The sequence below is a fragment of the Onychomys torridus genome, chromosome 7, assembly GCF_903995425.1.
Source record: "Onychomys torridus chromosome 7, mOncTor1.1, whole genome shotgun sequence".
In the NCBI taxonomy this organism is placed as follows: Eukaryota; Metazoa; Chordata; class Mammalia; order Rodentia; family Cricetidae; genus Onychomys; species Onychomys torridus.
In genome coordinates, this window is record NC_050449.1 from 21,349,268 (window position 1) to 21,464,894 (window position 115,627).

General features: G+C 46.2%; 2 protein-coding genes across 5 annotated transcripts; one reads left to right on the forward strand and one right to left on the reverse strand.

Annotated features, from left to right (window-relative positions):
- Positions 1-49,985: 49,985 nt before the first annotated feature.
- Positions 49,986-86,271, reverse strand: LOC118586852 (atherin-like). Its single transcript, XM_036192225.1, has 2 exons — positions 85,624-86,271; positions 49,986-50,249 (listed from the first exon to the last, which is right to left on the reverse strand). Exons 1-2 carry the CDS (start codon positions 86,179-86,181, stop codon positions 50,184-50,186), a joined length of 624 nt encoding a protein of 207 aa, XP_036048118.1. The 5' UTR covers positions 86,182-86,271; the 3' UTR covers positions 49,986-50,183.
- Positions 85,775-114,364, forward strand: B3gat1 (beta-1,3-glucuronyltransferase 1). 4 transcript variants are annotated; one of them, XM_036192222.1, is made up of 8 exons: positions 85,775-86,274; positions 104,819-104,929; positions 105,058-105,204; positions 105,668-105,737; positions 109,174-109,682; positions 110,293-110,589; positions 111,081-111,181; positions 112,184-114,364. In XM_036192222.1, the coding sequence occupies exons 3-7, from the start codon at positions 105,061-105,063 to the stop codon at positions 111,165-111,167; spliced, it is 1,107 nt and encodes a 368-aa protein (XP_036048115.1). In that variant the 5' UTR covers positions 85,775-86,274; positions 104,819-104,929; positions 105,058-105,060; the 3' UTR covers positions 111,168-111,181; positions 112,184-114,364. The 4 variants fall into 4 exon arrangements, with proteins under 4 accessions (XP_036048115.1, XP_036048114.1, XP_036048117.1 ...); XM_036192221.1 differs by having other exon boundaries at positions 85,777-86,274; positions 104,819-104,913; XM_036192224.1 differs by lacking the exon at positions 105,668-105,737 and having other exon boundaries at positions 85,794-86,274.
- Positions 114,365-115,627: the final 1,263 nt, after the last annotated feature.

Genomic DNA, 115,627 nt, shown 5'->3' on the forward strand with positions numbered 1-115,627 from the left:
GAACTGCACACTTACTCATCCTTCCTTCTGAGGCCGGGGACTCAAAATGGTGTCTATCATTTCATTCAAGGGCACCTTCACTTGTGGAGTTCCTGTTGGAAGATGACATGTTCTTGGCAACACCTCTCACTGATCTTCTTCTTCTATTTCTTTCTAATTCTTCCCTCCTTCTCATCCATGGGTCGAAGGCTCTCCCCATCCTAACCTGACTGTTTTCATTGTATTGACCTTGTTGCCCAGGGCAAAGCCCAAGGAGTCCTGCATCCTGCACACCTGTTCTAGTGCTGGGAAACATCCTCAGCCATGACCCAAGCATTTATAATTGGTTGATGAGCCTGCTGTAATACTATCATCACTCCCATCCCTGATACCGCCCAATGACTTTCCCTGTGTCTATTGTGAACTGCTATGGTCTATTCTCTCCATAGCTCATGTTTCACATTCTTCATGGCCCACATCACCAGGAACTCTACACCATCTGCGTCAAGTCCCAGATCTCATGAGAGGCTTACCGTCTGTACCCAATGCCCCACATCTAGCCCCTATGGCTACAGATCTCAAGCTTCTATGCCTTTCTTGGCATTCCTAATTCTATCTATCCTTAATCCCTGCACATTAATGTGACTGTGTGTTCCTGGTTTTTAGTCCTCAACACAGTTGTCATTGTCATCTCAACAAGGCCAAGACATCTCAGCAGCTACCCTTTATTTGGACGTTTGGCTGAATCCATCACTTGCCAATATATATTTCTTTCCACTCATCATTGTCTCCCTTCACTGTCATTGGCAAGTTCATCTATGCCTAGCATCACTGAATATATGAATGATGGTCTGGCCTTAAAGACATCATAGCTTCTCCCAAGTCTAAAATACTAGGCTTTTGGGTTGACACTCCACAAGCTTTCTTATTTCCCCTTCCCTAGGAAAACATCCACAATAGGCCCCCATGTCCCTCACCCATGTCCTCCTCCTTTTGAGTTACTAATGATCACTGAATGAGATGGCCCTGGCTCCTTCCCCACTCCCAGCCCATATCCTAAGCCCCCTCAGCTCATAGCTGACCTCTAGATACTTGGTTCCTCTGTGGCCTGCACCTCTATACACTCATTCCATGCTCCTCCAACCTTACCTACCAGTCTTCACATCTGCTTTTAATTATCAAAGGTATCTAGAGGGAAAGGGTACAATCTAAAAAGAAATTTCCTGTACGGAGAACCCAGAGCTTAGCTTGCAGCTCCAGCACCAGGGACATGCTCCCAGCACTGCCTTAGAGTGGTTTCCATCAAAGCAGCTTCAGTTAACAGGTAGTAGAGTCCACTGCATGGCTCTCAAGGACCAAGTCTTTAGACTCACCTGGGCTTCCTGGTCCTCTAAGGGGTTGAGAACTGAAACATAACTACTCAGTTTTTTGGGATGGTGTCCCAAAAATCGAAGCATCACACCCCAATTCGTTGCAACAAAATAGGCTGAGGCTTGTATGAGTGCTTGAGTTTCCACCCTACTTCAATTGCTCATTGACTTATCCCCTTATTAATTTACATAACAAATATTGATACACTATCTGTGATGACCAGTTTCATGCATGGCAGTGGGAAGAGAGTGCTAAGCATCAAGCATCAAAAATAAAGCTACCCAGTGCAGCCTCCACAGTTCCACCAAGAAGCACTGGGTACTCATGACTCCACCTTCCTTGTCTCCATCTGCAGAAACGATGCCTCCTGTTAGGCTGGCCCATTTTGCTCTGACTTCCAGACTGGTCAAAAGCAGCTGGCCACATCCCCCTCTCTTTCTGCTATTCCAGTCTGGATATGGAAACTTCTCAGCTCCCTATTACATCAATGAGATGACTAGACACAGAAGTGGGAAGATAGGCGACACTGGAGAAGAAGCTAAGACCACTGAGGACACCAACCAGAAGTACTACACCCTCTCTACTCTTGCAGCAGGCTTCCCTGACATCATGCTGCTGCCTCCTCCTGAGCATCTCCTGCACTCCCCCTCATTTGCCACTGGATGGTATAAATAAGGTAGAGGACTCCTGGTTTGGCCCTCTTCTGTCCCATGGTCTGTGCTTCCCCATCTCTCTCCATCCCCGTGCCTGTGGTACCCTGGAGAGATGGATCAGCAGGTGTCCAACCTCAGTGTTCATTTAATGCACTGAATAAAACATTACTCACAGATTAACGGAGCCGTTTTAAGTGAACAACCATTTTCATCTGTTTTAAATTTTCATGGGTACTTTCCAAAGAACAAGTACATTGTTAATAATTGAGGGGAAAAAAGGCCTTGTTAATCTCTCTGGATTTTAATAAGGTCCTACTGGGCCCCCGCCATCTTATTAAAACAGCTTCACTTTCCCCTAAGGTGGTTTCCTTTAGGGAGCATGAGTGGGGCAGGCGGATGGGGTTGTTGGAGGTTGGGGAGCATTTTGAGTTTCTGTTATGCAGAGGTCAAGTCCTACAACCAAGCTTCACCACACCCAGCACTTCTGGATCCAGGGGTGGGGACCATGGAGACGTCAGGAGATGATGCCACTGGAAGACACGGGGCTAAAAAGGATGAAACATGAGCCATGGCGAAGAGGCAAAGAAGGACAGAGAGGTGAGAGGGTCTGCAGAAGCAGAGGCTGAGTCTTCACCCTCCTCCTCGGGGTCTGGAGCGAGCTCATGTATACTTTGAGGGTTGAGCACCTGCCTAAGCCACACTCTCAAAGGAATGCAGCCAAAGCAGGAGCCATCATTGACACTGGGCCCTGTACAATCATCATGCCACAGCCTTCCTCCGACAACATTTTAGGACTAAGGTCAGCCCTTTACAGCAAGAAAAAAAAGAAACATGAGCAGTGTTGCCACAACTGGACTATGGCTTGTTTAGCTCATCATCACCCAAAGTTGGGAGCAGTGACTGCCCTAACCCATGCTGTCTCCTCCTGTTTTGTGGTTCCACCCCTCAGTCTGTAATCTGAGCCCATCATAGGGTCTGAAGAAGACACAGCCACTCCTCCTGTCATCCATCCATCATACACAGAACAGTCTCTTTCCTACAATAGCTTAAGCCTTATTTCTTTGTCATTGGACAACCACTACCCCAGAGCCACACACTTCCTGAATGCTTACATCACTTAGCCAAACAGCCTTCAACTCAGCTGAACAATAAGGCTCTGAGTACCTTGCAAGACTGACAGGTACATGGCACTGCTGGGCTTGGTGGTAGGAGACACATGTGAAGAGGAAGCAGGGTTGGTTCAGAAGGCACAGTGTCAGCTTGCAGGGGAAGCCGCTCTACTGAGCAATTTCATGCTATGAGCTGTTAAAGCATGCTGTGAGAGAAGCTTAAAACAGCTCAGCGGTAAAGCCTTGCTCTCCCTGTTTATAAGCAGAAAGGCAGCTGCCCTGTTTGCTGGAAGGGTTAGATGGAAGCTTCTTAGGCTGAAGAAGAGCAAGAGACAAAAAAAAAAAGCAGGGTTTCTCAGTTCATAAAAAAACGTCTCTAGGCTCACATGAAATATGAGTGGCAGGTCACTTCTGGAAAGGTGGACCCTCAAATAAGAGATTTCCAGGATGCCAAGAAACTCCCCTCACAATATGTCCCAAATTTCTCCCCTTAAAGTCCAGTATTTCATCATTATGGGTTTATTATGAACTTGTGCCAAAGGAAATCATCATGGCTGTATTTCTATCCCAACAGCTGCACAGGCCTCTCTGTACTTTCTGTATCCACTTCCATCTGCCCATTCCATCTAACAACTAGAAAATAAGTGAATCTTCTAAGAACCCCTAAATTAAATGCCAGGTGGAGCCCACATGAAATGCAGACAAATGTACAAGCCTGTGATGCTGAGAGACTAGCTGGGGTAAGTACCTCAGCCTTCTGTAGGTCATCCATAGTGTCCTATTAAAAGAGTGCTGGTCAGGCCGAGCATGATATCTGAATGAAAAATAAAAAAGAAATAAAAAGAAAAGGAAAGGACATAACTGCTCCTAGGTACGATGGAGGGGAGGGTTTACTGTAGATAAAAGGGAGAGTGTAGGTAGGGGCAGGGGCATCTGGGAGAGTCCAGAGGGGTCATGATTCTGAGCCATGAGGTAAGAGGGGCAGGAATGGGAAGAGAGAAGAGAGAGAGGGAACCAAGTGGTACAGCCAGGAAGCCAAAAGTACAAAAGGGTAAAGTAACCAAAATGTCTGGATTATACAGGAAAAGGGATCTGGGGAAGGGCAGCCTGGCCCCTAGGCTGGAAAGTTCAGGGTAGAGGGCGGGGTATGCCAGCCATCCCCTCTAACAACAAATAGGGACTGAGGGGTTCTGGGAGAATCTGGAGGCCAGGTCCACGTTGATGTGTTAAATAGGCACCTCAGCCTTGTGTCCCTGTTGGAAACATCATCTACAGTAGAGCAACAGTGGTATTTTGTTTGGGGAGTAACCAACAACTGTCTAATTGGATTTAAGGCCTGCTCAATAAAAGAGAATCCATGCCTAGTACTGTAAACCTAGCTAACTACTCATGCCTGGTTGGCTGACATTTTCCTTAACCAATATAACGTCCAACTGTATCCTACATACTTATTCTCATACCCAAAGATAAGTGCTGCTCTCACCTCTCATTGGTTAAAACGCAGCCAAGAGACCATAAGGTTCCCACCCTAACTGACACATCTACAGTGCAGTACCTACTACAGAAGACATGGGGGGAAATCACAGCAGTGAGGGCAGAAAGGTTATGAGAGCCAGAGGAGCAGGACATCTGCTGCAAGGCAGTGTCTTCTAGACAGGACAGCAAAGTTACCCAGGAAACCTCAACACGACCCACATAATGAGAACACCAGCTGATGAGCTGACATGGATGGGCAGAACCTCACAAGGTCGCAGCCCTAAACAAAGAGCTGCGAGCAAGCAACAGCTACTAAGGGGAAGAATCTATTTTCTCTGAAGATGATCTCCCTGAGAGGTTATCCAGTCCCAAGGGGTCAGTCCTAAACAAGTGTACATGCAACCAATGTGAAATGGATTGGTTGGTTTTCTATGTAACAATAACAACTGAAGGAAAGGAGATAATGAATTTGAGAGGGGGATGGGATGAGTTGGAGGAGGAAGAAGGGATGGTATAAATGATATAAATATAGTGCTTGTGTATGAAATTCTCAAAAATTCAAATTAAAAAATAGGGAGTTATAGGAGAGGAAGTATGGATGGATTTGATCAGAACTTATCCTACACATGTATTAAATTCTCAAATAATAATAAAAATATGTTTTTAAAAATGTAAGTGTGTTGATCTTCATCTTAGCCTGAAGCTTGTTCCTTCTTACATTCAAGCCTTGGTTGCAAAAAGAGGAATCCCAAAGCCACCTGGTGAAATCGACACAGCTCTCAACACATGGTTGGCACTCAGTCAGTTACCTGTATGTCTTATCACTGTCATCCTCTCAACTTTCTCTGTCCCTTGTACCACTCCTCTCCAGAGCAGTGTGCACAGCCTCACTCACATAGACTCAGAGACGTAGTGACTGGTCCTTGATCAAAGACTTCCACATGGACTCTGCAAAACTGGATCACATATGCCTCCCATGTTAGGACCTGCATGGCCAAGCATCTTTGTTTCCAGTGACTGGTATCCTCGCTGTATCTAATCTCAGCTCAAGAAACTTCCACATCCTCTTATTATGAAGCAAATTGTGTCTCTTGAAGTTTATATATGAAAATCTTGACACTGAGTGTTTCCAAATGTGTCTGTATTTAAAGACAGGAGGCAATTAAGGTAAACAGAAGTCACTGGAACACATCTGCCCTTATTCAACATAACTGACATCCTTAGACAAGAGGTCACTCACAGAGACCTTGTGAAGACTGAGAGAAGATGCAGTGTGCAAGCCATGGAGGGAAGAGTCAGGGGAATCAACTCTACCAGGCTCTTAGACTTCTAGCTCCAAGAAGAATGAAGAATGCATTTGTTAGAGAAGATGCCCATTTTGTTATGACCAAGTCACATGCTCCAGATGCCACTTGTCTGTTCAAGAAGTAGGCGCTGGGCTCCCACTGACCCTACAGGTGCAATGCCTAGTGTTCAGGTCCCCAGCATGCCACCTGCTGGTTCCTCGGCCTCGCCTTTCCATGGCTCCATTTTCCTGACCATGATTATTCATTCTAGTTTTTGTTTGGTGCCCTCACAAGGCCTCCTCTGATGAGTAATGTATTTCTACTTACCTGACCCAGCCTTATATTAGCATGTTGTATACATGTGCACTAGTGTGTGGTTATATGTACACTACATCTTTTATTCTCAGCTATTTGATCTACTCCATAAAGCCAGAGCTCAAGTGGAGACACATAAAATAGCAAGACTTAATGGAACTTTAAAGTTGATTATCCTGGGATATTGATTATATAAACAAAACAAAAGCCAGAGGTCATACCACTGGTCAGAGACACAGTGAGGATGACTAGCCATCTTTGAGTCACCTTGCTAGGCCACTTTGCTGGCCCTCTTACAGCCCTCCATCTCCTTATACCTCATATCCAGTCATGTTTCATGCACAGCTTTATTCTCTCACCTTCTTTATTTACAAGACATACTCAAGTACACATAACAACACAGACATAGGAGCAAGCCCCTCGATGTACAAATGCTACTTTAAGTACACATCCACAGATACACAAAAGTACACAGTGGAAAAATCTTAGCACCACCACTTTGCACACAGTCTGCAGTTACTCATTGTCATCTTCCTCCATAGACTGAAAAGAAGTAAGACCAGAAAAGCGCATTGGTTTTCCCCAACTACTTTGCTGGGTCTTACAAATAAGAGCCTATTCCAAATGTATGGGTTGGGAAACTACGCTGTACATGCACTGCTGAGTTCAGAAAGCAGGTCTTCTGTAGATGTGGCTGCAGTGGAGAGATGCATGGCATACACACTGTGCACTGAGACAAGAACCTAGGAGTGCACACAGCACACACACTGTTCAGGGCATGCAGATGCATGTATGCACAGTATAGAGAGGCACGTTGAGACAGATATAGGCCTTCACCACAGGTGAATTGTTCTCTTCTTCATTAGAAAATGAAATTGAAGCTCTTGTGGAGTCTCTTCAGACTGAATTGTGCTTCTCAAAAAGCATTTCCCTACAGGACCTGCTAATTTTCTCATCCAGAGTACTAGTCAGCTACAGATCCCATCTGCCCTGGGAGTGGACTGCTGTGGATGATTGATTGATAAATAAAACACTGATTGGCCATAGCCAGGCAGGAAGTATAGGCGGGACTACCAGAGAGGAGAATTGAGAGAGCAGGAAGGCAGAGAGAAGGAAACACCAGCCTGCTGTCCAGAGAGCATCATGTAAAGGCAGCAGGTAAAGTCATGGAACACGTGGTGACATATAGATTAACAAAAATTGGCTGAGTATAAGAGTAAGAGCTAGACAATGGTAGGCCTGAGCTAATGGCCGAGCAGTTTAAATAATATAAGCATCTGTATGTTTATTTTATAGGTGGGCTACGGGACTACTGGGGCTTGGAGGGACCTGGAGAGAAAAACTCGAACTATAGCAGACCTAGAGAACCAATTTACCTAGGGCTGGGACCCATCTCCCAGATAACTGAGTTCTCTCCTAGTCAAATGCAGAGGATAAAATGAATTCACCATCTGTGTAGCCCCCAAAAAATGAGGTGAAGAATTACAACAGCTTCAAGAGTAAACTCTCTGCCCCAAAAAGCCCATCTTGTACTCTCACGCATGTGCCTGCGCTCATACATATACACACATACACACAGGCCCCTCAAAGAGACCAGTGTGGCAAGAGAAGATATGTAGGGTTAATATTGTCAAAATGCATTATGTACACAGAAAATGTCAAATTAAACCTGTTGGTTTTTAATAAATAGCATGTGCTGATGACAACGGGAGAAATCAGGGCTGGAGAAATGGCTCAGTGGTTAAGAGCACTGGCTGCTCTTACAGAGGACCTGAGTTCAGTTCCCAGCACACACACTGGGATGCAGCTCAGAACTGTCTGTAAGGCTAGTTCCAGGAAATCTGATGCCCTCTTCTTGCCTCGTGGTTACCAGCACACATGTGGTGCACATACATACATGCAGGTATAAGCACATGCATAAAATGAAAATAAACGAATCTCTTTTGAAGGAGAAGAAATCTTGACATAGAAACCTTGGTGACATGAGGAAGACAATAGATGAAAGTTCCCCACTCTCCTAGGCAGCTTTGAGTGTGGGGATCTGAAATAAGGACTTGGAAGTTTTTCTGAGTTAGAGTATAGAGCCCATAGGACGCAAGAAGGGGACAAAGTGTTCCTCCTAGGAATGGAGGGCAAGAGTTGTCTGCAAAGCAGAAAGTGGCTCTTACCAGACACCAAGTCTGCCAGCACCTGACCTTGGCCTTCCAATCTCCAGAACAAGAGAGATTGAGGTTTGTTATTCCAGACATCCAGTCGATTGCCTGTTGCCCCAGCAGCCCAAGCTGAGGAGGATAATGAATGAGCCAATGTAATGTGTTTCAGAGAGTTGTGAGTCAGCTGGAGAACAGCTCAAGAGGAAAGTGGGGAAGGAAGGAGCCAGAATTAGGGGAGGGGTGTCTCCATGCCATAGGCTTGCTATATGATCTGCAGTTGTCAGAATAGGTGATATTAGGAAGAAGGTCTTTGGAGGACGTGTTATTAAACTTGGCCTTTGGAGGACATGTTGCTACAGATATCTATGATTTTATCAGAAGGAACTGCTTTGCCCTGTGAAATTATCCTGAATGCGGTTGAAGGATTGTGAAAACAGAGCTTGTCTATCACATAAGGAAGGGTTCCTGAACAATCAGGTGTCGGGAGGTTGCTTCGCTTTGAAGGGTTGTCAGAGAGGAGGTTGTTGTGCTCCCAGGACTATCACACAGTGTCAAGGGGAGGGAAAATCCAGCAAGGACTTAAGGGATTCCCAGGTCAGGCTCTTTCTTGGCTAGTGATAGTAAGTAGGCTCTTGTACCCAGATGAGGTCAGAGGTAGAAAGGGATGACAACATTGGTCAGTGAAGTGTGAATAGAATGTACGCCCTCACTCATAGACAGCCTTTAGTGCAAATGGTGTCCCCTCTAGGCTGGCTGCAGAATGTGGGTTTCCTTGAGCACGTAGCCTCGTTGGCCTAAGAATGTCACATCCTGTGCAGGGGGTGTGCTGTCTCAGCCTGTCCTGACTGCTACAGAGCTAAGGGAGGCGAGGCATCAACCACGCAGACAGAGGAAGTGGGCTCCAGCCAGGAACAGCAGCAAGCACAGAGGCCCTGGGGCAGGGGCATGGCAAGCAGGCTGAAGAAGAGTGAAGCCAGGTGGTAGACGAGAGCAGGGAAGTAGCAGAGGCCAAGAGACCTGAGGCTGTCAAGGTCACCATTTGATTTTAGCTCAAAGAGAGTTATGAACACAGAAAGCTTATCTGAAGTAGTTTCAAAAGTATTATTCATGGATATTAGTTATACACAATGATGAGTTCTACAATATATTTTCATACATGCAAACATTTTAATCATGTCCACACACCTTCATTACCTTCCTTTACCCTTCTCTCCACCCATATTTCTCTTCTTTAAGAGTTCCTCTTTTCCCAGATTTTACATATAAAGGAGACATTTGATATTTGTCTGAATAGACCCTATTTCATTTAACATGATGGTTTGACTTCCATCCATTTCTTTTCAAATGTACAGGGATTTTTTTTTTGTTCTTCTTTACACCTGAATAATACTCCAATGTCGTATATACCATGCTTTCTTTGTCCATCCATCCTTTGATGGGCATCTAGGCTGTTTCCATATTTTAACTGCTGTGGCTGTACCACGCCAACTCCTGTTCCCATAGCTGTATATTTAGAAGAACTATAACTGAACAGGGATCATATAGTAGTTCTGATTTTAGGTTTGGAGAAGCCTCCACACCCATTTCCCTGGTGGCTGAACCAGTTTATATTCCCATAGGCAGTATCTAAGTGTTCTTTCTCCACATATTTGCCAGCAATTGGTCATTTGGTTTTGTACTAACGGCCCTTTGTATCCTGTAATGTTTTCAGATGGTTCTCTGGCTATGGAAAACATGGTGGGGGACTTACGTGGGAGGGAGAACCCAGTTGGGAAGCACGTGGGTGAGAGGTTGAGTTAAATAAAGATCAGGTGGGGGGGGGGGACGTTGACTCAAGGAGCATGTTGAAAATGATGGGGAAGGGAGAACAAGAGTCTGGGGTGGGCAGGAGCAGCAGCTCCTGTGTATGTGGCCAAGCAGCTGGACAGAATTGCATTTCCTGTGTAAGGAGCTGAGAGAATGAATGGCCTGTGAAGAACCACAAGTTGAGTTAGAGGAGAAGAGAGCTCCCAGACTCTCTGCACAGGCAGTCAAGCCCAGCCCCAGATCAAGCATGGAGAGAGAGGACCAAACCAAAGTGGCTTGTGATCTGTGGGTCTCAGCTGACACAACGCTGTCTGGAGCAGATGCAGCAGGGATAGCCAGAAAGCTAGCCATATGGAAGAAGGAAGGTCATTCCAGAACGTACTGGTCCCCTGTGCCACCCTGCTATAAGGAAAGGAAAATAGAGTTCTGGCAATCCCATTAGCTGCCAGGCAGACAGGGAAAACAGGGAAGGGCCCACTCACAGCCAGCTTTGCTGTAGAGGGAGGGGAGCCTTGGTAGATCTTTATCATCAGCATTATTCCAGAACAGAAAGCCCTGCTATAGAGTCTTTCTGGAGAGGACCTTGGGAGAAACTCCAGACAGCAAGCCCCAGCTAGAAATTTGTTTTCATCCTAGCTCACTGCTACCATTCAGTGAATGTTAAGGGGTGGACAGGAATAATTTCAGAGCAAAGAAAATAAGTAAAATTCATCAGGTGATGTGATTTCTATGCCTACCTAGACAAATTTCTTCTCAGTTTAGACTGAACTCAGATGTCCCTCCTTCCATGCCCTGGCCTGGTTCCTGCTGCCTCTCAGAGTCAGTCCTGAGGAGTGTATTGACTTCTCTTAGCATATCACATCTGCTCAGAAGCTAAAAGTTTGGGATAAGTTAGAGCTCAGGCCAGAAAAGAAGATATCGTGAAGGAAGCAGGGCCCCTGGGATTACTTCATGCGTTGATGCCTACATCCCTCAGATTAACCTGGGGAAGGGCTGGCCTCTCTGGTACATACATGTGTTATCCAGAAGGAAATAGCCTTCACATTAGCACACAGAGATAATTTTCAAGCTGGACCACCCCAAAAAGCTCCACAGCAAAGCATCAGCATGTTTCCTATTGGTCCTAGGATGGAACCCTTCAGAATACTTCATTTCTCCATATTTATTTCCAGGCCCTTGGCCCATTGACTGCAGCCTTAAGCGTAGAAGCCCTGCTGCTTCAGAATCACCTGGTCATTGCCCTGAGAATGTAGGCCCATCAGGACCTACTCATCTGCTTTGGAAAAAGCAAGGAGAAACACAGGTCTTGGGCTTTGGCTGATTCACATATTCACTGAGTGCCTTGAGCCAATATGTGTCACCTCAGCAGCAGAGCTCCTGATGCTCTCCACTGCAGTGTATGATAAATTTAGTGTTTGCTTCCCCGGGGTTTGTTACTCCATCTGGCCATTTCTAGATAGTCTTGGTTGTTTTTTTTTCTCATATAGTATCAATGCAATATGCTCCCAATACACATTCATCAATAATCAACATTTTGTACAAATAGTAACATAAAACAGTAGTCCTATTTGAGAAAGAGGCGTGGGGGAAGAGCATGCCCTGTGTTAAAAATCCTTGCTCCACATACAGGCTCACCCAGGCAGAAATGCTGTTCAGACATTTCAGCCACACTAGCTCTTCACAGCCAGTCATTTCTAGAATACAGAGGAGAAGCCCATAGTCTGTGGATTTCTCTAACATGACTGGCCCCTGAAGCATGTTCTATCACACATTATGTAAAATGAGCCTCATTCTCTTAATTTCAATGATGAGAAAATGGAGGCTTCACTCAGCTCATTAGCCTGCCCAAGGTCCCACAGCAAGTACCTCTCAGAGACTGGAACCAGCTCTGAGCCATGAAACCCACCCCTGTTGTCCCTTGGCACTTCCCTGGAGATTCATACTCCTCTTCCTCAGTCCACTCCTTCAGATGGTCCTTTTAGAGACTCTCCCTCTGCTCCTTTCTCTGATGTCCCTCTTCTTCCCTGACCTGCCTACCCACATGTTCACCATCCTGCCAGGCGGAGCTGATGTTTCGTCCTGACCTCACAGAGTACTTCTGCCTGTGTGAGGATCAGCTGTTCGTGGGAGGAATCAGAGACTGCAAAAGGACAGAGCACACTGCGTCCCACAGCTCCATTAGAAACCAGGGTCATCAGGGTCACTCTTGGCTCTTGCTTCTTTCAGCTTCTCTACTAGTTGGCATTAAACTGCGCCTAGAGAAGGCAGATGCCCACGTCTCTAAGCGCCACCTCTGCTCAAAGCCTGCACCATGAAAGCTGACACGGAAGGCTGTGTGAGGGGACGTGAGTGTTCCTTCCCATCACTCTTCTTAAAAACATCAATAAATAGCGTGTGACGACTTTAATGGAGATTAAATGTCTAGAATCGAGTTATCCCTCATTATAGAGTCCAGCTATTCTCAACAGCTATTGTACAAAGTAACACCATTAGCGCATAGTGTTAGAGGTCCCGCAATTGAATCCAAAGTTGTTTCTGAATAGCCTGCAGAACCCTGAGCATGGGAGGAGAAGGGGCAGCATCATGTGACTGCAATTTCTCCTCTAGTGACTAGCGTTGGCACACAAAGGAAGAGTGACAAGCTCACAAGGTCTTCTAGATGGCACCTGACATTTCCTGGAGCCGTCAAGATCAGGGGAGTGCACAGGCTTCATTAGTCCTCGCAAAGGGCAGCTGAAATAGCTGCAGCCTCTGCTCCGTTCTCCACTTGCCCCATGTCTCTTGACACCCGCTGGAACTTCATTGCCATTAACAGCTCTGCAAATTGCGCCTTCAGCAAATTGCCCACTAGGTAATAAACAGCTCCACGAGCGAATCCCAGAAGGAGCCTCTTCGCTCTGGCTGCTGGTGAGAGGTGGAACCCCATCCCCACAGCCCCCAGTTATGTGTAGGCAAGCTATCCCAATACCCAGATAAGGGCTTGGCTATGAGACTAGCTCTCTAGCCCAGCCGGGAGCCTATTGCTTAGAAACAGAAGACCTGAGTTCTTGCCTGGGATCTAAGTAGATGACCTTGCAAAACTCACTTAACCCCTCTTAATCTGTTTCCACACTAGAAAAAAAAAAAAAAAAAAAAAAAAAAAAAAAAAAAAAAAACAGTATCTCTGTCACAGTCTGTCCTGAGGAGTATAAGGTCATCTACATGAAATAGTTAAGTGTCGTCACTGAACAAGGACTCAAAAGCAATCTGTCACCATTGTTCTCTGCCACAGGTTCATGGTTACACTGACTAAGCCCATGTCTTTGGAGTATTGGGAGGTTTTGGCTCTCTGAAAACACATATGTAACACACTGCCCTAGTTATTCTTAAGCCAGAATTTCAGGATCCTTCCTTGTTCAACACCCTCATCATTCTGAATTCTGTCCATGTTCCCAGTTTTGCTAGAATCCTTCCCTCCTTGGTTATATTCCTGGTTCCAGAAGTTACCAAAACTCTCTGGACACCCCAGCACTATCTGCATCATGGTCTTCCTGACTGCAGGATGGACACACCAGTGGATAGAATATTTTTAACAAAAAGGCCTATAAGCCATCTGTGTCCTGATTACTGGTCTTATGACCAGTGACCACTGTGACCATGTGATGCATTCAAGAGGAGCCCATTCCTCCCCTACACTAAAGCCAGGAGAGCATAATACCCCTCAGGGAATTTGTGGTCCTCATCTAGGATGCAGCCAGGACATGCTTCCTGGTATCAGAAGCATCTCTGCTGGGGATTGAGTCACTATGGATTTGATTTGTAGAGCTGCCTAGCTGCTGATAGGTAGCCTGATGAAATGAGAGATATCAATTGTCACCCTTTGCAATAAAAGATGCTGTCACTGCAGCATTACTCTGACTAGAAGGAGCAGCAAAGGAGGACAGAACCTGGCTGCTGCTGTAATAAGAACCAAACATTGTCAGGCTAGCCTGGCAGAGCATACTTCTTCCTGGCTCACCTCCAGGTTTGTGACCCCTGACAGCTTTACTGGATGGTGTAATGGACAGATGTGGTGGCTTCAGTGATCTTAGTCCACCTCTGGAACCTTCTAGCTCTTTGATAAGACATGAGATTGACTAGGAGGATCCTACTACACAGTGTCACTGACATAGAGAATCAATACGTGGATCTGTACAACTATAAAATATTCCAAGTAACAACAGTTTCAGTGAGGCAAGATTATCCAGAAAACAAACTGTTTCAGGGAAGGGATTCAAGGTTTCATGACTGAATGACCAACAGTGTCAGGAAGAGACTGGGTATCTATCTTTCCAGTTGTTGACCCGTCCTGAAACCCAGCTCTCTATGGTCACAATGGGCCTTGCACTGCTCTGCACTCACACCTACCTATGCCACATTCAGAAAAATATCTTTCTTCTGCCCCTTTTAAAGAAAAACTCTCAGAGCTCTCTCTCTTCATTTCTATCATCCCATTGTCCAAGATTGTGTCCCAGGCTGTTGCTTGCCTTATATAGCATAGCCAATAATTGACAAGGTAAGTATGAGCATGACTGATGAGGCTGGCTTCCTTTGAAGCACATGATTGCACAGAGGACAGCCTACTCCTGACGAAAGCAGGAATGAGGTACAGACTGCTCGGTGAACAACAGTCTACAGCAGGGCTTCTCACTTCCTAGCGATGTGGCCCTTTCATACAGTTCCTCATGTTGTGGTGACCCCAGCCATACATTTATTTTTGTTGCTACTTCAGAACTGCAATTTTTCTACTGTTATGAATTGTAATGTAAATATCTGTGTTTTCAGATGATCTTGGGCAACCCCCGTGAGAGGGTCAGTGACATGTTGAGAATCACTCGTCTACAGGATGTCTAGACTGTAGGTGACCACATATTGGGTCTTCTATGTCTTCACTGTAACCTTCCACTGTGAAGTACTAGTTTTCCAGTAAATATGACAATAGGATCCAAGCATCCCAGTATGCTTTTCTGTTTGAATATGGTTAGAACTAAGCAAATTATTTAAAAATAATTTGGAAAGGGCACAGATACATCCGCAGGAAAAAAAAAAAAAATGAGGAGCAGAGACTATCACTAGGAGTTATTTCTCTCCTGAGCCAAATCAAAGCAATTAACTAATAAAAATAAGGAATCACCATGAATATAAGACACACCATTTAGAGATGTATTTGGAAGAATCAAGCACATAAGTACTTTTAGATGTGACTCTGGATACAAATCATCAAATTTCAACCTCTGCCCTTTGCCGTAAATTAGCTGAGTGTCTATTTACAGGCCCACAACAGGGTCCCTCCTCTGAACCCCCTTGACTGTTTACTGGCTCACATCTCTGGCTTGTCTTCCTGCAAAGCCATCTCCTTACTCAGCCAGATTTTAAGCAACTTCCACAGGCTGATTTTCATTTGTCTTAATTAAAGAGACTTACCGTATTGCCTGCCTCCTGTATTTCCCCCCACACTTTGGAGTACCCTGGCCATACCCAGGCATGGGACAATGTCCCTCAAAGGTGAGTTTTTTTCCTTAGGCTTCATTCTCTCAAGCTCCTCAATGTTTTTTAGGAATAGGGTAAGAGTACATATCCATGGGTTCTCTATCTGTGGATCCAGAGAATTTTAAATACACTGAAAAAAAATTTGTACTTGTACTTAACATATACAGCCATTTCTCCTTATTATTATTCCCTGAGCAATAGAGTCTAACAACTATTTGCATAACATTCACATTGTACGAGGACTTATGAGTAAGCTAAAGATAATTTAAAGTTTCAGGGAGGATGTGCACAAGTTATACTCAATAGTGTAGTTTTACATAAAGCACTTGGACATGCACAGCTGATGATAGCTGGGGTGGGATGAGACTAGACTCAGTTGCACTCAGATACACATGGATAACAACTCCTGCTACTTAACCCTAGGTTGAGAAGTCAACCTGGATTTTGCTGTTAAACTTCTTCTGGATACCTTGAGAGAAGAAAGAAGTACAGTATCTATCATGATGTGTGTGCCAGCATGCTCCTAAATGCAACATGTAGAATTAAGACCCAGCTACTGAGGTAGACAGGGACCTACTGGAGATATGGCCCAGCCCTTTCCCAACCACCAGCACATATCTCAGAAACTGCATCATTGTAAGAGTCTGTAGCCCTATGGCCAGAGATTCCCTTAGCGGCACAGAATCTATTCCTACTGATCTTGCTGGGGAGAACGTTGATGGATGGAGGTGATGAGGATTACAGAGCTTCCTCTCTGCACCTTCCCTCACTCTCCCTAAATCTCCCTAGAGACCTCAGCTGGTATCTGAGCAACTACTTCTACAGGCAGGCTTGTTAAACTGGGAGGTTTCCTGGACCTGCTTAATTTGGCTTTTCATTGCATGAAGAGTCAAATTAAATCAATTGTTTCTCATAATGAATGCATCCATTCTCTTTCATGAAAGAGAAAATGGCCATGCGACCCCTGAACAGTGTAGAAGGAGATGGCATACCTGGCACTCAAACAGAGATTAAGAATTTCATATATCAGTGTTTCAAGGGTAAGTCAGGCCAGGCCACCATACCTTCAATCTGATCTCCATTGGAGCTATTTAGAACCACTTTTCCCAATTAAAAAACAAAAACAAAAACAAAAAGCAAAAAACACCCATGGCCAGCAATTCATGGAGGTTGGAGTTTTCTTATGGGATATAAACTGAATATCTTACCATAGAAGATAAGTATTTTTTAATGTCAGCAGGAGGAAGGTGGCTTCAACTGTTATATGAGACAACAATATGAAAGCAAGCATTAACTGAGCAATAAAAAGGTAACCAATCCAGCAGCTATCATTGCTGGAAGAGCCCTTTGTCTTAGCTAGAGAATATTCTTCCCAAAGTCCTTTCTCCCACCCAACTATCCTCATCCATTTCTAAATGGGAAGAGAATCATGTGATAGTGTGGAAAGGATAATATCAGCACAGAAATAGTGTATCTTGCTGGTGAGAGTATTAGCAAGGATCTCACTGCAGAATAAGTTTAGGTAGGACATTCTAAAGAGAGAGAAAGGAAGAAGACAGAGCAGGGGAGACTCTGCTAGCTGCCGCCAGAAGAAGCAAGATGTAAAGGTACCAGTAAGCCATGAGCCACTGCAAAGTATAGATTTATAGAAATGGGTTAATTTAAGATATAAGAACTAGATAACAAAAAGGCTGCCATGGCCATAGTTTAAAACTAATATTAGCCTGTGTATGTTTATTTGGGTCTGAGCAGCTGTGGGACTGGCAAGACACAGGAAAACTTTCAGCTACAAAAATCCTCCTGGACAACTTTGGTCTTTGCCTCTGAACCATGAAGAAAGAAATGATGGCAGGAGGTGGCAGGGAAAGCTGAGCACAGTCTGGATGACTCGGGATGATTCCATCTCTGAATTCTGGACCCAACTATGGCAGAAGTCAGAGTCCTAAAGGATGTGTTTCTCCCCCTCACTCAGATCCTCTTTCTGTCCTTATATTGAGTTCTATTGCTCTAGACTGAACTCCCAGCACACAGCTGGAAGCAGCACCAGAGAGGCCCGTGGCCTCCCATTGGCTGGCCTTCAACGCCTCTTTCCCAGTCCCTTCTCCTCCCTTCTCTCCTCCCCCTTCCATTTTTGACCTTCTCCCAGATTCCTTCCCCTTATCTTTGCAAAGACTAGAAGCCTCTTTCACCCATGCTATTCCTTCTGCTGGAAACACTGCCATGAAATTGTACTGTCACACTTAAAACAACCCTCAATGCCCAGCTTCTCTCAAATCTTCCAATGGCAACTGAAACCTAAAGGCCCGTTGGTACCTAGGTTCAAATCCCAGTTCGCCCACTCACTAACTCTGTGATTTAGGACAAGCCCATAACCTCTCTGAGCCTAAGGTACGCATCTTTAAAATAGGAGCTACTCACAAAATTTGTTACAAGGATCAGGATGAAGTGGCTGCTTTCAGACTCTTTGCTCTGGCTCCAAGAAGGCACTTGATAAACATTCATCCTCCTGCCTTTCAGCTGAACTGCTTCTGGACTGTGGTTATTTCCTAGCTGGCTCCAGAATCCTGCAGATCCCTGCAAACTGGCCCCTAAGGAGTACTCTCCAGGCCAGTTTGCCTGACCCAAGCCAATGGAACAAACTGAGGGCAAGTTGTTGGCACTCCAGTACATTCTTGTGCCAGCTGCCCTTACCCAGAGATGCCTCTCTGTCTGAAGCTGAGAAAGGGGCACCCAGTCACATCTTACACATGGGTTCTTGGAGATTTGCTGTTTTGTGTGGGCAGGCAAAGAAAAAACTCAAACACCAAACAACGGGGCCTGGACAGTCTGTCCTCTCCTCTGATCCCTTTTCCCCTCCTCAGCATCATACCAGAGCAAGAGCTGAGAGCTGAAGGAATCTCTATAGCAATTCCATGTCCCAATAAAGGGATGGAACAGTCTTGGATAGCAATCAGGGCCCTGAAGGTGGCTAGTCTCAGACTACTTCATTTCCAACTTCTGCCCACAGAACCCCTCTATATTCTTTAGACTTGTTTTAGGCCTGGACTTCTGTGTCTCAGCCAGGCTACACCCTTGGCCTGGATATCAGCCCTGATGTCTCTGTTCACTAAGATTGATTCTCATGCTTCTGACTTGTTCTCTCAATGAGCAGTGCTAACTCCCAGAACACCAACATCAATGTCTACACTGCATATAGAACATGCATTGTCTTTACTTCTTTATACAGCCCAAAGCTTTTCTGACACTTTGCTTAATGCCGAACACAATGTCTGCTGTGCACAGCCTCCGTGTCTCTACCTTCACGAATCTCTACATATGCCCAGCACAGAAGGTGTGTCTGGCAAATGGACAGTACATGGCTGGGCTCCAGGTGGACCCTCATGCCACTCTAGATCACTCTTCTGCTTGGTAAATATTTCTTCTTATTTTTAGAGGACTTAGAACCACCACCTTGCTGTCATACCCACTTTAAATCCATACTTTAGTGATCTTGGGGACGCAATAGATAGGAAGACCCTAATATGCAGTGTGTTTTCCAGAGCAGTCATTTCAGAAGGCTTTAGGGCACATCCACCCGCTCTCAGCTCTCAAAGAGACCAGAAATTCCTTGGCATAACCACTTCATACTGCCCAAGAGTCAGGCCCAATAGACACTGAACTGCTTAGTTTAAGAGTCTTTGCCCCTAAGATAACAAAAAACAATAAAAAATGTCCCTTCACAGCCAGTGACATTAAGCTAGAAGTCAGAGAGCTGAGTTGTGCCTGTCCTGTTTGGAGTGAACCAGTTCATCTGTCTGTCTGTTTCTGGTGCTTTTACAAAATATCTGAGTATGAACAACTGATAAGGAAAACACAGTTGTTTAGCATCTGGTCTAGAGTCTGGGAAAACCAAGAACATGGCCCTGCTATATTCTCAGTGTCTGGCAGGGCCTTGTGCTGCTCCATAGCATGGTAAAGGGTAAGTACATTAATCTGGATCTTACCAAGCCACTAATACTTAATAATGGAACCCCATTCTTACCAACTCCCCTATTCTCAATTACTTCCCCAAAACTCCACCAATGTCTGCCAATATAAATGTCATTAACCTACAACTTTCAGGATTAAGTTTCCAATAGGTGAACTCCAGGTGACCCACTTAAACCACAGTGCCCTTTCTCCCTGGTCCAGGTCTTTGCTTATCAAATGAAGAGCTACTTGCTGCTTCTAGATCCTTCTCCTAAGGCCCTCTTTTATTATTTGTACCTTATAGTGAAAAGAATTATTTACAGGGCATTATGTACTCCTTCATCTCCTATTTTTAAAACAAGTCAAAGGATGTAGGTCACCATTCAGAGTTGCTGATTAGGTGTGAGATACCTCTGCCCAGGCCATAATTCAAACCTAGATGGAAGCTGGCATTTTAGCCATCCCCTGCAGCCTTAAAAGTGGGAGCAACATGCTTTTCTCTGAAACGTCAGCAGGGGATTCTGGAACTCCAACTGGAGTAAAAAATCTCAAGAGACCCAAACCTCTGACTGAAGAGCTTCCTGGGAGGTTTTACCTCTTGATTTGAGACATGATCATCTGGGGCATGGGATGCTGGTGGCATAGGGAAGAAAAAGGTAGCATGTGACTCTGAAGTGCTGAACCTGACTTTCCAGGCATAATCTCCTGAGGATGGGGACAGGAAGAGGCCAAGGCTCATTTACAGGAACAGGGAAGGGTTTTTGCTTTACTTTATGAAACTGTCATTATCTGTGGCTCTTCTTAGAAATCTAAAGGGATGTCCACATTTATGATCACTTCCCCAGGATGAATGAAGGGGACAAGTCCAACACTCTGTTTCCTTCCATTCTCTTCTCCTCAAGCTTCTACTTTTCATGCAATTCTCAGAGCAGAATGAGTTCACAGCCTGGCACGGCAGGACTGGAAAATGGGAAAGGAACATAAGGGCCTCCATGCTCATTTTATAAGTGAGGAGCCCAAGGCCAAGAAAGATGCAATGATGTGTCCATTGTCACATGCATTTGCTGCAAGTCAAAGCTAGACTCGTGTCTGAACCCTGGAGGAGGCCTCGGAGCAGTGAACTCACCCTGCCTGGAGCCCAGCTGAGCTCCAAGGCCACTGAACTGGTACAAGATACCAGATAACTAGTGACAAAGAAAAAGTATATCTAGGCCCTAAGTCCCCTGTGTGGCGACAATCATCTGCACTCCTTAGGATCTCTTCCATGAACACATGACACAACCTTTTAAGGTAAAAGTTAGTGAAATAAGGCCTCTCTCTCTCTCACTCATTCTCAGTAGACAGACTGGTTCCAGGTCTATAAGCTGCACACTGTAGGCCCATAGACAGGGTGACGACACTTGTGTCTAGAGAATGGCACAGACCCATGGCCTGCAGTGTGCGGTTTCATGGGGTAGCTGCAGGCAGGCAGCAGAGGTGAATAAAGTGCTTGTTTCCTAGGATGGGAAGTCTGGGTGTTGATGAGGAGAGGAATGAGAGAGGAAAGAAGGTATATTGGCAAGAGGTAGTCTGGCTTCTGGAGGTCACAAGCAGCCACAATGACCTTGCAAGGGTTTCTTGTTTTGTTTTCAGAAAAAGAAATTCATAGACAATAAGGAGCTACCAGAGCATGTAAGTAGGGATGTGACAACGCCAAGTCTGAGTCCTAGCTAAGTCGTGTTTGACAATAGAAGGGAGGTGCATTGTTGATTGACTATGCAAGCTAAGCTGAACAGCAAGATGCACAGAGGCAGCAAATGTCAGAGGAGAAAAAAATTCCAAAGCTCATTAGCCAGCCCAAGGCTTTGGCCCCTTGACATGTGGGCAGTATGCTAGATAATAGGAAAACAAGTCCCTCATGCCCGCTAAGTGGTACAGACTGAGCCCTGCAGAGCTCATCTCGAGGTGGGCTTAACTCCAGTAGTCTATTTTATAAGCAGTTCCTCCATGAACAGTTATGAGCTTGGACAGGTAACTGCATGTAGCTAGCTCTGCTCCTCCCTCTCCTGGGTGGAGCTAAACCTGGGCTCTCTCCCAAAAAACATGCCAGCCAGGATCATAGATGAGACTAGTGCTGGGCCGCCTCAAATCTATAGCCCTCATGGTGCCTTGTAGGAGTTGGCTCATGTAGGCAAAGCCCAGGCTTCCCACAATGGTCTAGCACAGTGCTTCTCAACCTTCCTAATGCTGCAACCCTTTAGTATAGTTCCCCACGTTGTGGTGACTCCCAAGCATAAAATTATTTGGTTGCTACTCATAACTGTAATTTTTGCTGCTGTTATGAATTGTAATGTAAACATTTGATGTGCAAGATATCTGATATGAGACTTCCCCCTAAGGGTCTCTACCCCCAGGTTGAGAACCACAGGCCTAGCATCTCTATGGAACTAAATCAGAGAAAGGTCCCTAAAATGCTGAGACAGAAGGAATCAGTATGAAACAGGAACCACACTCCTGCACCCTGTAAGATTATACCCCAGTGTCTGCATGCACAGAGGGCAGTCAGAAGGTAACGGAGCATATGAATAGCAAGGGTCAACTCTCAGTGATGGTTTTCACTTCCTGTTTGTAGTTTGGGCACTTTATTTTATAATAATTTGGAAAAATAAAAAAATTGTAGAAAATAGTACTATGAAAGAGGGGAAGATATTAAATAGGGCTTGTGACTTATCTTGGTTTGTCTGTACTTGAGAAATATTTTCTAAGCATGGCTTGGGCCTTCCTATCACTACAGCCCCATCTCCCTCCCTCATGAAAACAACACCACTACATAGGACAGGTCAGAGTCTTCCTCCGCCTCCTAGCTAGCTCTGTGGCTCTACTCCCAATCCACAGGACTTCCAGCTTCCTTCTCTTTTAACTATCCAAATGATGGCATTCAAAGCCTGCTAATGACTTCCACAAAATGTCCTCCCATATGGCATGTCTGGGCTCTTTTCTGCAACATGCCAAGCTATCCAGAGTTCTGCCAGAGAGGATGCCTTTCCCTCCCACTCCTGCCACCAGCACCCTGTATAGCATATTCTGTCCACTCAAAGAGGAGATCTGCGAGGTGTACAGGGATGTACACTATGCCTCAAGGATGTGCCATTTCTGTTTCGGCCACACAGTGTACCCATCTTCTATGTGACAACTCCTATGAGGAAAGGTTCCTACTCCTTTGGAACATAGGAACTTTAGACTCTCTTCCAACCTTCTGGCTCCATATGAGATGTCCCAGCAGTACCAGGTTGGCTCTCTGCTTGCTGAGTTTCAAGAGGGTAGAAGAAGCATAGGAAGAAGGAATTCATAAAGCAAGGTTGAGAAATGATTTAAACTTGTTGCCTGTGTTGTATTTTACTTACTGTTTCTGTGGGGTGCCTGAGATACCTAACCCACATTGTTAGTCCTTTGGGTCTAGACACAGAAAGTTCTGCTTAAAATGCAAATAGGTTTCTCAGATGGACAAACGCATTCATAATAACATCAAACATTCACATAGCATTTTATACTTCATCTTAAAGCAGCTCCAAGTGGCAAGAGAAGAACTCTGCCTCTCTCCAGACGGCGACACTGAATGGCAGTGAGGGGCAGTTTGCGGTGTAGGACCTGCATGCTCAAACTCAGAGGTGTGCAACCCAGTCCTCATGAAGGTATTTGGTGACAGGTAAGCACTGGCTATCAGCCGGGCCTTTAGTTGTCTCAGGCAACTAATGTAGGATCTCTGTTAACATAAAGGCAAACTTTCTAACTGACAGTATTTCCTGTTAGGCATGGCAGCTGCATGGCCAGGTTAGATGCGTGAGGTATCAGGCAACACTGAGAGTGGACCCTTCCTGCTGGAACATCCACAGTCCTTAAGGGTGTTAGCAAAGTGGTCCAATCCCATGCCTCTGGGCGTCGTACCATTCTCGGTGGTATAAACAAATAGAAGGATGCTGATGTGGTTCAAATTATTCTGCCACTCTCCATAAATTTTATAGAAGAGAGATGGGCTTCGACTTGAACTTGGGGGCATGCAAGCAGACAAAAAAGGAAATGAACATTTTCTAGCCTTCATTTTGTATGAGTTGAAACTTTTTCAGAAATCTAAAACATACCCCACTCTAGCTCTGTCCTAACTGAAGCAGTTATAAATGGTGGCAGCAGGGTGGGAACTCCAGCAAAGCAGAGGTGAAGCCACCAGGTTTTATCAGGCACCTCATATTAGGAGTTCTCTAGAGACAAGGAGAGTCCACATGCCAGCAAAGATCAGGTTAACTAGCTACCCTCGTTACTATTGCTTTAAGAGCTAAGAAGCCAGGGAGGGAAAGGACAGATATTAAAGCTTGGACCTACATCTATCTGGACACAAAGAAGTATGAATATTTTCAAATTAAATTATTTTCATATTAAGTTACCATTAAAAAAAAATAAACTAGAAGCCAATCTGCGTGGTGAAAGAACTGTAATTCTAAGGAAACCTTAACCCCAGTTGCAATGAATCAAAACTACAAACATCCGAACAAGCTCTCTGTTGTGTCCTGTGGCCACATCCTGGATGGGCATACCAAGCACTCTCCAGGACAGACCTATTTTTCTCTCTCCACAACAGAAAGGGAACAGAGGGTGATTGACAGGAAGGACATTTCCAGAGACCAAGTCAAAGCCATTGAGAACAGTGTCCAAGGAGCTGAACCCTAAGAGGAGCATCCACATGGGTCAGCCATGGAGCCCAGTCTGCTGTTGCAGCAGCAAGCCTACCCTTCCTGAGAAATGAAGTCTAACCATTGTTATAGGCTGGTGACATAGGCTGCACCTTTCTCTCATCCTTTCCTGAAAGAATGATTGATTTTTTAAAATTGTGGTTATTTTCTCTTTCCTTCACAATGATAAATTTGGCAGGCTGGGAGCAAAATACAGGCCTGTCCTTTAATTCATAAGTCACTGGGCTATAAGAAACCCTATCTGAGATCAGGAAAGACCTGATCCTAGATTATAGGATCCAGTAACTGGTTAGGATGGTATGGAGCAGGAATGTCCTTGCCTCAGAAATCCAAAATAGGGGTCAGCATGCCAGATACACAGACCTTAGCAGTGACCATTCCATTGTTCTTTCTAGTTAGAAGTGTGTCTTTCTCTTATTCAAGGTACCAATATGCACTGCCACAAACCATTTTCCAGCCTCCCTTGCAAGAAATTATGGCCACATGACTAAATTCTTGCAAATAAGATATGTGAGCAAGAGGTTTTAGGTAACCTTTGTAAAAAAATTTTTTAAAAATAATAAAAAAAACCCATGTTTTTGCCTTTTGTTATTTCCCACATCTCTCCTGTCAATAACATAAATATGATGGGGAGAACTCAAGCCACTCTTGTGTACATGGAGACCTGAAAACAGGAAAATAATGTGCTAAGAATACAGTTCCTAAGTATGTGTGAATCTGCCATATCACCCATCGGGTCTGCTTGTTCTGTTATGAGGAGACAGAAAGACTTTATTTCATTTGAGATATTGATTTTACATATCCTTCTCTTCTGCCAGAAGCAGAGTATACTTCTTAACTGGCACAAGTTCACCACTCATTCTGAGTCTTCATGTCAGTGTCTGCAAAATTAGTTTTCAAAGCACCTACATCCAAACCTGCATTGGGAGACTCTAACTGAACGAGTGTGATTAAAAAGCCCCGCAAAATCTGTCATCCAGTCCTTTCTACGCAAATAAAATTGTTTCTCCACTTACTGCAGTTACCACTACCATCATTATTACATAGTCTATGATGAGTTCAAGCCAAGATGCAAACCAGGCCCCTGGACAGCGGTGCCTACTCTGAAGTCCTTTACCTTACAATCTCAACTCCTTGCTGCTACTGTAGACTCAACCCATCAGAGCAGACAGCAGGAATATTCGAGGCCATGCATGAGGAATGTTCCCTGCAAGCAGCAGAAAAGAGCCAAGAGCAGGGTCCTCTGACTTGTGATATAAAAGCCATCTAGTAAATGTATTGGCTTTGCAGGTCAGAGCATTTCTGTCAGTTACCACATTGTCCTTTTAGTGCAAAAGCAGCCATAGGCCCTGTACAGAGGAATGAGAAGAGCTATGTGCCTGTGAATCTTGATTTAGAGAAACAATCAATAGGCTGGCTTTGGCCAGGGGCTCTGGGTCACTGACTCCTGGCCTAGAAGTACAAGTCTAGAGGGTGCCAAGTTCTATAGCAGTTTGTTCCCAGGCCTCAGGCAAGCATGAAGAAACCTTTGCTCAGCTTTCACTTGCCCCTCAGTGCCTTTCTACTGTGTGGTGAAATATAGTATACCCTAATAAAGTTTACCTGAAGATCAGAGAACAGAACAAGCCACTAGGTTAAAAATAGATGCTAGGCAGTGACACCTTTAATCCTAGCACTCGGGAGGCAGAGAACTGTGAGTTCAAAGCCACCCTGGACTACATGAGATTGACTCAGTCTGGGAGAGAAACAAAGCCAGGCAGTGGTGGCACACACCTTTAATCTCAGTACTTGGGAATCACATACCTTTAATCCCAGCAGTAAGAGGGAGGTGATATGGTGAGCATAAAAAGGTTTATACAGCTTGAGGAGATAGGAATTAAAGCTTTTTTTGTTAAGGAACCCCTTTCTGCTGGAGGCCCATTGGCTGAGGCTTTCCAGGCTGAGAAGTCCTAGAGGTGAGACACGACTGTGGCTTCTTCCTTTGTCTCTGATTTCAGGCAAATTTATTAAGGTACACAATATATCACCACACTACTGTGTTCCTTCTGGGGCTCTTAGAGCAAGCTGTGCTCATCCTGTGCATAACCAATGTGGAGCACATCCTCCCCCATCCTCACACAACTCAGCACTCACTCCTATTCAGCTGCAGCCCCAGCCTATGCACCAAATACCACACCTTTCAGCAAACTCCCAGTGCCCCTAAACTGGAAGAGGATCCAGCAGGTGCCAGGGTCAATCAAAGTCAGCTCTAGGAGAATTAAATTTTAAGCCAGAAGTGCTAGCAATGTGAAGCAAGCTTGAATGGAGGGATGTGTCCAATCCAGCCATGAATTCCTCCCCTTTCCTTCTCCCAACCCAATCCCAGTTCCCTGTGGGCACTCTGCCAGGAGACCACATCACCAGCAGGCTGTTAACCTTGGCAATGAAAAGCACAGCTTTATGAGCACAAGAAATTGGCTAAAGTCATTAATTTTGCTCATAATAGAAAATTAATTCTTGGAATGAGGTAGCCAGCAGCAGCATAGACTGCTGGTTTTAAACATGAGGGGGAAGCTCGGTGACCTCATGATGCTGAGGGATGTCCCTTCTGTTCCATTGCATCAGGGTCATTTTTTTAAAATGTGGCTTTATCTTGAGGGAATGAGGATGCATTGTCTTCTTCCAGGGTTTCTCCTAATAAGAAAAAGACAGGATCAACACAGCCCATAGTATGTACCCACACACTCTCTACCCTCTATAGCATTAGACAAGAAGAAATAGGGGTGCCATGGCTCTCTCTGGGTGACCAGAAGGCTTCTATCCAACTTTCCAAGGCACTTTCCACAGTCCAAGGGGTGGTGTCCTTTTCTCATGCTGTGCTAGCCCAGAAGGCAGCATGTGGTTCATGGGAAGTAGGATGGAGAAAATAGGAATAGAGAATACAAGAACAGAGAGGAGAGTGGGCAGAAATAAAGAATAAGTAGCAGCATTGAGAACAGGCATAGTTCAGAGAGTGGAGGGTTTCCACACTCAGTACTCAGTCTCTTCATATGTGCGATAATTATTTAAAGATGGGATGGTTCCTCTCTAGTGATTGAGGACACTGAGCCTCAGGGAGAGAAGTAAAGTCTCAAGATGCATTGTCAGACCAAAGCTCATGTTGTTTCAAATGCCAAGGTGCCCCCTCCCTCCTTCTCTCACAGCCCTCATTCTATAATGCAAGAAGTCCGTGGAGTCTATTTAATGAGCAAAGGAATTTATTTGGGGGTTAACTCACTACCACGGGAGATATATTGTAGGGTCTGGGAAAGCTGAGCTATATCCCATGCTGATTTGCCTGGTCCAAGATCTCAGCATCTAACCACACGGAAGCAAAGAAAGAGCTGCATACCTGCATCCCAGGTCTTAAGGGTCATGATCAGCCATGCCCCAGGAGCATGTACTTCAAGGTCATACGTAGGTGTAATAGTTACCTGCTATCTCACTAGGGGTGGTGCTTCAAGATCAAAGCTAGAACAGCTACCCACTACATCACCCCCTTTTGTCTAAATAAGAAAGTTCTAACCTAACACAAAACCATATATAACAGGAATGATTACTAAGTATTGTCCAGGAGAAATAAAGGGTAATGACCTAAACAAAATGGAACTACAATCAACAAAAACATCAATCAAGAGACACATACTAAAATTCAGAGATGTCCAGAGCATAGGTAAATGGCATATTACGAAGATCATTCCAAATGCTGTCCTATCCTGAAGAACCTGAATCTAGTACTTAATATGTTCTAGCTAAGATATGAGAAGATTGTAACTATAACTATTAGTCTTCAACCCCATTAAAGACCTGGGAAGGAATATAATAATACCTGAGAAATGGGAAATGTACACAAATAATTTTCAAAAATCTTTTGAGACTAGACAGAGAGAGCTAGCCATCAGGACAGTCACCAAAATTTCTCAGCATTGTTGGGGCATCCAATTTGGCTACAGGTCTAGAATATCTGACAGACCATTTTCAGAAGCAAGAATTTTGAAAGACCATCTTCCCTGTCTTGGCAGAGTTCAGTAGTTGCTTTTCCTTGTGTCCAGTTCATCCAGAAAGGACAGCATTCATACTGTCAGCAGTCGAGACAAGGGCAGTTCTTGGCCCAGCAGGCCATTATGTGTCAGGAAGAAGACAAACTTCCAAACAGAAATGTCTCAGAAACCTAACATTCTCTTGGGATCGGATCAGTGTTGCCAGGAGAAATCATGTTTCATGTCAACAGAATTCTAAGTTATCAAAACATTTAAATGCCATATTTTCTAGGTCTATGAAGTGTTTGAAGATTACCTATTCACCTGACCTATGTATCTGTAAATCTGGATAATCTAACATAACTATAGAGATGACAAGCATGGGTGACTATAAATCTTTAAGTCTTCTCTACCTAAATAACCTAAAGACTAAGGCTTCATAAAAACAAGGTAAATAGTCTGTAAACAAATTTACCATAAAACAATAATAACCTCAAAATTGTGACAATACACAAAATGTCTTAAACAGAGGTAGAAATGCATAGTGCAATAAGCAATATGACAACAATCTAAATATGTATCAAAATACAAAATATCATAAACAGAGGTGGAATGTAAATACAGTATGACAAATATAATTTTACATTTGTGTCAATATACAAGATATTTCAAATAGGAGTGGAAATATATGTATAATACAACAAATAAAGTTTTGTATTTGTATCAATATACAAATTATATTAAATAGGAATATAAAATAGTTTACATTTGTATCAATATACAAGAATCCATAACTGTGTAAATTATCTAAAGCTGATATTTTACTAAATTAGTTTACTAGTATATACAATAATCTACCTTAATATCCTATACCTATCCATTTCCCTTTTTCTTTTCTTAAGAAGACTATTGAGTCTAATTTTTATTGTTCTGTCTCCAACCTTATAACCATTATCCATAACCTGGAGAAAATGAAACCTTTGGGAGAAGGACGTCCTTTTGTTTTTTGTTTTTTGGGTTTTTTTTTAGAACTGCTTCCTGCTGTTTAGGGGGTGATGGTATCTCTGTGGGGTCCTGTAAGAAAGCTCAGATAGTTAGGTCTCAATAGGACTAGCTGTAGAGTCTGCAGCCAGTCTCAGAATAAGGGATAAGGTTGTCTGAGATTCTGGCTAGAAGTACAGTATAATGGACCATCTCATCTTGGGACTGTCCTGGAGAGTTTTTAGTCCAAAGTTAATCATTGAGTAATGTTCATGGGTACCATGGCATCATTCTGGATTGGGTAGAGTCACTGTTGTGGGTCCCCATCTTCCTTCTGGAGACTTCAGAGATTGCCATTGGAAAGGCTTATTTTTTATTGTGGAAAAGACTTGAACATTGTTAATATTAAAATGGAAAGTTTGAATTTATTCTCAATAGAGAAAGGATCCTCCAAAATTGAGGACAAGCATGGAAAGAAATAGAATCTTGATGACAATGGTCCCTTTTTTATTGGTTTTCTTCTGTCCCATACCAGGTGGGTGTTCTGATATGAGACAGAATCTCTTAAATTTTTTTAGTAACATGCTTGAGTTTAGAGAAGGAGAGAGCCACATTCCAACTCCAAAGCCAGCTATAATTGAATCAGGACCGTAACTTTTCTAGAGTTAAAGAGATATTGATGTTAGACAGTGAGATATTATCCTATAGTGTATATTGGTACCAATAGATTCTTTCCTTTTGTTGTAGATATCTCAGTATCCAAGGCCTTATGATTTCTGGAAGATGGGTATTTCTATTATCCTGTAAAGACAAAAACAGAACCCTGCCCCGACCCTTATTTGTTGAGTTTTTCTTCTGCTTGATTCTGACATTCAGGCTGAGATAATTACACAGCCAAGAGAGCACCTGACTTCCTGGTTAGGGATAAAGGAACAAACTAGTACAGCTATTATGGAAATCAGTATGGAGGGTTTCCAGGAAAATTAAAAACAGAACCACCATAGGACTCAGCAATACCATTCCTGGACAAATACCCGAAAACTCATCCATATTTACTGCTACACTAGTTACAACAGCAAGGAAATGGACCCAGCCTAGACTATCTAGTCTGCCCATCAACAGACAAATGGGTATTAGAAGCATATATGAATTTTATTCAATTGTAAAGAAAAAACTGCAGAAGTTGATGGGTCTAAAAACTATTATATTGCCCAAGGTAACCTGGACTCAGACAGACAACCACTGCATGGCTGGGAAGATGGGCTACGAGGGTGAAATGCTTGCCCTGTCAGTGTGAAGGCTGAGCTCAGAGTCCTAGAAACCACATGAAAGCCAGGCGGGCATGGCAGCCACTTGTAATCCCAGAACTCAGGAGGCAGAGACGGGGACCCTGAGGGGAGCTGCTGGCTAGACTGGCCAGACTTGGAAAACTGTGGGTTCAGCAGACTCTACCGCATGAAATGAAGTGGGGAATGATGAAGAAAACTGAGGTCAATCAACTTTGAACCTCCACAGATATAATCAGACATAGATGGGCATACGCACCTGTACACACACACCCATGCATAAACACACACATACATGCACACAGACAGGGACAGGGACATGGATGCACACACACACACACAGAGACCTGGACATACATACATGCACACATACATACACACGCAAAAACACAAATGTTGACTATTTTGTCTCATATATTGATCTTAGTTTTTAATGTTTTTACATATGTATGAATATAGGTATAGGCTATTGAACTAAACAAAAAGGGACCACTCAAGGAAAAAAGAGGTGTTAGTGAAGTTGGGGACAACAGCACACACATGACATGAAAGGAGCCTACTAGGTGTGGAAGGATACAAACCAGGGCAGAGGGGCAGGGAATAGGTGGCAATATTCAGGCTACAAAGAGGCTGGTGGTGAGCTATAAAGGCACTTTGAGCCTTCCCACACACACCTGCTGGGTCTTCCCTAAAGGATCAGACATCACAGGACCTCCTGTGACAATGCATTACCCCATCTTCAGTTAAAATGAAGTATCTTGGTTCACAAACAGTGTTTTAGACTCTTCCTACAGATTTACTGGGCTCAGAGGTCAATAGTTGCTTGATTTTCCTGAAAGCAGCTGAAGTTGGTAATTCCAAGACCACATGAGCCTCCTGCAGGAGGGCATACAGATGTAGTGCCCCAGGGGAAAGGTAAATATATTTTCAACAGAATTGCTTCCAGAAGGGTTGACCTCCTGTTTACCTCTGGAAAGAAGTATATGGAGAATCTGGTCAGATAAAGGGCATAACTGTGGCCATGGTGTGTGAACTAATCATATGGGCTCAAATTCTGGAATGACCAGGTTCCAGTCACACTCTGCCCCTCTTCCTGCTCGAGACAGTCTTCAAACCTCTACACCACATCTGTGAGACGAAGTAGTAATCCAATCCCTGGGAAGACCAAAGAAGGAAGGCGTGGGTGGAAGGAGCTCAGCTCTTAGTCCACCCACACAAGCAAGTGTTACAGAATCCAACTTTCGGGGACCCCAGGGGTGCTGGTGTACTAGGGCCTTCACAATTCGTTCTTTACCTACAACTATCCTACTTCAACTTCCTCAGGACATCACTGAAATACAGCTCTGTATCTCCAAATCCAGAACATCTGGATCCCTAGAGAGTGTATGGCCACACACAGGCATATACAGTGCCTTAGCCTGCAGCTTCTCTCCAACTCCACCCTCCATGCCCCCAGCAGGGCCAGCAGGTCATGACTGACGGCAGCATTTGAAAGCAGAAGCACTCAGAGATACCAACAGTCTTCACCAAATTCTCCTACCAAGGGTCAGTTGTTCAGGGATATTCAATCACACTATGAACCTCGAGTTTGCATTTGCATTAATCAAATAAAATGAACCTTGGGTCAGGAGGATGCACTAGCAACTGGTTGACAGAAGTAATCATAGAGTCTCAGAGGACATCTGGGAGAGATAGAGAGAGACATCAGAAGTAGTAGGGTGGGGTTTGGAGTGGTACAGCTTTTTGTATTTGGTGAAACAGATGCACAGGTCGTCTGTGGACTCCAGCAAGGAGAGAGGGTTAGCTAGTTGCTACTCATCTCGCAGGTTTTCACCCCAGCCTTGTAAATCTCAAGTCTTGTTCATAATTAGAACTATAAAGATTAGCTCAAGCTGCCTTTAGCAGCAGCAACAGGGCAGGTGCCTGTGGGAGCAGAATTCCTGTCAGGCTATGGCCTGAGTGGCCAGGCCACTGCTAGAGAAGCAGGCAGGTAACTGCGGAGTTGCAATTGCTGGCTGAGATAGCAGTAGATTAAGGCACAGCCACTGTGCCGAAGTTAAAACAACAATCAATAGGATCCCATTCCAGATACAGGGGTGTTTTCAAACTGCTCACTTGACAGGAGGTTCAAGTGTCTGGCTCTCGTTCACATATAACATTTCCCTTTTGCACGTGAACTTGGTATCTTGAATGAAAAGAGATGGGTTCTGGACACCCCGTTGGAAATTCCTTGGAGCCTGAGATCAGCTGACAATTTCCTGTTGTCAAGTAATTCTAGCAGCATGGATGTAAGAGCTGAGACTCCCTGGTGCAAACCGGCTAGAAGTTTCTGAAAGGAAACTGACAAACGCCTCTGTGAAAGCCAGGGAGTGACCACTCATTCACAACACAGCACAGATGTGTGCTCACTAGGCTGGCCCATGAATGGATTCTGCAAAGCATTGCTTCCAATTGCCCCCACACAACAGAAGTGGTTTCCATGAGTGTTCCTCCAAAGCCTCTCCATGTAGATCTTTTCAGTTAATTCGCATGGCAGTCTTTAGGTCAGCCAGAACCATTCCCTGCACTTCCTTCTAATAATTTTTAAATGCTATTCACTCTTCCAGGAGGCTCCTCTGCTCATAGAAAAAGTTGTGTGTGCCTTAAATAACAAAGTGAGCATATAAATACATGATAATTTGAACCTATTAATATTTCTAACCAACCTAGGAAGCCTTGTTTGTTTTTGTTGTTGGCTTTGGTTTTTTGAGTCCTAGGGGTGGGAGTCGTGGCCTCCAACCTGCTAGGCAAGTGCTGTGCCACTGAGCTGAATCCATTCTGAGAACCTTGAGGACCTGCATTGATTAGAGTTGATTGACTGCTAAAATGTACCAAGGGTTTGTTTTAGTTGGTATGGTTGGGCCAAAACTCAGAAGACAATTGCTATTTAAAAGTAGTTTGTTATTCCCAGGTCCCTGTGAGGAGGGGCACAACCCATTACACTACTCAGGGCCACAGAAAAAAGCACTAGGTTGGTCAGGACTGAGAAGAAACATGGATAAGTCCACAGCCTTCACTGTAGTTGTCCTGGAAGTGGTGGGCCAGGCAGGATGCAGCTAAACAATCTTAGGATTCCACAGTTTAAATCACTTCAACAGATTCATGCATGTTTCTCCTCCAACGCCTAGTTGGTGGCTGGCACAGGCATGGTGATACCACAGAAGCCTGACTATAGGAGGCTATGCATGTGTGGACTCAGGGCCAGTTGATCTGAATACCAAAGATCCATTAACAGGCAAGTTGTTTGATTTCTCCAAGAATTAGCTGATCCTGAGGCTGGAGAGATGGCTCAGCAGTTATGAGCATTTGCTACTCTTCCAAAGGACTCAAGTTTGATTTATAACACTCATATGGCAGCTCATAAGCACCTTTAAATTCCAGGTCCAGGGCATTAGATGTACTCTTCTGACCTCTGTGGGCAATAGGTAGCAGACATACATGCAGGCAAAATACTCATTTAAAGAAATTAATAAAACAAATAGAATTGGCTAATTCCAAGAGGGCAATTTCTCCATTTCCACAGGCTCCAAAGTACCAAAGCACCATAAAATATAGAAAATTAAAAAAAAAAAAAAAAGGATGAATGTAACTCTTTGCCGTGGCTATTTTGCATTTGAGTGATAAAATATTTTATGAGTCTTATTATTGCTCTTTTGTCTACAGCCTTCTTGTGAGTCATTATGAAGATAATGTTTGATTCACTCAAGAGGAAGCATTAACTTGTTCTCCATGTTAACTTCGTCAGGCAGCCTTTCAGCCTCTCCTTCAGGCATGTTCAGTGCGAAGCTCTGCTGGGCAGCCAGCCTGGCCCTCTGTCTGGGCTCTCTGTCTTCACTGGACTGCTGAGAACATTGAGAGCACTGGGTGAAAGGAAGGAGAACTAGAAAGCAGAGACATGAGTATGAGTGCTATTGCACAGCTTTCGACCTCACCGAGCATGAAGAGCCAGTTTGCTTCTCTGTGGGACCTTCACTTTCTTAGCTGCTGCATGTGTATGGGCCGATAGTCAATATGTAAGGCCCTGGAAACTGACTGCCCAAGACCACATCTTTTTAAAAACATTATTATTATTATTATTATTATTATTATTATTATTATTATTATTAATTGTATGTGGGTATTGGTGTGTGTGTGTGCAAGGGTATGTGCAACCAGGGGTGGGGTACGGGTTACCCACAGAGGCCAGAGGCATCAGATCCCCCTGGAGCTAGAGTTACAGACAGTTGTGAGCAGCTTGACATGGGTGCTGGGAACTGAACTCAAGTCTGTGCAAGAGTAGCACATGCTCTTAACCACTGAACCATCTCCCCACCACCCAAGACCATGTCTTTAGCACGCTCAAATGCAACTCTGTTGGACTTTAAAATAAACATTTTATTCATGAGCTAGAAGTTGCATCCAGTTCTCTATACCCATAGCTTCTGCATCCACTGAATCAGCCAGTGATGAGTTAAATCTGTTATTAAAAACTACATCTGTCTGGAACTTGTACAAACTTCACTTGCCATTCTTCCCAAATCACGCAATATAAAAACATATCGTGCCGGACGGTGGTGGCATGCGCCTGTAATCCCGCACTCAGGAGGCAGAGGCAGGCGGATCTCTGTGAGTTTGAGGCCAGTCTGGTCTACAGAGCTAGTCCAGGACAGACTCCAAAGCTACAGAGAAACCCTGTCTCAAAAAACCAAAAAATAAAAAATAAAAAAAAAGAAAGAAAGAAAGAAACACACCGCATTTACATTGTATGGGTGCTACAATGTTGTAGGATAACTCCTTCAGAGAACACATGGGCTCTTCTTTTTTTTATTAAATTTTTTCATTTATCTTACATACCAACAACAGTTTCCCTACCTCCTCTCTTCCCATCCCCCATCTCCCTTCTACCCCTGCCCAATCCACTTCTCCTCCATTCAGAAAGGTGCAGGCCTCCCAGGGGAGTTAGCAAAGCATGGCATATCAAGTTGAGGCAGGACCAAGCTCCTCTCCTGCATTAAGGTTGGGCAAGGCATCCCATCATGGGGAATGATTCCAAAAAGCCAGTTCATGCGCCAGAAGTCCAGTTGCAGAGAGGGAGGAAGAATTGTACCAGCAAGAGGGGGGTCAAGATCATGACAGGGGAACCCACAGAGACAGCTGACCTGAGCTAGTGGGAGTTCACGGACTGTGGACCAACAGCTAAGGAGCCTGCATGGAACCAACTTAGGCCCTCTGCTTGTGGGTGACAGTTGTATAGCTTGGTCTGTTTGTGGGGCCCCTAGCAATGGGATCACATGGACTCTTAAAACCAAATAGTCTTTATAGCTGGCTGGCAACTGCACAGGAAACTCCCCTAAATCATGCAGCACTGAGCCTTACTGTTCTTGGCTTTTTAAGCACAAAAAACACATCCTGAGTTGACACACTTCAGTTAACAGGAACAGTTAACAAGAAGCAGAACTTCAGAAGCCAGAAAGCAGAGTTAGTACATTTAGAGGCTTCCCCAGATGCATCCTGGGGCTGTCAACTTAGCCTTGATCCTGTTTTGGCAAGAGTTGCTGCCTATGTGCTGGGTTCCAAGGCCTGAACTGGATTCTACCATGGTATCAGTTGTGCTAAGGTCTGGGGGTCTACTGATGTCTGGGGGCCTGTTACAATAATATACAAATAAACTATACAGGAGAATGAGTGTAGGTTTTACCAAACTGATTTCATAACTAGTAGCAGATACTAACCTGTAGTTTTCAGACTCCTATTCTGACACCATCTGCAAGACTCAAAGGGAAGCCGCACCCAAAATCTTATTGTCTAATTTTAGACAAAATATCGTTACTCATTTTATGAAAATCACACTTTTCACTGTCACGATTCAAACCATATGGCTTTCTACACAAAAAAGTGATAGAATCCCCTACACACCAGAATATCCACCACTTGCTTTCTGATTTTCCCCTCTCTGAATGCCCTACGTATATACACATCCATATGTATCTGTTGTAGTTAGGGTTACTATTGCTGTGACGAAATACCTCAAGCAACTTGAAGAGGAAACATTTATTTCACTCACACTTCCGTACCACGATCCATTACTGAAGGAAGTCAAGGCAGGAACTCAGATGGGGCAGGAACTTGGAAGCAGGAGCTGGTACAGAAGTCCTGGAGGGGTGCTGCTTACTGGCTTGCTTTTCCTGGGCTGCTTGTTGTTTTTACCTGGCCAGGGGTGGCACCACCCACAATGCACTGGGCCCTCCCATATAATCAATTAAGAAAATGCCCTACTGATTTACCCACCAGCCAATCCTTTGGAGGATTAAGAGTCCTACTTCCCCATGACCCTACCTGACATCAAGCTGACATAAAAACACAGTATCTCTCCCTCGGACAGATGTATAGTCTAGAACACAATACCAACCGTTTTATGACCTTGTCCTACAGCAAGTGTAATTCAAGTCTATGCTCTTTAAGTGCCTTTTTGAAAGGTTTACGATGTTTTGTTTTAAGGTTCCACCGTATGTTGTGTACTAGTTTGCTACTGATAAGCAGCCTGGTCATTCACATTGTTTTGTGATTGTAAATCACTACTTATGGGCATCATTGAGTGCATACTCTTTCTCTACCAAGCAGAAATCTGCTACTCACAGTAAACCTGCAAGCGGACTATCTGAGTCAAGGGATAAACATATTTATAGTTAGAGTTTGGTCTGCTTTTCAAATATTGCACATATGCACTCATGCTCTCCTATGGAAGCAAACTACTTGTGCCAACTCCACAGCCCTTTTTGTGTCGGACTCTTCTCGGCCTCCTCTTGTTGATTCACAGGGCACACTGATGGTCATTGCTGAGTTCCTGCTCAAGCTGCCAAGGTTCAGCCTTGTTCCACTCTCTGCTCATGATAGTGCTTGGCATATAGAAAAATTCAGAAAAATACTTGTTAAAGATGAAGTTAAATACAAACTTTTTGGCAGTAGTTTGACAGAGTCCTCAGCCAACTGAGATGAAAATTGGCTGTACCATTGGAACAGTTTTTTAAGGCAATACTCTAACCAATCTGAAAATCCCTGTAGTGAGGTGGGCAGGGATAGAGGAGTCCATTTCTGCAGTGAGGTGGGTGGTCCAGAGGACTCCATTCCTGCATTGTGGTGGGGTAGTCTAGAGGAGTCCATTCTTGTAGTGAGGTGGGTGGGGCTAGAGGAGGCCAGAGGTGGGCTAGTCTAGAGGAGTCCATTTCTGCAATGAGGTAGGCCGGTCCAGAGTACTCCATTCCTGCATCGTGATGGGGTAGTCTAGAGGACTCTATTCCTGCAGTGTGGTGGGGTAGTCTAGAGGAGTCCATTCCTGCAGTGTGGTGGGCTAGTCTAGAGGAGTCCATTCCTGCAGTGTGGTAGGGTAGTCTAGAGGAGTCCATTCCTGCAGTGTGGTGGGCTAATCTAGAGGAGTCCATTTCTACAGTGTGGTGGGCTAGTCTAGAGGAGTACATTCTTGCAATATGGTGGGGTAGTCTAGAGGAGTCCATTCTTGCAGTATGGTGGGGTAGTCTAGAGAAGTCTATTCCTGCAGTATGGTGGGCTAATGTAGAGGAGTCCATTCCTGCAGTGTGGTGGGGTAGTCTAGAGAAGTCTATTCCTGCAGTATGGTAGACTAGTCTAGAGGAGTCTATTCCTGCAGTGTGGTGAAGTAGTCTAGAGGAGTCCATTCCTGCAGTGTGGTGGGGTAGTCTAGAGGAGTCCATTCCTGCAGTATGGTGGGCTAGTATAGAGGAGTCCATTCCTGCAGTGTGGTGGGCTAGTCTAGAGGAGTCCATTCCTGCAGTATGGTGGGCTAGTATAGAGGAGTCCATTTCTACAGTATGGTGGGGTAGTCTAGAGAAGTCCATTCCTGCAGTGAGGTGAGGTAGTCTAGAGGAGTCCATTCCTGCAGTGAGGTGGGCTTGTCGAAAGCATTGGGAGAGCAGAGGCTGGAAAGAAGCTAGGAGAAGCTGCCCTTTACTAGCCAATCAGTGTTCAGTACACTGGAACAGCACTGGCTTGTAGGCTGGCTAGATTAACAGTAAACAGTGTGTAAGGCCAAGGCCTTCCAGGTTCTGAGGTCTTTCCACTTCATTTACCATTTTCCAAAACATTGAAATTCTATATCATTACCTTTTCCTTCATCTGTTTAAAAGGTATGTCCAGTCAAAGATTGTACAAATATCCACCCACGTCTCCTGGACCCATTTAGGGTATTATCTTTAAAAGCATGTTTACACTTTTTTCTGTTGATATTCCACTTTTTAAAACAAATCCATTTTCTTTGTCAGAAGTTCATCCTATTAGCTATAATACTCTCTCTCTCTCTCTCTCTCTCTCTCTCTCTCTCTCTCTCTCTCTCTGTGTGTGTGTGTGTGTGTGTGTGTGTGTGTGTGTGTGTGTGTCACAACGATTTAAAAAATAGGCTATAAATTTGAAAGAGAGCAAGGAGGCACACAGGAGGGTTTGGGGGGAGGAAAAGGAAGGGAGAAATGGTGTAATTATAATCTCAAAAAAAACAGAAAATAAGAAAGAAAAGCAACAGAGAAAGGGATGGAAAGACAGCGGAGGGAGGGAAGAGGGCAAAGGAGAGAGGGGGAGAGGGCAAGGGAGAAGGAAGGAGAGACAGCAGAAGTAAGGGAGGGGAGCAGGAGGGAGGAAAGAGAATGGAAAGGCAGCCTGAGTTAGTCTTTGCAGGTTTTACGACTTTGCACCCAGCCCCCATCTCTCCACAGTGCTTTCTCAGCACAGATGGTGGAATTGAATTGAAGACAGCTGAGTGGAAGGTGTTGTGTGCCTCCTGTCTCAGAGCACAGAGCACTCTGTGACTAACCTACACTGTTTGGGGATCAAATCACTTGTGCAGAAGTCTCTTTTTATTTGTAGACTAGAAATTCCTCAAAACAAAGACCATCCTACCACCCTGCCTACCAAGTTCCTTTTGCTGAGTTTGAGAGGAGAGTGTTTGGGGATAAGGACATCTCTGGAGTGGGAAGCTATGCCTAACACAGCAAATTACAATAAACATCAGTATCCAGGGCTTCTGGCTCTTTCGATAGGTAGATACCCACAATTTCAAGGTACCTGTGCCTACATGCCACACTAGCTGTAATTATTTGATGTATAAATTACCATCAACAAAATGACAATGACTCAATCAGAAAAGAAAACTTAAGTCAAAGCTGTTGCCACAGAGAAATTAGACATGACAGAGACATCCTTTCATGGCAAGCACTCCAGAGCTAAGCAGGTGGGATCCTTGCCTCAGCCCCAGACTCTCATTTGGGCCTGGCTAATCACCAGGATGGCAGCAACTAGAGCATGCAGAGGTCCTATCTGGCTTTGTGGGGAGGGGGCTAAAAGGAAGTAACCCTTTGTTTCATCTACCTCTCTGAGTCCTCTGGGAGCCCAGAGGACAGGCTAGTTGTGGAGCATATCTCAGAGGCCAGTGCCCAGGTGAGAGTAGGCTTGGCACCCCAGAACTTCTCTAGGACAATGGACAGAACACTGAGCAAAATGGATACTTGCAGCTGGATGACCGTATCTCCTAAATGCTGACTCGGTTTCTGCATACTTCCAGTCCCCTTACAAAATGGAGCATTTCTTGAGAACAGGGCTACTGTGTCTGTGGTAAGCACTGAAGCCCTGCCTTCAATGCTGACTCACCACAGGCTGACCGGACCTCAGACAAGGCTCTCTTCTCACCCAGCCTCAATCCTGTCTTGTTGCTCTCACTCTGCTGTGGAGAGCAGGATCCTCGCTGCCCCTCAGATGTCTTCTGGGCCACCTCCTACTATCAAACCAGCACAGCGTGTCAAGCCTAGAACCCAAGCCCTTCACCTCCACAGCTCCCAAAAGGCTTTTTACCCTCACCACCCCTCATTCAGGGCCCCTGGGTGCCACACACAGTAGGTCATTCCTGCTCTCCACATAACTCTGATGAGTCCTAGAATTTAACTGTGTTTTTTGTGTGTGGTCTCATAGGGCATTTTACCTAACAGTTCTCATGCTACCTCCCATAGGCTGTATTTTTATATTGTTGTATTTAATATCTGGTTTTCATGTTCCTCTAAAGCATTTCACATTTAACTTCGTTCATGACATGTACATACTATGTACTCAGTGAGAGTTTTGAAATGGATGACTGAATACACACATTAAAAACAAAAAAAAAAACTTACCCATGTCTGTAAAAAGGGAATTATAGGAGCTGTTTCTGAGGATTGATGTCAATATGTTTTTATAAAAGAACTATCAAGTTTGTTAATCATTATTCAAATATGGGTGAATACTGAAGTTATGATATAGGTTCTCACATGAGCTCAGACACAGAGAACCTCAGTGAAGATGATTTGAGACCTAAGGTATGGAGACCTCAGGGAAGGGTATTGGAAGAACATGGCTCTGAAAGACCTTGGGGAGATGGTAGCCATCCATGTGTTTTGTCAACTTGACACAATCTAAAGTCACTTGGGAAGGAAGACTCAATAAAGGGCTATCTATATTAGGCTGCTCTATGGGGGGTTATCTTGATTACATTAATTTTAAGTGAGAAGCCCCATCTACTATGCTTGAAGCCACCTAGGCAGGGGATTCTGGGGTATTTAAAAGTGGAGAAGGTGAGTTAAGCAGCAGCATGCATACATTAATTCATTGCTCTCTGCTGTTGATTGTGGGTATGATGTAACCAATTGATTGAAGTTCCTGTCCCCTTGGCTTCCCTGCAATGACGGGCTACAACCTAGAATTGTTAGCCAAAGAAGCCCTTTCTCTTTGAAGTTGCTCTAGTCAGTGTGGTTTGTCATTGCAGCAGCAGAAGAAAACTAAGGCTCCATCTGAAGTTCAAGTGAGTTCCTCTGAAGTGGTGTTGGGTTTGGGGGATTTTGTTTTGTTTTGTTCTTTTCCATTTTTACCCAGAAGATTTTTCAATGTTTTTCCTTTCCCTGAAGTCAGAGATACTGTGGACTTCTTAGTTCTTCTCATGTCCAGGGAGGCCTGGAAAGTAGGTCAACTAGAAACCTGCAGATGAGTAACGGGATGATGAATTAACAGATCAATGCCCAGGCTGCAGCTATACTCTTGGCTCTCCTCCAGGGAAGTGGCTTGTGGTAGATGATTGTAGGAAACTCACCCATCGTAAGGAAGGCTGGCCCTCTGCAAGCACTAACTTAAGGCTCTGAATGTCCTTGCCATTGATGATGCCCTCTTGGATATACAAATAAATGGAGGAATGTGTGAATAAATGGAGAAAAGTGACCATACATGGTGCTATAGTTTGGATCTTAAAATGTTCCCTACAAGATGCCCCAGTTGTTAAGTATTTTGTCTCCAAATTGATGTGATGGGGAAGTAGTAGAGGCTTCACAAGGTAGAGGCCAATAAGAGTTCTTCTAGTCATTAGGAGTATGCCTTTTAAGAAGACCCTGAGACTCTAGACTCTTCCACTCCCATTTTCTCTTGTTTTTCAGCCATGAAGGAAGAAATTTTATCATGCTACCCACCACGATTCTCTGCCTTGCCTCAGTCCCCAAAACAATAAGCCAACTGACCCTGGACCTGGACAGAAACCTCCACTGCTCTGAGCCAAGACACACCTTTTCTCCTTATAAGTTTATTGTATCAGGACTATAGTTTGAACCCTAAAAATACGCAAGATTCCTGATCAGAGGTGAAGAAAATTAGGAAGATGAGACCATTCATTCAGCCTTGGTTGCATTAGCTTTGAAATGAAAATTCAAAATATCTACCTTCAGGACTATCCATTCAGGAATCCATTCCTGAACCTGGGATGGAACATCTGTTCTTCCCGAACACCCCAAGTACAGCAGGACAGGGGCTACAATGTAGAAGGAATGATTCCCACTCTGGGGAGATGTTTATTCTCATGAGAACACGGGAAACTGGGACTATCAAAACTGGAAGGACAAACTGAGAGATATAACTGTAGGACCATTCCTATATCTAATAGACACCTCTAAATACATTAAAGGAGTCTTGACACTTATTTACCCATGTTCCTCCTCTCTGCAGTTATACAAGATTGAATTTCATGAGGAATGTTCATAAAAACAAATAGAGACCCAAAGGAACTTGCCAGAAGGCAGGCACAGAACAATGCCTAGACAAGTTTGTCTTTGCCTGAATTCATACCAAGGGAATGTGCTTCCACTGGGGCTTTTATAACATCACATAAGTGGAGTTTTACTTTCATTTGAATCCAGACATTTCCACAATTTTCTTTAAAAAGAAAATCAACTGTTCCCTATGACAGACCCTTTGCTATAAAAGCAACCTTGCAACATAAAGGTAACCGTTGAACAGCTACCCAATGACAGGACTGGGATGAGCCCCTAGCATAGGCTACAACATCTTCAGTTGGAAAGAGAGGTCAGTGTAGCAATCTGGAGGGACTGTCACTCAGGAGCAGAGCAGCCTCTGAAAACATGTCACACTGATTCTGAAGACAGGTTGTTTGCTCCCAACAATGTATGTCAATATGGAAAAGAGAATTGAGTTTAATTACATGGCAAAAGCAGAAGATGCCATGGCATCTTCCAATATTTTTTTAAATAGACAATGTGTAAGTGCTCCAGAGGTCCACAGAAAGCACATGTTGAAGGATGGAGTGACCATCTTGAGTCTACAGAACTACTCTGCAATGCACTGGTGGAGAAAGGTCTTTGTTCCTAATGTAGACAAGGCAGAGCCATGCATTAATCTTGATTTACTGAAAAGGAACTGTGATGTCTTGGATAAATTCATAGTATCTTACAAATAAAAAAAATTAGTGTGCATTTAATGTGCCATGTTATTTCCCCCTGAAATGAAAGTAAGTAGCTAGTGTAGCTCACATTATGGAATTTCCTTGGAAGCAAGAAAATGCAGTGAAGCTCTACTGTGGGTGGGTCCTGTATGAGCCACAGTTCTTGGCCTTGAAGCCTCACAACCCATTTATGCGTGGGTTGTTGATGAGTAGTTTGCCCAAGGATTAGTAACACTACTGTCCTCAGCAGCAGGTGGGGGGTGTAGTCAACAGGGAAAGCTAGTTCCCAAAAGAACCCTAAACACTGAGGTGAAGGGCTTGGAGATTTGCCAGCTGACAGATAATGATGCAACTGTGCAACACCAAAAAAAGAGTGTGGTACTCTGCAGGAGCTGCATGGAGCTCAGGGTTTCTGGAAACATGGGAAATGGGAGAGAGGAAGATGGTGTTGGAGTTTCAAGTTGCAACCATGCAGAGCCCAGGAATTTGCCTTGGACTTCATCTTGCAGGCAACAGGAGGTTGAGAAGGATGATAGGAGCTGATGCACAGGGTCTTTAAAATATATATTTAAGATATATAGCTATATCATATCAATTCTATTACTTATATAAAATCTATTTAATAATTATATATTTATCTATAAATAACTAAACTTATAAGTATGAACTCTAAAAATCATAAGTACTTATAAATAATTATATATCATATATACATATATTCTGTTCTATCATTTACTTCTCTGTGTGTATATCTATGCAGACCAGAAGAGCACTGGATACCCTGGAGCTACTAGTTACAGGTAGTTGTGGGCCATGGAACACAGATGCTGGGAACCAAACAGCAAACATTGACAAGAGTAATAAGCACTACAAACCACTAAGCCATGTCTCCAGCCCCATGTTGTACAGTTTAAAGGAACCACAACTCAGTACAGAGAAGGGACAGCAATAACCATGAGGTGAGTTAGGAACCTGCTTCAGTCATCAGGAAAAGAATAAAGGTGACCCAAACCACAGTGGTGATGTAAGGTGGGAAAAGTTAATGGATTGTAGCGCATTCGGGATGTGAAAAAAATGGGTTAGAGGGAGAATGGCCAAACTGTGCCAGTAATAAGCATAAAAACAACGGGGGAAAGTGGAAAATCCACTTGGTTTCCTGCTCCCTCTTAGAACCTCCAAAGTCCATGCCTCAAACATCAGGAACCAAGAGTTTAGAATGATGCTTTCTAACCTAAGCAGCCTTTCCTCCCTGCTGAGTGGGCATGCAGATGCTCAAGGAGACCCTCCCAGCTAGTATGCTCTCCCACCCTAGAGACCATATTCACATTTGGGTCTTATTCTGATCCCAACGAAGTGAAAAGATGTTTCTGGGAGCATTCTGCTAATAATGTTGAGTCACTAGGTCCCTCCTCACTCCTGGCCAGCCCAGAGCTGGCCAGAGAATGCCCATGCAGATGGGTCTCAAGTCCTCAAATGAATTGCTGCAGGGAAATCAGATTAATCATGCTGCTTGGCTGCCGGCTACTACAGCAGAGCCCACAGGAGCCAGCTGGCCAATTTGGCTGGACTAGATCACTGGTTGTCCCTCAGCTATTTGTGCCCTCACCCCATGCCTTCCTTTCTGCATCTTGCTCCACTCAAGCCTAAAATCTCTGCTGAGAAGAGACCCTGTGCCCTGCGACTTCAGGCATAGGTGACATTCATGAACCTGCAGCACAAACTTCTGCAATGTCTAATATCCCCAGAGAAAGCCATCTTTATATGACCACCCCGCTGGGGCACAGCCCAGAAACCATCCTGAAAGGAATTCACTACTGGGCTTGACTAAGTAGACCCAGGAGGGGACCTGCTTCTCTGAAATGCACTGTGAGTTTCTTTTCCAATAGATAGGAGAGTGGAGAAGGTTTCTACAAAGCAGAGCAAAAACAGTCTCTGTAGAGAGAAGGGAGATTGTTCATGTTCACATACAACAACACAGGCAAATCCGAGCTCTTCCTCAGCAGATGCTGCAACTTTCAACAGACTCTCCACACTAAAGCTCAAGCTACACAGAGTATTTCTGCATCATGCTGTTTCTACACAACACAATTTGGAAATGGTCTGAAATGAGACTAAATGGTAGTTTGGTTACACTTTAATCACCGCAGGCAGATCAAGATGCCACCCTGATTATGACAAAGGAATCTATATTTATTTCCTGTGGGAATTTGCATCAGAGATGTAGTGATCTTTCCACAGTCACCCAATGTATTCATAAAGATGTAACAAGGCGTTGCAACTGTTGGTGAGTCATTTAGTGTGACTTTTTCCAGTCTGGCAGAGCCAGGGAACAAGCTTGCCCACTCAGAAGGCACTTGGACATCCAACTGTAGACTGTAGAACCAAGAAGTTATAGTTCAGTAGAGAGAGGGTGGGGCAACCAGAGACATTTCAGACCTCATTCCCTGCAAGCACCAGGCTGCCTCTCATGTGGACTTAGAACCCACGCACAGTGGGGAAGAAAAGTCTGTGCCGACCATCCAAGACTCAGGCAAAGGGAGCCTTCAAAGGGTCTTGGACTGTCCAAGCCAGTGCCCACATGGGACTTGTGCTTGAAAACCTCCACACTGAACAGGCATGCACAAAACACCTATACCATGCCAGGCTGTGGATGAGGAAAGGGTGGGAGGAGAGAGGATGCTGTTGCAAAGGTGGCTAAAACACTGTAACAACCAGGAGTACAGGACTGCTGCATCGTGAGCCAGCAGGGCAGCCAGGGCCAGTGCTGATTCCAGATCTGGTACAGCTATGGTAAACAACTGAGAAAAAGGACATGCTAGCTCCACCGTGCTTTAACAAATGTGAGTGGAGTGAGTCGTAGATATGTGGAGACATTCAGCCCGCCAGGAACCTAAAACTCCCTTGTGCCTCTGTCCTTCCTGAGCTACACAGCAGACTCAAGCCTGCACTGGAGAGCTTACCACACACAGTCTGCCAAATTCCTGATGTAAGAATCAGCCACGCAGAGAATATTTATGTCACCCAAACATTACTGCTGTCCTTTAAAAAAGGTCCTTTCCAAAGCCTGTGTAGAGATTTAATTGCTACTGTTAAGGTAACGGGAAATAAGAGAAGGGTGACTAGATATTAAAATCTACCTCCACCAAGGGACAGGTGCCCTTGACTTGAGCGGAAGGTGCTCTCTCTGTGCTTCCCACATGCTCGCTTGCCCTCCTGATATACTGTAGTACAACACAAAGGCCCTCCCTCACCATACGAAGCCCCTTGGTCTCACACTTGGCTCTTACTCGGTTCTTTGAGCCCTATTCCCCTCTATTGTTAAATAAGCAAGCCTGTGCTACTCTGCAAGAGCAGCAGAAAACAGGTACAGGAACCGCAACCAAGGCCTTTGGTCCCGTCATCTGATAAGCATTTACCAGCACAACACAACCCCCAAATCTGAATGGTTACAATAAGTTGAATTTGAGTGTCCTTCTCTTGTGCTTTACCCCACTCTAGTGCACCCTGTCTTCAAAGAATCAAAGAGTTTGGTTAAATAAAAGGAGGTTTAGATCTGTATCCTACCTATCTTCCAAGAATGGCCACTAACCTCTGCTGGGGAACTGAGATTAGCAAATGCTAATGATCACATAAGGCAAGTTTGGCTCTCTGATCACACACACACACACACACACACACACACACACACACACACATACTCACACACATACATACATATACACATACATACACATAGTACACTCATGCACATACACACACATGCATGCACACACATACACGCACATTCACACATATACACATCTATACACACACATACACTCATACTCATACATACAAATATGCACACACAGATACACACACACATACATACACACACACGCACATACACATCCATACATACACACACATACATATATACACATACAGACACATACACACACACACACACACACACACACACAAAGAAAAAAGGTGAGAGATCACTTTCTCTGTGTAGAACTTGGGGGATCTTTCTTTTGTGACTGATGTAGAACTTTCACAATTGTACTATTTATTCTATCAATGCGAGGAACACATGACTACTCATCCCATTTCTTAGATGAGGAGACTGAGACTAAGCCTGCTGGCTTGTTCCCGTGTCTGGTGACACCTGGGACCAGCCAGTGCTATGGAGCTGGGCTTTTGTCTCAGGGATTCCATGGGAATTGTCTGGTGGGAAGCCAGAGGGAAAACCAAGAGCACAGAAGCATGTGTGTGCACACAGGAGCCCTTGCAGGGCCAACTACCAACAGAAACATGACGGTGACTCTGTCCATTTGTGTTGATAGAAAGAACGCGCACTGGATAACTTATGCTAAACAGATAAAGTTATTTGGCTCCTGGTTTCTGAAACTGGGCCACCCACAACTGCGGCTGGGGAGAGGCTGCATCACAGTTTGGACATGGGTAACATGGCCAGAGAGTGATAGTGGAACAGACACACTTCTTTAGCCTATTCCCATTAGAGTGCCAGCTAGGAAGAGCCCATGACCTGAGGTAAACCTCCCAGTCCTGCTACATTGGAGATTAAGTTTCCACATTTGGGGAATACATTCAGACAATGCAGCATGAGTCTTCTTTTTGGAGACATGGATACCAGGTGGCTGGGCAACCTTGATTCTCTCAGAGGCAGAGTCTCAGAAACTTCTCCCCCACAGACATGGTCCCCTTAGTCCCTGAAGGGGGCAAAACCCACTCATATAATGACACCAGAAAAATGGAAATGAAGTTCCTTGCTATCAAAACCAAGGACACTTGTCATAGGTGGGTGCTTCCTTCCACAGCTGAGCCACAGGGCTAGAGACCAACTTTAGGGGCAACCAGACTGAGACATTTTGAATTTGCCAATCATCTACTGTCTGGAGGTGCCAAGGACACTAGAGATCTCTCTGAAGCCAGCAAAGGGATCTGTGAGAGCCATTGATCCCCTGAGAGAGTTGCCTGGGCCTGACTGAAGCCACGCCCTAAGCAAAAGAAATCACAGCAGGCTGGGAGGTAGGAGGGAGGGCGTGCCACTATCTCCATGGAGACTCTGACTGGGGAAGAGGTGAGGCCTACGTCTCCGAGGCCCCTGTTAACTCCAACTCTGTGAGTCTTCCTCCTTCTGAGACACCCACAGAAGAGCCTAGAGGCTCATCCCAAGGCAGAGATCTCCTCTTCTTGCTTTGGGAAGTAGAGGCTTCTTCCCTTCTCTGAAAGCCAAGTTCTGCTCCCTCCTCTTTTAAAGATGTACTTTAATATGTACTTTTGAGTACATGTGTGTGAATGTGTGTCTCAGCAGGTACATGTGCACAGGCACACAGAGCCCAGAACAGAGTATGAGCCCCGTAACTCAGGTGCTGTTATCTGCAAAGCCATCTCTCCCGCTCCAACTCTCTCCTCTTTTATCTCTCACCCATGGGCACATAGAGAGATTCCACCACACAGATGTGATTAAGCCATCTGCAACCATTCGGCAGAATTTCTGGCTAAAGAGTACTAAATGGGATTCAGAAGCCAAACACTTAGGACATCCAGGGTGATGGGGGAGAATGAGCTGTCTGGTCTGTTGTTTAGCAATAGATTGTAATTCTAAACACGATGTTCGTTATTCCACTGTGTGGATTCTAATTAACTGCCAGAAATGCATTGTTGAGGGGATGATGGATTATGCTAGGGAAACCATTAATACAATTCACTCACTTCTGCCCACGTGCAGCTCAAGCCCACAGCAATTGAATCTTGAGAGGCTGAGCTGTGAAGAGAGAATTGGAGACAACTGCTTGGTGCCTACAATGAGGACATAATCGGTGCCACCATACTGGCACCTGCAAGGGCAGCGCCTCCATCCACCCAGCTTCCATAATTGCAGCTGGCAGGTCCCTCTCTGATGGTGGGGCCCCAAAAGACACCCCACTGAGTGCCAAATAACATACCAAAAAAATGGGCCAAATTTAGTGAAGTGGTAATTGCTTAAGACAGATATAAATGCCTGTATGAGTCAGCCAAAATTAGTCACATGAGTCTACAGAAAATGTGAGGATCACAGATAGGCGTAAGTGTCTGTCATCCTTGGGAGTTCCCCTCCTCCCCTCTGGTGACCTGCTAGCTACCTAACATGTGTGGTTATCCAAATTGAAGCACACAACTCAAAGGTTTAAAAGCTAACCTACACATAAAGAGAAAACATGCAATATTTGTCTTTTGGGTTTGAGTTACGTCACTCAGGATGATTGTTTCTAGCTCCATCCATAGTAAATTTCATTTTTTCTTAACAGCAGAATAATATTCCACTGTTCCACTGTGTAATTATACCACATTTCTATTATCCATTCATCAGTTGATGGACATCTAAACTGTTTCCAATTTCTGACTATTATGAATAGAGCAGCTGTGAACATGGATAAGCAAGAGAGAGAAAGAATCTAAGTATGGTAGGTAGGGAGACAGAGAAGATCTGGGATAAGCTGGGGACGGTGGGAAAAAATATAATAAAAATATATTGTATGAAACATTTTAATAGAAGTTTATTTTTTTAAGGAGTTCACCAGCCTCACACAAAGCCAGGGTAGACATCGTGTACCCTGTTACATCGTGTACATGTTACAAAGCATGTTCTCTCATCGTGTGACTCTGCAAGGCTACTCTCTGCCTTTGCTTTTCGGCTCTCTTTCTGTGCAATAATCATTTAGCAAATTTAAAACACTTGCATTAGGGTCTTCCAGAGAGGCAGATTGTGTGCAGAATTGACTCAAGTGAGCATGGAAGCTGGGAAGGCCAGAGGCAGGTCATTCAGGTAAAGTTCGGTTCCTCCCTCTTCGAGAAACTTCGGCTTTTGAGGTCGAGGCCCTCACCTAGTTGGAAGGATTCACAGTATGAAAGATAATCTCTTCTACTGTTTGTAGTCACTCACTTGCCAATATTAATCACATCTAGACTGGTGTTTACCAAACGGCCGCTCCACACTTCACCACATTAACACACACAAAACAACACACACACACACACACACACACACACACACACACACAAACACAGAAGAAAAAAAGGAAAATCAACCATCACAAAGAAAACCTGATACACCACCTGAGGTCATCCAGAGGGGAGAAAACACAGCCAGATGGCTATGTCACATGAGGAGCATTGTCTTACCTACTGTGCCTTACATGCTGCGTCTCACTAAATCTAAGACACTTATGAAACTATCATATTTATTATTATGCATACTATGTGTTAAGAAAAAAGACTGCCAATTAAACTGAAGTGTGGTGCATTCTTATGACATGGTTTTTATTTGATATTTATTCAACGAGGCTGTTGAGAATTATTTTTGGCAGTGCTTTTTATTACAGATTATGCTTTTACATATGTAAAAAGGGAAAAATCAGTGAAGGAAATTAAGATATTCTTAAAACCTCTTCACATTCAAATCCAACTCCTCTGTATCACTTCTTCATTCGCAGCTTGTGTTGCTCAGTTTTTTCCCACATAATATTGCCTCTATATATCACAAGGGGGCTGATGCAACACTTTCATAGGGAAGTATATAATATCAGAAAGCCTGTGGGAGCCCTTAAGTGAGCTTTGCAGTTATGTACAGTGAGCCTACTTTTGTCTCCTGCTCCAAGAATGTTACTAAGTGTGCCCAACTCACGGATTGGGCAGTCTTATTTCTACAGGCCTAGAAAACCCATATGTGGTGTCCCTGGGTGTGTTTCTAGGCCACAAACTCCCAGGCTGCAGTTCTGAAGCTGGAGTTTGGGATGTCTCTATATCCATTGGCCATGAGCACCATGTGGCAGCCAACACTCCATTGAAGCCCTTGCCTGAAATCTAGGCGCATTCTAATTTCTGTTTCTGTTGCAAACACAGTGAGATGCAAGAGAGAAGTGTACATTTCAAGTCCACAAAATATATTCATATTAAGAAATCACCAGGCCCTGGCAATGTGGTGGTGTCTAGCTTCAGAGTCTCACACACTTTACTTTACTTAATGGCATATCAGTTGTACTGAGGGACACTGTCATGTTCCCTGTCCCACAGAGAAGTAAGTGTCACTGGACTTTAACAACTGGCCCTGCTTTACAGTGAGTCCAAGAACAAAGCAGGTGTGTGGAAGCCAAGTCTAACCAACCAAAGATGTACATGCTCACTCATGACAAGTTCCGGCACTTCTCAGAGGTGGCCATGGAGACTAGCAAATGTTTCAGTGCGCCCTCCCCCGCCCCGCCCCAGGTAGAGTTCTGAAAGTCCTGCAAAATTTTGATGGGAAAACTGTAGGTTCTTAAGAATAAAGGGCTTTTCTGGGTGGTGGTAACGCAGAGCTAGATGGATCTCTAAGAGTTCGAGACCAGCCTGGACTACACAGCAAGATCCAGGACAGGCTCCAAAGCTACACAGAGAAACCCTGTCTCAAAAACAAAGAAAGAAAAAATTTAATAATAAGGGGCTTTTTAGAAAGACCTGTCTGAGGACCGAGAGCCACCATTCCAACACTGGCATTTCAACTCATGCCAAGACCGGGCCAGGTTTCCAAAGTTACTGCCCAGTGGCAGCTGTCAGTGGGTGAATCAATGGGCATGTGTGGATGAGCATCATTGACACAGCTCTGACACAGGCCACCCTGAAGTCACAAGCAGAGAAGTCTGGAACAGCCACTGACACTCCCACTCCAGGCAGAGGAATCCTTTGATAAGGAAACTGGTACATGTGTGTACACACACATCTCAAACCTAATAAGGCAGTGCACCATGTCAATAGTAGAAAAAGAAAGTCAAAGTCTCAACTCACAAAAAGATTATTAACATTTTATTCTTTTGGATAAACACTATGAAACCCTTCCTGATCTCAAACATATTGTTGGACAAATATTGCATCTTTCAATGGGCTTTGGGTCGCCTTTTAAAATGTTGCCAACTGCACAGACTTTACCGCCCTGTTACCCACTGAGTAGCCATAGGCCTCCTCTCTCCAGCCTGGAGATGGCAAGGCCCTCTCTTCCCAGTTGACCACTAAGGAGTACTCCGAAGGCTCTGAGGATGGATTCTTCAGGAGTCAGAAGCCTGTGGTGTTCCCCTGTGCAGAAGCAGGATCTCAGGGTCCAGGACTCAGACTGGTAAGGATGTTCTTTCTTCTTTCTTCAAGCACAGTCCTCAAAAATGACCAGGGGTGGCTTTGCAATTCTGGGTATTGGGCTGAGGATGTCGCTCAGTGGTAGAGTACTTGTAGACCATGTGAGAAGCCCTGGATTCAATCTCCAGTACAACAACAAAACTGTACTTTTTCCTTTGCCTGTTGATTGATGGCTATGGAGCATCAAGCCCAGGTATCTGTCTACACAGTACAATAACTAGAGAGATCGTTTATCTCAGGGAGCCCAGGAGAGAGCTCAAGAATCTACTGAGAATGCTCAAGCTCTTATTGAATAGGCATGGTTTGTCACACGTCTGCATATTGCAGCAATGAAGACGTGTGGTGGGCCTTGATGCCAGCTACAGTTCTTCATAACTAAGAAGAGAAGGTAGAAGGTCTCATTGAAAGCTCTCCTGAGACCCTGTGCATATAAAGGAGAGCCTGAACCCTTCTGAAGTCCCAGGCTATCTGCACTGTGCACATGACTTCTCCTTCCTGTCTTCTCCACATGCAGACTCACAGTGCAGCTGGCAAGCACCACCACAGCCTTGGTGACCGACCCCATGGCTGCCCAAGGCCAGACTCTGCCCCCATTGTCTTCAATTCTGCAGTTTTGTGTATCTGGACTAAGACACTCACTGAGAGTGGTCTTGTGGAGGTCTGATGACCTTAGTAAGTGCCACCCCTACTGGCACCCGCACCATCTACTGTACCTCGAGCTGAGCGAGGGAGTTCCAGAGTCAACGATGGGAGTCCTGCTTTGACTTTGGCAGTGGGACCTTGGACGTGCCACTTTTCATAAAGAAAAAAATCGTATTTTCTTCTCTCTGCTCTCACACTTATGTGACCTGGTGTGAAAACACACACACACACACACACACACACACACACACACCAAGCTGTGTTATATTTGATGCTGCTATGGTGTCTAATAATTCATTTCTGACATTGTCTCCCTAGACTTGGTGTCCCATCACATACATGAGGGTCCAGTTCCTAAGATTGCCTCCACGAGAGCACATGCCTGTGACAAACTTCACATTGCCACTTGCATTTCTGGTCACTGTGATGAAAGTGTCCACACCCTTGGGGGTGCTACTGTGCTAGATTTGTTTCTGGGACCCATAACACTTTCCTTGTGTTTACCACTTTGTTCTATAGACCACAGATGAGCAGTCAAATGAAGGGCTACTTAGGGTATGACATTGGGAGAAGGGGGTACCACTTCTCTGCTCCCCTTCTGCTCAACTACAGGGTACTCTTCAAATCTTACTGTTGAAGAGGTTTTCTGGCATTAATGCTTAGATTTCTGCTCTTCCCAGAGGTCAGGGAGTGGATCACATTAATGTTCCAGGGACCATTCTCCACTTTGCTGGCTCCTCTTTCAGGGAACTCTTGGAGACATCTACCAGAGTTTCCCAGAACCCCAGGAGCTGGCTTGGTCATGCACCTTGGAGAAGCAGCATTTTCCTACTAATACCGTCTCAGTTACTCTGCATTATTGTCCACTAAACAGATGGTACCCAGGCCCTGCTCTGGAGCAAGCTTAAGACAAGAACTAGTCTGATCTAACTTTTGGATTCCGTGTGCTAAGTAGTGAAGACACTAACCACTGCTGAGAGAGCAGGAAGCAGAAAACAGTTTGTCACCTATTCAGCTAGCTGCAGAGAAAGAGGATGCCAGCACATACACCTTCCAGAGAGAACCTCATTGGCCTGGGCACCAGACAGATTAGTTCAGCTTCTCTGCTTGGAAGGCTGATGGGCAGCAGGGCTGTGAGCTGTTTCTGGAGATTTGCATTTGATCTAAGTTACTGATCCAGAAAAAAACAGGCTCTGGTCACTAATCTGTTCTCTGCTGATCCTTAAACAGACACAGGGTATATTTCTGCCAGCTGTGGAGGCTCACTACCCTGAAATGGCAAGGAATAAAATCTGAACAGGAACTCAAAGCAGTAAGGATAACTCCATTGATGTCCCCATGTCCAGGAGTAGGAAAGAATAGGTCCTGTGCCTCTCCTGCTGGGCCCTACCTTCTCTCCTGCTGCAAAGGTCTTTATTTTCAATGCCTATCCTCCCAGCAGAGGTAAAAGGAGCTCTTGTGACTAAGGAAGGAGCCAAGGGAAGCATGCTGCTGAGACAGGAAAGAACTAAGACATGAAAGGCAACCATCAACGTCTGATCACGCAGAGAGGCGGGAAGAGAAGACCAAGGAAATGCCATCAGGCTGGTGCTTCTGTCTCCAGTGACCTTTGAGAAAGCAGTTTCTGCTGTGTGTTGCTGCAGGATCCAGATGGCATGAAGCTGAAGGCTGAGTGAGCAGAGAGGAACAGGAGAATCCCAGCAAACCATGTTCAGATATGCCAGACAGTGAAGAAAGCATCAAGAACAGGGTAGGAAAAGAGGGTATCAGCAGTCTCCCAGAGGAGAGCATCTTGGGCAATGGAGAGGATAGAAGTGTGGGAGATGCTAGAGAGAACCTACTCATGGAGAGTCAGATGAGACATCAAGCCTCCTCTTCATCCATGCCACCCACACCATGGAGAGTGTACACACTCGCAAATAAAAATATAAGAAAGAGGGTGGATGGACCCAAGGCAAAGTGGGAACACCAGGGCAGAAAGCTTCAAGCATGAACAGGGAGTAAGAAGAAAGGGAAATAAGGAAACAGAGAGGGGCATAACAAAAATGAAGGGTGTGTGGAAAAGGTATCTTGCAACTCAAGAAAGAAATTTTATTATAGGGGAATAACAGAACACATACAAAGTGGAGGACTGGGAGTGAAAGGTATAAGCAGGAATGGAGCTAGAGGATGGGAGATGGAGGGGAAAATGGAGCTGACCCAAACTAAGGAGGTATGAAGAAGCCTTATGGAAACCCACCAATCTGAAAGCTAATTTTAAAACATAATTCAAAAAGGGAGTCTGAACTGAGGTACTTTGTACTGAGGGGCCAATGCTGCTCCCAGAAGATGTGGACTGTCAGATGATAATCTTAGTGCTGGGCTTGGGATACTTCCCCATGAGTTATTGGGCAGGGGGACCCTATAAGCACCCAAAGCAATATAGGCTATTGGCACTGTTCTTGGTTGGCCACCATAACTAGATGGCAAGACCTTATTGCTGAAGACATGACACATTTTTGGCAGAACACAGAGAAATTAATCTTGAACTGACCAGGAAACTCTCTACCTGATGGCTAGCTTTCATAGTATCAGAAGGTGTTATACAGGCTGCTAAAGGAAGGGCAGGGAGCAGGAGGATGACTTCAATGGTCTCAGTGCTGGCCTCTGCATGCTACAATACCAATCTGCCAAGTAAGATGTGCCCACTGGTGTAGTCAGGGCACACCAGTTATAGGGATAACCAGCTGCATTCTGATTGGATTTGAGGCCTGTTTAACAGGAGGGATTTCATGCCTGGTACTATAAGCCTATTCAAAAGCCCACGTTTGTGGAGTTCATAGGCCTAGGGAAGAATACTAGTGTTGCCTTGCTAAACGGTCATGTCGTCAAACTGCTTTCTAGATATTATTTTTATGCCCATGGATATAAACCTCAACCTCGGTCATCAAAGCTTCTTTTGGCAGTTGGTGATGGGATAACATAGAGATCTGTAACTTTCAAAGTGCAGAGAAAAAGTGACTCTGGGTGCACAGCCACAGATAAGCCATGTCTATCAATCTCCCGACACCAAAGGCAGAAGGAACGTTGCAGAAGGGGAGGCTGATAATGTATAAGAGCAGGACAATGGTGAAGAGATCTCTAAGGTGCTATCTTCTAGACAAGACAAGATCATCGCACACATGAACTCAGCAGCTGTAATCACCTGCCCAAGACCTACACAAGATCAACCAGCAGGGATGGAGAGGGGTGCTCCCAAGTCTCCATGCTTACGTTAGGGGCTATTCTCAGTTGATGGCTGGCTGCTGAGGGAAAGAGAATTGCTGTGGAGGCAAAGAGATGATGCAGCCACAGGTAAGCTGCCCATGCCCCAGTGGTCAGTCACACACCCATGTGCATATGAGCATCACTAATTGAATTCGGCAGGTTATTAATTATTTAAAGAGGAAAAAAGCATAAAGTTGGGAGGGAGATGTGTTTGGGGGGGTTGCATAGGGAGCTGATGGGAGGTAGTGGGGATGGATATAATCCCAAAACATTATATACATACACGAAGATTTCGAAAAATAAATTTTTAAATATTAGTTACTAAAAAGTAGGAGAAAGAACAAAGTTAAGGGACAAAACACTCAAAATACAAAAGAAAAGAAATGGGAGATCTGCTGAAGAATCCCTGCTTCTTCAGTCAAGGAGGAGCAGAAGTGGAATCTGCTCAGTATGCAGCAGATGGAGGAAGAGCTGGAGGGTAAGTGGCACCGTGGGGGTCTTGAACTGTCACCACACACAATATGCTAAACAGCTTCTCACAGGGCAGTGAGACAGGTCAGTGGGCCAGGACAGCGAGCAGTGAGTCCTGAGGATAGAACACCAGGTTAGCCCAGCAGGTCTGAGCTTCCGCCTGTGGCTTCTCAGGGTAGCTCAAACCCAGCAGGGTGCTACTGGGACTATGGCCAAGGAGGGCCTCTACCAACTGTACTATGCTCCAGCAGCCTCTCCTCCTGACCAGCAGTGGGGGGGGGGGGGATCTGTCCCCTCCCCTGAGGGAGCCCAAAGCCTTCCTTGGGGCTGGGCCAGGACTTGCTGCAGGTGTCTGTAGGTTGAGAGCAGGAATCTGTATGATGCATCTGGGACTGGCTGTCCATTTGTGTCCAGGGGTCATGTCATTTATCATGCAAGCTAGCCACTCTCTCTAGCAGAGCACACAGCCTCTGTTTTTCCAAATGCCTGCTTTGAAAAAAGTATAGTAAGAACTCCATTGATATTATTACAAGGCATCCCAACATTACTTTTATCGGTGGAAGAAAAGGAAGAACTATTCAAGGCTTTAAATATAATTTCAACTGTTGTAAAATTCTGAATGGCTGTAAAAATGGTTTTAAAACTTTTAACACCTACTCGTGTGAACAAGTTCCTTGTCACGGATATCTAGCTGGAATCTGAACAAATGATCTCAGTGTCTGAGGTGTGAATTACAGTGTTGCGCCTTTGAACATGGACACCGACATATTAAAAGGACTGTGCTGAGGAAAGAAAGCCAGTTCAGCTTTCTCACTTAAAAGGGCTTACAGATTTCTATAAGTTTTATACAAATATATTGTGTGCTATCCATTATTATTCATCTAATATTATTTCATCTTTCTTAAAACTGTGTATCTTGTAATTTCTCATACACATTAGGTGACATAAAAGATGCTATCAACTTTTTTGTCAAGTCCCATATAGATGCCCAAGCCCACTCCTATGAATCACTGAAACATGTTCGTCATGACATGAAAAACTCACGTGAACAAGAAGCACTGGAGAAAGATGTCAGGAAAGAGTGGAAGGTGCTGCAGACTTCAGAGTACACTTTAGCAATCCTCCCCATAAAACACTGTGAATTAGGAACAGTCCTGCAGCTGAAGAAAGCACCCTGTACCCCAAAGGAGGATTGCCAGGCCCAGACCCAAAGTGTAGATACAGGCAGATGCAGCCCAGCTGTGCCAGTCTGGAATTGGCATCCCCTGCCTGGGCCTGGTTGAAGTTCAGTTCCAATCCACTGAACATTTGTGTGGCTGATTGCATTTACCTGTCTCTCTTGCCCTATGGATATCCCTCCCAGACTTCTTCAAACACACACACACACACACACACACACACACACACACACACACACACACACACAGCCATTGCTGTGCTTCACAGCTGTGACAGTTTCTTGAAGAAATGTTCCCTTTCATTCCACCAGCAGTATTACTGGGCCTCTTTTCCAAGAATAACCACATATGGATCTTTGAATCATCTACTCTCAGACATTGAGCCTAAACCTAAGAGCCACAGGGTAGCACCCCCACAAGTGGGAAGCACTCCAGACAGAAAGCCCTTCTTGGTGGAGGAGGTCTATGCTGATAAGGATAGTAACACCCAGAATGCCAGAGTCCCCAACTCAGCTCAGGATAGAACTGAAATGTACTAATGCCCTGTTGGAGTTCCACCTCCTGCAGCTAGCCTCCAGCTGTTAAAACCATCTCTGTCCCCCTGGCCAACTTCTCCATTGTCAGTTTCCACTCGAAACAAACTCTTATGTGTCTACTATCAAGGTTCCTCACTGCACAACTCCAGAAGACTCCATCTACATAGTGGCAAATGTGCCAGGCCATCTGGTGGCAAAGTCCATGGATACTGTATTCAGGGCAGGAAGCCTGGAGAGGAAGGACAGCCTCTATCTTTAAAGACAGGACATGGCGGGGGGGGGATGCAGCAAATGATAGCTGTGAAGCAAGTGCTGACCCTGTGCCTCCCCACTCCCCCCTCATTACCTCGTGTATGTATCAACATCACAGGCAACTGTGAATGTCCATGGCCTGGACATGCCCTTGCTTTAAACACCCGGCATCTTCTGCAAGGCCCAGAAAGCAGGTGTGTAATGACTCAGAGCTTTTCCAACCACAGCATCAGGAAAAAAAAGCAGCCCGATGGTGTCTCTTCTGTTGCAGAAGTAGGTCAGCCCATCAGAGGCAGCCAGTCACATGCCACCCATCAGCAAAAATCTGGATCGCCATGTCCATCACCCAGGCTCATACAGAGCCTATGGAAGGTGACCAGAGCCCAGGATAGGTAACCCTGCTATCCTACCGACTTCAGTGTCTACTTAAACAGACCCAACTCCCTGAGAAGAGGGGCATCTGTCATCTTTTGAGAAACGGCCTCTCAGCTTGCCTTCAAACCCACATTCTCTCCCTTCTTATTGCCCTCCTGGAAACACAATACACAGCTTAAGTGAAAGCAATTAATCTAGCCTTTTACCCAGACCAACGCGTGTTTTACTCTACGAAGTACCAGTTAATTATTTAATGGCATAGCAGTGCCAGCTCCCTGCACAGGCTCAGGCTAAGGCTGCAGTGCATAACAGAGCTGTCCTCTTCTCAACTATTCCTCAAAGGCAAGAAGGCTCCAGCCTGCCCTGCCCTCGCCTTGGGTGCTCCAGGACTAAGAGCACACTTGGAGAGGCCTGCACTTCCTGAAGTAGGCATCTTGTCCTGGGATGGCTGAAAAGGACTACCATCTCTGCCGAAATTAATAGCTAGATTTCCTTCTCCCTTAACATGGAGAAGGGAGGGGGCCTTCTTCCTCTGAATTCTGAAGGTGAGAGGCAGGAGATTCATTCCATTCACATCCTGCAGCACATGGAATGCTTCCGTCAGAGAAAGAACAAAGACAGCACACTGTCAAGTTGGTGGTCAGTGACCCTGTGAATCAACATCAACTCAGTCTCCACCAGGCAGCATACATAGGCCAGGGGAGCAAATATCCACTAATTAGACAGAACTCCCCGATAATTGACAATCACCATGCCACTTTAGGGGCATTGTATTGAATCTGCATATTCAAAAGCTTGCAGACAAGTCAACAAAGCACATCTTCTACACATGAGTAGACACATACCATGATGTGACTACTCACTTATCAACAAGGAGTCACATATAAAGTATTGAACATGTTAAAACAACAACTCCTGGTGGACCTAAGGACAATGAGGCCATGATATGATTTGCAAGGCACACTTGTAGGTCCAAGGAGAGTCATGCTACATAACCAGACCAAGCATGGATGTGATATGTCAAGTGGGCAATACCCGGCACCACCACCTCCTGCCTAGAAGTGACTTCATGGGCACCGTAAATGTGGACCTTCAGGGCTAGTGACAATCTTGATGGGCCGCACTAAAAATTCTGTAAAGATGGTTAAGATTTAGCATGACTGGCTGCCTAAATGCTTCTTTTTATGTGTCTATAAAAGGGATATCATCAAAGCAGAGCCTTGGGATGATTAATCTGGCTGCAGCCTTCAAGGAATATAGGCAGGGCTTATTGCTAAGGCTGGATGGTGCAGCCTGGGTCACAGGCAGGGAGCCAGAAAGGAGATGAGAATGAGGCCCCTGTCACACATTGTCACCAAAAAGACCTGGGGTAAGAGAGAAGGACAGAGGAGCTAGAAGGAGATGACTTCCTTTGAACATTGTCACTAGAGGCAGAGGTCACGCTGGTTCTCAGGACAGAAGTGGCTTTTCCAGAATCAGTCTCTTAGTTTGAAAACAAGAGTCATACTGTCCCTTAGTGTGAAACATCCTGACATTTTATGGAGGGGATGAGCTCTGTGGAGACATGGATGAGAAGATCACTTTAGCGCCACTGCCTCTAAAAGCTAAGGAGGAAAAGAGGGCAAAGGGGACCTCACCAATGAATGAACCAAACAGATAAGTGCTGCATCTGCCACAGGATGCACCTCATGAGTGTCCGGAGGGACAGGGAAGTCAGGTGTGTCACCTGCGTGGCAGAACAACTCTTCTTCTGTCATCAGATGGAAGCAAATGAGTGCGGTTGTCTTCTCTGACCTTCTGTACCCTGCCCACATGGGGTAGGAGCTAGAGTCCATGTGCAGTGTGTATCCACCTTTGGACCCAGCACACAAGACATTTAAAGGATATGGTTGGCCTGTGAAGTTTATTGCATGTGTTTCTTTTCCATCCCTCCCTTATGCTCCTTTTCAAACCACCAGAATCCACTGCATCCCCTCCATACTTGGACAAGAAACTCATCATTGGTCCAAGAAAGGAAGCCAGCCTTGGTCCTGAGAGAATCTGATGCTACAATAATGTAAAAGACACAGCAAACACCCTGCCCTTCCCAAACCCAGTTGGAGGAGTAGCCCATAGACAGTCACTGAAGATGGAAGGTTTCTTCACTATGTCCACCAATTCAGTCCACAAGGTTCATCCAACTTTGGCAGAACTCAAAGGAAAGAAAAGCCATTACCGCAGTGATCCATCCAGAAAGCAGCAGCCCTCTGCTAGCTCTTGGCCCTGATGCTGAGCCATATAATAGTTTGGTTGGACTTTAAGATAGAGCAGATATGCAATTTCCTCTCTCCCCCATTTGAGGTTTTGAGGTATCCTCTCTACTTTACACCCCAATAGATGGCCCCATCAATGAGCAGGCTTCTTTTTGTTGTTTATTTTTGATATTGGAATTTAATTTCCCCTCCACTGCCCCACCCTTCAAACCCTCCCATATACCCCCATCTACTCTCAAGCCAACTTCTAAAGTTACAGCCCAGTGGATCTCACTGATGTGATTTTAGGTCCAGAGTGAAGGGTAGCAAAGCCTTGGAGAAAAGCAAAGGAAGTCAGATCTAGGTGAGGCAGACCTTCTTATCTTGGCTTGATCACTTATGAGGAGAACTGTAAACCAAAATTAACCACACAGCCCAAGGTGTCAGAATGAGTGTGATGCATTTGCTCATTCTAGAGCCTTGATACCCGACCATCCTTACAACCTAGAACCCACCCAACCACCACAACAGGATTTAGATTTTTCCTTTCACAATCACAGGTTTTACAGAAAGTGTAGGATAGACATATCACTCAGATGTCCCTGGCTTCCCTGGAATCAGGCTTTGTCTTGCCCACTATGGAGACTGCAGTGTTCAGGGACATCTCAAACCAAACATCATGCACTCATAAGCAGGGCAACCAATCACAGGAAAGACACTGGAAGAGGCTGAAGCCACCAACACATCTTATTTCACTGGTGAGCCAACAGATTCTCTAAGAGACTAGAAGAGCTCCCAGAATGTAAAAGTTAAGTCCTGTTCTGTTGCAGGCAAGTATGACATAGAGCTCTACATAGGAAGAACACAGCTCAGGCACACTGTAGAGAATGTCCCAGGGAAAGGTCCTTAAAAAATTTACCACTGCCTCAGAGGATGATAGGGGCTGTAGAATTTTGTACACTTTCAGATGGTTCCTGGTAGGTCAAGGAAGGTGAGCCTCCCTCACCATAAGCCTGTCTCTGGAATCAGCCTGGCCCATCTGAGAAGGATGAGGATCCCTTCTCTATTTTTTGAAAGTCTCGGAATCTTCTCTGGCCCCAAATAGTCTTTGACATTGATTTTACTATCCAGGATGTATTTTAAATTCAAGAAAGAGAGGTATGGTCACCTTCTCTGTCCCCTCCTCCCTAGACCCTCAGCCAATCCCATTCTCTGAGTTGCCCTGGATTTATACTGAAATACTTTACCAGAAGAACTTTCTGACTCAAATCCATCATGTGATACCTGCCTGTTTCTAGAGCTGAAACAGGCAATGGACCAGTGCCACTCTGGGCAGTGACTACCTCACCTCTGTCTTGTGACCAAGTAAGGACTTCCTGTGGAAGACTGGAAGCAAAAGCCTCAAAGATTTCCTCTCAGCAGAAGCTATTCTCCCAGAGAGGTGGGTATGCTTCATAGTCATGATGCCTCAGCAACCTCAAAAAAATAATCATTTCTGTGCCATGCTCTCCTACAGTTGTTGGAATCAAACAGCTTTACTCTGGGAGAAAAGAACAAGGGATAAAAATTATCCAGGTGAAAGCAGCCAACAGAACCATGAGGCTCCACTGAGCTGGTTTGGCGCAGTTGTTTGTTTTGTCCTTTTGATCTTTCCTAAGACACAGTAGACTTGCTATAAGGCGTGACTGTGAGACATGGGCATCTCTGCACAAAGGGAAGGTGAAGCCACCCAATTCTGGCTGGACTGTCTGTGTAAACTGCTGATGCTGGAACTGGGCGCAAGAGCTCCGAACTCTGCCTCCATAGTGAGTCACAGAAGCAAAGACATTCACACATGGTAGTGGATCCTAGCTCCCTGAGAACTAATGGAGTATTTTGATCACTGTCCCATTCATGCACCAGATGGGAGTGACAAACAGGTAGCCAGTCTTTAATAACAGAAGATATGGACATCTGTTCTTACCACCTATGTCTTCACATGACACAAGGGCCTACATAGGCATTTTACTCCTGTCATAATTAGGGTTTCCATTGCTGTGAAAAGACACCATGACCACAGCAATTCTTATAAAGAAAAACATTTAATGGGGTGGCTTACAGTTTCAGAGGTTTAGAATTATCATGGTGGGACAGGGCATCATGCAGGCAGACCTGGTGCTGGAGAAGGAGCTGAGAATTCTATAACTGACACACTGAGCATGGCTTGAGCATATATGAGCCCTCAAAGCCCACCCCCACAGTGACACATTTCCTCCAACAAGGCTACATCTACCCCAAGAAAGCCACACCTCCTAATACTACCACTCCCTATGAACTCATGGGGGCCAACTACATTCACACTACCACAACTCCTATGTATAAAACCCAGTCCTGGGAAATAGCTAGAAATAGTCAAGGAACCCATTCCCAAAGGTGGGAAAGGCCAGCATTTAACCTAGTTGTTACAGGAATCCTGAAAAGCTCAGAATGCTCCAGAAGGAAGTTTTCTTACCCAAACATGACAAGCCAATGGATCAAACACCTACCTGTCAATGTGTGACAGATATTTGGCTGGAGATGCCAGTATTGAATGATAACATTAATAATAAATTTAACAATAAGTATGCTACAGTTCATATTTGTTAATAACTTTCTATGTGCATAGCACTCTAAGCAGTATGGGGGGGAGCATAACACTGCTAACCTATAATCTATAACACATCCAAATAGACCTCCAAAACCCCTATCCAGTCTCCTGTTTTCATTGGCTCCTCACTGAATTATATCATCCTTCAGGCCTCTGCCACTGAACTAGACACTGCAAGAGAAGCTAAGAGAAACCAGATATAGTTTCTCTCTTTTAGGGAACATCATCTGGGTATAAAAAGAGTGAGTATCCAGAGCAGATTTGAGCTGGGCCTCCTGGAAGTGGAAAGAGAATAGAGAACTTTCTCAGTGAAGAGAACAGTGTTATAATCACACAACAGGAGAGTTTATAAACACCATGACAAACAGCTGACAATAAAGGGTAAAATGATAATTGCTAACTGAGCATTTCTGACAGCAAAAGGCAGATAAGTGAGAAGAGGTGCCTGTTTGAATTGGGGTGATTGGGAAAGATGCACAGAGAGAGAACTGTTGTTTTATCAGGTTCTCAGAAACTGGGTAGGCTTCACCTGAGCATCAATAGAAAGAGGGCTTATCACCAAGAGCATCCTTCATCCCTGGCAGTGGGCAGCTTTGAGATGGTTGGTCCATAGAAGAGCAAGAACCAGAAGATGGAGGTTGACCACACCTCAGGGAACGTAGGCTGGGCCTCAGACTTAGAGGACATGCCTCTTGCTTCAACTGCTCAGAAAGCCGCCCTCACTCCATACCTCCAACATCACACCATGTGGGGACACTTTTGATTCAGAGTGCTTTTTCTATCAAAAAACAAAACAGAAACCTCCAGGTTTCCTGAAAACAGCTTATCTTAAAATCGCCATTTTCCACTTACTCTCTGTGGGTGGCAAGGGCTCCTTTTCTATCCCTCATTGCTCCGGGCAATTTGCTAACGTAGTACGTGGAACCCAGATGAGCAGGCTGTGTTCTCTGAGTTTCCACACAGCACCGACAGACTCACAGACAGAGCTAGGGACTCATCCATGGTAATGTACAAGAAGGAGAAGAGAGCCCACCAAAGCCCAGTCCTGACCTCACAGGAGGGGTAAAGTAGGAAGTGAACTCTACCAACTGTTCTTAATGCCATCATGCATTTCTGCATGCACTGTTTTTGCTTTTACATTTTCTGTGCCACCGACGCCCCAACAGGGTGTGAGCAGGGTGCTTCCTGCCCTTTGTGTACACTGCCCAGTATCTGATCTGAACAGCAGTGTTCTCTCTCTCTCTCTCTCCCACTCCTTTCTCCTCTTCCTCTTTCTTTCCTTCCCTCTCTTCTTCATTTAGTTTTTGTTTCTGTTGTTACTGGCTCTACCCCTGAATGACACATCATCTCTCCTCCTTTCTCTTTTTATCTAGCTCATTCCTACTTGTTCTTGGGTACCAGCTTGGATAGTGCTAGGCTTGGCTGTGTAAGTTTTTCTCCCTCCAAAGTTTCACCTGTTAGAAGTGTGGTCTAGACAAGCCATGTTGGGAGGTAGTAGAGAAATTTGAAGAGTTCAACATAGTGGAAGGTGATTAGATTATTGAGGACACCTTCTCTTCCGCTTCCTCTCCCTCCTCCCCTCCCTTCTTCTGTTCACTTTTTTATTTTGTTGTTGTTGACTTGGGTTTTGGGTTATTTTTTCTGATGCTAAGAATCTAGCCCTGGGCCCTGTGGGCATCAGCCACTGAGGTCCATTACATGCCGCACTAAAGGAATGAATGCCAATCTCTTAAAGGAAGTTCTTGTGAGAGTGTTGTTAAGAAAGTACAACCCTGTCTCCCTTTTCTCCCTCTGGCTTCCTGGCTCTATAGGATCTCTCCTTTTCAAAGATGCTTTCACCATGATGTCACACAGAAATAACCCCTCACTAAAGGCCAAACCAAAGCATTTGCTCTCTCTTGGATGTCCTGTCTCCATATGTGCGAAACAATTAACTCAGATTCAGTTGTAGTGTGGTTGTAACAGGAAACAGCCTCACAGGTAAGACTCCTTCCAGGAAGTCATCATTGAACACTCACCAACCATGCCTTTCCTATAGATTGCCTTGGTCTTGTATTTCTCTTACAGTCTCAATCAATAGTGTCATGGTTTCCAGTTATGGGAGACCTGTGAGTGTAAGAACTACACTTGGCTTGATGGCTGTTTTCCCTATGCTGGCCATGCTCCTTGTACCCACTAAACATTCAGTAGAATTTTGTTGGAAGTGTAGATATCATTTTTATTTCTTAAATATTACTTTTCAAGGTTATATAGTACCTTATTTTAAGCATATACCATAACTTAGTATGTTCAAAAATTCCAGTGTCCAAGAATAACTTTTGAACAATCATTCATTGTCTAATTCATTTATTGTTTGTCTTTTCCCATTAAATTGGGAAATGCAAACTGGTTTCTTACAATACATAAAGAACAAAGACCATTGTGATTTCCACTCACCAATGTGTCCTCAACAATTAGTACAGTATTTATAATGAACAATATTAACAGACCTTAATAGCTATTAAACTTGAAAAATAAAAGAATTAATGGCCTTGGGAATTATTTCTAATGTATTGTCATTATCAATAAACCATAAGGGGCTGGAGAAATAGCTCAGTTATTGAGTATTTATCAATATAAGTCCAGTTCTCAGCACCCACATCAGGTAGTTCACAATCACCTTTAACTCAGTTCTAAGAAATCTTATGCTCTCTGGCCTCTATAGACATCTAAACATATGTGCACAAAAAATAAGGCACACAGACATGCACCTAAGTAAACAGTAAGTCTTTCAAGTTTTCCAAGTCACACAAGAAGTAATCTCAAACCCAGATTACTTACCTTGTACATATAGAGTGGTTTCTGTTGCACATGTATACAGTAACAATTTATCCTCTGACCATCGCTCATCATCTGAGAAGGCTATTTCTCATGTCCTCTACACACTGAAGCACATTTAAAATGTACCTTCTAAGTATTTGTCAATAAGGCAGATGAAAATGGAATTTTTGTTTTTGCTAGTTTGCATATGTTTTATACTATGGAAGGATTAACGATTGTAATTGATTTGTCATTGATCCAGTTGTCTATTTGTGGTCTTTGTCCATTTTCCTACTAGAGTCTTGGTGGTTTTTGTTTCAGTACAGGTGAGTTATCCAGAACATTCATGCTTTGTCTTTTCATTACAGACTCCTTTTGATGGAAGATTTTTTAAAATAGTGAAATCTGTTGTTGTTCATTCCAGTATTTCTGCCTGGAATTTTCTTTTCATTTAGAGGTAAGCACAAGCTTAAATTTGCTTCTAATCTTAAAATGGCTTTATTTTCTCTCATTGACATTTCATTGATATCCCTCTTGTTAAGAGTGAGGTTTGAAAATTTACATTTTCCCAATCCTGATGGTATCTACATAGATATCTACATAGATATCATCAGAGTGTCTACATCAGACTATCTTTCTCAGGGCTACTCCATACAACAGGTTCCATTGTTTTTCCATCTTGCACAACACTGACTGGTGATGCATCCTGATGCATGAGCCTTCCTGTATTCAAAGTCTTTGTCATAACTTGAGGCTATTTTCAACTATTTGATTTTCAGATAAACTTTGAAATTATTTCCAAGTCTTCCTCTCACCCTGAAAGAAGTCAGACTTTGAGGAAAGCAAATGTATATGTGAGTATAAGGAGAATCAATTTAAATGTATATGTGAGTATAAGGAGAATCAATTTAAATGTATATGTGAGTATAAGGAGAATCAATTTAAATGTATATGTTAATATGCGGAAAATCAATGTCTTCATCAACTCAGTTTTCCTACTGGCCTTCCCTTCAACCCTTCCTGAGGCTCCTGGGTGTCATAGGGTGGACACAGTGGAAACCAGAAGTACTCTGCCCCCATGCAGACATCTTCCACTACAGGCTGAGTAATATAGGCTCACAAGCTGTGGCATCTCTGAAGGAGGTGCTCCTGTGAGATTCATACAGCAATTATTCAGCTAATTTGCAGCCCAAATGAACATTTTGATCTGAAATCATTTAGTAAATTAAGCCAAAATTAAGATGAGATATAGGATTTAGGAAATAGCAGGACACAGTTACAGATGAAGGGAGAGAAGGAAGGAGGGAGGGAGGGGAAGAAGAGGGGAGAGAAGGAGAAAGATGAGAAAGGGGAGGAGGAGGGGGAGGAGGAGGAAGAGGAGAAGGGGAGGAGAAGGTGGAAGCAGAGAAAGGGGAGAAGGAGGAAGAAGAGAAAAGGGAAGAGGAGGAATTATGAAACAGTCTTCTCAGCTGCCTGCCAGGCAGAGCTGTCTCTCCCCATCACAGGGCTTCAGTTTCTGCATCTGAGGGTTAAGTAGGGTGGACCAGACCACTCTGATAGTCCTTTCCTCACTGAGTTCTACCAGCCATTCACACATTGCCCATGTCAGTCTTCTCACTGAGTAGCAAATTCTGGGAGCTCTCCTTTACTGGCCCTGCTTCAATAACACAAAATGCAATTTTACTTTACACACCACGACTGTTACTTCAAGGACAAGCCAGTGTCCCAGATGACTAAAGAAGGACATAGGGACAGGTGACACTGTGGACCCTCCCACTAGCTACTGGACTTTGAAATTAAGATGAGGTATTAGTGGCCCTGGCCTAGACTCTGTAGAGAGTGTTGCTGTCTCTGAGGACATTCCTCTTACTCTGAAGGAAGCTGAAGGAAGTCTACAATCATATCTGCAGTAATTGCAGGGCAAAGCATTCCCCAATGCCTCACCACCAGAGAGATGAGTTCTGATTCAGAGACAGCCTCCAACCCCAGAGGACAAGGCTTTGCAGAGGACCCACCACATGTAATGTTGGCTAATAAAGGCACCAACTCCCTCCACAAGACTCAACCGTACATATCCGGATCCAGCATTATAGACTGAATCAACCCCACCAGGAATGGTGTAGAAGAAAAGCTCAAGTGCCTGGGGAAATCCTGGGAAAGGAAAGACATTGTGAGGCGGCTCTGGGACCAATTCTCAGCACTCCGCTAGGAGCGGCAACGCTGAACTAAGTGTTTAGCATCTCTAAGCTGCAGTTGCTACACCTACAAGCGGGCATGCTAGCTTGATGGGTTAATACATGGAATGTGCCGACACATGGAAGTGATGATGTGCCTTTCTTTTCTTTTCCCACCCCAGAAGGAGAGATGACCCAGAAATTCAAAAAACAAGAAATCTCTGATCTGCGCCTGAGGCTAATTAGACCCTCCCGACCCTTTCTCTTCATACCAGTCAAAGAACAATGAGAACTCGAACAACAAATAAGCCAATGGGTGTGAGCATCCTTCATCAGGCAAAACACGTCCTAAGGTAAGATGTCAAATTTTACAGACTAGAGGAGAAAGAGCCTGCCTGGCATGCCTACAGAGCCTGCTGTTGCTGGGTGTTGGTGCTGAGGGCAGGTCGGAGGTAATTAGCCCCTGATTCCCATCATTACAGCAGCTCCTGGAGGCTGCCTGGGCCCTGAAAAGGGCCTTCTGTCGGCTGATGCTAATGATGATGTTCCTGTGTTAACCTTCCCCTGGGGTGTTCTCCATCACTGGGCAGCCAGAAGATGAGTGATTTCCTGGCTTGGCTTTGCCTCGCACAGCTGGGCAGCTGCCTGTGGGCTGGAACCAGGGGACTCTTCCTGGGTGATTTTCTTTCACTGTAATGGTATTTTCGGGGAAAATAGGATCAGAGCCTTCGGATACACTTCCTGACTTTCTAGAAAAGATCCAGTGTAGGCAGCGTACCGTGGGGGGTTTTCAATCAGTCCAGCATCTGCCATTCCCTGCATGCAGGATGTTTTCCCAGGCTCTTTCATGTGGCTCCTTATCCCCCTGTCACCCCAGCACCAGGTCATATGGATTCTGATTACTTTTGTTCCCCCCCAATTCCTGCAAGTTCCTGAGGAGGGCCCATATTCTGCTTATGCCTCCAGCATGCCCACGGATCCATACAGACTTACTGAGAGCCAGACTGCAGAGTAAGGAAGGCACTGGAAGACAAGGGAGTTTGGGGGCTCCCTAGATCACTCTGTCATATGGGACCACCAGCCTCCCCAGAGTCAAGGCAGTCAGAGTTTTGATTTCTTCTAACTTCAGTGACTTTTTCGTTGTTGTAAATCCCTAATTGGAAAATGATATTCCACTAAAAGAATCCATTCTGTCAGAATAAACACAAATGTAAGAACTCAACAGTATGTTTTAAAGTCCAGAAGCTCCTAGGACTACACCACTTGGAAAAGGCTTCTAGGGAGTTGTGGGAATAGTTACTTAACTTCAGGGAGCTTTGGAGGAGTAAGGTGTACAGTGCTGATCTCACACAAAGCTGATAAATAATTTGCAAATTAATGTAATGAATGGTGAGCCAACACAGTTGGGTGGGTCCCTGAGCAGCCCTGCAACCTCACACCCAATAGCGAGAGTCACAGAGTGCTACAGAGGTGTGCCGAGGGGACAACGCCCTTGTTGTCCCTCAGGTTCCACCTTGATTGTTACACCTAGTGTGACCTACTCAAGGACCTCCTTCAGTGACGTCATGGAGCATGTGAGCGCTACACAGACCAGAAGCACATAGGCGGGTGCACTCAAGACTTCCTTCCTCCCCCCCAGAAGGAGGAAACACAAACTTACAGCCTTACGAGATAGAGGTTTATACCTTTGTAGAGGATTGATTGGAAATGAAAAGTATATAATCTTCTAGCATTGTTATTAAAAGCACTGGTTAATCCCACAGTATAGAGCTATGGTTTACTTAGTAAGGGGTTCAGAAGGCAGGGACCGAGGCCCCTGGCCACTAACAGGATGCATCACTGCCCTGCTGATATACTGGGTATCAGGAGGCAGAGGAGAAAATAAGCAGAGTCTCCCTTCACCATATCTTGTGAGCATTGCCCCACCCAGTTGCCCAGTGAAGAGGAGAAATCCAGTCCTTCCTTCAGAAAGTCTGCTCTGCAGTGTCCATGGAGGTTCCCATAGGCAATGTGTGGCTTAGAGAGAGAACCCCTTGCGGACCCCACACACTCTGTCCCTGACAGCCATACTTACCTCACTCTGCATGAGCCCGTGCCTCTATTTCTAGCTCAGCCTTTGCTCTTCTCTAGCTCTTCTACTCCCATATGCTGGCACTCATGTACTGACTTGGAAGCCCCAGGCCACACTGAGAGTCCTGTTTCACAGCTCTACACCCTGGTGAGAGACAGCACCAAGTGTGTGAGTTCTCCTCGGCCAACCAGGTGGGCTACCCTTCGGTTCTGTCCTTTGTTCCTGGCCCTGCCTTCTTGTCTTCCAATGGGATAGGACCAAGGCTACCTCCACCATGTGCTGCAGGTGCAGAGGGATATATACACTGCTTCCTTATGAGATTGCTTGATGTATGACCACCAGCAACTGCTCCCACCTCCCATATTGGGCTCTCCCCCAGCTATCTGTGAAAGCTGAAAATAAAGTTCTTCCTCATGGTGATGCAAAATTGACACTTCAGGATTACTAAGAAGTATTGAAGCTGAGAGACTGACATGAATTCAAACTACATACGATTGGAGTTAGAGATTTACATCTAGCAAGTTTCCCCAGTTCATTTCAGTGTTAAAACTCTCAGTCTCAGCAAAGGGAAGCAGTTGCTGGTGGCGACACACCAAGCACTCTCCCAGGCAACGAGTATACATCCCTCTGCAACCGCAGCACACTGTGGCGGTAGCCTTGGTCCTAGCCTATTGGGAGATAGGAACGGGACCAAAGGCCAGAGCTCAGCAACTAAAAGATGAAAAGAAATCTTGAGTGGCACAGCTTCCCTGGCCCATTTGAGATCTACATCTGAACTCGAGGCCCAAGAGAGCAAAGGAAGATGCTGAGATATTTGGTCTGTGCTTCCAGAATTTCAACACCCTATATTTTCTGTTTATGAGATAGTTCCTACAAATTCCATTCAGCTGCCATAAGTCAGCTTGGTGTCATCAGCCAAACATAAACTTAGACTAACCAGACAGATCTGGCTGTCTGAGTTCCCAGCTACTCTCTAACCATGGGTCTGGGGATACGGGGAGAGAAGGAGCTCCTGAAGGCCGCCCAACCCCAACTGCCTGCCTGGCCCATTCAGAGCTGTCTTCCCACCAATAGATGAAGGGAAGAATCAGGGGCAGCTGAAGGAACACCCTGCATTTCTGTCCTTTTTCCTCGTGGGGGCCTCTGGACCTAGGTACCCGATGTCAGTGCTGCTCTAATTGGGCTATGGAATGAGGAGGAATCTGGAGCTCACACGATAGAAGGATTCAGCTCAATCTGCAGCTTGTACTGAAGAGCTAAACTGCACGTAATTCAGTTAAAGAAGAAGGAAGCAAACCTCATCACAACAGTTGAAAACACGAGAACAACAAATAAACAGCTGCTTTGAGTCAGAACAAGGAGGCCAATTTGATCCTTACAGAAAGAAAAGTGCCGTGCCTCTGTGTGTGTGTGTGTGTGTGTGTGTGTGTGTGTGTGTGTGTGTGTGTGTGTGCGTGTGCAGGGAGAAACAGCTCCCTTCAAGATGCTGCAGCTGTGAGTACAGCATTAACCAAGTTTCTCGAACAATTTGCTAGATTAGAACTATGCCATTCATAGCACGCAGACTTAGCCAAGTCTCAATACTAATGGGCTGCCCCTACCGCACTTGCATTCTGTGAGCTGTCACTGGGCTATATAGGGGGAGAAATATTTGTACTCTGGGAGCCAAAAGCCCTGGATTTGTAAATGTACTCCATGCCTACCATCCACAGGTGAAAGTGTGGCAAATTACTGAGTTTTGTCCATTCCCCATGCAGTAAGAAAACAGGCTGTCCCAGAACTGTAAAACGCTAACTTCCTCTAAACTTGAGTGGACCAGAATCTCCCACGGTTCTATGAATTGGTGTTTTAACAGGACCCCAGGGTGATTTTTTTTGCACATGAAAATTGAAGTGTTGGTAACATAAACTCTCTGAAAGCATCAGTTCATATTGCTGTAATAATTCCACATAACAAGAATAACCCACATAATCTCAATGGTGTGCAACAATAGGCACTTCCTCCCAGAAATCAGTGGTCAATAGAGGCAGTTCAGCTTCCAACTGTAGACCCAGAAGTGTTTTGGAGGGTGGGAGTGGGAGTCTGTTCTTCATGTATTTATCCAGGGTCCAGGCTGAGAGTGCACTAAGTCCTCTCATAGCCACAGCAACAGTGGTAGAGGGAAATGTGGAAATCCACACAGTCCCTTTGGGCCCAGAATCAGATTCAGTTCCCTGACATTTCTACCCCATTTAATGTCCAAGAGAAGTTCCATAGCCAGGTCCACAGTAAAAAAATTGAGAAACACACTGCCTACAAGAAAACCACAGCAAGGATTCGGATTCATAGAGGGGTAAAGAATTGTACCCACCTGGGACTTATAGCTATTTCCTTTAACAAGAGCCTCAATTCTCCTGCCTATAAAATGGGCAGAGTAAGTCATACCTTGATCTATCTCCTGAAAGTATTGCTAGCATGTAGTGAGTGCTTACATTTGACAGTAATTTCTAAAAAGTATAGGTAGATGTGTCCATTTATTGACTGTCATTCCTGTCACAAGAGCCTTGAAGGTTGGAAGATTGTGGTATACCAGATGACCTTATGGTCTGCCTAATTCTTCTAATTCAAATTGCCAGGCTAAGCTATATATTGCTACACATTGTCAAAATAAGACATCCTAGGGCAAGCACAAGTACTCTGGGGGAGATGCCATGATGAGACTTCTTGGTGCCCATCCCAGTCAAAAAAGCTGCTGACAAAGGCTTGTTGTATTCAATGAATTGTTGTGATTACCATGTATTTTGCTTGGAAGTGTTCTGCCTGGTACCTTAAAATTAATATCAGGGGCATTACAAATTGATGCTGTGGTGTCTCCACACAAGTACCTTAATCATGACAACCCAATGGTGTAGAATCCTTGCCCAGTTTTTAACCATTACTTTCTCAGAGGTCTATTATATCCTGGGGCCATTTGGACAAACTGGCATGCACACACAAGAAAGGGAGTGGGCAAAGATAACCTCAGGTGTCAATCCAGCTGGCTTAGGCTTGTAGACAGGCCCTAGCCCTGAGCCTTCCCTTTTCACTAGTATGCACACAAGACACAGCTCATGTGTTCATGTGGATGCCCCAGCATCCCTGCACTCCAAGGATGAGCCTTCCCACAAAGCCCCATTTGGGCCAGCTACCAAGAAAAACGCATGCTCAGGTAAAGGAACCTGTCTCTTGGGGATCAGTAGGGGTTGTGATGAAGATGTCACACCCCTGAGCTTCTCCAAAGGCATGCCTGGGTAGGACATTTTTGTCGTCTTATCTATAACTTCAGACTTTCAATCTCTCAAGTTAAGTATTTGGCAAACCAAAAACAAAATCCTGCATTAGTTCTTTTTTTGTGACATTTCTTTATCCACTTTTTACAAATTTTACAAGCAGTCTTCAGAATCTGTCTTCCAAATATCCTGTTTCTCCTCTGTATTTTCAATTAATTTTATTCTGTGGTTGAGCTTCTTCTTCCCTCAGATCTTAGAAGCCACTAATTTACTTCTCAATCATTGCCATCTCCTTTAACTTAGCTACCAAATTTTCCAATTCGAGAAGAGGATTTTTAGTGCCAGAAATTATTCATTGTACTGTGGCTGCCTCTTCCCCCGGGCTTTAGTTTTATAATTTCAGTATCTCCGAGGTTTGCGCTATGGCACGAAGCAGCCTCCCTCTTGACAGTCTCCTTACTTGTGTTTTCATTCTCCACAGCCTACCTGTGAGCCTTCAAAAAGCATGGGAAGCTGTCTTTCCTCTGTAGATGCTCAGAGGAAATCAACCTGCTTCTACCCCTGCCAGAATAAGAGTAAGAGAGAGACCGACCTCTGCAGCCTTCTAAAGCTTCTCTGGACCTAAGAAGACCAGTCACATCCAACTGTTAGCATCTCTCTTGAAATATCTAATATATCTCTCAAACCTAGTGCCCAAGACAAAACTCTTAGTTTTTCCTAAGGAACGTATCACCCTGACGTATCTACCTCCTTCCTTAATCCACACACTAAGAGTTACCATCATTATATAACTTCCTTCACTGTGTGCAGCCAAAGCCATCAAGCTCAATTACCAGACAGCAAAATCTGTACTTCTGTCTATAGTAATCAGGTTTTCTGTATTAGGATGTACAGTCCTGCATTTTGACATCCTATTTCTACATATTTATTCAGTATTTAGGCATGCAACAAATATGCATTAAGTATCTACTATATGCAAGGCCTTGGGATAGGACATAACTGTGCAGATCTTGCTCCTGGCCATGAGATGCTTATTGCATGGAAATGAGAAAGCATATATTCAAAGGACAGATGCTGTGCAGAGGCCTAAATATCCTATGAGGATGAGGGCTAAAGGCTGTAGGTGCAGGACTACAGATGCCTGTTTTCGCTGAAATGTCCAAAGGGATCCAATTCCTTCCTCCCTCCACCTTTATTATCTCTTTCTCTTCAATAGAAGGTGCTAGTGGCCTGTTTCCATATGTCTCCACTGTGTATTTTCCCCGACAGTTGCCTCCTTCTTCACACACATCTGTCCAGCTCCAATCCCTGTGCCCTGGCAGGAACTACAAACCCCAGCCATTCCTAACCTTCAGGAACAAGGCTAGGAATATCACGTCTCTGTGCCACTATCTCCTACAGCATCTGTACACCACATTTTATCATCATCCTATCTCCTCCTCCTCTCCCTCCTCCCAGTCTGCAAACAGTGAAGTTTCAAAGAAGAGAAACTTAGCTGCCCACATCTAGTTCTAGGTTCTGCTTGCTTGCTTTGTCTCTGTAAGTGGTTGTTCTGACCTTTGTGGACATAGGTTGCCTCTTTTATAAAACGAATAAAATTAGACATGACTCCTTTGGAGGAGAAGATTCCATCTAGACTTAACTTTCTGTGAACTTCTAAAACCTTCTCTGCACTTAACAGAATGCATAACTTTGATCCTGGTGAAGAAAAGTCTAAAGGTGAGCACCATCCCATCTAAAGGTGAGCACCATCCCATCTAAAGGTGAGCACCTTCCCATCTAAAGGTGAGCACCCTCCCACCTTCACACACAGTTGGCCTGTGCTTGAGAGGACTTGCTATTACTCTGAGGGACATTCATGGGCCAGAAACATCCTTATCACTTTGAAAGGCAGTACCTTGGGACTCCTGAATCAGAATCTGCACTTTAATTATATACTGGTCAGAAGATTCCTGGGTATTTTAAGTCTGAGGAGCACTGCTCAAGATGACAAATCCCCAAGTCCCCAAGGGAGGCACGTTTCAATTTGACTAAGAAGGGCTTTCTTCTGTAGGAAACAGACTGGAGGTGGGATGGGAAGGTGAAAGGCCATGGGGCCTCTGCCATTGGGTTGAAACAGAAGTAGGACCAGCTTGTCTCTGAGATGAAGGATGGAGAATCCGTAGGAGTTTAGAAACAACAAGTGGTTGCCTCTGAGGCAGCAGGCTTCTTTTAGCCCACTGCTATCCATTGCTGTGGTTGTATGTGGGGTGACAATAGACCCAGAATCCATGCTACTACTGATCTGAGCTGGTCCCGGGATGGCTCTACTAAGTGTGGAGGAGATGGAAGATGGAGGCAGAGCAAACAGACAGTGTGACCAGGTCTACCCTGAATGTGTAATTCTGGGAAGTCTGTAGACTTACTCCTTGCTGGATGACACAAGGACCCATTCTTCCCTCCTGGTCAAGGACCTGGATTCTCAATTTAGAAGCTAATTCTAGTTCACATTAGTTCATCTCACAGATAGAATTAGAAGCTGGGTGATGATTTGGAAAATACAATCAATTTAGTCCAATTGTCCTTGCATGTCAGCTTTGTCCAATAATGAAAAATTTGTTCCCCGGGCTCTAGTGCTGACAAGGAGCCATTATCCATGGGAATGAGCTCATCTGTCAAGGCACAGGAGTTAAATGGGTGTAGGAATGGATGGAAGCCAGAGACAAGAGGGAAACTGAGGCAGAGAGCCTGGTGATCAGATGTTCATGGGGAAGGGGAACTTGATCCAAGCATAATATATCTCCATGAGGTCAGGCCACAACACAAGGTCTATTTCAAGACAATGTCCTGTGCATCTGTTGCCTTAGATTTGATGAGGATGTGGTAACACACAGAAGCTCATTTCATGGGGTCACACTTAAGAGCAAACAACATGATTTATGTTAAACCTCATTCATTTATCCATTTAAAAATATTCACAACTCAGACATTCACCAGGCATGTGCCAAACATTTTACTGGGTGGAAGAGCAAGACATGGTCTGCACTTCTGTGGAAACTCTTATGAACTTATACACCGACTGTAAGAAGAATAATGGGGTGATAATAGTGGAGTGGTGACAATGGTGACAGTCACAACGATCGGCATTCACCCCAGAAGACAGCGCTGGCTGACAACCGATTTTAATGTGCAGTGAAAGATCGTGCCTCCCACTGCTCATTTGGGCTATGAGCTAAGAGAGATTAAAATGCTGTTGTTGGAAGGAAACAATATGCATATTTTATGACATACATTTCTCTGCCTGTTTAATTGTGGGATCTTCAAATGAGACTGGGAGATTTGCTGCTTACCACTATGACAAATGGTAGGGTTTCAGCTCAGCCATTAAAGGCTCCTGACCCTGGGTGTGCTCTGGCTTTCCAAGCCGACTGGGGTGGGTGCCTACCGAAGGTCATACTGTGGCATATGGCTTGGTAGCTTCCTTTCCTCCATGAGCTTTAGTGTACCCAATTACAAATTATCAACTTGGCCTTATTGTTCACAAATAAATAACATGAAGACCTACGAAGATATGAGCAGTGTGCCAGAGAATAAGAAGAATGGGCATTAGAATTGTTGTAACTGTGATAGCCACAACCTCATAGGAAAGAATTGTTTAGAAGCATTTGGAGTTAATTCATGATGAGTTTCTTGAACTTTGGTCTTCCTGCATGCTCACATGTAAGGGTACCCCCATTCTTATGCCTCAAGACTCAGTCAGAATGCAGACATCCCAGTCCTCCTTGCCATCCCTAAAACAGCATTTGAAGATCAAATGGTGATTTCCAACTTAGGACTTGCTGGGTCTTCCTCTATGGCACCAATGGAGCTCTGTTGTTCAAATCCAAGGTAGACATAGATGTGGACTTTGTAATAACATATGCTGAAATGATAGGCAAAAGCCATGCACTGTTTTATCAGAACGCTTGTGCCCCACAGTGAAGGCCTTTCTCTAGATATCAGCACTTCACTCTGAGAAATCCTCGTTCAGGATTTCCACAGGCTGCCCATTTGCAGAAATGACCATAACTTGATCTGAGTAACCCACTGGCCCAGAATTCATCCTGACTTCTATGCCCTAAGAACATGTCACCAAGCCTTCTAAGCAGTCTTGATTCCATAGTTGTATCCATCTGTACCCCTTTAGTTGTAGACTATAAGCTAGGGCTGAGGGAAAATAGAATATAATGCCTGGTAGCAAGAGCCTAAAAAGCACTCTGCAAATGTTGATTAAATGAGAGAACAAAAAATGAAACACTGTTGAATGAGAAGGATATGCAATCCTCAAAACCAAATGGATCTGAGACATTTAGATAATATCACCTAGTGTACTAGAAATGGCTACACACCATTCTCTCTGTCTGTCTCTGTCTCTCTCTGTCTCTGTCTCTCTGTCTCTCTCTCTGTCTCTCTCTCTCTCACACACACACACACACATACACACACACACACACACACACACACACACACACACACACACACACACACACACACACACAATTACCCTAACATCCCACTACCCAATCAAAGCAAACATCACTAAGTAGTCATGCTGTTCTGTCCTGTTTAGCCCACGTGTGACTTCAGAATATTTCACAGCATTTCATAATTCACAACAAATTTACAGAATTGGCATGCACAGTAAAATTGATTTGTTATCCTTGATAGGTTGCTTAGCCTTATCCTGACATTCCCTGAATACCCTATTTCTACTTAGAAAAAAGAGAGAGAGAGAGAGAGAGAGAGAGAGAGGCTATCATTTTTCAAAGATGGACAACTACCATGTCCAGAAAAGACTTCATGTAATGTCAGCCTGGCTTCCACGATGTGATGTCCTCCTGCCAAGCACAAGTTGGGTCCTCAGAGCCTGGATTCTGCTTGAGTCCTGATGTGAGGAACATATGCTGCCTGTGAGTGGTGCTGGCCTTGGTGCTGAAACACAGACATGTGTGTAAGACTGTAAAACCTACATTATTGAGGATTTAGGGTGTTTGCTTTTCTGAATGGGGGATTAGAGACCAGAAAGCTCAAAATGACCATCCATTTTCAGGAAACAGAGCTGGAGAATTAAAACTGTCAGATGTGTGCTCAAACCCAAGAGTCCTGATTAAAGCTCTCCCTAACTCTGTGAACCCTTTATCCCTCACTGGGCTGTGTGAGGACAGATCACCAGCTCCCCACAGAGATTTCAGTGTGCTTTCAGGCAGGAAGAAACCAAAGGATAATACGGTTTTTCCAGTGCTCAGCATGGATGCAGACCAGAGGCTTGAGGGTAAATTGTGCGGACAGCCCACCAAGGACTGCAAGCTTTGGGATCTCAGTGAAGGCCTGCCTCCTGCTACATGATTTGTCGAGAGTAGGTTCCAGAGATTTCCTGTGGCCTTGCCCCCATCACGTCTCTCTGATATCCACAGAAGAACAAACTCTGTCTCAGCATGCAATGCCCTTCCCATGAGTGTGTATGTCCCTATTTCCTCTTCTTGTTCCCCGAAAACCCTGAGAGACTTGAGCTCATCTCAGAAAGCCAACAAGGGAATGCTCTTCAGGGAGTTCCTCCTGCTGGTGGCCATCAGAGAGCAGCAGGGACAAGTCCCTCACCCCTGTGTGGCACACATACTTCAGGGCGTAGCCAGGCTGTCCAAGAGGCATCTGGGTACCAATTCTTGATCACCCTCTCCCCAGCTTCTGTACACTCTTGGTGCTAGTAAAAGCCATAAGCAGAAATCACAGGCCCAAAGAAGCTTGAGATGGAGGGAAGAGGCTGCCTTCCAATGCACTGAGTTGTTTCTAAAGTCTTTCAGAACAATGATTCTTTTAAAAACTATACCTAATCACAGTTAATTCCTGGACATCTGAAATTTACCTGCATCTGTTAGAAGGCATCTCTTCCTCTTTCTCCAAATCCCCACACACAGCTCACTGTATACCAAACCTCTATATGATAGCATTAAGAACACAGACAGCTTCCCACTGTTTGCCTCTGTTCCTCTCCCATTTCTGCCTTCTGAAGCAGCCCCTTCCTGGATCTCCATCTGCCCCCAAACCTGCCCTCTGCCTGCCTCCTCCTTTGTGCATAGGAATTCAACGGTGGGGCACAAGAGGAAAGGCAGATGGGAAAAGTGAGATGTGGAAACTTTGTTCTTGAAAGAACAATTGGCCTGGAAGTAGAAACCAGACTTCCATTTCTGTGATTCAAGCATAGAAAATTTCATAGCTAAAGAAGTCCTTGAAGTCAGGAAGGAAAGACAGATGAAGGATCGATGGATGGGCTGATGCTGGAGTTAGAGAACCCATGAGAGATGTCTTCTTACTCCTTTCCTACATTTTCCAAGTCCCAAAACGAAGTTGTGCAGAGTCGTTTGTGCAGAAGCTCTTCCAATACCCAGATGTCTAAGATGTTTGCTCATCACCCAGCTATGGAGGAGCATTTAGGCAGGAAATTAAACAACTACATCCATCATATTTATTGAACAGCTTTTCTCTGGAATACACTAGTACAGGATATCAGTCATGGTCAAAGTCCAAAGAGAGACTGTCTTTCTCACTTCATGGTTCTCTCTCTCTCTCTCTCTCTCTCTCTCTCTCTCTCTCTCTCTCTCTCTCTGTCTGTCTTTCTCTCTTCTCTCTCTCTCTCTCTCTCTCTCTCTCTCTCTCTCTCTCTCTCTGTGTGTGTGTGTGTGTGTGTGTGTGTGTGTGTGTGTGTGTCCATATGTATGTATGTATGTATGTCTGTGTCTCTCTCTGACTCCTTACCCACTGCTTTACAGCATTACTCATCTTGACTGGTTCCTTTTTCCAACACTGGTTTTGCCTTACTAATCTCTTGGCCAGTCCCAACCACCATTCCTAGTGTTACACTCTGCAGGTATCAGCTCAAATGTGACTTCCTTAAATAGTGCTTCCTTGTCCCAACATCTCTGACCCTCGACTCTATCATTTCCCTCCTACAGCTCATTCTCCATCCATATGTGCTCTGACTCTTGGGCAACCAACAGCTCCCAAACTCCTGAGGTACTCTGATGATGAAGAGCTGAGTGCTGGAGCTCAACCTCCTGATTCAAAGCCAACTTTGTCATTGCTGAGCCGGTGACCTTGATTAAATTACCTAAACACTATGCTCTAGATTGCTGACCTCTACAGTGGAAATCATAATAGAGCTTTGTCATAAATGGCTCCTCATAAATAATATCTTGTGTCATGAAATCAGTTAATGTACAGGAAGACTGGTCTATGAAAAGGCCTTATCAGTGTTAGCTGTTTGGTGGTTGTCAACCCTTGTTCTAACTCTGTGGACTGAGATATGACAGAATCTCAATAGAAATTAGGGGAACAAATGAAAGCATGTACATATAAATAAAAAAATAATAATAAAACCTCCAGGACTGGGCTGTGGTGGTGCACACCTTTAATCCCAGAACCCAGGAGGCAGAGCCAGGCATATCTCTGAGAGTTCAAGGCCAGCCTGGTCTACAGAGCAAGATCCAGGACAGGCACCAAAACTACACAGAAAAACCCAGTCAAAAAAAAAAAACCTCTCCAGAACCCAGGTATGTGTAGCTGGGATGGGAGGATGGTTGCAGCTCATATTTGAGACTCATCAGAGGCTGTGGAAGAGCAGGTAGGAAGGTTATAGGTAACCTGGATTATTCTCACTTCCCCCAGAGCACACAGCTGAGTCCTAGACTTGCCTCTGAGAGAGTCTCTCCCAAGGCACAGGGCAATGTTCCCATCTCCCTCAGCTCCCAAATGCAAAGGGCAGACAGTAAATTACGGAAGTATTCTAAAGCTGTGCAGCTGCACCATGGCAATGAGTGGAGTTCAGAGGAGGCAGGAATGGAACACAAGAAGGGAGCTTGAGAGTCTTTGTGATCAAATGACCATTTCCAGTTTCCTGGGAGAAATAAGGGTATCTGAGTTCCCAAATCAGGACCAACAGTCTCTTAATAAAAGGGAAGAGTGGAAAGGTGTGCTCACCTTTCTCAGAGCCACTAACTCAACCACCTCAAATAGCACATCCACACAATCAGTAAAGAGCCTCTGAGGACATATATCCTATGAAATTTTCTGCCGAACTTTGCAAGTCATAACCCATCCTCAGGGACCCTAAGCAACTGTCCAGAGAAAACACAGTTTTCCTCTCTCCACTATACTTCTGGGTGAGAGTATACCTGGTGGGCATACACACATTGATATGTCCCTGCCTGGGCCATGACAAGTGAGCTCATGCACTGGGGAATGAGGGACACCTCACTGGGCCTGTCCATTCATAGCACTGAAATTACTACTGAAGAGCCCCAGTGCAAGAGAAGGGATAGCAGAAGACTCCCTAAAAACAGAGCCTCAGCCATCAGACAGCTAAGAGGGACTAAAAAGTCAGGCAGAGGGCCTTGTGTTGTGCAATGTGTTACTTTAACTAGGCAAAGGTGTATTACATTTGTTTATGCTGCATTTGTTTAATTACATAGAGATGTGTTATTGTTTCACCTTGCCTGCCTAAGGCACCTGATTGGTCTAATAATTAAAGGCTGAATGGCCAATAGCCATGCATAAGAGGGATAGGCTGAGCTTGAGGCCAGAGGGGATAAATAAGAGAAGGAATAGAGGCTCAAGATAGAAGAGAACAAGAGAGAAAGAGAAGATGTCCAGGGCCAGCCAGAGTGGGACACACAGAATGAAAGGAAGGGGAAAAGCCCCCAGGCAAAATATAGATAAAGAAAAACACATTAATTTAAGTTATAAGAGCTAGTAGGACAAGCATAAGATAAGTCTGAGCATTCATAAGTAATGAGAGGTCCCTGTGTCTTTATTTGGGAGCTGGTTAGTGACCCAAAAGAAAGCCTGCTACCACCTGGGGCCAGGGCATGGCTCAGTTATCTTAGTCCCTTGCATAGCTGAGAAGGAAAGAATGGCCTGAAAAGACACCACCAATGACAGGCGTGGAGCAGAGCAAAGATCTCTATGAAAGAGAGCCAAGCAGTGAAACCACTAGGGGAACAATGAACCAGCAAGACTAAACTCATTACTATTCATATGAAATTTGGGCACAGGTGATCTGGTCCCAGATTTTGGTGGGAGGGGGTGTTGCATTGCAGATTGATGCTTTTATGGGACCCTTCTGGGATTCAGATTATGGGAACTAGGCCAGAATCAGAGGATGGAGCAGGGCTGCTGTCCTGCTTAACTACACAATAAACAGAAGGCAGACAGGGCCCGAGCTTTGCATACTAAACATTCTGGTGATAAGCTTTGGGGACCTCTGAGAAGAGGGGCTCTTTCCTGCAGAAGAGGGGGGAATAAGGAAAGATGAGTCGTTCAGGGAGATCTAGGAGATGCTCCAGATTTTTGGAGCAAGGACCAAGTTGTAAGGATGCAGGAAATGGAAACACTGCTGACTGGTGGGGGTAGCAGGAGGGTGCAGGCATGTTTGTACACACATTGACACATGCACACGAGGTAGATGAGAGAACATGTATTTGCACTCATTTTTCTATGCTTACTTGTATATCTGTGTGCACCACTGTGTGTGTACATAGACATATCTATCTGTGGGTCCACACCAGTGGAATACTGCCAAAATGAAGACAGGCTGCTGTCTTTTCGCTGGGCCTTCTCATGCTAACTTTCAAGCTGACGTTGTCAATTAATATTTTAAAAAACACCACAAACAGAGCCTGAGGCTAACTTGCAAGACAGGGCTCCAGAATGGGGTTTTATTATCACCATCATTCTCACAAGAATGGTGAGAGAAAACTTGCAACCATTCGTGTTTCATCTGGTTGAACTGCAAGCTAGAGGAGGAACCACCCCACAGAACAACCAGAGGACATTTGCTGGCCACAGCCTTGTGGGACCAGACAAGAGCTTGACAGCTTCCCGAAAGTCTGTCTTATTACTAAGGAGATGGGCTCAGAGGTAATCTTTGGCCAGGACACTTGGCTAGTACCTTTCAACCTGTTCATTACTCCACCATTGCCTGGAACTCCTCACCTAGGGATTGGGCACAGTCCTGGGAGAGAGATAAGAAGTGGGTATGACCCCACACATGGATGGTCCTGTCTGGGGCATGAGTTGCCTTGTTGGTAGGAACAGTCTTCAAGGCCTTGTCTGCCCTGCCACTGGGTAATTGTGAGTTAACTCAGGGAGATGCAGAGGAGCAGCATAGCCTGAGCTCCCTGCCATGGAGTAAGGGGAGAAGAGTCTGGAGGAAGTCTCTCTCTAGAGACAATAATTATGGTTTTCCATCATCTATGGGATGACATGGACCTCTGAATCTTGAACCAAAGTGGTTCTGGAGTCCATACACCCAAGAGGAGCACCAGGCTGAGGAGACGGTGAAGACCTGTGTGCTCAGCGTCAGCCCACAGTGTAAAGAACACTTTGATCCAGCAATGCCTAGCTGTGGATCTTTGGGGTAAGGAAGGAGGAGACAGAAACTGGAGAAAGCACCCACATTGACAGGAACTGGCCTTTTGGAGTTCTCAAGAGGACACAGCTGCAGGCCCTGCCCACAGGTGTCAGAGAGGACTATCAGGAATGTATATGGATGGTGTCTTAGGCTCTGGCTAGTGGACAAAAGCTTTAGAAACCTCCCGCTGGATGACTGCATGGCCCCTGTACGAACACACACACACACACACACACACACACACACACACACACACACCACTACCTGCCTCCCAGACCCCCAGGATGACTGCATGGCCCCTGTACGAACACACACACACACACACCCCACTACCTGCCTCCCAGACCCCCAGTGCTGAGAAATTCCTGGATTGCCTGCCCACCCACCTTGGCCATGGCCATGGCTTGGCCCTTCTGAACTAGGCAGTGCCTCCTGCATCCTTATTAGAATGTCCAGTGCATTACATTGGGAGCGGAGAGAGTGACACTCAACAGCTTGACATGTCCTTAAAGAAACCAGTGCCCACAGGTGGGGCCGCCCCACTGGCAGGCTCCTGGGGACTTTCATCTCCAACGCACACAATCAGCCTTGTATCCACTTCGGATTGTCCGAAGCCAAGCTGGGGGCCCCACCCTCCTTCGTCTCCAGCTCAGAGTCTTAGTCCCCGCAGAAAGGTCCCCGCGCCACCACCCCCCACCCACAGCATCCCAGCCTTGAAACAATCGCCCTTTGAGAGAGTCTGCCAAGCCAGGGGCCTGAGCAGCCAGGATGGAGGGATGGAGGCGGATGGGCTGGGGGTGCGGAATGGGCGGGCGCGCTCTCACCCTTCGAGCCAAAGCTGGGGTGCCCTGGGCCCCACCCGCAGCCGCTCCAACACCCGAAGCCCAAGTCGCCCCAGCGGGAGGGCTACTGCGGGGAGCGCGGGGAGGTGATACCAAGCTCGGGGAGGGGTCCAGCGTCGGCCCCCGCCTCAGCCCGGGAGGTTGGTACGGACCGCTCGTGGCTCTGGTCCCGCCGGCAGCTCGGGCTCGCGGGGGCGGGGCGCGTGGGGGCGGGGCGGGAGGCGCTGTCACAGCCGCGGCCGCACCGCGCATCCGCCGCCGCCAGCGCCGAGGGCACCACGCGCTGGCCCGCTCTGCTGGGCTCCGGCCGCGCGCCCCGCCACCCCGGCCCGGCCGGCCCGCGCGTCGCCTCTTGGGGCTTCTGTCGCCGCCCGCGCCCTCCCGAGCGCTCCGGGGCTCCGGCCGCCGCCTGGCTGAGCCCAGAAGCAGCCGGGCGGTGGCAGCGGGCCGGCCGGGGCTGTGGACGAGCGGGCCCGCGGCTATGAAGTGGCCCCCGAGGGCACGGAGCCGGAGAACGCCCCGAGAGAGAAGCGCGCGCATCGCAGGGCAGCAGCCTTGGGGCGCTGGGGCCAGAGCATAGGACTGCCACCCGCGATGGACCGCGCCGGGGACGATATGGACTCGCCGCCGCAGGTCAGTGTCCCGCGCCCCGCGCCCCTACCGCCGTGGTGCACAGAGCCCCTTTATGCGTCCCCATCAGTACCCACGCCATGTCCGCCCTCGTGCACGCGCCGGGTGTGTGTGTGTGTGTGTGTGTGTGTGTGTGTGTGTGTGTGTGTGTGTTGCACAAAATGGGGACAACGGGAAAGAGGGCCGGCTGCCAGGGCCTGCACCTGAGGGGCTTAGAAAATAAAGCTAGGACTCTGCTTGCCCCGTTCCATCAGGATGAAGGCAAGAACTGGTTCTGAGAGTCTTCTCACAACTGGTCTTTCTCTTAGCTATTCTGTCCCTTGCCACCTCAGCAGGTGGTTCCTGGTGGCCCACAGGACTATAGGAGGAGTGGGGGCCAGCTCTAGCCGCACCCCTGCTCACCAGCAGGCACCCCAACCACTCTCCTCTCCAGGGCACTTACAATGTAATCTTTTTGAGGGGAGTCAAGCACCGCATCTTTTCTGTGGGTGCTGAGGCTGAGGCGCTGAGAGATGTCAAAAGTGACAGCAAATCCCTGAGTCCTTCAGTGCAGCAAAGAGAAAGGAAACAAGACCAGATCATCACCTTCCTCTGTGCACTTGATCATACAAGTTCAGAAAAGGAAACTGAGATGTGAGACAAGAGAGAAAGCATTCGATCCAGCACCTCAGGAAACAGGGGTGCCAGCCTCCTACTGAGCAGCTCAGTTCAAGACCCCCCTCCCCCGACACACACACCACACACACACACACACACACACACACACACACACACACACACACACACATACAAACTTGGTCTTTCTCACCCAGCCAGATCTTGTCCTAGTTATGCATTCACTGGATAGCTTAAAGATGCTGACGTGACCCCCAGATTTCTATTGCACGGGCCCCTCAGAAGGGCCCTTTGTTGACAGTGGCTTCTCCCATGCTTGTGGAGTACTTCTCTATGGAGACCAGCTTATCTGGAGTGCCCAGTAGGATGTTGATCTTGGGCTATCTGGCACACAGTTTCAAGCGAATGTCCATGTGCCTAGCACAGAAACAATGGTGGTGATGGGGGCTTGTGGGGGTGTATTCGTAAATGGCAGGCACACAAAGTGACTGGTGGTGTGCTGGGTATTTAGCTGTGTAGGGCTGTTGCTCTAGATCGTCTGTCCTTACATCTCCTTTCTTCTGTCAAGAATCACTACAGAGCCGAGGCATTTCCTTGTAGAATCTGCTCAGTTGGTGCCCACTCTTGGCCTTCCTGAACCAAATATCGAGTCCTCTCTGTGTTCATCGTGAAACCCTCCCAAATCCTCCCACTCTACTCAATTCACTTCCAGGATCCCCAAAGGTCCTGGAGTTGCACGCCATCTCCTCCCTGCCCCTTTCAACAAGAGGAAAATGCTTCCTGGGGGATGAGAGCAGAAGAAGAAATGCATTCGTGCCCCACTTGGCACTGAGGCCATTGTCTTGCTGCTATTTGTATATCTGCTCCCCAAGTGCCTGTGGGTGTGATTGGATATGTGCATGTGTTTCTGGATGACGTGCACCGAATGCTCCACCTGAAGCCTGGGGCAGGTAAATCACTGGGGAACTCAACTACAGAATGGGAATCCGTAGCAGAGAACAGCTGCCCAAAGAAAGAAGCCCATTTCTTCTGCTCGGGCTCTTCAGTACACTTGGATTTTTTTCCCCACAGTTTTTAGGGGAGGGGACCAAGTCTATCATACCTTCATGATATGGATCCCAGAGTGATGAGATTTTGCAAGGATAAGATATGGAAACTTGCGAGCTAACCAAGAAGCCAGGCTCTATGAGCCAGGGATTCTGGTGGTCCCATGTGGCTAGAAGAGAAGAATGAGGATTTCTGGGTGCTCCTCTGCCTGACAACTGTAGGAGAGGAGAGGCCTCAGCCAAAGGAGAAATCAGAGCGTGAGACAGGCAACGAGCAGGCAGAGTGAAACCTTAGGCAGGTGCAGCAGAAGTCGGAATATACAAAGCCTTCCTCAGCACAACATTGTGGGTCATCCTCTCCTAGGGAGGCCCCTTGCTGGAGCCGGTGGGCTGTCCACTGAGAAAGACTCTGTCAGAGAGGCTCACAGCAGGGATAGGTCATGGACTCAAAAGCGAAGTGTTCCAGGAGGTGTGAAAGAGACCCTCCTGGTGTGCCATTACCCAGTGTTCAGGAATTATCACCTTCTGGCTTTCACCCATCTTACCTGGTCCTAGAATGTAGTGTGATGGGGCAGAAGGCAGAGCATGGCTAAGTCTGACACCAAGGGAAGAGGGAGAGAGCCCTTCCCCGTGTAGCATCCTTCTTGCCAGGGCTCCAGGCAAGATCTCTGGAAATCCCCCGAAGACCAGCAAGGAGACATGGTCATGGTCCAGAGGAGACAGGCTGCTGGATGGGCTCACCAAGGTCCTACACGTCAGTACCTACCCAGCTAAGTGGACTTTGAGCAATAAGAGTCCTCTGAGGCATGTTTTCCTGACAGTCTGTAAATTGGGGAATCATCATCCCTTTACACTGTTAAGTCCAGGGCTATGAATGTTGATTTCATTTATACATTTTGTGCACTCTCCTTCCCTGCTCTACTCTCCCAGTATCTGGACAGCTGTAGAATTGGAAGGCCAGTGGTCAAGCCTGGCTAATCCAGACTGGCCCTGTCCAAACCATCTATGGAGATGCCTCTCCCTATTCAGACCTTCTACAGTCAGTCTGTCTCCCACCTTTAACCCATGTAGCTGTCTAACCTCTGACTTTGAACTAGACCTAACTCTTCCTGGTCCAGAACCAAATTACCCAGAGCATCTCTCCACTAAAAAGCAACAAAACTGACATTTTCATATCTAGTGAGTTTTTCACTGTAAATCATTCCATATTGCCAGTAAATGGTTGTCGAAAATTTTTTGAGATTTATGAACACTCTAAATCTATGACTATTTACCCTCCATGCTGAAAGGTGACTGGCCAGAAGTCACCCAGAATTCAGTCCACTGGCCTTGGCTCTTAAGTACCTACTGTGTCCCAGGCTCTGCACCTGGTGACAAGGACACATTGCATCAAACAGTCTAAATACTGTGTTTTCTGTTTAGCTTTGAGAAGGTTGTGTGGGTTGCTTGCATTTTCCCCTGCAGCTACAGCAAATTTACTTTTCTAATGAGGTTTAGCTCCGGCCAATATTAAAATGAGTCTGCACTGCCTGCACATACACCAGCTGACAGCAGCACAGGAGGCAGGTTCTGCGCCAAGTTCCTGGCATGGATTAAGGCTTTGCCATCACCAATAAGCCCCAAGGTGGAGAGCCTGAGTCTGGATCAAGAGCTGGATGGGTTGGAGAACTTACCATGCCCAAGGGCTTGGAGGTCTTCTGCTCAATGTGCAGAGCCATGGGCAAGATTTTCCTCCCTATATGCATAAACTGTGCAGTCCAGTCATGTGCTTATGTAAAGGAAAGTGGACAGTGATGGAGAGCAGAAAGGCAGAGACAAAGGTCTTGGTGATCAGAAGTGTCTCAGTACCAGAGAGCAGCTCCCCATTCTCATTGTGTGGCCTGGATCCTAAGGGTGGGGCTCTGTCATCTCTATCCTGCTTGGCTTCCTTGTTTCTAGGGCAGGTGAAGGGTCTGACCACTAGGACCAGGTCTCACTCTCTAAGCTCAGGGTTGCTGCTAGTTTTTTTTGGCTGCGATTCAGAGCTGGTGACAACCAGTGCTGAGTGTGGGGTGGACTGCCTCCCTTTGCACACCAAGCAGTCCCTCAGCACTGCAGCCACAGTTCAAGGGCTCCAGAGCCACCTGTGGCCGGTGGCTGCCCTCTTCAACAATACATTCAGAATGCTGCCTAGAAAGCTCTAAAACAGCTACTGTGACCATGCCTTTGCACAGAGGGTTTGGTACAGTGTGGTCGCAGGAGCCACAGTGGCTGGACTCGGATCCTGCCTCTTCCTCATCTCAGTTGGATGGCCTTGGGGTGCTGCTTACCTGTGCCTCTAATTCCTTGTCTCTAAGACGGGAGTAATATGAAGATGTTGAAGAGGGGGTGAGTTCTTGCAGTCCATCATGCTGATCACTCAGAATGCACAATAGCTGGTGCTTTTTTTGTTTTTTATTTGAAAATAGAACACAATTTGTATTCTTTGTCTATTATAGCAATTCACAGAAGTACTTGCTGAGCAGCCCACTCTGTGCCAGGCTGTCTGCCATCAGCACAGGGTCTTGCATGCAACACCAATCCCTCCAGAGCCTCTGTTTTCTGACCTGAGATAGAATATGGCCCTAGAGATAAAATATGACTGGGACTATGTTCTTACTTTAAATGACTGCTGTTTTTATGTCTGAAGGTGGGTAAAATGTAAATTATGATTATTGGAGTAACACACACACAAAGCAGCATCTAGGTTCAGCCTCAAGGTAAGCCACTGTGGCTTCTTGCTGAGGGAGATAAAGGGATTTAAGGGGGCTCTTCCTGGACCTACCCCCATCCCTGCTCTTGAGAATAGCAAAGCCAAGAGGCTGTGTCCCTGAACTCAATGGAGGGCAGAAGCCAGAAAGGCCCTGCCAAACAGGAATCAACTGTCACCTACCCAGCAACAGATTGAGTGAGAGAGGTGGCAGAGCCCTAAGTTATTGCCTCAACTGGGCCAGTAGCTCACTTGTGTGACAAAGTGTGTGAAGTACTTGTTTCCTCAATTAAAGTCTGAAGGGCATGAACCAAATAGCAAGTGCCCACTCAACAAAAAGTCATACCATGTAGGTCCTCTGTAGCACACCCTGAGAACTGGTGTCCCAGAGGTGGGAAGTGGAAAGTGGGGACAGCAAAGAGGGAGCATGGGAGGAACTGGTGTATGGATGCCCAGGCTGCCTGAGCCACCAGGCTTCCCCAACACTGGGCTCTGTGGCCCAGGCTGCTTCCTACACTTGTCTAAGGCCACGCAGACCTTAGCGTCTCCTTCCACACTATGCTCTCACTTTCCTGACACCCTGGTGCCTGTCTTTGGTGAAACAGGTAGGTCAGGGGCTGGGATCCTCACTGGCTTAAGACCTGCCTTCTAACTTCTCAGAGCCCAGGTCTGCGGCCTTCTGATTCTCGAGGCTCAGAGATTGGCAATCATCCTCACCGGTCCCGCCCCACCCCCATCATCATTGCCCCAGCACCCTGTCAGAGCAAAGCTACTTCCTGGAGGTGTTGGTGCCTGGTCCCTGGGGAACATGGTAAATGTAGTCATTCCTATAACATCAAGGAGGATGCTGTTTCAGAGAATCTCCGTGGCCATCCTAGTAGATAGTTGTTCTTCCCTAAGCATCCTTCACATCCTTCCTATTGGCCCCATCAGTTCTCTCTCTCCCTCCCCTCCTTTGCCTACAGACCTCACAGTAGACGTGACACTGTTTTCAGAAGCTGAGGGACTGACCAGCTCAGCCACAGGCCAGAGACCCTGGTTCTGCAGCCTGCTTAGGATGATGAACAGCCTCTAGGCATGTGATTTTCTTTCTCCGTCAGAGTTTCTGAACTTAAGCTGACGTATTACTCTCCTAACTCATCACTTGTCGATATTAACTTCTTCTGCCCCTCATAAATCTCCCTGTATGTCTCAGAGCGAGCGGCCGCTGCTCTAGCCTCCTCCCCTGCCAGACAGCAGGCTGCCGCATATGAATACCCATTATTCTAAGGGGTGCACCCATAAGTGTGCCCTGAACTGATTTCTTCAAGGTGACATTCCCAAGAGACAACCAGAAAGGTACTGAGAAGCTCACTTGGGACCACATAGAACACCATGCCTAACCCAGCTTCAGGGGGAGCTTACTGGGCCTGCTTCTTCAGAGCCTGGGGCCTATGAGGATGTCCTTATTGGCCAGATTGAAATGGACCATGTGTACAACAAGCTCTTTTTAATTTATTGTGCTAAGAAAAAATATGTAACATAAAACTTACCATCTTAGCTATTTTAAATTTATAGTTCAGAAGTCAGATATAGTCACTGTGTTACAGAACCCATTTCCATCTTATCTCCATCTTGAAAATCAGAACCTCTACATCTGTTAAGCACCACCACCCTAGCCCTGGGCTTCCACTTTGCTCTAGGTACATCATGTGGGTAGAACTTACACTATCTGTCCTTTTGTGACTCATCTGCTTCTTTTATAATGTCCTCAAGGTTCATCTATAGGTAGCATGTGTCAGGATCTACCCCCGTTTGGAAGGCTGAGTGATGTTCCACTGTGTGCACATGCAACGTTTTATTTAAACATTCATTCAGTAGATTGGGTCTTTGCTGCCAAGCATGGAGTACAAAGTGTTGGATCAATAGCAGTTGGCCCCAACTGCCCTTCCTGATGCAGAAAGGACCCAGCAGATATATTGGTACTCAGAGTGAAGTTATGTGCTGGATGTCATAGGAGTCCAAATAGGGCAGGAGAGCCCCATTTTATCTGGTGTCTGTTTGGACCTATGTTTGCTCCCTCCAGCCATCCTGTGTTTCCTAAGCATTCTCGGGTGTTCAGTCCCCAAGATGAGTATGACCTTCCTAGTCCTGGGAGCTGAAGAGCTTAGCAAGTATTGGGACAGACAAAGGGAAGAGTCTTCCACACAGACATGTTGGCCACAGAGGGATGCCAATGTCCTGTACCAGCATCACTCCTACTGTCTTCCTGGAGCCCTAACGGTGAAATCTATCTGCCTTTTTAGAAGCTTTGTCTGGACCCAGAGCCTCTGAGGCCCTGGCGAGCCCTCTGGGGGTGTAGCAGGCAAATCTGCTTTTAGCATATGCCTTTGCAGTGTTCAGGCTCCTTCCCAGAGAGGTGATCAGTGATGCATAGCCACCCTGCAGCTTGCCATGTAATATACACCCTGTGACACACATAGATAGTGTCAGCATAATCTCCACATGTGGGAATGAGATTTAAGGGACCCTCCATTCATCACACCCACACCTGCTGTGTTTGCAAGGAGTGGCACACACAAGCTGGCCACCCCGGCTAATACACAGTTATTAGCATGCTCACCCAACCACCTTCAGCACATCACATTAACCATTTCTTACCCTGTCAGTAGGGATAGCTGATGCCACACAGCATGAACCTTAGGGATAGAGCAGGCATTCTAGGAGAGAGAGCTTAGAGTTGGGAGGTAACAAGAATGAGGTTCCCAGGAACCTACAACCTGGGTTAAAAGGACAGAAAAATTATAGTGTGCGGGAGTCGCTAGCCCTAGATCCCCATTGATGTATCTTAGCATCTTAACAGCTTTGGCCACAGGACTTACAGAAATCCATAGTCTTTCATAGTGGGTATCTTGGAAGCTAGATGGGGATGCAGGACTATGCTGTGCAGGAAGAGAGCAAGGAAGAAATAGACTTCAGCAGAGGATGGAGGACAGAGCAGCCACAGTGTCTGACTCTCATCTCCTCTGGCCTTTAGTCCCAAGCCTCTGCTACTCAGACTGAGAGAACAGCGCCCTCCTAAGGCTGTAAGGGAGAATGCATGAAACAGGGCTCTGGCGAGTTGCTAAGGGAGCCTGCTGTGAACAGAAGCAGAGTGAAGGAAGGCCACAGTGCCAGCTTCCAGGCAACACAATCTTCCTACACGTGGGAAGCCCGCCTGCCTCCGGCCACCCCAATTTATCATGCTACTGCATGCCAGCCACCTACAGTCGAGAAGAGCTAAAGTCCCTGTGCTACCTAGTGCTATAGAAGGAGGAATATGCTAGAAAAACAGCCCTGCAATCAGTTAGTGCTGAACCCTGGAAATAACTGGAGTATCCCCCTTCTCTGCATCTTTTCCAGGTGGTGGGTTGCAACTGAACTTTTAAAGTTTTTATTAGCATATATTAATTTTATGTAATAACGTGTTTCATTATGATATTTTCATGCATATGTAGAATGTTCTTTGATAATGCTGTTATCCTCTCATGCCCCTCCCCCCACACACACACACACGCACACTCTTGGAGTTCTGTTTTTAAAACAAGGTGATAGTGCTGGCTGCCACTGCTCTTCTGTTTTTCATGATCTAAGAAATGGTTGTGCTAATTGTGAACCAGATGCTCCCCGTGGATTCCCTCCAGTGACCACAAATAGCCCTGTGAGGGTTACAGTTCAGGAACCTGAGCTTCAGAGATATTGGTGACGTCTCTGTGTTGTGTTGGGCCCTGGGTCCCAGGTGGGAATGCACGCATTTGACTTAGAGGACGAATATCAAATCCAGCAAGTGCATGGCAGCTTACAAAGCTCACCATCTGATGGCTCTGCACGGAATGCGTGGGCTTGCGAGGGGCGATGGGTAAGGCTAGGAAGGCACAGGGCCCAGGGGCATCTCACCTTGCCAGCACCCTTCTTTAGACACAGCACAGACATCAGTCTCGAGGGGATGTAAGGAAGAGAATGGCCTGGAGCAGCATCAGAGTGAGAAGGACAGTGTTAGGAAGGCAAACTAGGCCAACTGACCCACCCTGCCTCTCGGACACAAAGCCCTGACACAGCCTGAAGGGCTCTGCATGCTCTTTCAGCATACTCAAGGCTCAGCTACATGGTTCCAGGGCGAGACCCACCCTGTGTTCCTTGGCCTGCATGGTCCCAGTACCCAGGTCTAGTAAGGATCCAATAGATATCTGTGCCAGGCTCCACCCTATATATGGGCACCCTCACCCCTGCTTTATTGAGGCAGCAGAGCCATGGGCTGTCCCCTGTCCTTAGGGTCTCTCCCTGTCTCAGAGCCAATGATTCTGGGGGCATGGCAGTGCTTCTCAGTTTAGGACCATCTTCTGCCAACTGTTGGTGCATGGCAGCCTGGCAGAGGGAGAGATGAGGCCTCCTGGCCAGCTGCCCACGTGGCTTCTGCTGCTTCTGTTTTTGAGCAGCTGTAGCTCTACTAGTCCCCGCTGCCTGCCTGGTAGCAAAATAGGCTGAGTCCCTCCTCTGCTAAGCAGGCAACCATTGGAAGTGCTAGCCCAGTGGATATTTACTAACTAGAGACAGAGCCATCCCACAGATGTCCTGAGCAGCCCACAGGCCTCTCCTGGGGCACTAAGCATTGCAGTAGGCTGGGTGGGAAGATTCTCCAAAAGCAGAATGGGTAAGCACTTAAAGAGAATTTTGCTATACTGCGGAGAATCTATAGGCAAGGCAAAACCTTCCTATGGTCTCTTTGTGGTATTGAATGAAGTACACTGCCAGTCCTGTGCCTGTCTCCAGGGAGTACAGTGAGGTGGGTGGGGGGAGGATATGAGAACACTTCTGTTTGGGGGAAGTCAGACTCACTAGCTCATAGAGAGCTCATAATGTAGGAGGAAAAGCCAGCATTTGGATGTGCTAACTCCTGAAGGTTGATGATGATGCCTGGGAGAAGGCTGGTGGCCCTCCAGGGAAGGGGAAAAAAGAAAAGCACCTGTCTGTGCTCAACACTCACTCCCACACTCAGCACCTGCACAGGGAGTGAGCAGTGGGCCCTGGATCGTTGGTGATACCCAGTTGCCCCACAGTCTACCTGTGACTGAGGTCTGTTGGCTCCTATGAGTTTTATCGCCTCATCACACCTTCAAACCTGTCCTATTTGGGATTTTTTTTAAGTGTAAGGCCACACCAGCCCTGGTGAGCCAGGGGCAAGAGCATCTCAGTTTCTCAGTTGCCATTCAAGCATGCAGCTTCAGCAGGGATGAGCTCTTTGCCCCAGGGCTGAGAGGGAGGACTTGCCACTCTCAGGAAGAAGACTATCCCAATAGGAAGCCAGCAACAGACTGGTAAAAGAGATGTGCCAGAGCCACACTACCTGAGATGTGCCAGACCCACACTACCTGAGATGTGCCAGGGCCACACTACCTGAGATGTGCCAGAGCCACAGTTGAGGAAATATAATCCCTACTCCTGTGCCTTAGCTTCTTCATCTATTAAAAGAAAAAGGAGGAAAGAGAAGGTTTGGAATCATAAGGGTTTAATGATTAAATGAGATAAACAGTACAAGATAACTTGGAACCTGGAACCACCCTCATGAAATTTCTAGAGGGCTGCCTCTACTCCAGCACTGCAGAGAGAGCAAACTGGCATGTTGGCATCATCCCTTTTATAATAATCTCAGGCCCAAGCACTGGGAGCCAAGGGCACATGAGCTAGCCTTTCATTCCCACAGGGACCTGATCACAAGGTTCTCCAAGAGGCCTTAGAAGCCAGAACCAACCCTGAGCTGAACTTGTGCTATGTCACTTAGGTGGCATGCTAGACCTCTGCACACATGTGCAAGTACATATGTGTGTCATGAAGAGAACGAATGCCCTCTGAAATCACTTAGTAGGTGCTCTGTGGCTTGCCATCAGCCATGATCTGCTTGTCAGGATGAAAAGTTCAGTCCCAAACCCTTTCCAGATTTAAATTATAAATATCACACCTAGGAAGATGAAGGGCGGGGATCTGAGACACCCTTACCAGATGATCTCTTTCTACACCATCAGCTCTATGAGGGCAGTAGGTAGAAGTCCAGAGGCTAGTCTGATACCAGACTTCCACGTCCCAGGGTCTGTAGCAGCCACTGGACACAGGTGCTCACCCTCAGGCACACCAAACAGTGGCAGAAGCCTGGCAAAAGGAAATGAGGGGGGCATGGAGGCCACAGCAGGGGGACAGATTTCCAGCTGAGGGGTCATGGCATGGAAGGGCTCTGCTGGGCTTGCTCCCAGAGCATTTGAGAGCCCCTTTCCCTGGGGCTGGCCTTTACCCTGACTCTGGTCCGTGGCTTCATGTCATGTGGTAAAGCCAAGGATAGCCCTTGAGAAGGGACTGTCTCTGACAAGCCCAGTCCCTCTCTTCCTCCACTTGTTCTTTTAAGGGAGGCCTGGCAGACCATCTGGGGTTTCACTGGAAGTAATCAAGGGAAGCAAGCTAGGAATCCCATGCCAGACCCCTCCCAGGCTGAAGAGATACAGGAGTGTATGTTCATTGGTATCAACTACATGCCAGATTATTTATGCTAATTTTTCCTAACTGCCTAATAATCTACCTGGGGAAACACCATTTTAGTCCCATGAGAAAAGGAAGGCTCAACAAAGTTCCCTTGCCACAGTGTAGGAAGAGAGAGGCTCACAAGATGCCCAGGACCCAAGCTGTTGCACTACTGCACCATATTCCTTCATGGATCATTCTCTCTGGGCAGGGGAAAGAGAAAGGAGCTGGCAGAGAGGTCATAGATGATGATATAACATCTGGCTTGGATGATCCTTGATGTTACTATGATGTTATCTATGATGGTTAAGGAAGAGCTAAGGAGCTCAAAAAAGTAGAGGACCACCTGGCTGCTTGTGTCAGGCAGGCAGCCTCTAAGATTGTCCCCATGATCTGGGACTCCAAGTGTTCATGTATCAATATCCTCCCATTCCTGTAACTAGCTTCTAGCTGAGAGAATGTGGTTATCACCACCACAGTTACACGCCACCATGTAGGAGCTCAACTAACTCTGGATTCTCTCCTTGCTGACACCATACAACAAGGGGCCAAACCGAGGAGAGCTGCACATGACAAGGCGCTATGACATAGACAGGCTACGGGAGGTAAGCGCCTGTGGCCCCAGTGAGTTTTGCCAACAACCCCAGTAACCATGGAAGCAGATTCTTCTCCAGTCAATCCTACAGTTAAAAAGGCAGCCCAGCCAATCCTTCGGTGAGACTTCAACAATCCATGCCTAGAGTACTGAAGACAGCAAATATGTGTGATTTTAAGTTCCTTAGCATATAGTAACTTGTTAGACCACAAGAGCTAATGAATTTGATTCCCTGGGGAATGGACGGTGACATTCCTGCCCTAAAGTTGGCATGGCTTTTGGAAGAAGCCCATGGCGAGGAAGAGGAGAAAACAAGGAAGAAGAGCTAAGGAGGTGGGGAAACTGAACCTCTCTCTGGCCTCGGATTAGAATGCAGCATTCTTTGCAGAGACTTTGTGGAGGCAAGCACTGGATGACCCTATGCTGTCAAACACTGTCCTATCATTGGCCATGACACACTTTCCCCCACCCAACCACCAAGTACTGTCCCCTCAGCCAAAACAGTCACCCATCATACCTCTGTTGCATGGTGGCTCTTAACTGGTACTCCTCCATGGATTGGCTGACCATTTCCAGCTGTCCTCAGCTCTCCAAGTGCTGTGACCACTTTGGCTCTGCCCATCCCCAAGAGCCAAGCAGTGAGGTATCTAGTGCTAATGCCCTGCCTATTATACCCAACAATAGGAATGGACATGTGATGGCTCCACAGGACAAAACATGGGTGTTTGATCCCGCTCCTCCTGCACAGAAATTCTGTGGAAAGCGGATGTTTCATGTAGTTTGGTCTCCAGAGCACTAGCATAACCCAGGTATCCTCAGGAAACCCAGCCAGCACCATTATTTATTCTGTTTAAATTTCTGTCATGGACTAGCGAGGACTTGGGCTTGCAGAGAATCATGCTAGGCTAAAACCCAATTTTCATTTATCACATACTCATAACCTAAATCTAATTCAGGGCTATTTCTGGGAAAGAAAAATAAAGGAATTATCTTTTTTTAAAAATTCAACGAACACCATGGTTTTTGACACTGTTGGGCTGGAAGACAAGACCATTGCTCACACCAAATCTGGGGTAAGGTAATTCCCTTTTCTCCTTGAGTCCTCGGCTTGGTTTCCCAGATGAAAGGAGACAAGGTGGCAGGAGATCAGAGCCTCATGTTGCCCTTCTTACCAAAGCACCACAAGTGCCAGGCAGCGGGGGCCAGGCCACAAAGCAGGAGGACATTGCCCTTTCCTGGTCTAGTCCTTCCTCTCCTCAAGCAACACAGAAGTAAAATGAAGAAGCCCTGTAGCCTTTGGGAGCCTATAGCTGCTTCCTGAGACAGAAGTCTCCAGTGAGTGGGTGAACCAGGAGAGCCAGAAAGCAAGACCCAGAAGAATCCATACACAGGAAGTGGAGTGGATATTGAAGGGATCGGGATTCAAGGTCCACAGCCTGGCCTACATGTCACACTGAGATAAGAACCTATCATGCAGCTTCTCTAAGCTCCTGTGCAAGGTGAGGACAAGGTCTCCGCCTACAGGCAGAGCTGTTGGTACTGTCTAAGAGCTGGGCTTTACAAACAACACACACCCCATGCGTCAAGGTAGGATTCAGAGCAGAACTTTTAGAAGACCCCTTCCCTTCCCTTTCTCTCCCTATTCTCCCCTGTGAGTGAAGAGCAGGAGTCTCTACAGGCCCCCTGTGTGTTCTAGGGGCTGTCACTCTGAGCAGTCAATGCCTGTGTCCTGCACCCCGGGAGAGACTGTAGGCCCAAGGCAGTAGTGCTGTGGCTGAAGGGCTGAGGCTGAGTTAATGAAGTATGGATTGACTAGGCTGCAAGCTGATTAGCTCTGGCATTGGGCTTTTCCTGAGCAGTGCCTGCAGAATCAATACTAATCCCTTGATCCCATTAGGGACTCCTGGAGATCTCTGGGACAAAGTCTGTGCCTCCATTTCTGTGGAGAGGCCCTGTGTAGGGAAGAGAGATGCTGGGGTTAAGGCCGACACCTCACTATCTTTATCCTCTTTACAGTCCACCCTCATCCTTCTGTTTCTACCCAACTCCCAAGAAGAGCCAAGAATTTCCCCAGTCACCAGGGTCCCCAGCGCCAAGCCCTCCTGAGAAGCTGACTGTGATCCCATAGAAAGAGATGTTGCCACTGGTGTTGGCTCCCAGGCTCCCCAGTAATGTTCCACATGCTTCTGCATAAGGATGAAAAGTGTTTCATTGGTGTTTGTTTGTTTGTTTGTTCTTTTGTTTGTCTGTTTTATGACACTGGGGATTAAGCCTAGTAACACACACACACACACACACACACACACACACACACACACACACACACTAGGCAAGAATTATCTCACTGAAAATAACACCACAACCCACAGTCTGGAAGACACATCTTCATGGGTTTTCTAATTAAGAAGCTAACTATGTTACAGAATTACTAGGCATAAAGGCTTGATGCACAATTAATACTTTTCAAGTGGAGATCAATAAGCCCATCTTCAGGTACCAGGGCCATTGTTTAAATGCCTGTGGGCTCAGAAGAAAGACATTCTGTCTCTGTAGAATTGGCCAGTATTGAGTCCAATTCACACATCACCCTGGCCCTCTTGGGCCAGCTGTTACTATTCCTCCAGCCTTGGATGATAAGAGCTCTTCATTTTGATCCTCCAATACCCCTGGTTTTTATCTGTAGCCCACAGCACTTTGAAGCCTGCAAAAACAAATCCTGTGACTAGCTCTCCCCAACTATCTCCAAAGTCGTGTGGGCTTTCAGCATGATCCATTTCCATAGGGAGCTGTAATGGCAGCCCTCTGAAACTGACTCTGGACTGGATGCACACCTGACACATGCCTCGTGTAGGACATGTCTTCGTCCTCATTGAGCCTAGTCAGCATAGCTTCAGGTTGTTAAAAAAGCAGAGCTGAAAACTCATTAGAGTTATTCCAGTCAACTCCCATGCTTTAAAGCTAAGAGTAGAGTTCAGGGGGGTAAGCAGTGTGAATGGTCACCCCTGGTGCCCAAGACATGGGATGTCACTGTCCCAGCTCTTGCTCCTCATCCCATGGCCATTCCTCAGTGAGCCTTACCCATTGCACACACAATATAACCTTTGTCCCTGTTCATGGGATGCTTAGAGGACACTAGGAGAATGGAGGCTCCTCATGTCTGCACTTGCTAGACAGAGAGGCCAGCAGTCACTGGGGTCAGTCAGGAGTATGTGTGTGAGCAATGGCATGGGAAAACATGAACACAGCAGACCTTCAGCTCCCACACCTCTCCACACAGACATGTCCTCTCTCATTGTAAAGCCCCATTCAGCCACCTGTTTCTCAAATCCATTCTTTCCACCTTGCCTCCTGCCTTCTCCCACATTTCTGTTGATTCTTCTGCCTGACCCAGTCAAGACTCTAGAAACCATTCTGAGGTCTGTGATGATGCCACCGACAATCACCACATTCCTCCTGTCCTAGACTGAAACTATAGTCTTTGTGTGACAAGCCACCTTGGTCTCAGAGTCCAGTGTAGGGATAGCCCCAACCTCTGGCTTCCTGCCCATACCCAGGCACCATTGCCAGTAGACCCATCCCCTGCTGGCCAGATGGCGTTCTCTGAGTCTGGGGGCATTCTCTGCTCTACTTAATAACCGCCTGGTAATTAGCTCCACAATTTTGCCACTATGCTTATAATAGCCTCCATTAAAGTTATGGGGTTTTCAAGCTGTAATGGCTTCCAAAGTAATTAATGCACAACTGGGTTTATTGCTAAGTTTATTTTTAGAGCTTGTCTCTCTGTCTCCCCTCCCTTTTCTTTCATAGATTTTTTTTTTGACCAAAGAAAAAAATGGGATAGAATCAGACACTCCTAATGCCCCCACATCCTGCCCATATCCTTCTCATTGTGTCTTCCTGTTTCTTCCTCCTGCTACAGCATCCTGCAGATATTGGAACTCACAGTTCAGGGAGCTATGGTAGAGGAAGGTGGCTCTTAAGCCAGTGTTTATCCAGGCAACAGCTTCCAGCCACATGGCCTCGATGGAATTCCAGTTCTATCATTTCGTCTCTGACCAGGGGCAAATTGCTTACCCATCTTGCTTCAGTGAATCCAACTGCAAATAGAGGCACACCAGTACCTGCCTCTCGGGGTAGCCAAGAGTACAGAGCAAAGTAGATGAGTAAACACTGTCGGTTGTCTTTGTCACTGGACACCATGAATGCTATAGGAAAGCTGGTTATTGAGATCAGTGGCCCAGGCAGACCCAAGTGGGAGCTGAGTGAGCCACAGGTCCAAGCAGTTGCCCAAAAGAAGAGGCATAAATGCAGGAAAGCGCCTACACGGGCTGAGGTCAGGCAGTGATCATCTTCTTTCTTTTGTTTTTCCCAACCTGGACTCAGAACCTTTACCTGCACCAGAGACCTTTGAGAACCAGACATTTCTGAAGGCCTGGCCAGATCTGGCCTCCCTGTGTGGTCTGTTGTCTGTTCCTGCAAGAGAATCACTGGGGCCAAGTTGCTTATAGAGGACAGGAGGGTTTTGCTCTGTAGTTCTGGAGGGTGAAGTGTCAGAGCATGGTCTTGTGAGGACTGCGTGCTGCTTCTGCTCATAGAGGAAAGCAGAAGGGTGAGTGGGCAGCCATGGAAGAGAGGGGGCATGATGAGTACCCCTGCTTTAGAATAACTTCCTCTAAAGGAGTGAGAAAGACATTAATCCCTCTTAATTACATCATCGACTCTTAGAAACCTCACCTCCCATCAATGCCACAAGACAAATTTCAACCTGTGTTTCAGAGGGGAGACACTACACCCACAGGGAACTTCAGGGGCTGTTGCACATAGCTCAACATTTGCTCTTTCCTGGGTGCCCCACCACTGGCTTATAATGTGGTCTTTAACCCTCTGGTCTCGTTCCATAAGGAATGGAGTGGTGGGCAGCTAACGCTAATTCTGGAAGCTGTGAGCCTTTCATGAGAAGGACTGGCTCCCCCGGGGTGGTGCTCTTAAATAGAAAGCAAACCTTGTTCTCCCAGAAAACACTAGGACTGATAGAGAGAAGCTGTGAGAAGAAACGGTGCACACTACTTCCAAAACTGGGTCACAATATATTCTGGTTGGTCATAACTCTCAACCTTGGCAGAGACCAAGAGCACATGTGGGCCGGGTGGAGGAGACAATATGACCTCTGGGGTGACTGTCAGGGTGACTGTCTATCATATAGTGATGGACTTTGGCATGGTGAGGGGCCAGCTTTGGACAGCATCTGCCCAGGAGGGAAGGAGGAAGAGAGGGACAGGCTGTGATCATTCCCAAGGGAGCTGAAAGCTGGCTACACTTACTCTTCTGTCACGGGGAGAGCGAGTTTCCAAAGAAGTGTCTACCAGCATCTCCTTTGCAGAACCTGGAGTGAATTCCATCAGGTTGCTCTGCAGCAAGGGTCTTTCTTGGGGCCCTCACTGCTAGCATTTTTGAGAAGTGTCTCCCTACTACCTGGCAGCTCCTCAGAGAACAGCCCTCTCTCCCTGCTGATAGCCAGCTCTGACTTGAGGCTTATCCTGTGAGGAGAAGGTGCCCAACAAGAATTCCCTACAGATATAAACAGAGGAGGGCCCTGTGGTGTCTGAGGGAGTTAAAGATTAGATAGTTATAGATACAGTTAGTTAAAGATCACATAGCTATAGTTAGTTAAAAGTTATATAGTTATAGTTAGTTAAAAATTAAATAGTTATAGTTACAGTTTTCCTTGTTAAGAATTTCAAAAAAAGAAACTCAATAAAGAGATGTAAAGTATATAAATTTGAAAAACATCATAAGATAGTTCTGTTAGTAATATAAGCTAGGATAGAAAGTGATTCAGGTGCATCACTTACTAAATTAGGATAATGAAATAGTTTTATTCTCAGAAGTTTGCCAAATGTAAATGGACTTGAAATTGTTGAGGTATTTATTGCTTATATACTATATATATATAGTTATTGTATTTATTGTATATAGTTTTTCTTAGTTATAACTTTTTTCTTTTTCTTTTTATTAGAATAAAAGGGGGAAATGCGGTGATATTTTATTTGTGCTAAAATGTGGTTTTATTTGTATGTTAATAAATAAAGTTTACCTGGAGATCAGAAGTCACATAGCAAGCCATAAACAGGAGTCAGGGGGTGGTAGCACATGCACTTAATCCGATCACATGGCAGGCCAAGTCTCTGTGTGGTCAAGGACATAGCCAAGTGTGGTGACACACACCTTTAATCCCAGTACCAACCATAGAGACCTGGAGGTCTGTATAGACAGGCAGTGATGAGGAAGTGATGTGGCTGGGCTTAGAGCCAATGAGAAGGCAGAACAGGAAGGCAATAGAAGCACAGGTTAGACAGGAAAACGCTCTCTCTGTGAAAGCTATTGTGTGGTGGTAAGCTAAGGCTAGTCATGGCTATTGCTCTGATCTCTTTGGCTATTACCTCTGCATTTGGCTCTGTGTTTCTTATTTAATTAGACAGTTTAGAAATTCATCTACAGGGCCCTTAGGGCACTTCCTCATGGTGTCCAATCTTAACCACTTCTTCCTACCCTTGAAGGAGACCTCACTATGACATTGGGCCAGAGCTGTGAAGAAACCACCTATGCTAATACAGTTACAGCAGCCAGCATTGCTGGTGCATTTCTGTCAGGGACTAAACCCTGAGTGCTTTCTGAGAATTAATTCATTTAATTCTGAGAGCAGCTTTGGAAAGCAGGTGACTGATCAATAGTTGATAAACTCATGCAAAGTTGATAAAACTGTCCCAAGGCCACAGCTTCTGCATGGGTCAGTTAGGATTAAACCAAGGCATATGTTTCTGAAGTTTGTGTCTTTAGGCACCACATCCTACTGTTCTTGTACATGCCTGCATGTGAAGGGAAGGGCAGAGGCTCATGCACCCGGGCAGCTATACAGGAAAGGCTCTGGGGAGAGAGAGGTGCTCCGTTGAGAAACTCTGGATGCTGCAGGTCTGGAGTAGGACAGCTTCTGAGACCCGTGTCCACATTCTGGCCATCCACCACTGCTCTCTCTTACAGGTCTCAACCTTGGAAGGTTCCTGATCCTGCCCTGGACTACTTCCCCTTCGCTGGCTCCTGTCAGGCTGGACTCTGCAAACTTGCTTCCACAATGGGTGGGTGTGAACGCTGGTGAGAGTTGCTGGCCAGTGTTCGGCTTCTGCCTCCCTGTGCCTGGCCGGCCGGCCCATGCCTGTTCTTTTCTCCTCTGTGCTGCCGGCGCCCCGTGGCCACTCTCCCCTGACCTTACCATCGCTCAGGTAATGAGGAGCTGTGGGTGCAGCCAGCCTTGGAGATGCCGAAGAGACGGGACATCCTTGCGATTGTCCTCATCGTACTTCCCTGGACTCTGCTCATCACCGTCTGGCACCAGAGCAGCCTCGCACCTCTGCTTGCTGTGCACAAGGGTGAGCCCACCCCCACCCCCACTCTGGCCTGGCTCGGGTCCTAAAAACTATCCTGCTATCATTCCTTATACACCTGGACCCTGATCTTACCTTGGGGGAATTTGGGCCCTCTAAGACTCCACTGAAAGCCTCCTCCTCCCCCTTCTCCTCCTCCTCCTCCTCCTCCTCCTCCTCCTCCTCCTCCTCCTCCTCCACTCCCCATCTCCCCACACACATTGTTTTAAGTACCTGGGATTTGTTACAATCAAGTATGACACAATCCAGACAGACAGCAAGTAAACTGGCTTGAAAAAGCAATTGGTTACTCAAGGGTTCTCAAGAGGAGTGGGTAGACCATGATATGCAAGGCAACATGGGGGAGCACTGGGACTCTGGGTCGGTAAGCAGAGAGAGTGAAGCAAGCTAGGACAACCTATAATGTGGTCATTTCAGTTTTGTTTTTTTTTTTTTTTTTTTTAAAAAGGGGCCATATGAGCAGCTCAGCAGGCTGAGAAGTGGACAGTTGGGTCAGAGCATCCTTTTTTCAAGACGAGGTATTACTATATAGCGCTGAGTGGCCTACTACTCACTATGCAGTGCAGACTGGCATCACACTCCTGGCAATCCTTCGGCCCCAGCCTCTCAAGTGTTGAGACTACTGGTCACATCATCATGCCAGGCTCAAAAGTGAATAGACTGGACGATTTCTCTGGAGTTTTGGATATTAGAGTGGGTTCACTTGCCCTGTATTTGGGTCTTGGATGATTTGGGCCCCAGGAAGATTGGCTTGTAGGTTGTCTGACGAAGATGCAGGAATGCGGTCAGTTGTTTACTGTTTCCTAGGTACCACTGGGAAGGGCAGACCCTTCTAAAGTCCACAAAGCTCTGAATTTTCAAAGCAGTGTCAAATTTTAAATGATTAACACAGGATTAATGCGTATACAAACACGAGTACCCAGTTCCATATTACTTAAGGACAGGTCACTCAAAAGGGGTGCTGGGGAAGGAGCAGAGTCTTGGCCTCTATTGTGGAGTGTGAGGGGGTATGTTGTTGTTGTTGTTTTTGCTTTAATTCTGAATTGTTGAGGGGACACCCCGGGCTTGCTGCATGTTAGGTAAGTGCTGTACCTATAGGGCTACATCCCAGCTTGTCTTTGTGCTGCGAAACCCAAGAACAGCGAGTCGTTTGCCCCCTTTTTTCCTGCTTAGGAGACTATCTGGACAAAGGCCTGAAGAGACAAAGAGTCTCCCGAGAGCAAGGGGAAAAGCTGGGATTAGAACAGTGCCCTTCAGGCTCTGAGTCCTCAGTCATCTTTTTCACTCACACCCGAACCTCCACCCTCAGACCTTCTTTGCCTCCCACATCTATCTACCTCTCATTCAGTCTTACTAAAGCTACCTTCTGCCCCACCTTGCTGTGACAATCTCAGGCAGGCAGTTCTCCCATTGCAATGTGCACCGTCTTTCCTGGGAGCAAAGAAGAAGGTGCCCACGTCCTTCCCATAACAGATGGGTGCTCTGTGGCAAGGCCTGGGAGCAGCTTTAGTCAGAGACCTCAGCTGATGTGGCTACAACAGCATGCAGATCACAGCCTACGCTGCGCTCTCTGCCAGGGGATGCACTCAGTCCTTCATCCTCCCTGCAGTTCCTCAGGCCTGCGGTCCCACCGGTCCACCGCCCTTGCTGGGCACTTTGGTTCTCTACATGATGTCATCCCCTGCTCATGACCCCAGTGCCTCTCTTTGGGCCTTGTCAGCTTTGAATCACTGTTATCCTGGGAATACATCATTCCAGAGGGGTTAAAGCTACCATATATAAAATGACATCATGTCTGTCGTCCTCTTGGCAGAGTGAGGGTCAGAGACATCACACCAAGTGCCTTTTAGGATTCAGGGTTGGCAAAAAGCCCTGGAGCCAGGGGGAAGGACAGAGTCCAGGGTGGAGCCACACCCTACCACATGGAGAACTTCCCCAGGACCCTGTCTTCTACCTATTTAGGATGATCTGGAGAACAGAGGGCTGTACCAAAATGGCTCCAAATCTTCACCCTCAACCCCAGTTTCCAAAATATCATTGGCTACCAGATAAATGTTCTTGCATCCTGCTCAGAATATCCTGGACATTATCCCCTTTTCCTTAACATTGTTTCTCTTCAATTAAACCCCAAAGTCCCCTTTGATGAACTACATCTCTGTCAGACTTCCTGTTTTCCACTCACTCAGCATTTGATCTATGGCCTGGGTAGCAGACTCTATGTCCCTGGCTTGTAAGCAGTCCCTAGGAGACTAACGAGGATCACTTGGGTTCATCTGCACTGGACTCCACACTTGGCAAACCTTGTTGTTAATGGTGATGGCAGTACACAAGCGAGAACAGGGGAGCCATGGCCCAGGACCCTCTGTGTCCACATGCCAGCCCTTCCATGTGGCTTACTCATCTCATCCTCACATAAATACATGGAGCCACAAGAAAGCAGGCTTGTCCTACACAGGAGCTGACCGTAACTGTGCCCAGTAGTTGGTCCAAGCCCTTGATTGTGTAGTTATCTATACAATAACTCCATCAAACAGGTGCTATTAGCATTAGCTAGTATTCTTAGCTCCACATTATGGCCACTGAAATCAAGGCACCAGAAACTAATAAACTTGTTCTAGACCAAGCAGTTAGTCACAGCAGACAGCTGCGTCTGAGCCTAGGTTTCCAAGTCTGCCCTCTGGCCATTACCAACCTGGCTGAGATATGTATGAGCAGTGAGCACTACATTGTGTCTGACTCATGAATCCTTCAAACCCAAAAGCATAACTTGGAGATCAGAGAGCTGATGAAAACAAGAATGCCAACAGTCCTGATTGTTCCTCCTAGTAGGCCTGCCAGGTTCCCCAACCAGGAAAATGTTCCAGATGTGAGAAAACCTTAGTCCTCAGAGCTGCCCCAACTTGAAACAGGTTACTTTCAAAACACTAAGGAAGTAATGGCTTCCCCTTAAGTCTGTGAACATGTGGCCAAAGGACAGGCTTTTCCATGTGTCACTGTCCCTTGTGACATCCTTGGGGTGCAGATTCAAAACTACTGGATGCTAGGACAAAAGAACTGTTCATAGGTCCAGAGAGCCAATGAATGTGTCCAGAAAGTATTAGTTAGGCTAGATGTGGTGGCATACAACTTTAAATCTAGCACTCAAGAGACAGAGGCAGGTGGATCTCTGAGTTCAAGACCAGTCTAGTGTACAAAGTGAGTTTCAGGACAGCCAGAGCCACACAGAGAAACCCTATCTCAAAAATCCAAAATAATTAATAATAATAATAATATATTAATTGGGAGACTGACATCAGACTAATTGGAAGACCTAAAGAAGTGTCTAACCAAAATGGAAGAATGTCTAAACTCAAATGACATTTGGGATTCAAACCATATTGACAGTTATGAGTAAAACCCACTGGAACCAAATGCAGTAGCTAAATGCTATGTTGTGTACCAACATCCAAAGAACGGCTTGCACAAGACAGGAGAGGGAGGTCTCACCTGACTAGACGGTTTGTGGGAAACCCGAAGTTCCTTTTGAGATTCAAATTGTGCTGTAGCCACCCACTCCCACCACTTCCTGGCTCAGTGGAATCCACACCACAGAACGAGGCAGAGGCTTTGGAGGTGACAGTCAAGACACTGTCATTTAAAACCTGACGCATTGAGGAACTGGAGATAGATGACTGGAAGGTGGCCAGCTGCATCTAAATAGGTTCAGGCATGTTAAATATGATGGGGGGGGGGTCATTTGTATGTCATCCCAGCAATCCAAACTAGGAAAATTTTCATGAGAATGCCAGGACCACGGGTTAGAACCTCAGGTCGAAAGATGGAAACAGTTCTTCAGAGGGGCAGAGGACAGGACTGTCTTGGAAGGGTGGGTGACTTTGAAAGCCCTGTATCAGAGCCAGGCCAGCGCCCTCGTCCCCCACCCCCTCCCCGCACCGCCTTCTCCCACCTCTGCAGATGAGGGCAGTGACCCCCGGCGTGAGGCACCACCCGGTGCAGACCCTAGGGAGTATTGCATGTCCGACCGAGACATCGTGGAGGTGGTGCGCACAGAGTACGTGTACACGAGGCCGCCACCGTGGTCCGACACGCTGCCCACCATCCACGTGGTGACGCCCACCTACAGCAGACCAGTGCAGAAGGCAGAGCTAACGCGAATGGCCAACACACTGCTGCATGTGCCCAACTTGCACTGGCTGGTGGTGGAGGACGCTCCACGCAGGACACCCCTGACAGCGCGGCTGCTGCGCGACACCGGCCTCAACTACACACACCTGCACGTGGAGACACCCCGCAACTACAAGCTGCGAGGTGATGCCCGAGACCCTCGCATCCCACGGGGCACCATGCAGCGCAACTTGGCCCTGCGCTGGCTGCGGGAGACCTTCCCACGGAACTCCACTCAGCCAGGGGTAGTGTACTTCGCTGATGATGATAACACCTACAGCCTGGAGCTCTTTGAAGAGGTGGGCTAGGGACCAGAGGAGGGAGCGTAGTGGGTGGGTTCAAGGAGACAGGAGGATGTGGGGCCCAGATCAAGAGAGGAGCAAAGCATCCCCATGAGAGGATGCTATGGCATGCATAGACACATACAGGAAACCTCAGGATGGGCTCACTCACACTGCAGATAACCAGGGAAAGAAATGGGTAAACCTCAGAACAGGTTAAAGGAACCCAGCCCATTAAAAGGAAGTCTGTTGAGGCTGGAGGCTCCCAAACCCTAGTCCTGGCCTTGGAGGTTTGTTCACTGAAAGAGACCTTTTTATGGGATCATTTTATATGGCCACCAGAAACCTCTTGGGTGGACAGTTTGAGCGTGCCTCTTAAGTTTTGAAAAGAGAGGCTCAATTCAGATTTTAAACCCATATTGAGGTGACCAACATCTCGGCTGAAAGAATGCCTAGGTAAGATTCATCTACGGATTCCTCTAGAGATCAGTGGCAGGAGGTCTGGAGATCCAACTGGGAGGGACCCACACACATCATATACTCATTAAGTGAAGTGATCTGCCTCCTGTGGGGAAGGGTAGCATTTTCATCCTAGACACATATCCTGACTCAGGTTCTCACCTTGTAGATGCGCAGCACAAGGAGGGTGTCCGTTTGGCCTGTGGCCTTCGTTGGCGGCCTTCGGTATGAGGCCCCAAGGGTGAATGGGGCAGGGAAGGTGGTTGGCTGGAAGACAGTGTTCGACCCCCACCGGCCATTTGCAATAGACATGGCTGGATTTGCCGTCAACCTGCGGCTCATCTTACAGCGAAGCCAGGCCTACTTCAAGCTCCGTGGTGTGAAGGGAGGCTACCAGGAGAGCAGCCTCCTTCGAGAACTTGTCACCCTCAATGACCTGGAGCCCAAGGCAGCAAACTGCACCAAGGTGAGACCCTCTTTAGAACTGATGGCTAGTAAGGCAAGTACTCCCAGGTACCTCTAGACCTTCTGTAGATTGGGGGGGGGGGGGAGAAGAGGCCTCAATACAGCTTTGTCAACCGTCTCCACCCAGGATAGTAGCTTATTGTAAGCTGGCCACAGTGCTAAGCAGGGAGATGGGGAGGGGTTTCTATTGAGGAATCCCAAGGATCACTGGCTCTGCATAGGGACATCTGTGTTCCATAACCCCTGCTGAGTATACACACACATACACTAAGGCAAGTGCACACATGCATACATGCACATATGCACAGCATATGCACAAATGTACATAGGCATGCATACAGGTGTACATAGATAGAAATAAAGAACAGTTTAAGGGGCAAAGATGGAAAGGGAGAAGACAGAAGAAATACTTGCAGGGTGTGGCAGGGAGCCAGGAGATGGCGGAATAAGGTGGGCACATGCACCATTCATTTTGTGTCTCTGGTCATGCAGATCCTGGTCTGGCATACACGGACCGAGAAGCCAGTGCTGGTGAATGAGGGGAAGAAGGGCTTCACCGACCCCTCGGTGGAGATCTGAGACTGAGCATGCAGGTAGGAGAGAAGGCCAGAGTGTCCAGGGCACTGGACAAGCAGCACCAGTCTGGGATACAGCCTCCATCTCTGAGGGCTTTTCCGTTTGCTCCTTAATTGTGGGAGATCAAGACCAAAGTTGGCAGAAGCGTGACCGAAGTCCCCTTCCCATTGCACCCGCAACAACTAACTGGCAGCTTTCATGCACACAGCTGGGTCCTCCTGCAAGCACTGCCTTCTCTCATTGTGATAGTCATGCTGGCTGTGATGTGTGACCCACAGTGAGGGAAGTTCTCACCTGGTTCTGTGGAATGCTTCAGAGATAGAGCTGTGGTGAGGACACACTACACCAGATCAGTGGCCCTGTGGCTTTTAGTAGCAGATGAAGGAGCTCACTGAGCCAGAACCCTGGAGCCCACACCACTACCAGGCTACCATTTTCCTGTTTTGACCTGGTGGCACTTGTCTGATCCTGGTTGTTTTATATGTGGAATGGGCTGCCAGGACACTGAAATCAACCTGAGACATATACAGACCCTGACAGCGATGTTCAGAAAAGAAGCCCGATGATGTGCCTAGCGTGACACATTAGCCCATTGTGCTAAGTGTTTTTGAGGGGCTTTTTGTGATCTTGCCTTTTGGGAGCACCACTTTCCAGATTCACTACTCCAGATCCCACCACAGATCCAGGGGCTCATGCCAGACAAATACTTTGATTTTTGTCTCAGGACACCAGCAGCCACCATGTCTTTGGGACTACTGGGAGGGAGTCATCCCTGAACTTAAAGTCCTTGGCCAGTGTCTCTTAGAATGTGTCAGGGCAGAGATTCATCCCACCTCCTGCCCTCGCTGGGTCACTGGAATAATCTCCACCACTTGCTTTTCAAAAAAGTCTCCGAGGGGAACCCAGAGAAGCTCTGTGGAGTCCCCTAGGGGCTCAGGGTTGAGCAGTCTGTCCTGCTTGCCCCAGCTCCACCTTGCTCCAGGCTGACACCTGCATTGTTCCTACTCTTCCCTACACAGGAATCTCCTTCTCAGACCCTGATCTTGGCCTTCCATCCTCTCCCACGGCTGATAGTCACACTGAGGCAGACTCCTGAGGAGCAGCATCACCTCCTGTCTATTCTGAGGGCTTCCAAGAAAGCTCAGCTAGATGCCAGGATAAAAAAAAAATAACCAGAGAATTTAAGCACAGAATTCCAGACCTGTTCTCTCCATCAACATGGCCAAAGGCTTAAGAGACCGAGGGCTGGGGGTTCCAGCGGCCAGCAAAGCCTGTGCTCAGCACACCTCCTTGGAAGCTCCCTGCATTGGTGGGGCTGTATAAGCAGGTGACCCTGCCTTGGAGTGATGCTGGAGCTGAGGGAGGTCAGAAAACCTCACTGTCGAGTACAGCATGGCTCTCCATGGCACCCTGCTCTTGGGCCCAGCATGACTACACAGCATGTGCCCAGCCAGGACATTGTGAAGACCAGAGAGCAGACTGGGGCATGAAGGTGCCCCAACACTCCTCTTTCATGCCTGCTCTTCCTCAGAGCTGCTCCCAAATCAGAAATACCTCTGGCTGTCCTCCGGTTCATGTTTACAGGGCATAAGGCTGTCTTGGATCCCACCTGGCACCCAGCCCTGCATTGGGGGAGCCTGGGCCTACCTACAGCTCCCCCTGTACCTCAGGCTGTGGGAGAACAGAGCCCCTTCCCATGTCCCTCAAGCCTCCTGTGCCAGAATTGGCAAGGTGGTGGGCCTAGAGCCAGCACAGGTCACTGCTTGACCTGGATTAAGAACCACATCACCCCAGTGTCCACACTGCCTCTCCAATACCCCTGGGCTGCAATGCCCATTGCCTGGCTTGGACTGGGGAGGCCAAATGCCCTCTTTCCAGAATCTGAGAATCACAGACCTCAGGACTGGAGCTAACAGTAATAGGTAAGCAGAGCTCTTCCTGAGAAAGTGAGGCCCAGCAACCACAGCCCTTCCCTGCACGGATTCCTGTGAGGGGTGCATGAGCAGGGGACTCAAGACAAGAGCGGGAAATGTTGGGACACTGAAAGGAAAGGAGATGAGCACACACTCACTGCTTCGGAAGTCACTCTATCATACACAAAATGGGAAAGCTTGCCAAGCCAGCCTGCCCCCTGCCCACTACCCCTTCTCTACCCCAGAGAAAACAGTACGCCCAGGCTGTTGCCCCCACCCATCCAAGAGACTCAGCTGCCTAGGTGTCCAGCATCTGAGAGGCCCCTGGCTCTGGCTGGATGGCACCCTCTGGTGGTCATCTCACTCCAGCTCCTACAAGTTGGAAGCACAATGTTCCTCCCAAGTGGGGGAAAGGAAAGGGCATAAGCCCACCGAAGAGGTTTTTATTTTTTAACCGCTAACAGCTCTCCCCCTCCATTAAAACTCATAGGACAGGCCCGAGAGTCATTCAGAACCCACTCTTGGGTGGGTAGGACTCAGTCCACACATCTAACATTCAGAGAATAGCATCGGCTGCCTATTTTGAAATGGATTTTACTTCCCACAGCCTTCAGGAAACCACATGATGGGACTAGATCCCACAGCTACCTTGCAGGATATTTCCCCCCAACCTTTGACACTTTGGATGTTGCTTTGGAAATTGACCCCTTGGCCTCAAATGGGCAGCATGGGAGAGGGGGGAAAGGGGCACAGGGCATCTATCCAATGAGTGGATTTATGTCTGGGCTTTCTACTGCTCATTCATAGAAACTGACAGTGAATGCCAAGGTCAAACCAGCTGCTGAGGCTGCCTTCTTAGCCAAAACCCAGCGATCCTTTTTAGGACACTGAAAAGGAAAAACAAAATGGGGATCTTATTATTTTTATTATTTTTGGGCAGATGCTAGCTCAGTTGTTTTCATCTAATATCCTCTCTTAGCTGCATGTGTATTTATTTATAATTACAACCCTGGTGGACTGTAGCCTCCATCTCTGTTGAGAATGAATGTGTGACAGATCAGAACGGGGTCCATGTTGACAACTTGTTCTCCAAACCCAGGCTGTTCCCTGCTCCCTCGCTGGAAAGCCCCACCACAGAGGAGTCAAGCCAGGGGGTTAGGAGCTCCACGGGCAGAGGCTGGTGTGAGGGTGGAGCCCAAGCTGCTGCACCATCTGGGCTGTTTTAATTTAACTCTATTTAATTTGTTTTCAAAATTAAAAGTCAAATATGGTTTTTAACAGTTGTAATCCTCTTCAGCCTTGCCTTATTTTAGTCTCGTTTATTAATTTACCCATCCAACAAATATTTGCCAGATGCCTGCTATGAATAGACATTCTTCGAGGAGCCAGCACACAGCAGTCTTCATGGGGCTCACCCACCAAACCCAGGAGACAGACAATGGCACTCCTGTAGCATTTCAGGGGAGAGGTGCTGTAAGAAGAGCAGAGTTTCTGGGGAATATGGGGGATAGCAGTGGGACGGGCTGAGGTTCCACAAAGCATGGAAAGGAAGGTCTCCCTTGTACGGGGACCTTGAGCGGAATAGCAGCATGCCAGCATGCAGCTGACGTAGACAGTTCTGATAAGAGAGAAATGTCCCCAACTGCACGCAGAGCTCGTGCCTGTAGCTCATGGTTGGGGGAAGAGTAATGTGACTGCAACTGCTGGGCCAGGGAGGAGGGTGGGGTGGCATGGAAATGTGGTTGGCAAGTCAGAAGGAAAGCCGAGAATCAGTTGGCCTCTGAAACCAGGATAAAGCTTCTGGTTTCTACTCCAAGTGAAAATAGAAGCCACTGAGGGAACTGACTCTGCTTCCTGTGCTGAGGACAATGGGCCAAGGTAGAGGACTGGGGAGGCAGCCCCTGCAATAAAGCAGGTACAGGATAATGGTGGATGGGATGAGGGCGCAAGCTCTGGAGCAGAAAAGTGGCCGCACTCCAAGCATGCTTACAAAGGGTTGAGTGTGCAATGAAGAGACAGGAGCCCAAACTGTTGATACAGGACAAAGTGCAGGAAAGGTCACATGAGGGAAAGTGGAGTTCTGCTTCTGACCTCATCGTGCGCATGCAGCGGCTAATGAGGGTCATCTGTCTGTGTACCCATGGTGATGATGGGAACAGACACTGGAGAGTGTTGGTGTCAAGATCCCACAGGTGTGCCTCCACACAGTGAGTAGACACAAGAAAGGATGAATGAGAAGTCTCAGGTCATTTGGATGCTGGTAAAGGAGAGGTACTCTGGAGGGACAGAGATGGGGGTACATGATACACAGGATCTGGATAAACTAGTCAACTCTGGAGAGCTAAAGTCAGCCAACACATGCTGGGGAAGTAGAGAAGAAGATTGCTACAGAAAGACCTTATCTTGACAAGCCCAATACATACCTGATTGTGTATGCATAGAACTATAACTCAGAATTCTTCACTCCCTTCCAGAAGGATGCTACGTAAGATTCCTTTCTATTCGGATTGCCTGTCACACAGCCCTGCTTAATACAGCTTTGTAGAAACC

What these genes read in the sequence shown, in the direction of transcription:
- B3gat1 (XM_036192222.1), top strand. Translation starts at nt 105,061, where the DNA reads ATGAGGAGCTGTGGGTGCAGCCAGCCTTGGAGATGCCGAAGAGACGGG. An exon ending in CATCCTTTTTTCAAGACGAG is followed by an intron (nt 105,738 to 109,173) that starts GTATTACTATAT and finishes CCACCTCTGCAG; the next exon opens with ATGAGGGCAGTGACCCCCGG. An exon ending in AGGCAGCAAACTGCACCAAG is followed by an intron (nt 110,590 to 111,080) that starts GTGAGACCCTCT and finishes CTGGTCATGCAG; the next exon opens with ATCCTGGTCTGGCATACACG.
- LOC118586852 (XM_036192225.1), bottom strand. Translation starts at nt 86,181, where the DNA reads ATGCGCGCGCTTCTCTCTCGGGGCGTTCTCCGGCTCCGTGCCCTCGGG. An exon ending in CCCCAGCTTTGGCTCGAAGG is followed by an intron (nt 50,250 to 85,623) that starts GTGAGAGCGCGC and finishes CCTTCCAACTAG; the next exon opens with GTGAGGGCCTCGACCTCAAA.